We start from the raw sequence: 143,615 nt of genomic DNA, 5'->3' as shown, positions 1-143,615 counted from the left end.
GTCATCCACCTGTGGATCCCTGTGAGAAAGACTTTACATCGCTTTATTATTATCATTATATTATTATTATTAAGTAAATGAATAAAGCGGTAACAGTCTTCCGGGGTTTTTAGTTGAGGAGGCTGCGACTTGATTGCAATCTGGTGTTTTGTAGATTTTTTTCTCAGGCTGAATTCTGACGTAAGAAGTGGGGACTTTTTTTGGTTGTTGTTGCAGCAGTTAATGTGAAAATGTCATACTGTGCACTGAAGGAGGTTGTTGCCCCAGTTTGTGTTGTAGAAGCAGGAACGAGGAGCTGAACAGAGCCACACTGACCATATGATAACCACTACAAAATCATATTTATTAGCAAGACGGGCGAGTGTGTCATCTACTTGAACACGTAACAAAATAATGTGTCTCATTCAAAGAGAGGAGGAATAATTTAACAGAAAAGTCAGGCATCAAAACTATTAAAATAAAAATATAAATGTTATTACTTAACACTCATTCAGGATAGAAAAGTCCGTTCACTCTGCCGTCATGAAGCCTTTCAGGCTGCATCACCATGTCACAAATAGCAGCTTTATCTCTATTCTCATGTCACAGCATCGTCTTTAGTATACAACATCATGCTGGTATACTAAACCGTGGCCCCTCCCCCCACCCCACCCCCCCTTGCCCTCTTTTCCAGCCTGTAACATTAAAGTTGAGGCTCGCAGTGATGAGGAGAATGGGCTGGCCTGTGACATGAATGGCGTGGAGGAGGAGGAGGAGGAGGAGGAGGAAGAGTGCGCGGAAGACTTGCGCGTGGTCGATTCCTCGGGGGCCAAGGTGAACGGCTCACAGCCGAGCCCCGAAGCCAAGGCCTTCTCCTCGGCCGGCGGTATCCGGCTGCCCAACGGGAAGCTCAAGTGCGATATCTGCGGGATAGTTTGCATTGGCCCCAATGTGTTGATGGTGCACAAGCGAAGCCACACTGGTAAGCCCACCTGCCACTCCTTCTTGCCCTTCCTTTGCACCCATTGTTCACTGTCAGCATATGAGAGGATGGATGAGGGGTAGAGAGGTGTCTGCCGTGGCTGCCGTCCATGTGGAGAGCTGTTTTTTCCTGTTTTTTTTACATTAAATGGCAAAAAACTCAATATAAACTTTCCTTCTCATGTCGCCCTCGTCCTCACTAGTAGGTGTCGTCCTTGCGTTTGGCTGCGTGCATGTAAACCTTCCTATCGTGCGTGAAATAGACTCTGAGCGTATTATTAGCATTCATTACTGTTCATCTAAATGACTCTGAGTTACCACATGACAAGCGACAGCAGCTGATCAAAATCTACAATAAAGTAGACTGAAGTTAAGACAGAAAAAACAGGATATATCTGCCGCAATTAAATGGGATCTCTATGAAGTGACAATTATCTGGCTATTAAAAGTTTTTCAAATTGTCAAAATTGATATTCTATTGTAACGGAGCCAAAACCAGTGGTGGGGAACATTTTTGAAAAAGGCACTTAACTGTGGAGCTTTAGAAACTAATGAAAGTCAAAATGGAAGAAAGGAACACTAGACTAATGTAAATGCAAAAGAAAGTACAATAAGAGATATAATGAAGTGCCTCCTATTTAAATAGAAAATATTCTGTGGTGAGTCGTTGCTCCTGAAATGCATTTTTAATGAATTTCCTTTTTTTATATATTTTTGCTGCTTCACTGGTGACTCTTATTTTATAGGGGGGGGGGGGCTGCTTTGAGAGAAAAAAATCCACATTAAAAACTCACAGAATGCCACAACACTCGGAGAGACTGGATATTGGTTTATTCCAGACGCGCTGATCAGGAAGACTGGCTCTCAACACAAAGTGTTTCCTCCGCTTTATTCAAATGAGGCTGAATTTGCATTGTGATGTGCCGCTCTTATTTTAGAGACGAAGAAGAGGAAAAAATGAGATTTTCAGATCAAATTGACCCAGGCAATGGTGCATCACGGAGCTGGCAGGCTGAGTCTGAAAGGCTCTTGTTCGATCAGAGCGCCAAGAAGTCGGTGGGGCAGGAGGGGAGGGAGGGGGGGTGAGAGGGGGGGGAGGAGGGGTGAGGCGTGGGGAGATAGAGTGTCACTCTGCTGTGAAACCCTCCTTCAGGCTGCTGGAATCGCTCGCCATCATCCGGCTTGTTCTGGCGCTCGCGATGCTTGTAGTGCAGTGACCCCACACACACACACACACACACACACACACACGATCCTACACGCTTTTTCATCCACGTAAAAAAAGACGTGCTTTCGTTCTCGAGGTTAGCGAGGAAAAACATTTAAAAAGAAAAGAAAAAACACATAAAATGAGGTTATCCTCTTGTGTTCTACCTCTTTACGTGAGTGTGTGTGTGTGTGTGTGTGTGTGTGTGTGTGTGTGTGTGTGTGTTGTGTTCTCAGGAGAACGTCCGTTCCAGTGCAGCCAATGCGGCGCCTCGTTCACCCAGAAGGGTAACCTGCTGCGTCACATCAAGCTCCACTCGGGGGAGAAACCCTTCAAGTGTCACCTGTGCAGCTACGCCTGCCGCCGGAGGGACGCCCTCACCGGCCACTTACGCACCCACTCGGGTGAGTACGCACAGAAAACTACACCCGGCAACTCGTGGTGGTTTTCTGGGACCGCCTTCACAAGAGGCATGTCATGTTCCTGCAGAGAGCTACAGACAAAGGAGGAAGTCGACAGGGTGTAGATATGGTGTCACCTTTTTTCACTTTCTTTTTTTTTCAAATGCTTTGCAGAAGTACGTGTTAATGAAATGTTTGGGTCTAAACAGACGTGAAAACGCCTCCTCTTGAGTATAAATACACACAACAGTGAAAAATCAAATTACACTGAAATGAATGAAGTAAGGAATGGCTGCGTGAAAGGAAGTGTTGCACACAAACTAGGGTGACTTAGAGAATAACACTGGAATTATTCAAACATTTTTTTTTTACTGTCATCAATTCCCATGAAAGGCTTAAAACCAGCAGACGGACTTCCTCAGGACTTTCCAGTGTCCCGACTTTCCCTCCGACACTCAGCACAAAGTCACAAATGTATGATTTCATTTCCTGAAAAAGCTGAGCGCCGTAGATTTTAGGGGGAACACATTCCTCAAACTCCAGTCAATAGCACGTTTTGTTTGGGACTACTTTCAGACGTGGATCAATACACATTTTTTTTCTTTTTTTTTTCTTTTTTATAAAGCTGCTACAAGACCGGACTTGGTTTATGTACGACAGCAGCTTATTCTGCTCCTATTGTTCTTACCTTTCACAATAAAATCCATAAACGCAGCATCACTGCCTTCCAAGGGACCTTAAATGACAACAACTAACTTACAATATGTATTTATTACAAAAACACATGTTCTCTACATAGTCCTCTACAGAGTCCTCTACATAGTCCTCTACATAGTCCTCTACATAGTCCTCTAAACACAGTAGTCCTCTACATAGTCCTCTACATAGTCCTCTACATAGTCCTCTACAGAGTCCTCTACATAGTCCTCTACATAGTCCTCTACATAGTCCTCTAAACACAGTAGTCCTCTACATAGTCCTCTACATAGTCCTCTACATAGTCCTCTATATAGTCCTCTACATAGTCCTCTATATAGTCCTCTACATAGTCCTCTACATAGTCCTCTACATAGTCCTCTATATAGTCCTCTATATAGTCCTCTACATAGTCCTCTACATAGTCCTCTACATAGTCCTCTACATAGTCCTCTATATAGTCCTCTACATAGTCCTCTACATAGTCCTCTACATAGTCCTCTATATAGTCCTCTACATAGTCCTCTATATAGAACTCTACATAGTCCTCTATATAGTCCTCTACATAGTCCTCTACATAGTCCTCTACATAGTCCTCTATATAGTCCTCTACATAGTCCTCTACATAGTCCTCTACATAGTTCTCTACATAGTCCTCTATATAGTCCTCTATATAGTCCTCTACACAGTCCTCTATATAGTCCTCTACATAGTCCTCTACATAGTCCTCTATATAGTCCTCTACAGAGTCCTCTATATAGTCCTCTACATAGTCCTCTAAACACAGTAGTCCTCTACATAGTCCTCTATAGTCCTCTATATAGTCCTCTACAGTCCTCTACATAGTCCTCTACATAGTCCTCTATATAGTCCTCTACAGAGTCCTCTATATAGTCCTCTACATAGTCCTCTAAACACAGTAGTTCTCTACATAGTCCTCTATATAGTCCTCTATATAGTCCTCTACATAGTCCTCTATATAGTCCTCTACATAGTCCTCTACATAGTCCTCTATATAGTCCTCTACAGAGTCCTCTATATAGTCCTCTACATAGTCCTCTAAACACAGTAGTCCTCTACATAGTCCTCTATAGTCCTCTATATAGTCCTCTACAGAGTCCTCTATATAGTCCTCTACATAGTCCTCTAAACACAGTAGTCCTCTACATAGTCCTCTATATAGTCCTCTACATAGTCCTCTACATAGTCCTCTACATAGTCCTCTATATAGTCCTCTACATAGTCCTCTACATAGTCCTCTACATAGTACTCTACATAGTCCTCTACATAGTCCTCTATATAGTCCTCTATATAGTCCTCTACATAGTCCTCTACATAGTCCTCTACAGAGTCCTCTACAGAGTCCTCTATATAGTGAATCTGGACAGTGAATGATTGATTCTGGACTCTTAGACCTTCGATGTCATCTTCTCTAGAAGAGCAGGATCACACATCTGGTGTGGCTCTTTGAAATACCCACAATGATTCCGTTTTTATTTGTAAGATCTAAATTTCCCCTGAAGTCGCCTCCCAAATTCCCCCCCAAAAACTACAGAGGATGTGACTTCAGTGTCCTCGGCTGAACGTCACAGAGCTTCTGCTCTACCAGTGTAACAGTGTCACAGTGTGGGCGGTGCCCTTCTCTTTGTCTCACCGATGTTCCCTCTAAATATCCCGTTTGTCTTCTTCTATTCATTCCAATCAAAGTGTAAATGTTAAGTCCATCACTTCCTGTATTTTTCCAGGAAACCGCTGCCAAACAGGAAGTTAGAACAGCAGATTAATTTATTATATTACATAGAATTTAGCATAGGTTGTGTTCACTGACATTTTTTTTTTTTTTTTTTTTGTTTCTTCCTGCAGTTGGAAAACCACACAAGTGTGCCTACTGTGGGCGGAGCTACAAGCAGCGAAGCTCTCTGGAGGAGCACAAGGAGCGCTGTCATAACTACCTCCAGTGCATGGGCCTGCAGAACAGCATCTACACAGGTTGGTGTCCCGCAGGGCGCACGCCTCACGTTCACCCACAATCTGCCTGGACTCGCTGAACATGCGGCAAGCGGCTCCGACTAAACGCTGCAAACAGGTCGAGGTCAAGACATTCTCCATTTGAACGTCGATCGCGTTGATTTTTTAAACCGTGTTGTCCGTTTGCAGTTCTGTATTTTTGTGATATTTAGAGCGCGTTGAAGCCGAGAAACACACTTCCAATCCGTGAGCGCGATGAACTGTTATTTCCAGACCCAAGTGCTTGGCGTGTGTCAGAAAAGAGTCCGCTCTGTCATCCAAACTTAAATCACTTTGACTCTGAAATCTACTTTTCTGTCTTGCTTTCCAGTAGTAAAGGAAGAAAGCAACCAGAATGAGCAGAGGGAAGACTTAAGCCAGACGGGATCTGACAGAGCCTTGGTGCTAGACAGACTAGCTAATAATGTAGCCAAGCGTAAGAGCACTATGCCACAGAAGTTTGTGGGTAAGGGACTGAAATCTGCTTCCTTTGTGTAAATGCTACTCAACATTTTCAGCTGCAACGTGTTTTGTGTTGCTTTGTTTCTTTGCAGAATGCATGCAGTGTTACAGAAATCAGGAAGGACTTGAAGTATCTGCTAGAAAAGCCTGTTGAATATTTGTGTTCTGTTAATTTGTGCATTAAGGTGATGATAATCATCATGAATAGAATATTGAGAGGCTCAAAGGAATGAACCAGCGAGGAGCAGCTCAGTGTTAATACGGTGAAATCCCAGCGTGTTGGTGGAGCATCATTTCTCACATCGCCCTCCCGTCTCTGTCCGAACCCCCTCAGGTGACAAACGCCTGTCGGACCTCTCCTACGACGGAGGAGCCGGCGAGATGATCCAGCCGCACGTCATCGACCAGGCCATCAACAGCGCCATCAGCTACCTGGGGGCGGAGTCGCTCCGGCCTCTGGTCCAGACCTCCCCGGCCTCCTCCTCCGACGTGGGCCTCGGCTCCATGTTCCCGCTCCACAAGGCGGCGCCCGAGGGCCACGCGGGGGCCACGGGCATCAACCTGTCGGCCAAAGACAGCGCCGCCGAGAACCTGCTGCTGCTCTCCAACTCCAAGTCGGCCTCCATCGAGAAGGACGGCTCGCCGAGCCACAGCGGCCAGGACTCCACCGACACGGAGAGCAACAACGAGGAGCGACCCGGCGGGGCGTCCTCCGGCCTCATCTACCTGACCAACCACATCACCCAGGGCGTGAGGAACGGCATGCTGCCCCTGGTGAAGGAGGAGCAGCAGAGGCAGTACGAGGCGCTGCGGGCCAGCATGGAGATGGCCTCCGAGGGCTTCAAGGTGACGACGGACGGCGAGCAGGTGCGGGCGTACCGGTGCGAACACTGCCGCGTTCTCTTCCTGGACCACGTCATGTACACCATCCACATGGGCTGCCACGGCTTCAGAGACCCCTTCGAGTGCAACCTCTGCGGTCACCGGAGCCAAGACCGGTACGAGTTCTCGTCCCACATCACGCGAGGGGAGCATCGCTACTGAGCCCCCGAGAAAACACATGCAAGCGCATCAGAAAATGTAAAATACACTGTAGATGTCTTGTTTTTTTATACAAAGTATGCATGTTTGTCGAACACAGATAAATGTACAACATTTATTCTCCTTTTAAATGTCATGCTCAAAAGGAAGTTCATCTGTCGGTCTTTTTTTTTTTAAAGAAACAAAATGTTCAGTGAAGGCAACGCCGCAGAGTTACTGTGCCAAATGTATTCGTATTTACAGTTGCCACGTGTATAAAATGTATAAACCTGTCTTTCCTTGTGGAAAAAAACCATGCAGCATTTCTAGATTTAAAATAGAACATTTCCAGCGTTTACATTTACAAATCTGTTGACTGTTTTCGCAGAAAAACATCAAATTGGCATTAAATCCAATCAATAAAAAGCAATCAATGTAGATAACCCCACGTTTCCTTCCAAAGAGTCGACCTGTTCTTGTATTTGTAACAACCTACATATTATTTATATCACATTTACACGCCGTGTCTGGGTTTTTTTGTATTTATTACAGTGATTGATGTTTTGTCCGTAGAGTAGTTAATAAAAGCTGCATCTTTCTGTCCGACCGTACTAAACGTGTGTTTGAGGTGAAAACATGACCGCTGCTGGAATTTGAATTTTATTCCCAAGAAAATGTTTATCCTGTTCTTTTTGTTTGTTTTATAGCTGATGGCTCAGAATTGTTTAACTCCCAAAATAAAAAAAAGAGCCGTTTGAGGTTTGAAGGAGCTTTATGCTTGCAAAATATCAATAAAGGATATTTTATATATGCACAGAGTGGAGAAGTGTTTTTATTTTTCAGTGAATGATTGTAGTAATAAGGCAGAATTTATACTTGAGGAAGTAGTTTAATGATTAACACAACTGCACCTACTTGGGATCATCTTTATATATACATATATATATATATTCATATAGATTTTTTTCTATACTGGATTCTATTATTAAGCAACCTGTCAAAGAATATGGAAATGTCCTCGTCGAAGTGAAAGTGATTCCTGGAGTTAATGAAAAGTTTTAGCTTCTTAAGAAATGTGGAGAATTCATTTCACACTCTGGAACCTTCTGAAATAATTAAACGTGGACGTCATTCAGGGCGCCGCTCTCTTCCTACCTGTCAGGGAACCAAGTGAATGACTGACGTTTGACTATGAAAATACACAAGAAGGAAAATCCACAGTGACGGCTGAATTAATAAACTCCTCTCTAAACACCCACGTCTAAATTTAGCAACAACTAAAAAGAAAACTAAACTTTCCATCATCTCTCCAACTTCATAGTATCTTATTATTTACTAAGAATATCAGACACGAGGCGGAAACATCAAAGTGTTGTGTTTAAATAGTGACATCAGGGGAGAGCATGGTGGCAGGACACACACACACACACACACACACACACACACACACCAGCATGCCGACCTGAAGACTCTGGTCCTCTGAGGGAGCAGCAGAGGATCAGGCACTGGAGCAGAAGGCAGGGGCCGGGGCTCTGAGGGCCCGGGCCCCGTCTGTGGAGGTTCAGTCGTGGGCCGGCAGCAGCAGCAGGAGCTCCGACGCCGTCGTCCAGATGGCTGCTGTGTGATTTAGCAGAAACGGGAAGCAGCTGTGGCCAGCGATGGAGCCCCCCCCCCCCCCCCACCAGCCCCCATACGCTTGACTGGGACCCGACAGGGGAGGGAGGTGCATTTGCATGAGAAGGATAATCTGGCCAACCAACTCTGAACCTGCCAGAATCCCAAAATCTCACTTCTCCTTTCAACCAGCTGAAGGCTCCGTTAACCGATTCAAGGATCCAAGACGTTAGAGCTCAAGGTTCATCACACAGGGATGTGATGTCATAGGGGAACAACGCATTCTCTGTGGATCTGGTCCCAGGGGACCACCTCAGAGAAGTGAAACCCACGCTGAAGTCCCTTAAACTGTCATTCTCTCTGCTGGCCACCAGGGGGCGACTCCTCTCTGGTTGTATAGAAGTCTATGAGAAAATGGTCCTACTTCTCTCTGCTGGCCACCAGGGGGCGACTCCTCTCTGGTTGTATAGAAGTCTATGAGAAAATGGTCCTACTTCTCTCTGCTGGCCACCAGGGGGCGACTCCTCTCTGGTTGTATAGAAGTCTATGAGAAAATGGTCCTACTTCTCTCTGCTGGCCACCAGGGGGCGACTTCTCTCTGGTTATATAGAAGTCTATGAGAAAATGGTCCTACTTCTCTCTGCTGGCCACCAGGGGGCGACTCCTCTCTGGTTGTATAGAAGTCTATGAGAAAATGGTCCTACTTCTCTCTGCTGGCCACCAGGGGGCGACTCCTTTCTGGTTGTATAGAAGTCTATGAGAAAATGGTCCTACTTCTCTCTGCTGGCCACCAGGGGGCGACTCCTCTCTGGTTGTATAGAAGTCTATGAGAAAATGGTCCTACTTCTCTCTGCTGGCCACCAGGGGGCGACTCCTCTCTGGTTGTATAGAAGTCTATGAGAAAATGGTCCTACTTCTCTCTGCTGGCCACCAGGGGGCGACTCCTCTCTGGTTGTATAGAAGTCTATGAGAAAATGGTCCTACTTCTCTCTGCTGGCCACCAGGGGGCGACTCCTCTCTGGTTGTATAGAAGTCTATGAGAAAATGGTCCTACTTCTCTCTGCTGGCCACCAGGGGGCGACTCCTCTCTGGTTGTATAGAAGTCTATGAGAAAATGGTCCTACTTCTCTCTTGATGTATTATCTCAGTAAACATTGTAAACATGAGTTTATGGTCTCAATCTCTAGTTTCAAGTCTTCTTCAATCCAGCATGATGTTCATTTAGTACATTATGGTCCATTTAGAGTCCACCAGACCAGAAAGCAGGGGATGCTTTAGGGGGCGGGGCTTACCTGCTGATTGACAGGTCTACCAATGCAGTTAGCTACTAAGACACTTGACCTTGAACTATGAAGCTAACTTTGTTAGCGGCTTCACACCAGAATCCAGATGGATCCAGATCAGGTGTGTGCTCGTCAGATCCACCTGTCGCTCCTCCACAGCTCCAAATATGGTCACTTCCTTGCAAAAAATCCAAGACGGCGACAGCCAAAATGCCAAGCTCGAGGCTGGAGTATTTCTTTTGTGTTTTATCCTTTTCCACTAAAGTCAGGCTAGTATTTGGATTCAGATTTGACATGATATAATCTGGATTAGATTAAAGATTAAACCCCTGAACTCTCTGGTTTATGAGGATTAAAACAAAAGAAAAGCATGTCTACTCGTCAGCTTCCAGGTGTCTGTGAGTATGAGTTTGTGAAAATCTTAAATTCATTGTCCTGTCTTCTCTGCAGGAAGACAGGACTTTACTTTGTTAGGAGTATTTTTACATTGTTCTACTGATACTTCTACTTCTGATCTCTTAACGACATGCAGTATTCAAAACAGGCAACATCTCCAGGCAACTTCAATAGAAACTTCATTTAAATCGTTCAGCTGTTACTTTGATAATTTAATACCTTCAGAAATATTCAGTATTCATTCAAATCTTTTTCAGGTATTAAACTTTCTTTTGAAGCTTTGTAAAAAAAAACGAGTGTTCAGAGCTGGAGCTGAGAGGAGCTTTAAAATATATAAATAAAATGTTTTTCTCTCTTTACTACACTTTTCACTCTTCAGACATGATTTTTGGACAAAACTCTTTTTTTTTAAATTTGTGCTCTTTCATACATCACCAAGGAAAGACACAAAATATTTAAAACAACAAGTAAGCTTTTCAGCATTCACAACCCTTGAATTTCTTTAAAAAAAGCTACTTATTATATGATTTGCATCTTGATTTCAAATACTCCACCTCTGAATAACAAAGCACAGCAACATTTGAATGTTTATTTTCTCCTCTCAACCAACACACTCCTGTTTGTGACCACATCAGCCCAGATGTGAGCTCCGCTGCGCCGCCACAGTCAAATTGAGCTACAAGCGAACACCATATGGCCGGTTTGCGGTCCACACTCGGCGGATCCCACCGGCACCAGAGGAATTCTGTGCATCTGTCCCGGTCCAGCTGTGTTCGGGGACGCCCGTGTGACGCCGCTCGCTGCTGGCTCGTTCAACAAAGTTTCCATACGGCGGCCAAACGCACCTCCTGAAATATTTATCAGCGACTTGACAAAAAGATGAAAAATAAATGAATTGGTTTTCATGGTCTTCCAGATTTTCAAAGATCGTTCCATTAAATTTAGATGAGAATTTAGTTTCATGTGCATTCAAACTATAATGGAGCTCGTCAACAGGGCAGCGTTTGGATGACCAGTGAGGGTTTCTTCATCTTATTAATTGATTAATGAAGTGGACAGTGTGAAACGTGGACCCGTGGATCAGGGCGAGGCCTAAAATTCACACTTATTGTCTAAAAGCAAGGATGTGTTGCAGCAGGTTTCCCTGTCGAGTCCACTGGCGTCTTAATCACCGACAGAAAGGAAGGCACGAGACCCAGAATGCTCTCTGTGTTGCCCAACTTCCGTGGATATGATTAGCACATCCAGCCTCGGGAACATTCCAAGGGATAAAAATATAAAGAGATGTGAAATTCAGCTCCGAACAAAGTGATGTCTGCGGATTAGAGAGAGAAGAAAACACCACAAAACACTGGAGATAATTCCTATTCATGATTATGAAGAGAATGACGGCAATGCAATTAAATATAACAAACTAAAGAAATTCTCAAGTGTATTATGAGACGGATGAGAGAATATTGACTGGAAAGAAATTCATATTTAAGACGCTGAATGCCACAAAAAGGAGGCTTTTTGACTTTAAGAACTTTAATTTGAGATTCAAACCACAAAACAGTAAAATTAATATCCAAACAAAACAGTCCAAAAACTGCCGAAAGCCATTTCAATGCATTTTGCACAGAAAAGAAGTCTTTAATTCTCTCACCTTAAAAGATGCTGAGAATAAGAATAAATATATACATATGGCTGGATTTCAGAAGCAGTTATTTCAGCGGTAGTGATTATATTTCTAATTCCAGTCTTGTCTGTAAGTGAGGATGAAAATTAACGGTTGACAAAACATCGGGCTGAAAAGAGAAAGCACCAAACAATTGAAATGAACCGCTTCACACCCAGAAAATAACAGAAAACACCTGCTGAATACAAGCTAACACACATCTAGAAAACCATCTGTGTGAAGCTCAGTCTTTAACGGGACGAGGAGCTTAACGTCCGCATCCGAAGGTCTGGTTCCAGTCTTCGTACAGCTCCAAGTCTTTGGGCGAGACGCTGGGTCGCACCGTCTTCAGGGCCTCCTGGAAGTCGACGTAGACGATGGGTCGCACCTGATCTGCGGTGATGGTGGCGATGTCGCTGAGCGCGATGCTGCGGATGGGCCCCAGCGCCGCCTCTCGACACAGCTGAGTCATGTCGGCCCCGGAGAAGCCCTCGGTGGCCGCCACCACGCTCTCCAGCTCCTGCTCTCTCAGCTGGTTCCTCTCCTGGGTCATGAGGTTGGTGATGATCTGCCGGCGGGCGGACGCTTCGGGCAGGGGGATGTACAGCCTCTTGGCCAGGCGTCGCCGCGCCGCCTCGTCGATCTCCTGAGGCCGGTTGGTGGCGCCCACCACCAGGATGCGGTCGTCGGCGGCCGTGGCGGCGCCGTCCAGCTGGACGAGGAACTCCGTCTTTATCCTCCGCGATGAGTCGTGCTCGCCGTCCGTCCGCTGGGACAACAGCGAGTCGATTTCATCGATGAAGATGACGGCAGGCTGGTGGCAGCGGGCGATGGCGAACAGGGCTCGCACCAGCTTCTCCCCCTCGCCCACCCACTTGGAAGTGAGCGACGAAGCGCTGATGCTGAAGAAAGTGGCGCCCGATTGGCAAGCGATGCATTTGCCGATCAGCGTTTTTCCGGTCCCTGGGGGTCCGAACAACAGGATGCCTTTAGGGGGACCACGGAGGCCGGTGAAGATGTCAGGCCGCAGCATGGGCCAGACCACGATCTCCTTTATGGTGGTCTTGGCAAACTCCAGGCCTGCTATGTCGTCCCAGGCGACAGGAGGCCCGTGGTCCATGATCTCACTCATGATCAGCTCGATTATCTTTGGCTCAAAGTTCTTCAGGCGCTCATCCAGGATCTGAGGCTCCTGATTGGAATCCCGCCCCCCCCCTCCTTCGTCCTCCCCCTGCCGCGGAATGGGGGACACGAATTTAGAAAACGTCCCCCGAGGCCTGTTGGCGCCCAGAGACTTCTTCACAGTCGCTGCCATCGCGGCGGTCGGACCCCTCTGAGGCTGATGGGAGTGTTTTTTCTGCTGATCGACAATGAACTGCTCACGAGCCGTTTTAAAGTTGCTTCCAGCTCGCGGGTCGGCCCCCGGTTGACATCCGTGTTGCCCCCTGCCACCGTCCCCTCCATCGGGGTTGTAGAAGTTCTTCCTCTTAGATGAGCTGGAGACGGAGAAGGAGGACTGATAGTTTTGTGCGGGGTTCCCCTGTGGAGGAACTGAAGAGGAATGACCAAACGCAGACTGTGGTCGGGCTGGAGGTCGGGACATCAGGTTCGGATTACCCGACATCCCTTCAGAGCCTCTTGGCCTCTCTAAAGCAATCGTAGGATTACAGGTAGTGTTCGCCTCCGTTTTAGGGTGTGGTGGTGGACGTATGGGTTTGAACCACGCGGACTCTTGTCCCACAGTTATGTTAGCATCTCCTGGAGCCACGAGGGAGCCTCCTCCCCCCGTCTGAATCAGCCTCCTCACGCAGGGCAGCTCCAGCACACTCTCCGCCGTCAGGGACGACTCCCATTTGTCGCTGTGGTTCCTCTGACTGCGGGCCAGATGCAGCGCGCCGTCCGCATAGTTGTTGAGCCCCGTGCGGGGGTCATCCGAGTCCAGCACCGCGGCGTAGCGCTCCGAGTAGGTCCTGAGCAGGCTGGCCATGCCGGCCTGGGAGAGCTGGGAGCTTGCCCATGCATACTGAATGGAGAGGATGTGGGCGCGGTAGGCATCGGCCGTCTGTTCAGGTGTGCGGCTGCCAGATGAAATGTCAAAGGACCTCCTCTGCCATTCGTCCAGGTGTGCTCCACTCATGCCTGGCCTGCTCCAGTCTGATGGAGGAGAGGGGACAAAAGTTATCAAAAATACATGACCACAGGGAAAGCTCAAGCTACACATCACCCCTGACCCACGAACACACGCACACACATCTCATTAGATTACATACTGTTGCATGCACAGGTATTGATTGGTTGCTTTAGGATTCATAGATCAGTCAGTAGCGTGGCTCAAAAATACTGCATCCAAACTCAAAAAGCATCTCAGCAGCTGGAAGTTAAGACCCTAAATGTCTTTGCAACTCACTTACATTTTAAAAGCATGCTTAGTTTCTCCACACGAGATACTATCTAAACATAAAGGGGTTGTTTTCTCAGTCTAGACAGAGAGAGCCTGCAGAGAGCAACATGCAACTGTTAACACGAGATAAATGAAAGCAGTGAAAATGTGTAAAACTGCGTGAGCTAACGTTTAAATATGTTATTTGCTTCATTTACACAAGGGACGTTTACTGGCATTTAACTGGGGTTTAACATTAATTCAGCGGACAGGGAAACACAGCTTCGTCTCCATGACACGCGGTTATAAACACTCTATAGATGCTCGTTAACAATAAGGTCACAATACCGAGGAGGACACTTACTATCACGGATGTCTTCTGATATTGTGACTACATAAATAGCTGCTACACACGCGCACGCTTTTAAAAGGCTGTTTAGTGGTTCCCGCCAGCCTTCTTCTTCTTCTTCTGAAGCAGAACGACTTCCTGTCACGTCATAAATCGTTCTCGGAAAAAATGTTTAGTCTTTGAGCATCGCTTTCACCCAATGTGGAAAAAGTCAAAACTTATACGTTGACTTATTGTGTAAATGTGAGAATAATAAAGACTGAGGGAAAATAACTATTTATAAAAATGTCGAACGGGGCCCATGACTTGTCACAACAAGGGGTGTGCTCCATTTATCCCCCGGGTTCGCCCACCGAGGAGTAGTCGCGGTCCGTTAATGCGCTAATACGTCCATTACGTAGCTCTATGGACTTCCACGTAACGCCTTTTGGTTCGTGATGAACCGTCATAAACACGCGAGGCGGTCTTACCCGAAGTGAGAAGCTTCTTCTTGAGTTTTAAAACTTTTAAGTATTTCTTCGCCACCGAGGTTTCAACTCGACTGACTTGTCCCGAGGTCTACGACGCCATCTTCTGGCCGCACAGCGCGAACGCGCCAAAACACTCGATCGTCGTGGTGTCGCGTGGAGTTCTGGGAAATGTAGTACCAGCTTTGTTGGAGTTGAACCGGGCGTTGAATTCCGCCATACATATTTTATTTATAAAAGGGTATATTTATGCAAATTACACCATACATCGTGTTTATTTACTAGCATTGTATCTACAAATCATGTAAATATAAATCCCTCTTGACGTCAGTGTACGCGGGAACTACATTACCCACAAACGGAGTTTTTTTATTGTTTACGCCGTCGACGTCGGATGACAGCAGCCGCTGAGCTCACACACCGCTACGGGAACATAATAGGCTGCGTTTGTGATGTCGTGCAGCTAGCTTTTTAAACATTTAACGCCGTTTTGTATTAAAGTATCTGCCGCTGAGGGGGGAGACACCGGGATAAAGTTCCCCGGATGTAGCTGTTCGTATCGGTCGCAGTCCGCCGCGCTAGCAGCGACGCTGAAAGTGGGAGTCCGGGATCTTAATGAATCCAGACGGGACCAGCCCCGGGAGCCGGTAGCAGTCAGTCAAGTCACACCCTTGTCTGGTCCGAGGGACCGTCTTGTCTGCGCCGCGGGCTCGAGTCCCCGTCATCCTATCCACACGTCACGTATGTTGAACACAACGTGAGCCTCGCGCTTGGGAAAAAATCTCGGATCACTTTATATATTGTGAGATACGCGTGGACCGGATATGACTGACTCATCGTCATGGCACGGGCCGAGGAGATAACCCCGAACTGTCTGTCTGCCACAGGGCCAACCAGACAGCTAGACAGCTAGCTAACGCTGGACAGCTGAGTTCAACTGTTTTTGCTACCCTCCCCTCCTCCTCCTCCTCCTCCTCCCCCCCTCTCCTCGCGCAGGCATCATGAATAGCGCGGTGTACACGTTCGTAACCCGTGACGACAACAGCACTGTTTACGCAGAAGTCTCCAAAATCCTCCTCAAAACCGGACAATGGAAGAGGCTGAAAAGAGACAATCCCAGATTCAACCTGATGCTGGGTGAACGGAACAGACTGCCCTTTGGACGTCTAGGTAAATAAATCCATCATTTAAATAAGGCTCTATGTCTGCGGGATGAGTACTTATTTAAACATGAACTCTGTTGGACTTCACAGGCCATGAACCAGGACTGGTGCAGCTCGTCAATTACTACAGAGGAGCAGACAAACTGTGCAGAAAGGCTTCCTTGGTCAAGTGTGTATCCGTCTTCTTATTGGTTTATTGTTTAAATGAAGGTCACCTGTTTAACGATGGGACGATATAGGATTTTATCGTGGATCAGGATTAAAAACACTCGCAATAAGTTGATCGTTGTGAATTTATCTTATTATAATTGTCAATAATCGTGACGTGGAATGTTTCCTATCGTCCCACGCCAGCTTGCCTTCTGATGTACTTTTAAGATCAATTATTTAAAGGGATTTTAAATTGGCTGACCATTTCCCCTCCTTTTACCATTAGGCTAATAAAGACCAGCCCAGAGCTGTCCGACTCCTCCAACTGGTTCCCAGAATCCTACATCATCTATCCCACTAACCTCAACACTCCCGTGGCTCCGGCCACCAACGGCATTAGCCATCTGAAGAACAATCCCAAGACGGATGAGCGGGAAGTCTTCTTGGCCTCCTATCACTCTAAGAAGGAAGGTGGCGAGGGCACGGTGTGGATAGCCAAGTCTTCTGCCGGAGCTAAAGGTAAAATCTGTTATCCACGTATAATTAGTTAAAATCAAGGAGTTCGGTGTCTTCTTAGATGATATTAACTTTCCCCCCTACATGGCACCGGTGGACATCTTTTCACGTTTGCTTTTATTGCACCAGGTGCTGGCATTTTAATATCCCACGATGCTAATCAGCTGCTGGAGTACATTGATAATCAGGGACAGGTTCATGTGATTCAGAAGTACCTGGAGAAACCTCTGCTTCTGGAGCCGGGGCATCGCAAGTTTGACATCAGGTAAGTCTGGTTTAACGTTCAGCCTGCTGGGAATGTGCTGCTCCGCCTGGCCTCTTGTAACTGAGCTGGGTTTTGATGTTGTGCTGCTGCTGTAGGAGCTGGGTGCTGGTCGACCATCAGTACAACATCTACTTGTACCGGGAGGGTGTGCTGCGGACGTCCTCGGAGCCCTACAACAGCGCTGACCTCCAGGACATGACCAGCCACCTGACCAACCACTGCATCCAGATGGAGCACTCGCACAACTACGGGCGATATGAGGAGGGCAACGAGATGTTCTTCGATGAGTTCAGGCTGTACCTGCTGAACACTCACGGGGTCACCCTGGAGACCACCATATTACCTCAGATCAAGCAGATCATTAAGTAGGTCCTTCTGCTTTATTATTTATTATTATTATATTATATTATTATTATTATTGGATCTCATCTAATAGTTAATTAGAATTTAATAAATAATGATTTATTTTTAAATAATTTAATCAATAATGATTTATTATAAAATAATTAAATTAATAATGATTTATTATTAAATAATTAAATTAAAGATGATTTATTATTAAATAATTAAATTGATAATTATGTATTATTAAATTAATAATTATTTATTATTAAATAATTTAATTAATACATTATGTTTTATATTATATATTTTTTATATTTATACATTCATAAAAAAAAAATCCTGTAATGTTTCCTGTAAAATAGGCCATTTATGGGAATGTTTACTATTACAGTTATTTAAGTAAAAGTATTGATTATGTGCTGCTCAGAATAAGGCAATAAGAAATGACCCTTACTAAATATAAAATGAAAAATAAAAAAAAGGAATATTTAAAAATTAGACCAGAAGGGACCAGATACACCTGCCATTACATCTCCGCCTTGCTATTGGTGTTATAAACTGTATGCTGTAGTAATAATCATTTTATAAATAATTATTTAATCAACACATCACAATGTAAGCTGAAATACATTTTGTTAAATTCATAATATACAAGCCTCCTACTGTATCCAAACACAAAAACATGCTGTGTGTGGATCAGCCGGCTGATGGGAATGATTCTGCCGTCTTGTTTTTCTACAGGAGCTGTCTGACATGCATCGAGCCGACAATCAGCACCAAGCACCTGTCCTACCAGAGCTTCCAACTCTTCGGATTCGATTTCATGGTGGACGAGAGCTTCAAAGTGTGGCTCATTGAGATCAATGGAGCTCCGGCCTGTGCACAGTGGGTACCAGTCAGCTGCTCATTCGTGTTAAAGACGTTTTGTCTCCTATTATATGTTCCTTAAATATGATATCACATATATTCCTGCAGTCTGCATTGAGACTTGTTTTGCAATTTGGAGTAAACAAGAGATTATTTTTGTTCTCTTTCTTCCTTGGAGGATCAGAGTTTGGCTTTGGCTTCAGTGAACTGCAAACATGGGAATTAAATTCCTCTGGCTGGATAATAAATCAGCCATGGTCGGATGCAGGCTGTGATTGTTTCCTTCACTGTCCCTTCTCCCTGCAGGAAACTCTATCCAGAGTTATGTCAAGGCATCGTGGACGTGGCTGTTTCCAGTGTCTTCGCCCTGAACAGTGGCGGCGGCGGCGGCGGCAGCGACTCCTCCTCCTCCGCCTCCTCTTCACCTTATTCCTCCTCCCCGTCCTCCACCTTCACCACCAACTCCTGCTCCTCTCCCAAACTGAGAGGGCCTCTTCACGTCGGCCCCTTCACACGACTGTAAGCACACCGCAGATATTCGTCTCCTCCGTACGGCTTCTCCACGCTCTGTCCTCGCTCCTAAACTCCGCGAAGCAGCACACGCCGGCGATCCCTCCGATTCACCGCTTCCTTCGCCCGTCGCTCCCGGACGGAGTCTTTCTCTCTATGGAAATCCCCGAGCTGCAGCGCCGATCTCTGCTCTCCCCGATTTATGCAAATTCTGAATGTGAGGACGGGAACGAACGGATCAGCAAACTTCCCGGGAGTTTCCGAGTCGAGGACAGACGCCCCTCCATCTCAGTCCCGCAAGCAGAGTGACGGAGGTCTGAAGGACGCTCCGTTTGAGACTGTAGTGCCTTACATTTGCAGCCACGCTCCCTTAAAAAACACAGACTGCCAGTCAGCTTGCTCTGTTACTGTGACCTGTACTTGTTCTATAAGCCTTTGCACTGTTGCTCAGTAAAAAGTCAACGCGGTCAGTCATTATCAGTCCTCAAGAAATCGGCATAAAACTATTTACTTGACATTTGAGATCTTAGTGAATATATGTCATTTTTAAAATGCTATTTTTCTCTTCAGACGTGTTTTATTTAATCTTCTTTTTGTTCCCCTCCATTAGTTTCATTTAGAGATGCTTACAGCAATCATGAGTTAATTGCTGGATGATATAAGTGAACAGGGGGCCTGTCCACCTAAACCCAGGTTTGGGTCCGGCCCCTGACCTCTGACCTCTCTACAGCAGAGAGGAAAGAGAACTCTTTTTTTGTAACAAATAGTCCCGTTTTCTTTGTCATTAGAAGAGAGCATGTTTGTTTGAAAGCATGTAGCAGAATGCATCCGCGGCTGCACCTTTGACCCCCGTCTGTTCTTTTTTTAATTTTTTTATTCCTGAATAATGAATCGTCGTAAAGTGAAGTCAACAATGGATGATGTTTTTGAACCGTTGTGATGGAAGTAGAGTAGATTATGTGTTAAAGATCCCATGAAATGAAAACGTGAGGAAAACAACCCCCGACGCTCTTATCATGCTTTTTACCCCGGTGTCAAACATTCGTGTTTCTTACTAAAGAAGAGGTCTTCATCCCGTCACTGCCTCTTCTTCACTTCCTGTTTGATCTCTGTATCCAAAATCATGTTTATTTCCATCACAGTTGCATTTTAATCGTTTTTTTATCATGGGCTCCTTGAAAGTATTTAATTTTGTCACTTTTATTTTGATTAATCTCCGTGTGATAGATGGTGTATATCTATTTTATGTTGCTGTTGTTTAGTTTTTAGTTTAGTTTGAGCTCCAGGCTTGTGACGGTCGATCCAACTGTGCTCGTTTCTTAGTGTTTACTGTTAGAATCCCTGCCGTCTCCCTTTCCTCGCCTCCACTCAAATCTGCGAGGTTTTGCTTCCCGTGATGTGAGGGACAAACGTTAAGGGAGCATTTATCCACGTTTTTATTTTTTAATCGCCGTGTATTTGTGTTTACAAGATGACTCTGGGAAAATAAAGGATATGTAAGTGACTGCAGGTCAGAAAGATGACGTATCACTGAGCAGGCTGCACGTAGCTGAAGTGACGATTCGGAATAATGCAGATGTTAGCAGAGAATTGGTGTTTCTGATCATGTTGGCAAATGAGTGAGCAGATTTTTGAAGAAGCGGTCAGTATTTGTTTTTATTAAATTTGTAGGGAAACGTCTTTCCATCAAAGGGAAGGGTGCCTTAGTTGGAATTGCATATTGTTATTAAAAAAAAGAAAAAGCAATGAACCTCCAGCGTTTAAAAGCACCTTCATTTGTTTGTTTGTATCAAAGTGATTTTGCTTCTTTCAGTAAATTCAATGATGTCATTTCCTCAGTTTGTTGTGTTTTTTCCTCCATATTTTCCCTAGATTTCTTCATCTTTACCAAAGATCAGATTCCTGCCGTATTGTCAGTGTTTTGTGGTTGTTAGAATCTGGGCATCGATCATGTGATCCAGAATCAAGGATCCTGTTCAGAGGGATGTCTGTGCTGTTTTGTTTTTGTTATCCAAACTCTTGCATGAACATTTGTCTTTATCAGAAACAATATTACCAGAATAAACAAGATTACTATTATCCAGACTGTGTCGGGGTTTTTTTTCTTACTGCCAGTTTGATATGTTTATGCAAAGCTGGGTTTAACAGATCAACTGTGCTTGAAACGGAGATTAGACAGAAAAGAGGATAAATTCATACTGAGCTCACAGATGTTTTAAGACACGTGATCAAGTATTGATCTTTATTAGAATCAGGTTTTTTATCAGTGAGGGTTTTTGTTGTCAAATTGTACAAATACTGATCAGCCTTCAACATTACAGCTGCAGGTTCTAGTCCCGTGAAAACCTGCAGAATAACGTTTTTTGTTTGTCCTACAGCGCCCCCACCTGGGCGAGAGGAGCAACGACCGTCAACCACAGCAGGTCATTTATCAGGCTTTTAAAAAACGGACGAAACTACCAAGTAAACAACATTAATAGTGTGTTAATTCTCCACGTATTTTCACAAAGACACCTTTTCAAAATAAAGTTAAGTTACATAAAAGTAACAAAATAAAGTTACTTTTATGTTCATAAATCATTCATCAGGTCACTAACTAAAGGTTAGATGTACGCTGAGGTCAGATACGCTTAATTTAGATCGATCTTCTTCCATATTGCATAACGACTTACTAACATACGACTTACTAATTTTTATCACATACAGTGATATTACGCTAGATATATATGGTTCACTGTATTATTCTGACATGCTTGGTTTGAAGGTAAGACAAACAAACAGCTGTTCTGCAGGTTTTCAGCTGTTTGTTGTCCAGTAGAAAGAGTGTAAAAAGACCGGGTCCCGGTGTGTTACTCAGGCTGCTCTACAGCGTCTATTCACAGGCGCGATCCCACTACTGAGCGGCACGGGGGCTTTGACCTGCTCCGTCTCCGACCTGGGCCGGTGCACCCCTCCTTAGACGACCTGCCGGTCCCGGGCTCCCCCAGGACCACCATACCGATACCGAACTTAGTACGGACACCCGATCCACATAGTCCGCTGCAGCTCAGAGGTCCTGAGCTCAAACGGTCCTCCAGCCTCAGCCTCCCGGGGACTTGGATTACAGGCGCGCGCCACCGCACCCGGCGATGCCTGACCTCATTCAGAGAGGTTTTGATGCTCGTGAGGAAGTGACGTCATCACACCCCCAAAATCAGTATAATAGGGGACCTTTAAGTAGCTAAAAAAAGCCTTGTGTAAATAAACAATGCACTCAGATTCATATTTAGGCTATCATGAGTTTATGCCACGATGTAATGAATGTTTTTACTTTTTTCGACATACTATAATTTTTTTAAATCAGCCTTCATCGTTACAGCTGCCGGGTTTGTTTTCGTCACGTGACGCCGCTGAAGCGTAGTGACGTCACTTCCTCAAGAGCCTCAAAACCTCTCTGAATGAGGACAGGTATCGCCGGGTGCGGTGGCGCGCGCCTGTAATCCAAGTCCCCGGGAGGCTGAGGCTGGAGCACCGTTTGAGCTCAGGACCTCTGAGCTGCAGCGGACTATGTGGATCGGGTGTCCGTACTAAGTTCGGTATCGGTATGGTGGTCCTGGGGGAGCCCGGGACCGGCAGGTCGTCTAAGGAGGGGTGCACCGGCCCAGGTCGGAGACGGAGCAGGTCAAAGCCCCCGTGCCGCTCAGTAGTGGGATCGCGCCTGTGAATAGACGCCGTAGTGCAGCCTGAGTAACACAGCGGGACCCGGTCTTTTTTTTCTGAATTTTTTTTTTTTACATACTATAATCTTTTTTTTCAGATTTTTTTAAAATACTACAATTTTACTTAAAAAAAAAAAAAGTTTTTCAACATTCTATTTAACTTTTTTTCTGACTTTTTTCGACATCCTATAATTTGACTTTTTTGCAACTTTTTTCGACATACTATAATTTGCCTTTTTGTAGTTTTTTTTTACATACTTATTGACCTTTTTTCAGATTTTTTCCCGACACAGTATATATATATATATTTTTAAATCAGCCTTCATCATTACACCTGCCAGGTTTGTTTTCGTCACGTGATGCCACTGAAGCGTAGTGACGTCACGTCTTCAAGAGCACCAAAACCTCTCTGAATGAGGACAGGTATCGCCGGGTGCGGTGGCGCGCGCCTGTAATCCAAGTCCCCGGGAGGCTGAGGCTGGAGGACCGTTTGAGCTCAGGACCTCTGAGCTGCAGCGGACTATGTGGATCGGGTGTCCTTGCTAAGTTCGGTATCGGTATGGTGGTCCTGGGGGAGCCCGGGACCGGCAGGTCGTCTAAGGTGGGGTGCACCGGCCCAGGTCGGAGACGGAGCAGGTCAAAGCCCCCGTGCCGCTCAGTAGTGGGATCGCGCCTGTGAATAGACGCTGTAGTGCAGCCTGAGTAACACAGCGGGACCCGGTCTTTTTACACTCTTTCTACTGTTCAACAAACAGCTGAAAACCTGCAGAACAGCTGTTTGTTTGTCTTACCTTCAAACCAAATATAACAATAATGTAGTGAACAATATATCTAGCGTAATATCACTGTACAGTATGTGTAAAAAAAAAAGGATATGTCATAAAAATATCATGTATGTCAGAAAATAAATAAATACCGGTACAAAAATGTGTATATACAGCATGACACTCTTCCTGACCTTTGCTGACACATGATTCATTCAGGTACCATCTGATAGTAGTTTTATCCAAACGATAATTTCCTGTTTGTTTTTTTTTACAGCTTCTTGCTACGATAAATGTTGTATTTTGTACAATTTTTAAACATTGAAAACATATGGGGGGCTGTGAGTTCAGGGAGCTGACATACAGATTGCAATGTTTATGTGGTGCGTGGATATTCAGATTTAACTAAACTAACATCTCCAGGCTGGATAAACCAAAATTGCCAAATCTCCCAGTTGACATTTAACGCAGCACTTATGACGTTGTGGTATGTGGGCGGGGTTTTTGACATCCAGCACTGTGCGGTGCTACAGTCTTTGCTGCCCGGCGGACACCGGGCAAATTACTTTAGCTGTCATCTGACTCAATGTTAAAGATGGCTGGAAACAAGTCTTACACTATAGTTGAATACTTCGGCGGGGATTCCGGTTACCGGTGTGGCTACTGTAAGAATGAAGAAGGGAACTTCTCTCACGGTAAGTGGTCTAATTACGTGACGTTAAGCGAAGAAACGGAGCTAACTAGTGTCGCCGAAAAACTGGCTCATGCTAGCCCCGTCCTACCTGCTGGGTATTTCAACAGAGGGGTTAATAGTGGCACCGATATTCCAATATCATTATTTATTTTTAAGTTACTTAACTCACACCGCAAGGTCATTACATTTAATTGTGTGCCACACACACAAACACAAGTTAGCTTCCACCTAACATTACTTAGTTTTTAGCGCTAGCATCTTAGCAGCCCGACACTTTTTTCATCGTTGTGGGAAACAAAATCAAATAGATCCGAGTTAATAATTAAGTAAAGGGTGGAGCTGCTGTTGTTTTAATCGATCACTATTTGTACATACATAATGTTTTCACGAAGGCAAACGCTGTTAACGTTAGCGGCGTAGCAGTAGGCTAGCTAGCTAGTTCGCATCCTGCTAGCATCAAGCTAGCCGAGGAGCAGTACCGCTGTGGGGGAAAAAGAGGATGTTGAAGTGCAGCTGTCTCACGTTCATGTCGTCTGTCAGACCTGAGACGCTAACGAGAGACCTATTTTATGATATCGCTGATATCGCGTGTTTACATTTATGTTACTAGAGAGTGACATGACAACAAAGTGAAACAGATGGCGGAGTATTTATTACAACACACACACACACATATATATATATATTTAGAGAGAGATTATATAATGTAGTCCATGATGATACTCCTATCAGCTGTTTAGGAGTCTGATGGCAGTGGGAAAGGAAGTGATGATGTAAATAAACAAGGACAAAAAAAGAAGCATTTCATAATGACAGTTAACATGAGTATTTTATCCTAATTCTCACAATGTCTTATTTTCACATGTTGTGCCACCACTCTTTTTACTTGACGTACCACTATCTCATTTAAGTGACGGGTAACAGAGTTGTTTATTTATGGATCAGTTTGTCAGATTAACGTCAGACTTTCACAAACACATCATTGTTGAATGTTGAGTCTTGTGTGGTGGAAATATCGTATAATAATACAAAAAACTGACAAAAAAAGTGGGGAATCTTATGATTTATGTTTACCTTTTCTATTGTTTAATTATTGTTTTTCACTACAACGGATCTTCACAAAAAAAGTTATCAGCTCAAGTGATTTCTGTATGTTTTCAGTTTCATTTTTAAGAGTTGTAAGAATATTTTGAAGGTTATCTGCATTATATTGTGAATATGCAGGATAATCGTAACATGAGATGTCTGTATCATCCCATGCCTGTTATAAACGTTCTTTATAAATGCTGCAAAGAGAATTGACTGTACTTTATGTCGAGATCCGTTTATTTAAAGGCATAATTGGATGTCGAGCTGTAGATGAAATCTGTGGAAGAAGATGGAGAAGGGATTTTTCCCGTGTGAGTTGGCGCACAGGGGTGAGAGAGGTTGACTATAATTAGTGTTCAGGCAGTTGCTAATGCAGTCAATGAGCTATTGGGCTCAGAGCCCGCAGACGAGAGCGTTGTCTAATCTAAGATAAGGGTGGTAATCTGGAAGTGTTGCATCAATTGGGCACGGCAGAAGGGAGACTGCACTACTGATCGTGGCCAGTAACGGGGTTAAAAGGGTACAGGTTCATCGTGTGGATACAGATTAAAGTGATAGTCTGTTACATTTTCTATCTGTCTTTTAAGTTCCTATCTATCAAAGAGTTGGTTAAACAATGGTGGTGGATCATGTGACCCACTAATGAAAGTGCTTGTGCTGCTTTGCCCAGAAATAGGATCTTCGTGTCTCAGTGGCCACATTCCCGCCAGAAATTCAAAATGAGTGGCTTTTCACGTCGGTCAGCAGCGGTTGGTCTCCCAGGTGGAGCTACTCACCAAAGTATGCTGCTTTTCATTGTAATCGGACATCGATAACTTCCAACTGCTAGTCAGGCTCCATAGTCTAAAGTGTTTGACCAGGTACATTTCATTACTGCTGACTCACAATGGAGGACCAACAGGGAGAGAAAGAAGACCATTCACCTTCCAGTCTGGAGAAGAAGAAACAACAAACTAATGGAAGTGAAGAAGGAAAGTCATCAAGAAGCAAAGTGACCGCCAACGAGGGGAAACCACGGATCTCCTTTCAGTGTGGAGCATTTGAAGGCATCACGCAGATGAGAGACAGTCACACTGTTGGGTGAGGGAGATGAGTCCCAGAGGCTCGCCTGCAGTTCCATCTACCGCCAGAGAGGCCGCTGGCATCTCAAATCTTACGGACTGCCACTTTAAATGAAAGTGCAGCAGACTTACGAGGATAGAAAACAACCCATTTACGCCACCAAGGTCCAGATATATATGTATATTTTAGGATACAGGGTTAACAGTGTTTCCACTAGGATAGCAGCGGAGGTGACATTTTCTTTTCCCCACTAATTCTTTTGTGCGCCCTGCCGGGAGGTTTCTGTGTGTCTGCCGGCACCAGAAGGGCTCCTGAGGCCTAAGTACAGTACATTTGAAGCATCAGTAATAATATTAGTGTCTAAAGAGAAGACAGAGCTCTCCTCCATTTATATGCTTTACTCACAGGTGTGTGAATTGACCTGGATATGAAGCGTCCTGCAAAATAATATTGCATTCGTTTTTTAAAGAGATAAGACGGAGCTCTCCCCTCCTCTTATTTAAAAAAATAAAATGCTAGGTGCATGTAGGGAAAACACTGGAGTTATGGTTGTTCTTATAATGTGTTTTGTTGTACTGTAAACCTTTCCAAGCAGGTGCGATAATGTTTTCCTCTGTACGTGATTGGTGCAGCGATGCTATCAGTGGTGTTAAAGCAAACATGGATCTCAGCATCCGCCCTCCTCTCTGTGTGTGTGTGTGTGTGTGTGTGTGTGTGTGTGTCTGTCTGTATGAAGGGGGGGGGGGGGGGGGGGGGGCTGAGAGTTGGATCAGGTGTGGACAGTGAGGCACTCCCATTGTGCCGTGATGATGGCAGATGCTGCACTCATAAAAAGATCACGTGGTACGATTCATTTGTACTCTGGAACCTTCTTTCCGACTTCCTGCCTCGTTTTAGGTCAGATTTCCCTGACAGGTTTTTTGGGACCTTTTGTGTCATTTGATTGGCCCCTTCGCTCTCTATTTACTCTGGAAAGGTTTTAGGATGATGATCACTTGGTGTGCAAGGTTTTAAAATAGATCGTATTTACATGTTGTTTGGAGCAATGCTTTCTGGTGTTTCATGCTCTACAGCTCTGTGCTGGCTGAGGTCATGAGAATTTTTGGGACGTAGAATTGGGGTCATAAGACAGAAACCCCTGAGGGATTATATTGTGACGCCATTAAATACAAATCCCCAAGGATCTTAAATGATAGATTTATGCCGTGTATTTTCATTTTCACTGAAAAAAACAAGGTCTCCTTCATTCTGTCAGCGTCCTTCTGTTCTGCTCTGTTGTTTCAGTCGGACGATAACAGATGAACATTTTTCATTTTTAATGTTTTAAACCTACAAAACAGCCCATAATGTAATACATTTAACACAGCGTTCTAAATGCATTTGATACGGTGTGATATTATTCACTACATTCAAAATGCTGTTAATGTCGTTCATACAGAAATATGAGTAGCTGCAAAACTGATTGAATGATTTGGAAAAATGTGCTGTATGTAAGGCCAAAGATTTCAACACACTCTGTTAACAATAAATGTTTTTTATTATGCTGATTATATCTGATCTTTAATATAAGATTACCTGCTGCATTTAAAAAAATAGACAAAATTGTGAAAAAAGAGCCTTAAAAAAAAAAAAATACAGGATGCAAAAATCTTTAATTCTTTTTATTTATGCAACTTGTTTAAGATTATTTGATCGTTTTTCACTGAAAAAGATGTTCATTAAAAAAACATGTTTGTTTTATCTGTGATGCAATAAAAACATTTGTTTCTTAATAAAATGTAAAATGATACCAGTATGTTTTAGTGCCATTTTAAGAGTTTTAAGCACATTTTGATGATTATGGGGATAAAATCGTGAATCATTTTATAATTGTATTTTAATAACCTGAACTCATCATCCCATGCCTGTTGTATAGTCTGCTTCTCTCTCTCGGATCCCACTGTGATGCCTCTAATTAACCGGCGTTCTCCCGGGACAGAGAACATTATACTATTACACATTTATACTGGGTGTGTGTTGTGTGTGAACTGCTGTACAGTGAATTCCTGGTTGTTTTAGATGTAAACCGATACGGTCTTGCCATGGAGACCTTTGGTGTCTTGGTGCAGAGAGTGTGTATAAGGTTGCGTAGGAGAAGGTCAGCAGTTAAAACCGGGAGCTCAGACTTCACTTCTGGGAAGTCGGATCCAAGCTGCTGTGCACACAAATCCGTGGGAATCTCGAGAGGACGCTGTGAACTGTGATTTAAGCTGAAACAAAACATGTGGACCTCCCACTACACTCTGGGTTAGCTTCTCCTTACTCCTTATTGGCACACATGCCTCCTATTTCAGGCTAGATACAATAATATCTATAACTTTATGCTTTAATTGAGCTTTATTTCATCCAGCCGAGTCTTTTCTGACTGTTTTAAAACAATTTCCATCAATTTAGGAGTGATGGATGTTTGAAAAGTATAGTGTGAAATCATATGTAATCAATAAAACGTTTTAAATGTAAGATGTTTCTTTTCTTCTCTACAGGGATGTGGTCTCACACTATGACTGTACAAGACTACCAAGACCTCATAGACCGAGGGTGGAGAAGGTGAGAAACCTGCATGCAAAATCCTGCTAAATTACATCCATCGTTCAAGAAATAGCATTTAGGATATTTCCAAATCCTTGATCATGTGTTTTGATTTGAAGGTAATCAATTCTTTCCTTTTACAGAAGTGGGAAATATGTCTATAAGCCCAACATGAGCAAGACGTGCTGTCCGCAGTATACCATCAGGTAATTTTAATTGTGATTCAGTTAACATTAAGGCCGATAAGACCAGAATAACATGGGATACACAAGGATGACCCGTGGTAGTTTCACAGATATACCCAATCAGCTATTAAAGATTTGTTTGTATTAAAGTATATACTAATATATGTTGTTCTAACCTAAACTTTTACCCTTTTTACGCTCTGTCAAGATGTCACGTACTGAAATTCCAGCCTTCCAAATCCCACAAGAAAGTCCTGAAGAAGATGAGCAAATTCATTTCCAAAGGGGAACTGCCAAAAGGACAGGATGATGGTGAGAATGTGTTTATTTTTTTGGACAGTTTGCATGTTCAGATAGCTTTTTTCCCTGTCTTGGTTTGCAGCACATGTTTGGGGTTGGAGCTACCGTAAGAGATGGGCAAAAATTAATTACACTTATGGCAGGATATAACTATTTTTTTGTGCCCTGCAGGGGAGCCGATGGACTCGGGGTGTGGCGTCGCAGGTCCCCAGCAGCTAAGTAAAGGCTGTCTATCAAAAGTGAAGTGTGCTGCTATCACGGACATTCAGAAGGAGCTACCGGAGTGTCCCGCCATCGGCGAGGTGCAGGAGGAAGCCGCTCCCGCCGACTCCCAAACACTGAGAAAGGATCCGGTGTCTGTCACGGAGGAGAGAACGGCAGCAGCAGCAGCTCCTAAACCAGGTGAGAAATCTGATCCGTTGTCCTTGATGTTACTGGAAAGAAGTAAAATACTTGTTACTTATTATAACCTTTATTTAACCAGGAAAATTCCATTGAGATTAAAAACCTCTTTTTCAAGGGAGACCTGGCCAAGATAGGCAGCAGCATATACAAAACAATTACACAGTTACACAATTAAAACACCAAAAAAAACAAACAAACAAAGGTATTGATTTTACAGTAAATCATTAAAAACAAGAACATCGATTGGAATCAGCTTCAAGTCCTTTCAACTTACATTTAAAAGAGCTCAATGAAATTAACTCTGCCAGTTTCCAGTCATTTTGGAGCATATTCCATGCAGACGGTGCAGCATAGACAAAAGCCTTTTTTCCCATTTCGGTACGTGCAAAGGGTACAGAAAGCAACAGGCAATTATTTGACCGGGAAGAGTAAGGACCAGTACTTCTCAATGCAATTAAAGCACAAATGTAAGAAGGCAGTAGGCCAAGTATTGCCTTATATATAAAAATAAACCAATGACTAAGCCTACGGGTGGCCAGAGCAGTCCATCCAACCCGAGCGTATAACTCACAATGGTGTGTCAATGATTTGCAATTTGTGATGAACCTGAGAGAAGCATGGTAAACAGTATCAATCATATTAAGACATTGAGCTGGGGCGTTCATGTATAAAAGATCTCCATAATCTAACAAGGGTAAAAAAGTCGCAGCTACTAGTCGTTTTTTTACATCAAACGAAAAACAAAGCTTATTTCTAAAATAAAAGCCCAGTTTTGTCTTCAGCTTCTTTACAAGATTCACCACATGCGGCTTGAAAGTGAGGGAGTCGTCAATTAGTACACCCAGGTATTTATACTCCTGAACCACCTCTATTTCATATCCCTGAAGAGTGGTCACTGGGGGGACAATTTGTGGCCTCTTCCTGGATTTAGAAAACAACATATGCTTAGTCTTGTCTGTATTAAGAACAAGTTTCAGTTTAAGTAATGAGTGCTGAACAGCTACAAAGGCTTTCTGCAGGGATTCAATGGCCTGAACAAGAGTTGATCCACAGCAGTAAATGATTGTGTCGTCAGCATAAAGGTGCAAATTGACATCTGTCATGTTTGAGCCCAGCTCATTAATATAAATAATGAATAAGAGGGGACCTAGTACAGAACCCTGTGGCACCCCCTTGTGGACAGTAACAATGTCAGAACACATACCATCGTATTTAATGCACTGAGTCCTGTTACTAAGGTAGTTGGTGAACCAAGCAACTGCTCTCTCCGAGAGTCCTGATTGAAGGAGTCTAAGTTTTAAAATACAGTGGTCAACAGTGTCAAACGCTTTCGACAAATCGATAAAAAGTGATGCACAGTGTTGTTTCTTATCAAGTGCAACAGAAAGGTCATTTACCACCTTCATTGCAGCTGTGATGGTGCTGTGCTTTTTCCTAAAACCCGACTGATATTTAGATAAAATACTATTGGATTGTAAAAACGCCTTTACTTGCTCACTCACAAGAGCTTCAAGAATTTTGGCCAACACTGATAAGTTAGATATTGGTCTGTAATTAGTTAAAATCACTGGATCACCTCCTTTTAATAAAGGGAGAACAAAAGCTGATTTCCATACAGAGGGAATTTCATTTGTTTCTACTGTAAGATTAAAAAGATGTGCAAGAGGTTCTGCTATAAAATCAGCCGCCAATTTCAAAAAGTAAGGATCGATTAAATCGGGTCCAGAAGATTTTTTAGGATCCAAGACTGTAAGGGCTTTACGAACTTCCTGAACAGAGAAAGGTACAAAGTTGAAAAGCTGTCCCTTGTACATTGGGAAATCAGTGCTGGGTTTCACAGAGACAGAACCCACAGAGTCAAACAGAAACCCAGAAGTTACAAAATGATTGTTAAAACAATTCAATACCTCCATTCTGTCATAGACAGGTACAGAATCCTTTAATACATAAGAAGGAAGAGCTTGAGAATTTTTACTCACAGTAAGGGAATTAATAACTTTCCAAAATTTCTGTGGATTATTTAAATTCTCAGTGGTGACAGACAAATAATATTCAGATTTGGCTTTTTTGATGAAAGAGGTGCATTTATTTCTCAGTTGTCTGAAAATAAGCCAATCAGTGGTAGAACCTGTTTTTCTTGCCTTGGCCCAAGCCAGATTTCGCTCATGAATGGAGTCTGCCAGCTCTGGGGAGAACCAGGGGTTTTCTCGCCCTTTTATCCTGTATCTCCTTAAGGGGGCATGTTTATTTACAATATCCATAAAACCATCCCTAAAGAATGACCAAGCTATCTCTACATCAGAGATCAGTCCTATTTTTTTCCAGTCAAAGTTAGACAAATCGTGATGAAATGCTTGTTCATTAAAGTGTTTCAGATTCCTCTTTACGATGATACGAGGTTTTGTTTTAGGGACCTTAGTGTTTCTAATAGCAGCAACAACACAATGGTCACTTAAATCATTGCAGAAAACCCCCAGAGATGAAAATTTATGAGGAACATTTGTCAATATTAAATCAATCAAGGTGGACTTCTCAGGGCTTTGAAGGTTTGGTCGAGTGGGTGAATTGACCAATTGAGTAAGATTGATGGAGTCACAGAAGGATTTGAAGTCATCAGAAACTGGTTTAAGCCAATCCCAGTTTAAATCACCAGCTAAAACAAGTTCACTATAATTCAATCTGGACAGAAGAAGCTTCAAAGATTGTAATGCTTCCTTGGTGGCAGATGGAGGCCTGTAGCACCCAATAACTGTTATACAAAGGCCCTTGGTAATTTCCAAATTGATTGCCAAAAATTCCAGTTGTTTGCAGATGGATTCAGACTGAACTACACAAGAATCAAATTTTGATTTGATATAAACAGCAACACCACCACCTTTCTTAGGCCTGTCTGTGCGATAAACATTATATCCAACCATGTTAATGTTTTCATCAGTAATAGATTTGGTCAACCAAGTTTCAGAAATTACAACAATATCTGGATCTAATGATTTAACCCAAATCCGGAGCATGTCCATCTTGGATAACAGGCTGCGCACATTCAGATGAACGATTTTAAGACCAGATAAAGATTTAAAATCAGATGGCGTCTGAGTGTACTGCAGTTCAGGGCCAGGGTTAGGTTGCACATTTCCAGATAAGAGTAATAGTAAGACAATCAACAGTCTCTGCCGAGCAACATTACATGATGAAACAGACAGCTGGCACGTTAAAACCAAGCAGGATTTCTCATGGAACATGAAGTTATTATGCAAAACTAAAAGGGTTTGAAGTCGGGGTAAGTCTCTATGAAGGTTAGTTGATAAATTCATGTCCTGTGCTAAATGAATTGGTGGTTGTACAGGTTGTACAGCAGCCATAGTGGAAGTGCATCCGTGAGCAATGTCCAGCAGGGTTAGTAACAGCGGAATTACAGCACATACTGCTATGATTCCCCTTTTATCAGGAAGTATTTTTGCTTATTCATCAAACGTTTTACCCCATATAGAACAAGAACCAAATTTGAATCTAGTTTGTTTGTTTATGTATGTATGTATGTATGTATGTTATTTCAGGCAATCAACATCAAATCCTTGAAAACACTTGATTTTTAGTGTGGTGTTTTATCAAGGTTTCAAAAGTGCTTGGATTTAGAATAAAGTGCTTGAAATGTCTGTTCTATATGATGACATCTATGATATAACGGAGAAAAGAAGATCTCCATATTTGAGGGACTGAAAACAGCATTTCCTGACATTTCTTTATGAAAAATGACTCTTGATGATGAACAGATGATGAAGATAGTTGGTGATTATATTTCTGTGGATCTGTTAGTGGAATTAGTTTTCCTTTCATTTGTGGTCCTTCTGTAAAAAGCTGTCTCCAAACATCATGTTGGTTGTTTAGAGGACAATAACATCTCATTTAATGTGATGAACAAGTGACATAATAAGTAGACTGAATACTGACCATTGGATTGATACACATATGGAGTTTACCACAGCTGGAAGGTGCTGGAAAAGCATGGAAATGCACCTGGAAATGCTTGGAAAGTGCTTGACTTTGACTTTGGAGAAGGTGTAGGAACTCTTTGCTGCTGTTTCCTGTTTTGTTGTTTATCATGGGTTTCTGGTGTTCTTTGAAATCAATGGTGACTGTAGCTTTCATGACAGCTGCAGCGCCGTCGCTCGCCACAGTGTGTCACTGTTCACCTTGTAACAGACTAGGCGGTGCAGCAGCTCGGTGAATGAGGCCGCTGTGTGTTTTCAGGATTGTGTCTGGTTTTGGCTTATCTGTCATGTTCTCGTCCTCACTTTCCAGTACAGGATATCCTCTCAGCCAACTCAGAGTAATGAATAAATAACACTCACAGCGAGGAGATAATAAACTCTTAACGAGACACAGGAAGCAGAACTTCTAACAACTGCTCGTGTTTCAGGCCTCGACCACTTTCCCCCCCTCCCCTCCCTCTCAAACGTCTAATGAGAACCCACGCTCGTTAATCAAGCGGCAGGAAAGCTCGGCGTTGGCACAGGTCGATCTGGATGCAGACATAAACATACGTCCTTCTGTCCTCACACCTGCGTCAGCAGCAGCACAGTCCTCTTCCTCAGACTAGTCAGAAATAACACGACTTTTCAAAAGGTGAGCAAAGAGGAAGCGAGGAGGATTTACAACGGCGAGCCGGTGGTTCTCCACTCCCCCCTCATTCACCTCCAACAGAAAACACCTGGACATATCTTTCCTCTAGTTTTTTATGACTGGGAGCGCTTTTATAGCTTTGGGCAGGTTCCAGTTCGAGCTTGAGAAAACATGCCCCCCCACACACACTTTCCATATAGCATACGCAAAGCCAGAGCTGACCAGATACAGAAGGACATATGGAATGTTTGGTAACGCTGTCTTTTAGAGGAATCACGACTCGTGAATCTTGCATACATGTGTTTGAATTCTTTGGCTTCAGTATTTTATCTTGTAGGGTTCTCACGATGCTAGAATGTGAAAGTCGATACCAGTACCCAGGAAAATACTCGATACTCCATTTTCAGACACACGTTATTGTGTTATCATGTTTAATTAACATTATTACGTTACTGGTTTTTATTAGGCGTATCGATACTTTTGCAAGTTAGTATCGAATGTGAGCTCAAACCGTTTTGATTAGTCTTCTTAATCAATTACTAATCTGTTGCCTTCTTCTTCTTCTTTAGTCAATTAGACATTTTTGATGCCTTTTTCATGCTGAATGACTTCCAAGAAGCTCAGGAAAAGAGCGTTTGCTTTTTGCTTTTGTGTGATTCTTTGTGGAGAAACATCAGTATTACACATCTGTTTATTAAATCGACTATTCGGTTAATTGTCAAAGTCACGTGTTAATTGACTAAGAATTTATTTGGCTGTGGACTTTGATTGTTTTAATGGGACTTATTTAGCTATTTTAATTTGTTAAACAAAATGTTCATCATCATTCGAGCGAGTGATTCAGTGCTTCTGTCCACGGCTAATCTTGCATTCTGCTGCAGCAAACCTCATATTTCGAGTTGACCGGTTATGGCTGTATGCTCGATGTCTCACACTTCCTCAAAAACACCTTTTATTGTTCGTTTTTTAATGCTGCCAAAGATTGACTGCTGGGTCACTGCTCTTAACTGCCCCCCCGGGTGGCAGGGGGGCCGCCAGTCATATTAACGCTGCAGAGTGCATCTCAGATCGCTGCTCAGCGCCCACAGTTAGGGGATTACAGCAGTCACTGGAAATCTGCACGCTACACCACCTTTCTAGCTTAAAATGATTTTTATTGCAAAGTGTTTTCTGGGTTTTGGTTGAAGCAAGTCATGGTTAACAAAAATCCTGACTCGGTCAAACTGACGCACAGTAGAGCCGCGAAAGGAGGATAATATAAGAGAAAATCCAGGCAGACGTCAGCGTCTCCGTATACAGTCACCGACTAACACTTCTAGCCGATCATTTTAGTCCCCTAGGCAGAAAAATAGCACACACAGTACAGTTTCCCAGTTTTTAAAATTACATCCTACACGTGTGTGTGTGTGTGTGTGTGTGTGTGTGTGTGTGTGTGTGTGTGTGTGTGTGTGTGTGTGTGTGTGTGTGTGTGTGTGTGTGTGTGTGTGTGTGTGTGTGTGTGTGTGTGTGTGTGTGTGTGTGTGTGTGTGTGTGTGTGTGTGTGTGTGTGTGTGTGTGTGTGTGTGTGTGTGTGTGTGTGTGTGTGTGTGTGTGTGTGAGCGAGCGGGGAGGAAGAGTGTCATGGCCTTTATGAAGTGCTAACTGCTGGAGCGGGAGCTTGTGTCCTCCGCAGGAACTGATCTGTCAGACTTTATCTTCACCACGGCTGCGAACGCTGTCCTCAGGAGTTCCTGTGTGTGTGTGTGTGTGTGTGTGTGTGTGTGTGTGTGTGTGTGTGTGTGTGTGTGTGTGTGTGTGTGTGTGTGTGTGTGTGTGTGTGTGTGTGTGTGTGTGTGTGTGTGTGTGTGTGTGTGTGAGTGTGTGAGAGAGTGTGTGAGAGAGTGTGTGAGAGAGTGTGTGAGAGAGTGTGTGAGAGAGAGAGTGTGTGAGAGAGAGTGTGTGTGTGTGTGTGTGTGTGTGTGTGTGTGTGTGTGTGTGTGTGTGTGTGTGTGTGTGTGTGTGTGGGTGTGTGGGTGTGTGGGTGTGTGTGTGTCTTGAGTCAAACAGGGATATTGAGGTGATTCAACCACCAGGTAATTTCCGCATCTAGTAGTAAGGAAGACGGCAGCAGTCGGTGATAAAAAACACATTCAAATATCATAATAATAATACGTTTATTTGATATAGCACCTTTGTAGAGACAAAGTCACAAAGTGCTTCCCATGATAACAAAAACGTGTTAAAATAAGACAAAACCCACCCAAATGAGCAGGCAAACCACAGGAAATACAAATTTAAAAAGATTTAAAACATAATTTAAATATTTAAAACAGAGAATTACAAACATGAGACAAAAGCCAGTTTAAACAGATGAGTTTTCAGTTATTTTTTTATGTTTAAAGCATCATCAGAAGCCACAGAGTGTAAGAAAATAATAGTTACATGCAGGATTTAAGTTTATAGTTTGAAAATACAAGTAAGCTACAAATATGGAGATGCGTCTCTCTGTGGTCTGTTTTCAGTATTCACAGGACATAAGCTAGAAAAAGGAGCTCCAGTCAGCTGAAGCTGAACTCTGCCAATGAATCATGGCCAATGCCAGAGCCCCCCCTCCCCCTCCCTGTCAGAGACCCGGCGTCCCTCTCCTCCTCGCTACGTCGACACGGGGGAAAGTAAGCGAGCTGATGGCGGTGGCTGGCAATAGGACGAGCAGGAAATGGCTCTCGTTTCCTTATTGCTCCAAACAGGATGTGGGCGTGTAAACTGTTGACATGGGATGCCCGGAGAGCTGGAGGGCTTGGCAGGAGCCCAGGAGGTGGTGGAGGAGGAGGAGGAGGAGGGAGAGAAACTTTGGAGATTCAGTTGCTTCGGTGAATGTGTCTTCTTGTTGAGAGAGAGGAAAACGGGGAAACATGTTCTGCGAGTAACAACCTTATTTATGGGGAACAAGGATGTGTTATCTTTGTCATTGGAGTTATTAGAGGAGAAAAAAACACCCTTGTTTCTGCTTTTTCTGTCCCTTCTTATAAATACACACTAACTGCTAACACAGATCATATTGTTTTACAGCCTCCTCAGCAGTGATGTAATGTTAATTACTGTTGACGGCAGGGGAACAAGAAAATGACTTCCATTGGTCTTTCTGTCGAGTCTGGCTTCTTAGGTTTAGGAGGGGTACACAAAAGTAAACATGGCAGCTCTGGTCCAGAGGGGAAACCCGGTCTGCCACTCTTTTGAGACTCATCCATGCCAGCAGCTTGAAGTCGCCACCTCTCTTACTTCTGTTTATTCCTAAGGCAGCAACAAAAGGAGTGGTTTAGTCATTGTGCCTCTTTTTTCTTCCACGTTCTCACCTGGAAATGCTGTGAAAATGTAATTTGCATAAAAATAGTTTTAGAAAATGGAAAGTGTTGAAAAGTCTCTGTGTTTTCTCCGGGGGTGCAGGGATGGGAGCTGATCCTGGCCGGCCGCCGTGTCGTAAGGCCAAAGACTTAAGGAAGGAACGGCGTCTTCAGAAAGAGCAGATTAGGCAAAACGCCGATGGGGTCTCCTCCATCGTCTCCCCTCCCCCACCCACTCCGGCCCAGACCAAGCCACCCAAACCCCTGGAAGATTTCATCGATGAGTCACTGCCTGACAACCCTTCTCATTGCCTTGAGGTGAGCAGAAATATAAAGTAGGTACTTTCTTTTCTCCTTTTTTTTATGTGACTTGGAACAAGCGTTAGCCTGTTGTGGTGATTCCAGCCATCATTAAGAAGTAGTGTCTTTGGTTGAGCTCTCTGTCTCTGTAATATTTGGATCCAGTTAAGCTAACCACGCTCCAGTGACTTCACCATGTGTTTATGCGTGCGCAGAGGATCGCTGGCCAGAGCCGAGTGGAAAAACCACCTCTTCCCCAGTTCGATTTCAGCCAAAAGACAGGCACACCACGCAAACTGGGTCGCGTTACCCTGCTGATGACATTAAAACCACAGATCCCAGCTCAGCCGGTACGACAGGACATGGAAATGAACTTTTGGCGGGGAGGGGGGGACTGTAGAAAGATCCCTGACGAAGGCCCTGGAGCCGAGCTGGTAGAGTCACGTCATTCCTGGTCTTGACCAAGATTTGAGCCAGATGCAGGGATGAGCCAGTGCAAGCGTCTGTCTCTTGTCTCTCTATCCCCCTGAGACCAGACCAGACCAGACCCACGAGACCGCCTCCCATTCAGCTCTTTCCAATTAGCTTCATTTGTTTGCCAGCAATTATCGTTCCACTTTACTAAGTGGGCGTGAACGCAAGGTCCTTTTTTTTTTTGCAAAGGAAAGGTTAATTATATGTTTAACGAGTGAAGTAATTGAGAGATGCCTCCATTTCACCCGTTTAGCTGTTTATTTATCACATGTGGCCCGGGCTGCAGCAGCACATTTATGGCTGAAGGGCGATTTTGGATGAGATGCAGTTGAGTGAATCTGAGTGTTGAGCTTCTGAACTGTTGACTGAGCTGCAGGCGTCCAGGAGTTTGCATACCAGGTACCAGAAGATGGCTTAGAATTTAGATGGATGGGCTTTATTAAACCCAAACTGTGGATTATTGTAGCTGCCGGTTATCCAAAAAGCAGTAAATACACAGTGAATCAACACTCCATATATATTTATAGATGTGTTGGAATACACTATAAATATATCAACCTACAGTATACAATATAAACATAGCAGAACATACTATATAATTGGATATAAGTGTGCTAATTTGCTGCTGTTTTAAATTAAATCTTAAATGAAACAAGGTCATGTGATATTATATAACGATATGCAGGTTATAGAAACTACACAGCTGAGAGAGGTGAGGTATTGGACAGGGTTATCGCCCTGGGCAGGAAGGACTTCCTGTATCCGTCTCTGTCCAGTAGGTGGCGCCCGAGGGTGCTCAGGATTATTACCCATAATGGATAACAGTTTCTCCACCACAACCTCACAGGTGTCTGGACACAACAGACTGGTAGAGGATCTCTGAACATCTTGCTGCACACCTTTCCTCAGTAAATGTAGTCTACCGATGTGGACTCCGAGGTCCTTGTAATCCTCCACCACGTAAACATCCTGTCCCAGAATGCACAGGGTTTGAGAAGCCCTGTCCTCCTCTCTTCCGGAGTAAATCACCATCTCCCTGGTCTTGGCCCCATTCAGAAGCAGATGGTTTCTGCTGGTTTCGGACCACTCCACAAAATCATCCACCAGTGCTCTGTGCGTGCTCCTCCTCCTCCTCCATCCTCCTGCCATCCATCACTTATACACCCGGCCGCTGCAGAGCCGTCGGAGAACTTCTGCAAGTGGTACGACCCAGAGTTGTACTGAAAATCTGTGGTGTTCGAGGAAGGGAGACGGCACAGTCCCATGCAGAGCTCCAGCACGACTAACCGGCATGACATCGTCCACTCCCAGGTGAGGCTGGCAGGCAAACTGCAGAGGGTCCAGCGATGACTTCACCTGGGGGTCTAAAGGTGGGCCAGGACCATCCTCCCCAGCACCTTCATCACCTGAGAGTGGAGGCAACTTCTTGGGAACCAGAACCAGGGGGTCATAAGTCTAGAGCTGCTCCATAGACAATGAATGGGATTTTATATACTATTCATTGTTCTTTTAAATACCCAAATGAGCTTTATTCCACTGTATTGTTCTCAGTTGTGAAACAGAAAACACTCTGAACATTAGAGCACTCTAATTATTTGGATTTCGGAGACAGTTGGACCAAAAGAATAATGTATATGAATTTTTAAAATGTGTACAGTTGCCTGTTTTAAAGCTCTACGGCTGTGCTTCCAGTGACCGCCACCAGGGGTCAGTGTGAGAACGTGATTCGGAGCCCCTCAGGCACCTCAGGGAAGCGTGGAAACTGTTCACCTACTGTTCTCTCTCAACAGTCATCACTCACTCTCTCCACAACATGGAACTGTTCTGCAGGCACTCTTATTATATCACTTTTATAATGGAGCTTGAGGTTCCCAGCAACACATCTTTCATAAAAAGCTCTGATAAACCACAATCTTTCAGTTTAATTAAAGCCACTGCTATTATGAGGTTTTTACTTGGAACATTCATAAAGCTGTCAAGTGAGCGTCAGTGTTAAATTTCAAGACTGTTATGAGAATTGCTAAAAATGTGCAGCAGTGTTGTTTCACACACAAAAAAAAGGATCTCAGCCTATCAAAATATATCTAGATTTTAGAACGAAATTAAAAAGTGAGTTGTCCCTTTATGTAACAGGCCCAACGTCGCTGTTTGCCTAAAGGATGGAGATGCCAAGTGGTCATATGAGAGACACCCACTGAGGTCCAACTCAAGCAAAAACCCCCCGGGGTCAGTTCCTCCATCGGCTCCGTCCGGGGGGATTCATATGACAACGGGCCTCGCTGGCCAACATAAGCTTCATAAACGATGAGAGGCTTAATTAAACGGGTCGAAGGGTGCAGCAGTTCTCCTCTCACCATTCTCCCTGCTCAGATTGGATTATAGCACTGCAAATACTTCCTTAAATCTTATACACAGCTTTCATGTGTGTGATTAATTAATGCTAACTTTTGCATGCTTTTTTAATTAGATTTTTACATATACTTGGGCTGAACAGTAGACACTATAACCAAGACCGATACTCAGATCCCAAGGCCGATATTGATATTCAATAGTCAAATCTGATTGGTCTAGTTTCCTCATTGAACCCCTCTGATTAAGCATTAGAGAAAACTAGTAACACAAGTTATTTACTGGGATTCATGTTACTGATCGCTTAAACAAACTGTTTCTATGCGCCTCCCAGAGTGGATTTAAGATGAATAAATTAAAATTATATCCGGTTCTGATCTGTGCTATGCAACCTGTGTTTCATTATCTAATGACAAACTTGGCTTACTTCCTTATAGGACCACATATCATCAATAACATAAGTCTGCAACGACCTAATAGCAGCCGATCTGTCGATGTTTGTAAAAAGACTCTGCGCACTCTACTTCCTGTTTGGCGTGATCAGGATCAAGAATCAAACTAAAAGTGTCGGATCGCATGGTGAAGCACTGGAAATGTGGCTCATACACACAATATAAAGTGGATAGAAAGCTATAAAAAAAAGCTTTCTTTTTGATGACCTTGTTTTTCTATCGCAGCAAATGCTTCTTATTTGGAGTAACACTTGCTGTTTTTGTGAGGAGATTGACACAACACACCCTCTTTGTGTTGTTCTTGTGTTCCCATCAAGGCAACAGCTGTTCTTGGTGCAAACAAGACTATTTACTAAAGAAGAATAACGATATCTCCATTTTTCTTTTGTGTTAAAAAGCTTGAAATCTGTATAAGCCTGTGGAGAGGGTGCACTTGTGTCATTCTCTCTCCTCCTTCACACTCATTCACACGTTTTTTCCCCTCTTTGATTTGAATCGGGGATTTGAATCACCACTTGTGTTGTTCTCAGTCCTTTTTTTTCCATTTTGATGTTAACCTTTGTCTGCCGTATTCTTTTTGAAGGTGAGGCTAGTGCGCTCCAATCCCCCTAGCCCGCAGTTCAAAGCCTCTTTCGACGCCTCCTACCAGGTGTACAAACTCTACCAGATGGCCATTCACAAGGACCCTCCTGACAAACCCACCGAGAGCCAGGTCAGAGGGTGGGGGGCATAGGCTGACCTGCTCAGGGGTACCCAGGGAGGGAGGGAGGGGGTCCACAGGTTTGGGTACCTAAAGAGGCATCCAAAGTATTTTATCTCACTTTGCAAGTCCTTTTCTGTTAGTTTTATGTCTGTAATGGGCTAAAATGTATCATTTAGAGTGTTTGCCTCGTCTAGGAGAATTATTTTTCTTTAATAATTTGAAAAAAAGTAAATCATTCATGCATATTTTAATTCTTTGGTTCATTTCAGAGATTTAACCCTCGTGGATCCCTTTTTAAAATGTTTTTTTTCCGGCAAAACCTGCCATCAAATGATATTGGCACTTCTTGATACTATCATCAGTCCCATAACTACCAAATATATATACATTTTCAGAATTTTAAGCCTTTAAATGCTAGTTTGTTTACATAATGCCACTGTACCAAAGAACAAAGAAACATGTACATTATTAACATATATATTGATATTATTTTCCACTTTCTCTGAGGTTAAGTTAAGTTAAATCTTTTTTTTTTTTTTTTTTTTTTAACCATAATCATCTTGTTTACATAATGCCACTGTTAAAAATCTGATATTATGGGTGCTTGATGGGTTTCAGTGGGGACATTTTTGTCCCTGAGTGTCTCTATTTAGTGTCTGTATTTAAGCTGCACAGTTTATTATAGACTTATTATAGGAGCTGAGATTGAACTTCAAAGAAAATCATATCTTGGTAAAATGTATGAAAAGCCAAAAATGTCCCAAATGTGATGCATGAGGGTTAAATCATAATTTACAATCAGGACAGAAAAAAAGAATAAAATTGATGAATAAACTAAATTTGCCTTCAAACTGCTACATCAGTTGATACAACGCAGGGAAAAAAACCCAAATGCCTGTATGAAGGGGGGGAGAAAAAAGTGAATTAACATGTTTGTATCAAAGGGAGTGTATGTGTATAAGAGAGAGAGAGTCAAAGGGAGAGGAAATGGAGGGGAAAATGTTTCCATACGCCGCGGTTGAGAGCAGTGTTTCTCCAGGTGTCTGACTTGGCCCTCCGTCCACCAGCCGGGTAGTTAGACTTGAGCTCTTTCAGTTTTGGTGGGGGGGGGGCAGTTCGTCAGCTGAACCCTCTCGACCTTCACACGTCTACCTCGCTTCTACCCCCCCTCCCCACTCATCACCCTGCTCTCGCCATAGTTCCCTGTGTCTGAATCGCATTTGAGTCGGAGGATTAAAGCGTCTCTAATGACGTTTTAATTGTCTTTGTGCGTGCAGTCTGCTCCACCGTGTTTCCCTTCATGAGAAGAGCCTGTCTCTGTCCAGCTGAGATCATTCATTTGGGGTTTTTCTGCTGCTTACCGATTACCGATCCTCCCCGATGCGATCCGTGGTCGAAGCCGGGGCGGTGCACTAGCCTCATCCTCAAGTCGATCTTTTTGTTTTTCAAACACATTCTCAGTCTCCTAGAATCCCCATCGTTTTCTGCATTCACTTAACAGTCTGATTTAAAAAAAATCACTGATTCGAGTCTGAAAACTCAAAACAGACCGGCTGTGTTGCCAGCTTGCCTCGAGGACTAGGAGACTGATGAACACCTACGATGCCAAATCACTTGTATAACACTGTTTAAAACCATCTTATTTTTCAATCCTGTCGATTCCTCCAAAGCGCCCATGCTTCCTCCTCTTCTTCTTTTATTTTCTACCTTCTCACCATCCTTGTATTCATTGTCAACTTATATAAAAACCCCTCCCTCCACCTTATCGCTCCTTTCCCTCCACACCCCCCCTGTGCTTGAAGGTGAGGCTAGTGCCAGTCAACTTTGAGGACCCCCAGTTCACGGCGTCCTATCAGCAGTCGGTGGCGCTGTACGCCCGCTACCAGATGGCCGTACACGGTGATGACCCCAGCGAATGTAGTGAGAGCGAGGTACTGCATGATTTCAGCTTCCTGCTGCTTTTCTGTTTCGTGTCTTTTTAAATAGCAGCGAGGTTGCAACCAACTGAATACCTCAGGTTATTTGGTAACTGTAGAAATGTGGCGTGCAACATGGTGGGACTCAGTGAAGAGGAGCCCCTCCCTGTTATTTATTCAAAACTCAAGGCTGGTTTTACACCAATAAAACAGTTATGAACATCATATTCCATTTCTGCCAATAAATTCCCCTAAATCCTACATACTGGAGCGTTTAGGTCTTCGTATATTGGACTGTTGGACAGAAAACAAGCACGTTTCAGACGTCCCGGCAGCCTTTGAAAATATGCATTTTTCACTATTTTCTGGGAAGTTGATTGATTTTATTTTGGATTTAAGAGACAGAAACATAATCCAAAGGATAACATGTTGAAGTGATGACTGTTGTTTCCAACATGGTCCTTGGTGTCAACATAGAAGTTACTAAAAGTTAGACTAAATTAATAACGAAATGAGGAGCCATGAAAATAATCAAGAGATTAATTGATAATGAAAGTAATCCCTAGTTTTGTTGTCATCGTAGTTTATCCCACAGCCCAGCATTCATTGGTCCTCGATAAATAATTATTAAAAAAAATATTTTTTTGCACGTTATTCTTTAACTGTATATGATGGGATGTTTTAAATTCAGCTTTAAATTTAATAAAAGAGAGAAAAGTATCATCCAGTAATGAATGGGGATGGTCATAAATATACGCTGTCGCTCATAAAGTTTGAATATTTTGTTTTCAGACACAATCCTCTGTTTGTTCCTGTTTAAATGATTCAGGTGCAATGATTACATTATGTGTCCAGGTGAAATTAATCCATGCATCACGTTTGTTTTGCGCTATAAAAGACAAGACATCTGCAAAGTATTCCAACCTCATGGGCGACCCTGTATATACATATACATACAGGATCTACTGTACATTCACACACACCTTTATATATGAATACAAGTGGAGAAAATCAGGTCTAGTCAGGATGCAGAACTGCTGGACATTCCCACTAACCTGAGAGGGCCTTTTGTCCCTCAGGGCTGGAAAAACAACCTCCTCCTCCTCCTCCTCCTCCTCCTGCCAGCAGGCCACAGTAAATTACTGAATTCTCCAGCTTGTAAAAGTAAAGGTAATTAATAAATAATAAAAGCTGTCAGATTGGGCAGACTGTGGCAGATTCTTTCCTAGTGCCATAACACCAGCTCTATTAAAGGAAAGTGTGTTTGTGCGTGTTTTTATTTTTTTTTTTTTGCGTGTGTGTGAGCACTTCAGCTCAGGTTTATAACTGTACCGGGACTGGATGGGTTCAAGAAATGCAAAATTCAAAGCTAAAAAACAACTGTTCGCCGTATCAGGACCACTGTAGGAAGAAAAAAAAAGGAGCCGAGAGAAAAAAACGTGTTTATAAAGTTGCAGATTTGCTTCTCTATTATGCTGCTAACTTAATTTAATCCAGCTTTAATTAAGGCTGAGTAAATGACTCTTAAAGGCAGTCGTTGTAATTCACCTTGACATCTCTAGCGTAGGGAATGGTTTGTACTGGACTATAGATCGCAACACTGTCGATTAAGTTTGACGGGGTTTAATTAACATATGTTCTGTACTACATGGAGATCTAATTCTGACGGATGACCACCCGAGGCCTCCCGCTATATCGGCTTCTGTAAATGACCTCTGGCAGTTAACTTGTACGTGCTCGTACTTAATGCTACCTGGCTTTATTATATCCCCCCCCCCTTAGTTGGACTCACCACCGTGACAAACCTCCTCCTCCAGTCCACAGGACTTAAAAAGATGATTTTTTTATTTTCCTGCCCGTCAACCTCCTGGTTAATCTCGCCTGTTGTCTTCCCAGAAGCTCGTTGCCCCCCCGCCGCCCCGTGGTATTTCATAAAGAAATGGAAAACACATTGTCGATGCGGTGATGGCACATTTTGGGGCCGTGCCCATTCTCTGCCTGCTGCTGCTACCTAGGAAGTTGGGCCATTTAGTATTTGTGGAGGTATTTATTAATCCATTAAAGTATTACCCAGAGACCGAATGTGGAATGCCGTCAGCCTGGATGGGAGCCAGGCGATAGGAGAGATTGTGTGTGTGTGTCAGTGCAAGTTCAATTACCCTGCCAAAATGGTACTACCATTAGACAGTATGATGTCCTGGAGGGGAATGGCTTTGTTTGTTTAAGTTTGTATGTATTTCCTGTCATACCATGACTGGAAGGGAGCCAGACGTTATTCCTTCCACCTCCAATCACAGTTTCCTGACAGAGTTGCTGCACAAAGTTGCAATTATTTAGATGCACACACACACACACACACACACACACACACACACACACACACACACACACTTACTCACTCACACTTAGCGGTCTTAACTGTTTTGCTGAGCCGTGACTCTGAGTTCCTGCACATGTGGCATTCATTTTGAGGCAAACAAATCCTGTTAAATCTGTATTTACTCTTCTTGATGGCCTTAACCAAGACACATGGGAGTATATGGAAAAAGCTGAGAAGTAAGGCGAGTGTCAGTAAAAATGGATGAAGTGAATGACGTGAATAACCTTTGGCTTATCTTAAAGCAGGGTTAGTGTCTCGTCTATCTAGTCTAATCTATGTGCAGAGATTCAGTGAAACCTTCCATGAGCAGCATTCTTCTCACGGCGGAGCTCGTCGTCTGTCTAGATGTGTGTCGCGGCGAGGTTTCCACGGAGCTCCTCTGCTGCGCGTCGATCTTGTCAGCAGAAGTCTGGCGAGGAGGGAGAAAGAAGCGGGGTGGGATGTTTTATTGTTTTTTAATGCGAGGGAGTGAACACAGGCACGCTGTCGCTAAAATAAGTACAGCCGTTTGAGAGAGTAAAGAGCACAATGAAGAGACGTCTAAGTAGCAATTAGGCTTAAGCAGATGAGTGTGTTTATATATGTGTGTGTGTGTGCCCTTCTAATCGTACACAGATGAGTGTTTACGATAGGAAAGGGAGAGTTAGAGAGGAAGTGATGGAGTCCATGTGTTGCAGATGAGATCGTTCCAGAGGGCAGAGTGGACACGGATCCGCTTACAGGAATATGTGTTCTTGTATTAGAGATGCAGAGAGGTTGAGATTATATTTACATGTTTGTCTCCGTGACTGTCGTACCTCCACGTTAGACCGTCTTAGGCCTGCTGGTCTGTGGAGTGTCCGCGGCCCAGAGAGGGGTCAGCCCTGCCAGACTCCAGGAGAGCCGAACCCCAGCCAAAGCGGGGCTGACGCAGCAGTGGAAAGCTGCCGTCCTCCTGGTATGATTACCCATCAGCCCCCGTGATGAGTGCCGGGTAAAGGCGCATGAGGAGGAGGAGCCGATTGCTCAGACCTTTCCGAACGTACCGTGACCCGAGTATGCATTTGCATACATTAACAGGCCTCTTAACGCATAAAAGCTCACGCACTTACTTATCCAATCAAATCGTTTGATTACGAGGTAATTTGGAGATTCACGGCTACACGCACGCACAGCAGCAGCAGCAGCCAGTGTCGTGGCACGGCCTCTATAAATGATGTCATCTAATAACTGCAGCTGGTGTTCTGTTGGTAAACCATTTCGTTTTTTTTGTGCGAGGTTTAAACAAAAGTTTCATTTGTTCCCTACAGCAATATTGCATGTTGGGAGGCGTTGCTGTTGTTAATTTGTTCACTGGCAGCGAGCGGTGGTGACTGCAACGTTTTAGAGAGAGAGAGGAAAATTACACTTTACTGGCACGGTAACGCAGGTGGTGATCTTCATACGCATGTTTTTGCATGAGTGAAGATCATTATCAACCAAACAGATGCGGTCGCTGCAATTTCCACATCGGAAAGTGTAAAAAAAAAAAAAAGGGAAAAAAAGAAATCCTCCCGTTTAGCAGGTGTTTGGAATTTAAATGCATGGAAATGAAAGAATGCGTGCATGCAGCAAGTTGCCTTTATTCTACTGCTAAAAGTTTTTCCTCAGATGTACTATTTCAACTATTGCAGTCACTGCATTTTAAGATTTTTGCAGTACATTTATATAAGAGAATGTAGATTTAAAATGACATTTCATGACATGATGTACTGTCCAGCCTCTCTAACTCTCCCGTCCGTTTGCGGTTGAGTTTAAGATTTAAGACTTTTTGCTTCAGCCCTGCAGGATGCACCGTTTGTGAGTCTTTTATAGCTTTAAACATTACCTCTCGACAAGAAGTGCAAGCATTTCTTTAGTTCTGTTGTTTTTTAACATCTGTACACTTCGCTGTCTTCTTGCCAGATCCTCATATTTTATAGATTCACTCATTTTTCTGACTGGAACTTGGTGGATTTAGCTTCTTTTTTTGGAATCCAACTCAAGTGGGCGACTTTGGAAGTTAATTAAAAGCAGTTTGTTTCAGGCGACGGTAGAATAGGAATGACAGATGACGGTGCATCATTTTGTGTCTCTCCCAGCGTGTTAGTGTCATCAACGCACAGCCGTCGCCGTGGAGACGGTGGAGGAACGGGAGGATGCTGTCAGGATTTTTCAGTTGCACCTAAGCCAGCGCTGTCCCGCCCACTGAACCTTCAGCACTTGTTGCCATGACGAGCACACACAGACTGGGGATGTGCTTGTGGGAATTTCCACTTACTTGTTCGAACGTATTATTTTTAATGAGAGGGAAGGACGGATATCCATCCTCGTATGTGCGCTGTACAGACCTGCTGCATGCACAGCTTTAACTTTGGATTGACTCTGATGTAAATTAAATCACGACTGGTAGAGAAGCTAGTAAGCCAGGAGTCGGGGTTTGAAGGAGGGAAAATGAGACCAACCCCCCCGCCACATTGCTAACAGCAGCCATACTGTATGAACCCAAATCATACCCCCCTCCTTGTTTATTCAGTCCCGTCTGGAACCTCTCTGTTCTACGTTTATGACACTTCAGTGCTATTCCAGACTCCCGTCCTGCTCGCGATACGCCGGAAACCCAGAGTTGCAACATGTCTGCAGAATGAAAGACCCAGCTGGAGTCGAGCATTTCCTCGTGAAATATGAACTTGAAACTGTGGTGCGATGCCGGGTAAAAACCGAAAGCTGTCCATCACCGCGGCCTTCGCCGGTTCTCACTACGGATGGCGTTTTGTTGGCCCCCGAAAACGTGGAAGCGTGCTGCGTTGTGTCTTCCAGTCCTGTCGTCTGTAAACACACTGCTCTCAACCCCCGGCTGCACAAAAAAAAAAGGGTATAGTAGGGAGAACGGAAGAAAGACTTAAAGATTCACATACAGTCCTCCAGTAATTGATATCTCATGCGGCGGGAGGGCTGTTTTGACGGGAACGCTGATTATTTAAGCTGTCACCGTGTCCTCCCTGCACCGCCGAGCTTCGGCTGATAGGTTAAATGTTTTCATTTGTGTAAATACAGTTTTCATTTTATGCCTCTATGCGACACCTGAGTGAACAGAAGAAAACAGGGAGGGATAAAGTATATAGGACGGTATGGTTTTCATTTATGTCTTCCAGAAGAGTTGGTGACCCAGAGAACTAACTGTTTTCCTCTCTTTCCTCCCCCCTCCACAGTTCCGGAGATTTCTCTGTGATTCACCACTAGAGGTATGTATTTCTTTTGGCCTTTTGACAGTTTAATAACCCCCCACACACACACATCCATGTGTGTTACCTGTAATGATTTAACCACCAAGAAAATGTCCTCCCCGGTGAAATTACTGTCGTGTTGATAATGATTTGGAAAAACAAAAAGAGTTTCAGTATTTAGCTCTTCATCAAAAACGCTCCAAAGGGGGATGAATGTATACGGTTCCCCTCGTTTCTCTCTTCAAGAGCCCTCCAGCTGGATTGAGAGAGGGGGGGGTTAAGGGATTCACGAAGGGGGTTTTGTTTCATATTGGAGAGGTTTTAATTTAGCCCTGTGTAAGTGAAAGGGGGGGTGGGGGTGTTGAAGGAGGTGCAATGTGGTGTCCAGATTGTGTTGCGATGGTTGAGTCCTTCCCTGTGGCTTCGCAGGATGGGACATCCTCGGCTCTTCTCCTTTCTGTGGTGACCTCATAGGTGGCTCGTATCAGGCTTGTGTGCAAAGAAGTCATTATTTGGGCTACAGCAAAAGGTCTGATATCGGCCTCTGGGCTATCCTCAAGCCCCGCCCCCAAAATATGTCAGCGAAGCATTTTGTAGTTGGAGAGAAAACTTCTCAATTAGTTCAGCCGGCTGTGAGCTTGAGCTAAACAAGCTACCTACTGTTAGCACAAGGCTAAACTACCAAAGAGATGGAGAGAAAATGTTTGCTAATACTTTTTCCTGCTGTGGCTAGCTCGTCACTACGGTTAGCAGAAGGCTAAACTACCAAAGAGATGGAGAGAAAATGTTTGCTAATAGTTTTTCCTGCTGCCTAGCCTTTTGTGGCTAGCTCGTTGCTACGGTTAGCAGAAGGCTATTAGCAACATTTTCTCCCCAAATGAAACACTTTGCAGGAATCCTCAGACTTTCTGAGGTTTCTTTGGTTTACTCTGCAGTGTCGGCAGTTGTTGTTGCCCATGTTGGGAAGAGCAACTTCGTCCTCCATGATATTCTACCATGGAATCGGGCTTCGTAGAACAGCCAATAGGAACTCTCTCTCTGAAATCTCCTCTCCTGAAATGACCTGTAATTGGCCGAAGTCAAAGTCTAGTTGTCTCTCAGACCACATGACTTACAAAGCACCGAAAGGTTATTATGGAGTTTTTGTCCATTGACACGGACCAGCTTTTAATGAACACTATGTTGCTTGTAATCATTGATTCTTAGATGGTTGTAATGTGGAGGAGGAAGGAGGATTTACGGTTAAGCTGTCGTATTCTCCGTGGTCACTCAGTGAGGTGTCGGTGCAGCCAGGCAACGCCGAGCACTTAGCACAGGTTGGCTGGTTGAGCTGCAGCCTCAGAAACGCCAGTGGACCCGTTGGGTCAGGACAATTACACCAGCAATTAGACCCAGGATGGGCACTTATAACGGCCACTTTAATGGGGGATTGAGGGGTCAGGAGCACACACACTCTCACACACACACACACACACTCAAACCGACTGACACAGAGACACAAAAACACAGTCGCGTTGCCCCGTGGGCCCCCTCAGGTCTTCGCTAATGAACATCATTAGTGTTTATAGGAAACCGGCTTTTATCACCTCGTCAAGGCTGGCGGCCAGGCACACTGAATCACACACACACACACACACACACACACACACACTGTGGCACACTGCCTCACATATCTTCCTGCCTTCACTGTCCCGTCCTCTCAGACTGGTTTAATGGGAGGGAGGGGGGGGGGGCATTCGTTTGGCCTCCTCTCGCCCAACTTGTTTTTATTTCTGTCTCTGATCTCCCTCCCTGTTTTCTCCCGTCTCCCTCCAAATGCTCTCCATTTCAGAGTGATTATGTGCTACCTCTGCGTGTCGGCCTCCATCTGTCTCCAATCAGAGCTGCTATTAAAACACACAGACACACACACAGACACACACACACACACACACACACACACACACACACACACACAGACACACACCACATGGACCTGCATACTGTGTGGTTCATCAGCTCACATGTAAGCCCCGGCATTTATACAAATGTATGCAAACGTACAAATCCAACTGCAGCTCATTAGGTACAAGGTTGAATTGTGTTTTTTTCTTTTCGCTGTGTTCCATTTCGCCACGATGGCAGAGGATTCGTGTTGAAACTAGGAGGTAATTAACATCAGATGTTTTTTTTTATGCATTCACGCACACAAACAGACACGTAAACACTCGTGCAGTCGGATAAACAGTGGCACACGGTGAGAGGCAGCCAGTCGTGCAGGTGTCTCGTCGTCACTGCACTTGACCGCGCTGAGGTCTGTAAGTGGCATGTGCTGCAGAAACTCTGCTTTTATGGGCCGTCCGGGTGGGTTCGTGCTCTCATTCTGTTTCTATTTATTCCTCTTTACGGCTTCCTAATGTGTCTAACCGAGGGGCAAACACTCATTAACGGGGGTGTTGGCCAATTAGTCACGTGTTTTTAAAAGGTTTTTTATAGCCACACCTCTCAAGCTTTCTCTCTCTGTCCTTCTGTGATGTTGAGAGGAAGATAGTGAGACGTTGCATTATACAACGAAACAGAGATACAGATCAGCAGGGAATGACATACCATCGTAGTGAACACAGAACCCACATCAGCGGTACAGTAAGCTGAAAAATCAGATGAGTCCTCTCTACTGTAAAACGACAGGACAGTCGTGTAAATGACAATGTAAATGCGCTGCCCTCTTATTTAGTAATTAGTCGTTTTGGTCTTAGTCGTCTTAAGATTTCCTCCGTCAATCCATCACTTTTTTTAATATATTTTTGTTCATTCGAATTTGTATTTAAATCCAAATTGGATTACATTATACAGCACAACATATTTATCTTTTTTTCTCTTTTTAAAAAAGTAAAATAATAATAATATAAAAAATAATAATAAATATAATAATAAAAAACTAAAATAAAAATAATAATACAAAAAATAAATAAATATAATAATAAAAAATAAAATAAAAATAACGTAAATAATAATAATAAATATAATAATAATAATAAAAAAATAATTATATGTGATCTGTCACTTTTGAATGCTTTTTTTCATGTTGAATGACTTATTAAAAAAAAACAAAAAAACAACAACAACCTTTTGAACACATCTCTATTAAACACAATATTAAAACTGGTGATTTAAATTGAATCAATTAGTCAACAAAATCGTGCGATCGCCCTACGATCCATCCACAGTGACTAAAGGTAATGAACAAGTCCAGCACAAGTGAAATAAGAAACTACATATATTTTTTAACAAAAACAAGAAAATAAAGAAAACTATTAATAAATATGATTAAAAAGAAATCAATACCTGAGCAGAGAGAGGGGGAAAAAAGGAACCGTAAATGAAACCATGCTCGTCCCAAATGTGTTGTGTAAATCACTATTGTTGTGAAGAATTGGCGTAAACTCAAAGCAATTTCCAACTCTGTTCCTCGGCTAATATCCGTCACTTCCTGTTAGCAGAAGCCAAGCCCTTTTTGTCCTTCTCTGTTGTTCCAAACAACAGCTTTGATCAAGACGCACTGCGTTTCATCACTCTGACTGAAACGCCGACCTCTTTGTCCACACTGATCAATCTGTTTCACATAACACTGCAGGATCTCACCGCGCCACAAAGAGCATTTTATACAACGTGTTTTTGTTATTTAAATACTCATATAAACAGTAATCTCATTCCAGATGTTGTATTATATTTAAATACAAGGTATGAGCTGTCTTTGTGTATTGTACACTCTGTTCCTTTCTTTTCTATCATTAAGAGTCGGACTCATATTCCAGTGGGATTTGCTGGAATATGCAGCTTTTTTTTAACTGCATGCAACTTTAAACGACCGCAGAAAAGTGTCTGGAAGTCAATATCGTACTCCAGTTTTCCGTTTCTGACATTTTAACCGCGGTCGAAGCAAACGCTCACCGAGCCCGAGCGTTTAACTGTATTTAACCATATGAGAGTGATTTGGGGGGGAATGTTTAGATTGTTGTCACAGTGGCAAGGACGCAACCATTAAGCTGTCGTCCGAGGTGACGTGCGGGTCAGTCGAGACAAGGCCGGCCTTGAACCGGCGCTCGGAAAAACTTATAAACAAACTACGCAGACTCTGTTTGCTTCTATCGCACGACTGTTTCACATTTCTGCCATTGTGCTCCAGCGTGAGGTGGGGTAAGTAAGAGAAAAATAAATACAAATCACCCTCTCTTACACACACACACCTCGCTCTTTTCCATTTTACTTACAACTTCTCAACTGACACAGAAGAGTGGGGCCTCTGACAAAGCCTCCAGTGTTTCTAAAGGAGGGGGGGTGCCAAGAAATAACAGGCTGCCTGTTTTCACAGACAGACAGTTCCCCCTACCACACACACACACACACACACACACACACACACACACACACACACAGTGCGGTGCTCCAGATGTGGTGCCTGTCAGTTGCCCTCCAAAGAACTGCATTTTTTCTTGATTCTTCCCTCCTTTTTTTTTTTTTTGGTCTAAACCCACATCATCTTTATGTCATATCATATGTCCTCTGATGTGGAGCAGCATTTAGACAATTTAATCATCCCTTCCCACTCAACTACCCCCCCCCCCCCACACACACACACACACACACACACACAGAGTAAATGTACTCTGGTGTATATTGTGTCAGACAGGTAATCAGACCTGAGTGTTCGGGGGGATTTTGAATTTTTTACTACCAGCTCTGCTTAAGAAAACCTTGCATGGTGGTAAAGGAGGAAAATAGGGCATGCAGTCACACCATCAGCCCAGTGGGGTCAGAAAGCTGCAGGGAGAGTGAGTGTGAGTGTGTGCACCTTGTTTTTATTTGGTCAGCTTTAATTCGAGTGTGGACCCTGTGGCACGATGGATTATCCAGCTAGCTCTCACTGTTGTGATAACTAGCCAGCGTTTGCACGACTTAACCGAGTCCAGATGACTGTTGAGGGGCGAAGGATCCTGTTACTAGTGCACTGAAGACACACGCGCACACACACACACCAACAAACCAATACCCTGGCTCACTGTGACCTCTGACCCCTAACCCCTAAGCCTCTCGTCTTAAGCCCTCGCGATAAAAGCCGTAAAAGTGACTTGATTAAAAAAAAAAAAGAAGAAGAAAAACAGCGCGTGGATCCCTGTGAGAAAAACGCAACGTGTGTCAAACACTTGCAGACACGGGTGGACACCTACACCCACATTCCTCCGTGCCACATGGGGAGTAGCAGACGTGGAGGAGGGGGGCTTGGCAACGCTCCACCACCGCCCGGTGAAATGGATTTTTGCTCATGCAGGGTCTTTTATTAAAAACTCCTCTCCTGGAGTGTTTCTGTGGCCAGCTCCCCCCTTCACCCGCCTAACTCCACCCCGCTCTCACTCCACATTTGGGAGCTATTAGCAGGCTGAACGTGAAGCTACTGTACACCCCCACACATTATGTGTGAGGCCTGGCAGGGGAAAAGCCTGGATTATGATTCATACAGGTGTGTGTGTGTGTGACAGTATAAAAACAGCCCGCTCTCTCATTCCACTGTGATATATATATATTTTATACAACATGAGCCTGACCCCGCCCCCCTCCCCCCCCACAGGTGGAGAACCCTCCAGACGGGCCCGAGATGGGCTACGGCTCCTTCCACCAGCAGTACTGGCTGGACGGGCGCCTCGTGGCGGTGGGGGTGATCGACATCCTGCCGACGTGCGTGTCCTCCGTCTACCTGTACTACCACCCAGACGTGGCCTCGCTGTCTCTGGGCTCCTACTCTGCTCTCAGGTTGGTTGCCAGGTTACCATCCATATCATCCCCCCCTCTAGATTTGAGAGTCGCCTTACGAGATGATGGAGATGGTCAGGAATCACGTCCGTTCTCTCGTTTCACAAAATAAAAAACATCGTTTTTGTTTACTTCCCGTCACAAAGAGGATGCAATTTGTTCTGATTTAACAATTATTTTTTACAAAAATGCAACCCAACGGTGCACAATGCAAATTATACCACCAGAGCAGCTTCTGCAGAACATCTTTTTCTGTGAAAGGAAGTTTTCTCTACCTGATCACTTTATTAAATGCTGGTTAATCCAGCAACAACCTGTACTCATGTCTAGTTGTCTGTAGCTACTAACGTGTTTTATTGTATCTCTCTGTACTCGGTTTAACTTATTTTACCTCATTGTTTTCTTTGGGCGTTGCAGCATCCGCTATAAGCACTATGATATTTGCATTGGATAGCTCTTTCTCTATATACACTGTATCTGTCCCTATCAAATAAACCATAAATAAATAATATGATGGGCAGCGAAGCTTGAGCAATATCCAGATATTTTTACGAGTAATTAAACTACGTGTTTAAATGAGATGGGTAGTGATTTTTAAAAAAGAGGAATTGCTTTCAGCGGTGACCATTCCCTTTGTTTTCACTTCTATTCTTCCTCCCTTTTCATTCCTGCATATTTGCCCTCCTCTTAACCCGCTCTCTCTCCCGGACTCTTGATCTTCGCCTCCTCCTTCGCCTCCATTTTTTTTAATCTTCCCTTAGAACTGTATATTATAAGAGCCATATTAGCGTAGGTTTGGGGGGGAGCACCTCTCTCTTCACACTCGATTGGCCGAGGCAGCGCTCTCTTTGTGGTTCAGCTGACGACAGTTCCCTCTGCCAAGATGAAACGGGAGAACACACACATACGCTACAGGCGCGCATATCTGGCGTTTCCTGTAAAATGTAACCCAATAATGTGAGAAAGGCTTTTTAAAAAAGATTTCTGCGCAGATGTGGGGGGGGTGAAAAGCAGGGCTGATATCGGCTTCAAAGTTGACGTGTACAGGTGTCCACATGTGTGTTGAGAGAGGTGGTTTCATCGAGGCCGCGGACACGGGAGGGGAAACACCCCCGGTCCATCACTGTATTATTTTTAAGATCTGACTCCAACAGTAACACAGAGTCCTCGGGTGTGTCGAGGGAGGGAGCCAACGTGGACTCAAATCCTGCCGTTGGTTTACAGACACCGGAGACCGGGGCCTTTGATCTGGTTCTGGACACTCCCTTAGTCTGCTTGGCCTGGCTGGCTCTGTCCTAAACTTTCTTCTTCAGGATGCACACGCACGCACACACACACACACACACACACACACACACACACACACACATTAGATGGCGTCTCTTCTCCACGGTAAGCCCGACTGGGTTGGAATCTGTTCGACCGTGTACACTCCTTTAAATAAAACTGGATTTAAGAAGAAGTCTTATAGGAAAACGTCATGGAAAGATTGTGGAAAAAGAGGGGGAAAGTGCTTCAGTGAGAAGCCTGATTTGTTGGACATATTTCCCGGGTCTTCATCCGACAAAACAGCCACAGAGTTGGATTATGTTCCAGTTGTGGTTAAATATGTGTGTTTCAAGAGAGAGAGAGACAAAAAAAAAAGCAGCACTGTGTGGATTTCGGTCCATCTTGTACATCAGTGTGGGTGTGATTCAGCACTGAAACAGGAGAGGGGGGTGTTGAGTGCAGCTCCTCCTGCCACAGAGGACAGGAGGAGGAGGAGGAGGAGGAGGAGAAGTAAAGAGGCACATAATGAGGTGCCCGAGGCGCCTTGTGTTGGAAACGCAGCTGGTGTCCGACCGCGATCACTTTCTTATGGGGATGTCCTGATTATGTCGCGTTGCCCCTGATCCTCATCCAAGAGCTTGAGTATTCAGTAATTGCTAGTACTATATATATATACATATATATATATATATAGAATGCACATGTGGGTGTCAGTGAGTCTGTTTTTTAGATTATAAATATAAAAATATATATCTTTTTTCTTTTTTTTTACATTATATTGTGTGTATCGTCTTGATAGTTGCACATGGTGTTTGAGGAGAAGTTGATGTTGGAGGTGTGTTAAACCTGCTGGATGTAGCCGATGCAAAGCAGCATTTTTCTGCACGCGCGTGGCTCGAAGCCTCTCGTGTGATTTTAAACCGCAGGCTGCTGTTTGTGTTGTTGTGACTGCTGTTCAGTTTATGTTCCTTTTAATTTGCTCACAGTTCTAATTTTGAAGGGATCCCAAATCCTGCAGATCAGCTTGGGACATCCCATTTTTATATATATATATATAAATATATACAGTAACTGTGGGACTTCAGGTTAAATTTCCCTAATTAAATAGGCCTCCGTGTGCTTCCCGTCACTAGTAGTGTTCAGTAATGAAATGTTTCCGCATGCAGGCGAGGCTACAGTAAGCACCTTGTGGTATGCATCAGGGGCGTGTGTGTGTGTGTGTCTGTGTGTGTGTACACTCAGTACACACACACACACACACACACACACACACACACACACACATCAGTATCAGGGAAGCTGTGCCGGAGCAGAGGGCTTGATAATTGGCTTGTGCTGGAGTGTCAGATGGCTGAAGAGGGGATAATGGCGGACTCAAGCTGCTGCCATTGGGGGGGAGGTGGGGGTGTGAAGGCCTCAAGTGAAGGAGGGAGGGGGGGGCACAGGGCTTTTTGTGAATGGGGCCCTCGCCTCTCTTGACCCCCCCTCCCCCAATTCAGGCCTGCCGGGCGCTTTTGTGGAGAGGGGATGGGAACCCAGGAACCTGGCAGCAAGCGGGTGACCTTCCAGCACCTCGCTCTCGCTGCTTCTCTTCTCCCTCCCTTTCTCTTTCTTGACCTTCCTCTTTTATATTCTCCCCCCTCTCTCTCCCTGTCTCCCCCCTCCCCTCCCTCCCCGGCTTGGCCTGCTTTGTCCCGTGTCTTATTTTTCAGTGCATCTATTTTATTTTAAGGCCTCTTTCTTTCTCTCTCTCTGTTAAGTATTGTAAGAAAGGGAATCCCTCCCCCCCTTCATTTGAGCGGGTGAAACACAGAGGGTGGAAGGAAGAGAGAAACAAAAAGGAGCTGGAACTCCGTTATGGAATAGTGAAGGAAACGGTGGAGGGAAAAAAAGGATGCAGTTAAGGAAGAAACAATTGGGGGGAGGGGGGGGGGGGATAAAGTGGGCAAGACATTTACTGTATTTGAAGAAGCCTTATAAATTTCCCAAGTTCTAAATCTTTATTTTAAACGCTGTCTGCCTCCTTTTTCATCACCTTCTTTTCTGCCGGAGGGCTGAATGCCGATAAAGAGAGACGACAGTTGTTTTTGTGTAATGAAATGAGACGGAGAAAAGCTGCCTTTAAAGAGTATGGGTGTTTACTTCCTCGGCTCAGGCACCGCTCCACTCTGCTACTACCAACTTCATGTCTTAGTGCCCTCGTTTATATGCTGCTGATATACCAACCTGGAAGGAAAAACATCGGTACATTCTAAACTAAGTTTGCTTTGTTTTCAGTGATGAATACCACCTTCAAATCATTTGTTTGTCCCTTAAACGTGCAACGTCTGAATCCAGAGAAGAAAAATGCATGAGATCTCACACTCATGCATACTTCCATACTTCCATACTGAAAAGCTGTGTGTGTGTGTTTTCCTGCCACAGGGAGATCGCCTTCACCAGGCAGCTGCAGAAACAGTCCCCTAAATTGTCCCACTACTACCTGGGCTTCTACATTCACTCCTGTCCCAAGATGCGCTATAAGGTATGCATTATCTCACACACGTTTCACCTCTTATATAAAGTCATCAACAGGTGTTGTCCACATCATCCCTCCCTCCTTTTACGAGAGACAGTCAGAGAATCCGTCCTTACAGAACTCTTATCCCCATACATATATATTGCCATATTAATATATTCCCATATACATATATATTGCCTCCTCCCTGAACTGTGTCCTCGGGCCAGTGACCAAAATGTTGGTTTCCTCTGATTACTTTTGCATAATGTTAGTTTTCCATCTATGAGGCATTAAATCTTCTCTCCTGCTTGTAAAGGAAGAGGAAGAGGAAGCCCCTTCTCATTTTCTTCTTTCTTGATATATTATTAGTGTGAAGACCTGAACAGGGGACCTACCTGTTAAAAACACATTTTTCATGTATTTCATGTTGGAATGTAGCCCGGTGATACATATCAAGTGTACGTTTTTAGAAGGAAATAATAGATTAGATATGCAATGGGAGATCAGGCATCAAGATAACATGATGCATGCAAATGCGTTATGTTTAAATACATGGAAGCATTATTAAAACGAGGAGAAGTGTAAGTGAAAGGCAAAGAAACGGGTCCAGAGGGGAGGTTCAGGCCAGGAAGAGAGGCTGCTGAAGACATTAAAGGTTGAGAGGGAGGTCACGGCAGCTGTGACTCAGTACATCTTACACAACTGCGGTTGATATACTTTGACACAGAAATGCATAATACATTTACATATATATGCAAGCACATGCACACGGGAGCCACTAGTCACAACCGCACTCACGTTCACACCCAAAAAAAAAAACGGCACTTGAAGATCTACAGCTTCAGTTTGATGATGAAAGAAAGGCAGCCGTTTCAAAAGTCCATTAGTTTGGCCAAAGATTTCCATTCATGCCTTCCTTCTCTCATCCATCTCCTAATTCCTCTGTTCCTCTGTCATTTCATTCAGATGCTCCCACAGATTCTTCTTGCCCATGGGAGACTGATGTCTTGTTGGGGATTATGGCACAGTGCCACAATCTGTTTTTTTTTATCCATTTACATCTTGTTTTGGTGGGGGGTGGGGGTTGCATAGTGCCTTGCCCGTTTTCGGGTTGCATGCGAGTGCGTTGGCTCCGTGTTGAATCCTGATCACGGCTGTTTGTCTGAGAACACTGTTACCACAGCACCTAACCCCCCCCAGCGCTGGTATTTACCCCCCATATCAGTGTGTGTTTGCAGCGTCTTGTTCACAACCTCCCCACTTCTTCCCATTCTACCCTCGGGGTGGGTGGAGGGGGGGGAGCACAGAACAAGGGTGAGAAGGTTGCCCAGTTCCCACCTTTCGGGCTCTCACACTCCCACAGAAAACACACCCGCGCTCCAACACAACTCTCACCACATGCACGGTGTCTGGCCTCCATTGTCCCATTTGCATATGAGCAGCTAGGAGTAGTTCATTAATGCACAGGCATACTGTGGAATTGTTCGTTAAGATGGTGGGAGCCCCTAAACTCTGCTGTTGTTGTGTTGGGAGGGTTTTTTTTTTCTGGTTTCTGGATCTCGGTCCTGCTGCTCCAAAAGACCAAAACACCAGCACTTGAACCCTGCTGGACACCACTCAAACCCCTTGAACACTCCTTCTTTCCATTTTTTCCTCCTTCCCCCCACGCCACCTCTCTAGGGAACTCCCTCCAGCCCGTCCGTTCACACTAATGTGGATGCATTTAAAAATATACCTTCCTCTGCTTGAACCTTCTCGGCATGCTGGTGGTGCTTCTCACACCCACATCCTGAGCTTCTCTGGGGGGGAATACGTGGATGGTACGAAAGTACTTTAAGCGTAAAAAGAAATATTAAAAGGGCCGATCCATAAGTGTCAGCTTGTAAGGTTTTGCATATAATATGTTGCAATATATCGCGATACAATATCGATTTCTTCAACTCCAAAGATCGATTTAAAAAAAAAAAAAGATTCATGTTTAGATGCGTTGTGAATGCAGTACGTTATCCTTTTTCATTTTATTTTCAATATTTTTTCCAGTGAATTTCATGGGAATTATTAAAATAATTCTGTTTTGAATTAAATAGTTTTTGACTCAATTTGTCCTCTGATCAATATCATCTGATGTACATATACAGGTACTTGTATTTTCATCTTTATTTATATCGCAATATCGTGATACGTATCGTATCGTGACCAAAGTATCGTGATACGTATCGTATCGTGAGGTTCTTGCCAATACTCCTAGTTTTGCATCCATCACCGAGTGAAGATGAAGAAATCATCACTCCATATTATTGACGTTTAGATAACTAATACAAGTGTTTTTGATCATATAGTCATGATCTGGAAAGGCGGTCACATTTATAACCCTCAATAGAATCAGTGCAATATACTTATTGACTTGGTATATTATTATCTTGGATACCACCTCTAGTTTACACAAATTGATTGAGTTAAAATTTGGAAATTTCCTTTAGGCGCGGAAAAAATCCTTCGATAAAGTCGAGAACTAAACGTGGCCTGAAGTTCAGTCGAAGCTCAGACTGCTTCACTCGACTCAACATGCTAAAACCAGTTTCCTGTCTGAGGAATTTCACCCGGTGGATTCGTACCGTACTCTCGTTCCCCGAGGAGTCAGAGATAGCACATTGTTTATGAAACCCACACCAGCAGCGCAGTGAAAGGCTCCTCGTGGTGACTCCACGTCGCCTTCACGGACATACGGGAGAGTTTTAAAGACTCCTAGTTAGGTAACAGGTGTGTGTGTGTGTGTGTGTGTGTGTGTGTGTGTGTGTGTGTGTGTGTGTGTGTGTGTGTGTTTTGGGAGGAAAGTGTTTTTTCTGCCAGGTCACATCACTTCACCCAGGGGGGGAACAGCTCCATGTGTGACGGGTTTAAAAACGTCTTTGAGAACTGGACATGGTCCTGTTGAGCGACCTTAAAGGGTCCTGGAAGACTTGGAGTCCAGCCAGGAGCTGGAGGGGGGTGGGGGGTGGAGGGGGGGCTGCCTGGCCAGTGTCAGACCCCTTTCCTTTGTTGTCAAAGCTGGGACGAAGCGTCCCACAGAGCCTTGCTGGTTTGGCCGGTGCGTTCAGGGTCCGACGTGACATCCTGCCCCTGGCTCCTGTCCCTGGTCCTGTTGGCCCTCCATTGGTCCTCCCTCGGCCCTGCCGCCCCCCCTGCCTCGGCCCTCTGATGTTGAGCTGCAGAGAGCAGAAGGTGAAGCAGTCGGAGGCTAAACGAGACCAAAGGTCTTGGCTCCTCGGACACTCCTCATGTTTTCACCTCTCATGCAACACTAGAAGTCATCTGAATGAGCCGCTCTCGTGACTTTAGCCTTTAGAGTAACTGAGACTTTGTGGCTCAGAGTGCTAAGTCCTCTGTCTTGGTGTTTTAGCTTTGCTGTGGTCACATGGGAATAAACACTGAGACTGCAGACTTCCCGAACTTAAAGAAAAAAGCATGCTCGCTGGTATTCTGTCCCCATCGGGACATATTGCATTTTATTTGATAGCTTTTCTTATATTTGCCTAGGTTCATGATTTTTTACCTGGTCTGCCTTTACCCGACACTTCAACACTTTTGAGGATTTTCTCACATTTTCTGTCCTCGTCCTCCAGTAACTCAACCATCCAGCTTCAGCAGCTCGGCACAAACCAACCCAAAAGAGTTTCATTTCCTTCCATTTGATACATTTCCACTCTTCACTTTGGACAGAACGAGGAGTCAGAGATCCATACAAACACTGTAGTGATTTTCCATTTCTCTGCAGAGGTGTGTGTATGTGTGTGTGTGTGTGTGTGTGTGTGACTGTGTATATGTGTGAGCACTTGTCCGTGTCGGTTATTTTTAAAGTACAGAATAAGCAGACTTTGAGGATATCAAACGAGGTGGTCACGCACTTGGCTTTACCCATCTGCAGTACCTGGTTTTAACAGATCAAGCACTTTTCAAGTGTGGCACACACACACACACACACACACACACACACACACACACACACACACACACACACACACACACACACACACACACGCAGGCTGAAATACCCAGCTATGGCGAGGGAGTGAGAGAGTTACATGAAGTGGCTCTTACTCTTGTTATTATTGTTCACAGTGAAAGAATGTCTCGTTCTGAAGCCCAGGAAACCATTAAATTTTCCACAGAGGGGAAGAAAGGAGGAGTGAGCAAAATAAGTGAAAGGAGGAGAAAGACGACAGATGGAGAGAAGAGAGAGAGAGAAAAAAAGGAGTGACAAAATGTGTTGCCAAATGAGAAAAGGAGGCGAGATGAAAAGGATTTATTCGTTTCCCGGCCGGTACTTCACTGACTTTTAAAGAGCCCCCCCCCCCCCCCCCCCACACCTTTTTTTCGGGCAGCTGCACCTCCGTTTCGTTTCCACCCCCCCCCCCCAACAAACAAACGCCGTCGGTGTGAGCCGGTCACTTCTCCTGCAAACAGCCACATTTGAATTCAGTTGGACTCTCCAAATGAATCCATCCAGGTGGCGGACACCAAGTGCATGCTGGGAATACGGCCGCTGAGAATGTGATGTTGGGGTGCTAATGTTTGCCTTAGTGTGTGTGTGTGTGTGTGTGTGTGTGTGTGTGTGTGTGTGTGTGTGTGTGTGTGTGTGTGTGTGTGTGTTCACCTGCTTCTTGAGCTTCGTTCTCATGACGTCCATCAGTCGTGACAGACGTTCTCCACCTCTCGGGGGCATCTACACAGATGTTTTTTTCAGGGCTCAAGGGTGCTGGAAATCCTTGAAAACACTTGATTTTTCAAGGTTTGAAAAGTGCTTGGATTTCGACTAAAGGTCTTGAAATGTGTGTTCTATGTGATGACATCTATGATAGAACAGAGAAAAGAAGATCTCCATATCTGAGGGACTGAAAACAGCATTTTCTGGCATTTCTTTATGAAAAATGACTTTTGATGATGAACAGATGATGAAAATAGTTGGTGATTATATTTCTGTGGATCTGTTAGTGGAATTAGTTTTCCTTTCATTTGTGGTCCTTCTGTAAAAAGCTGTCTCCAAACATCATGTTGGTTGTTTAGAGGACAATAACATCTCATTTAATGTGATGAACAAGTGACAGAATAAGTAGACTGAATACTGACCATTGGATTGGTACAAATATGGAGTTTACCACAGCTGGAAGGTGCTGGAAAAGCATGGAGATGCACCTTGAAATGCAATGAAAGTCTTTGTGAATCCTTGTTTGTACCCTGCAGCGTACGTTAATGTAATGAATCCTCTCCAGGTACGCAGTCGCAGGTTGGAACATGCTAAAAAAAAAAAAAGGCTCCGAGCCACAGCTATCAGGAGCCCTCATGCATGTTGTTTTCACCCGTTCAGACAGTATGTTGTGTGTGTGTGTGTGTGTGTGTGTGTGTGTGTGTGTGTGTGTGTGTGTGTGTACACATCTGGGCAGATTAAGAGTGACAGTGAGTGAGTTTTCCCACGGAGCCTCTCCTACAGTTCAGCACATACATCTTTTTACACAACAGCACTCGTGTCTTTCTTCCCCTTCTTCTCACGGCACAAACTTTCTAACCCTTTTTTGATAGATTTGAGTGAAAAGCTTTATGTTTGTGTGGATATCTGTGGCTTTTAACGCTTCACAGGCCTCTACAGGTCCAGGCACATTACAGCCGCCCCTCTTTTCTCCTACTCTCCCGCTTTTTCTTTTTTTTTGTATGTTTCCATTCGTCTTTCAGCAACTGTTTTCAAGAAACCAGCCACCATGCTGGTCGGGGATGAAGGATTGATAGAGAGAGGGGTGAACAAACTTTCAACTGATTTCATTCAGCGATAAAAACATCGTTCTGTTCATTTAGTCCAGCGTCGTCGGGGCGTGAAGAGTGTGAGGATCCTGTTCCTCCACTCGTTGAGTTTACAGTCATATTTTTTCTTTTTCCTGAGATGAAAAGAGGTATTTTTTCTTTCTTTCTGCCAGTAGCTTTTTTTTTTCTACCTTCCAACAATCCTCACGTTAAGATCAAAACTAACCGGGTCCATTTTCACCCGCTCTGTGAAATTTATAAGCCAAAGCATACTCCCCTTCCAGCCCTCCCTCCCCCACTTTTATTAAATTGGAGCCATTCTGACAGAAACCATTCTGTCTGATTTAGGTGGACAGGAGACCACCAACAGTGCACCTCTCAGCAGAAACATTTGTTTAAAGTTTTGGATAATTTCTCTTCTTTTTTTATGTTTTTTTAACAAATCATTAACTGACTACAGCAGAGCCCCCCCCTCCCCGGGAGGAGCGCTGACAGGGTGATGGTCCGAGGGAGTCAGAGTTCAAGAGGTCAGGTCAGACGTTTCAGTCGTACTGTGTGTTTGGATGGGGAGGGGGGGAGGAAGGGGGTCGTACGGCTGGCAGGAGCAAGAGGGGAAGGTGTGAAGGTCACGAGGCCCCCGAAAAATGAGAGTTTGGAGACGTTGTCACGCTGAGCAGATCCAGAGTCCTCTAGCTGCCAGCCTGAGGTGTTTGCCTTGCCATTAACTTCACCGCTATTTATTTTTCAAACCCGCTGCAGCTGCGCCACTCTGTCTGAAACGCCGGGTTTCTTTTTTTGGGTGAGGGGAGTGTGTTCAGATCCACGATAAGCACTCCCGGACAGAGTCTGTTTCATGAGCGCGGTCAGACCCGGAGCTCGGCTGGGTGGACGGGTGGGGCCTCGCAGTCAGAAGCTCCAGATTAAGGGGGCCGTGGGTCCGACGGCGGTGTCAGACGGGGCTCGCCGGCCCGTAAAGACCAGAGGAGATAAAGAGATAAAAGTGCCCAGTCTGTAGAGCTGATGCCCATAAAAGCGCTGCCATCGGTTCTCAGGGGCTCCGCCGAAACGCGATCCTGTAAAAATATTTTTCTCCTCATTAACCTGTCATCCGTGGAGCCGTGACGCAGAGCCAATGCGAGGGAGTGCTGGGACAGAGTGGGAGGGGGGATTTTTTACTGGTTTGTCCAGAGGGGGCCCCGAGGGGGAGACTTACCAGCCTGGTTGCTTTATTTGAAGGTAATGTGTTGAGTAGGGTGAAAAGGCCTCGGTGGGTTGTTTAAACAGCAACAGTTAGCGTAAATCTGCCACCACACACACACACACACACACACTCACACTCACACACACACACACACACACACACACACTCTCTCACACACACACACACACACACACACACACACTCACACTCACACACACACACACACACACGCACACACACACGCACACACACACACACACACACACACACACACACACACACACACACACACACACACACGTGCGTATGTCCACAAATGGTGGTGAAAGTCCATCCCTTGTTTGGACACGTCTTTCACCGGTGCTGTCCCTCCGTCCAGCCTCCTTGGTCTTCAGTGTTATTTGTCTTGCTGCTGTGTGTGTTTGCATGGGTCTGGGTTGTTTACATGTGTCCATCAGCGCCCCCCCTCCCCCCCCAGCCGTGGACCTGAATGTATGTGTTTCAACAGTCTTGGGCCCATAGAAGGGACGTATTGTAAGATGATGTTTGAGAGTGCAGATGTAGAGTTTTAAACTCAGATTCCCATCCATGACCCCGGGTCAGAGTGCTAGTCCCCGGCCCGGCCTGGCTCTGGGTCACACTAGCCCCCTTTGTAAACCCCCGCCGAGTTCAGGCTTGACCCGGAGTGACAACCAAGCTGAATAACGGACTGAAGAGGACACAAACGTTGACCGTATTCTGTCTGTTTGGGTCAAACGTCCATGTCCCTGCTGACACATTCACTATTGTGCCCGACCTCCTATATTACGAAACGGGCCCTTTTTTCCCCCCGATTGCACGTTATTTTTGGATATGGTTTGCCAGAAGCAAACAGAGTCAAGGTCTAACATTGGTGACCTCATGTATTCTTGCGAGCGAGCTGACATCACGGCGTTGGAGCCGCTCTGTCTCACGCTGAAGGAGGCGTTCGCTTCACTACTGTTTAACGTAATGCTGTTTCTTCCAGGTTCTGATACAGTTGGCATGAATAGACTCATTGAGACTGAATTCAGACATTCTGCTTGGCCTTGCACACACACACACACACACACACACACACACACACACACACACACACACACACACACACACACACACACACACAAGGGACACCTCAGCTAGGGGGTAGGCTGGGTGAAAACCCAACTGGAGATATGAGCAGGAAATCAGCAGCAGATGTGGGTGTAAAGTAACGCAGATGGAGGCAGGGAAACCCTCTTACTGAGACACCAAGTCCACCTCCCGTCTTCTGGTCTTTCTCCACCGAGCCTGAAAACCGGATCGCTTTGAACCGTGACAGAAACGAATGACCTCATCTTAAAAAAAAGTCCTCCCTCCGATGTGAGACGTGACGATGTCTAGTGCTTTTATTTGGATACTCAAAGACGCTTTACATGAGATGAAAGTATCTTTTGAGTATCAGCGTGTTGGTGTGTTTTATGATATTGGGAGTTATAATAAAAGACAATGTCGTAAAAGTAATAGAAAGCAGGGGAACATAAAAGGAGCATGAGAGCAAAGGGTGAGTGTGATTTATAAAAAGTTCCTGATTTAAAGGGAAAAATCAACTATTTTAGGGACACAGTGTTAAAAACAGCTGCGGTTCTTACTGATGTTGCGTGGACGGTTTTCTGTCGGATGCTGTTGCCGACGACAACCCAGCAAGTGAGCCGTGTTGGTGTTACTATCCATGAAACTCTCCCACAACACAAAGATATTACATATACAACGATTTGAGTGAGATATTTGGTATTAAATTACATAGATTATCAAAATAATTGATCAAACTTTTCATTTTAGCTCTACATGTTAATCCTTGAATCTGTTCCATTTAGCTTCAGCGGCTAATGCAACGCTAACCTTATAGTTTTCTCCACACAAACCCATGTTGTTTTTGCCAGAAGCATTAAAACACATCACTTCCTGTTCTGTCTGGAGGATTTGTTCTGCTAAAGACTGACCAGAAGCACATTTTTTATCATATTAAATGAACAATTTAACTGGGGATGTGCTCAGTCGGAGTCTGAATTTGATATGAATGTGTTTCTTTGGAGAACCTAGAGACCTGAACACGAAGCCGCCTCAAGTCGACACATCCATAAGTCAAAGTCGGGCGAGGAGGCAGAAACGAGGGCAGGAGCAGTGTAGCTTTTCACGAGGATTCCTCGGCTGCAGCGAGGCACTCCAGTTATGTGTTTTGATGAATTGCTTTTCAAATAAATCATAGGTGTGTGTGTGTGTGAGAACAAGACAGATATGGGGGGAAGGGTAGGAGAGGAACAAGGTGACGGCCGTATGTTGGAGTCGTTGAGTTGGCAGTAAAGTAGATGTGATGTGTGCAAAGTCCGTGTGTGGCCTGAATGAGAGTGAGTAATGCCGTGTCACCGAGGGGAGCTCCGAGCTGATAATGGATCGAAAAGCATTGTGTAACCCCCCCCCCACCCCCACCCCCCCGTGGAGATCCGTGTTTATTTCCTGGTGATGATTGAGGTTGAGTAATTGTTTACTCCAGGAGACGGCTTGTTATTCAGACGAGGGCTTTGAGTAATTCCCCCTCTGTCTTGTTAAAAGTTCACTTCACTGTATAAAACGCTGACCTCGGCACATTCATTCACATGCAGAAACACACACAGGGGGTTTGAAAGGGACGGAGTGCATGTCTCTGACTTGTGAACGCACGGCCTCCATTTTTGTTTTTGCGTGGCGATAAGAACGCAGCTTACTTCGCTCTCCCTCCCTCTTCATCCCTCTCCCTCCCTCTTCATCCCTCGCTCCCAGCCTCCTCCTCTCCGTCCTGGCACTCGGACGCCTCCTATCACGTCCATCGGCCCGTGTCCCAGTGACGTTAAATACCATCCCGTTACCCATCTGCACCTCATTTACTCCCCCTCCTCCCCCTCGTCTGCGTCCTATCTCCCTCTCGTTTCTCACACCTCTGACGGCAGCCGAGTCTACGCGCTGACGTTTTCTACATGTTTCTCTCCCCGCTCGTTTTCCGTCCCTCTAAACGAGGCTTTCAGAGGCCGTCAGTCATCGACGGCACCTTCGTATCCGTCTGAACATGCGAGCGCAGGGAGGAGGGATGGGAAGGACGGAGGGAAGCATGGAGGGAAGCATGGAGGGAAGCATGGAGGGGTGGTGACGGATCGGTTTCTGGGGTGGGGAGGTTTCAGACTTTAGAAAGGGAGGAACAAAAATATATATTCTTCGTCTGGAAAGCCTCAAACCTTCCTCGGCGTATTAGGACCACTGTAGGAAGAAAAAACGGAGCCGAGAGAGGGGCAAATATGATGTTTGTTTGATTTATATGGAACCAAATTGTAATCTTATGGCTGTTTATTGATTGGGGCGGTTGGGCTAAGATGCTAGCGGTAGCTTTCACACGTTGTGATGTATTAATTAGAAAAATAAATGCACACGTTCATGGGAGGTTAGCTCGCATAAAGGCTGGTTGTTAGCATCGTAATAAATTAGCTAATGTGCGACTTTATAAACTCAAATGTGCGACTTTGCTTCTGGTAATATTGCCCCCCTCTCTCGTTTTTTACCGTACAGGCTATAATACACCGTCGTACAAACCTGTTGAGGCCCACAAAATGAATAAATCTCATCACATGACTTCCTGGCCGTTCACACGTCTAGCTTTTTGTGTCCTCTTAAGGAACATAGATTTGTAGGAATAAGCTGAGATTGTCCGTTGGACGTCGGTCTTCTGTCTCACAAGGCTCTACAGTAGGATTCAGGAAGCCATCTCTGTTCTCCCGCTGTAAATAACCGTGAGATCGAGTGACGGATATTGTGAAGCAGAGCACGGCGGGCCGATGACGAGGCGAGGGAAGCTGCAGGGGTAGCTGTGAATTACAGGAGGCCTTCAAGCCAAACCTGGAGGAGCAGGAGAAATAAAGGAGGGAAGATAAAGAAAGTCAGCGGTGAGCTCAGTCTTCACTTTCAGTCCAATAAAGAAAAGAAGCTGACAGATAGGTTGTGGTGAACCGAGCTTTTCTCCTCCTCCTCCTCCCTCCTCCTTCTTTTCTCTCTCCTCTGTCCAGACCACTAATAGCTGTGTCCTTCCCCATCATCCTTTCTTCTTTTCAGGGGTTAGAATTGAGGAATTGCTGTCTGTGCCGTTGGCCAGACTGTGTTTCTCTTGTTGGTTAGAGAGACCTCTCATTCTGGCGAAGCTTTCTTCTTTTTCTTTTTTTTTTACAGCAAAAGCACTCTGGATATATCATTCCATGCCTTAGACACAAAACAGAGAGTGAGAGGCCTTTCAGAAAAACAGGAAACCGTTTTATTTCTTTTCACAAATGCAGACCGATCTCAACCTCGCATGTTTTATTTCCCTCCAACGTCCCTGAACACACACATCCATGTCCATGGGAGTGTGTGTGTGTGTGTGTGTGTGTGTGTGTGTGTGTGTGTGTGTGTGTGTGTGTGTGTGTGTGTGTGTGTGTGTGTGTGTGTGTGTGTGTGTGTGTGTGTGTGTGTGTGTGTGTGTGTGTGTGTGTGTGTGTGTGTGTGTGTGTGTGTGTGTGTGTGTGTGTTGAAGGAGTCTACAGAGGTGTGGTCGGGTGTGAGAGTGTCGAGCTGACTGCTGACAGTTGGTTGTTGGGACACGGCGAGCATCCGATCGTGGCGTGTGTTCCTCTGCTGCCGCGGATGCACCGAATTCTACCGCCATCCGTCTGTTAGCGGAGGCACTTAGAGCATGTTACCCCCCCCCCACCAACAGATGATGAAAATAGTTGGTGATTATATTTCTGTGGATCTGTTAGTGGAATTAGTTTTCCTTTCATTTGTGGTCCTTCTGTAAAAAGCTGTCTCCAAACATCATGTTGGTTGTTTAGAGGACAATAACATCTCATTTAATGTGATGAACAAGTGACAGAATAAGTAGACTGAATACTGACCATACAAATATGGAGTTTACCACAGCTGGAAGGTGCTGGAAAAGCATGGAAATGCACCTTGAAATGCTTGAAAAGTGCTTGAATTTGAGTTTGGAAAAGGTGGAGGAACTATGAATTTAGTGATATATTTTTGGCGTTTCAGCAGCAAAAACAAAATAGAAGGTGGGTGAAGATGATGAGGCGAAAGCCTGACTGAGTGACCCCCCCCCCCCCCCCCCCCTCATGGCATCCTGTCCTGCGTGTAAAAACAGGCTGCATATTTGCCGTTATGGGCCCACTGACAGATGGGTCGTGGTCAGGGCGCCGCGGATGGTATTTTCTTTGTCTTGCTTATTATTTCTTGTTCTGAGTTTAATCATCGTCTTTGTGACCTCACTTGTGTATGTTCGAGTCTTTGCCCCGCCGTTTAATTCCTCCGAGACGATAAATATTATTGTGGGGTGTTGAGATGGTGCAGCAGGGGCTTGTTGCAGGCGCCTGCTTGTTTACAGAGCTATCTCAGCAGTTTGTTTGTTTGGTGGCGTGTGATGGAACACAGGTCTCTGATAATGGAGTCACCTCCTTCTTCTGTTCATTCAAAACTCCTCCTCCTCCTTCATTACCCTGCAGCTGTTTTTGTTCAGTTTGGTTTACTTTCCATAAAAAACAATCTTAGGTCAAATTCAGACTTGTACCCGTTTCACAAACACACTACAATACGCCGGCGTTGTTTACGTTTCCTGCTCGCCATCGCAGACGATGTAACTCTGCTGACACGGACACTCAAACAAAGACCTTAAACAGAGCAGAGCTCGATCCCCCCCCCCCCTCTGATCCTGACCCCGAGGTCAGTTTACAACTTGTCAAAAACCTTTAACCCCTAAAAGGTTTACTAGCATGGTGTTATAACAGTAGGAGTGGCCTGGAATATGGATTTATCTGTCAATCATGTTTGTGGAGTAATTAGTCTCTAAAATGTTGAAGCACGGACATTTAATGATTGTAGACATTTTCTGTCGATTGTTGTCATAATGGAAAGGCTTGACCCTCATGTTCTCACCCCCCAGGGGCAGTACCGGCCTTCAAGCCTCCTGTGCCCAGAAACCTACGCCTGGGTACCGATAGAGCAATGCCTACCCAAGCTGGAGGTCTCCCGCTACGCTCGGTTCAACCCGGATCCCGATGCAGGTACGGCTGTGGAACACCTTATCATTTCATGCCTCACACACACTGATCTGGTCTCGGGGTCCTCTGGGTCTTCGGTACTGAACTGGGGGTAAACAGAGAGCCAGGAGCCCCTCCCCCCTCCTCGTGATCCTTCAGCGTGATCGGAGCGGAGCCAGCGCTGTCATGGCGGAAAGGGTTGCCGTTAGACGAATCCTGATATTAGCAATAATAAACCACATGCAGAAGGTAGACTGGCAGACGCCCCATCGGCCTGGACTGGCGAGGGATCGGGGGCCGGGGAGAGCGTTTAATAGAGTGTAAGTGAATGTTTTAAAAGGGGAGAGGTTTGAACCCTATTCTGCAAAAAGGTGCGTAACATGATAGACATTCTCTTTCACCTCAATCCTTTTTTTTGTGTTTGTTCTGCTTTTTGTGCTGGAGGTGGTTTTGGGTGAATGTGCGGTGAATAATTCCTGCGGCTCCCCACGTAAACCAAACAGAAATGTATTTGCATGGTTTGGATGTGCATGCCGAGCAGAAAGACTCCCGTAGACTGACATGGGCCGTCGGGGGGGGGAAGTGAAATAAGGTTTACTGTACAGATTGAACATCACGTGGATAATGTAACCGGCAGCACCGAACAGGAAAGAGCCACGGATAAGACGGTAATAGGAGCTGTCACCCAGACTAGGATTGATAGATGAAGGGTAAGAAACGCAGCAGTAGAAGAATAGACGTGATAAAAAAGTGACTTAATAGAGATGTGAAGAGAAACGGAGGGAGGCTGGTAGCTGTGTGCTGGCACTAGAAGAGAGTCCAACAACATGAGAGGCTGACTGACGTGGAGGACGGAAGGATCCGTGAATGTGGACTCAACTTCTTGCATTCTTTCTAATGGCCATCAGGGGGCGACTCCTCCGATTGCGATAAAGAAGTCTGATTGTATGGAAGTATATGAGAAATGGTCCTACGTCTCTCTTGATGTATTATCTCAGTCAACATTGTAACGTTGAGTTGAATCCTTAAACCTTGCATTCTCTGCTGGCCACCAGGGGGCGACTCCTCTCTGGTTGTATAGAAGTCTATGAGAAAATGGTCCTACTTCTCTCTGCTGGCCACCAGGGGGCGACTCCTCTCTGGTTGTATAGAAGTCTATGAGAAAATGGTCCTACTTCTCTCTGCTGGCCACCAGGGGGCGACTCCTCTCTGGTTGTATAGAAGTCTATGAGAAAATGGTCCTACTTCTCCCTGCTGGCCACCAGGGGGCGACTCCTCTCTGGTTGTATAGAAGTCTATGAGAAAATGGTCCTACTTCTCTCTGCTGGCCACCAGGGGGCGACTCCTCTCTGGTTGTATAGAAGTCTATGAGAAAATGGTCCTACTTCTCTCTGCTGGCCACCAGGGGGCGTCTCCTCTCTGGTTGTATAGAAGTCTATGAGAAAATGGTCCTACTTCTCTCTGCTGGCCACCAGGGGGCGACTCCTCTCTGGTTGTATAGAAGTCTATGAGAAAATGGTCCTACTTCTCTCTTGATGTATTATCTCAGTAAACATTGTAAACATGAGTTTATGGTCTCAATCTCTAGTTTCAAGTCTTCTTCAATCCAGCATGATGTTCATTTAGTACATTATGGTCCATTTAGAGTCCACCAGACCAGAAAGCAGGGGATGCTTTAGGGGGCGGGGCTACCTGATGACTGACAGGGCGTTACCACGGCATCTTCTTCTTTTTTCAACCCTTTTCAGTGTATTTTCCTTCATGAAAGCTAGTTGTAACATGTCGGCCAGCTCCACCCTCTGACATCACTTCCGATCGCCGAAAGAGCCAGAACTCGAGGCTTTGCAACGTCACGCCACAAGATCAAAGGGTGACATCACCACTCTTATATCCAGTCTATGGCAGCGATGCCACCTTTCCTATATTTTCTGTTTCAGAATCAAAGACTTCACACTCGTCAAAGGATTAGGATTCTACTTCTTTTTCTTCTTTCCTGGCGAGCTTTTCTTCTTTGCTCAATCCACACCCTGGAGAAAAGGAGGGGGGGTAAAAACCATTAGTCGGCTGGTCATTTACACCGTCGCCATTAACAGCTTAGCCAGTAGGTGTGACCTTTTTCTTCGTCAGTCGTACCTCTGGATCCCCGAGTCGGCACAAATGACCGAGGACCAGCTGCAGCCTTTTAGACTTTGCCATTTTGTATTTTTTGCGGAGCCTTCGTTCCTGCTGTTGCTCTTGGACGCCGACGTTAAAACGCCGTGTCACTACGTTGAGGTGCTAGCCGTCTGGACGTTTGGCCCTCAGGTCTGCTGCCAGCCAGCGGTTGTGTGGAGGGTTTTTTTTCTGTCCTCCTCCAGAAATACACCCAGCGGTCAGTTCACATCGGCACATTAGCGGCGTGGCACGCCGTCGGCGGCCCTAATTGGTCGTTTAATAACATGCTGCTGGTTTGTGGCCTCAGTAGAAGACTCGGGGGAAACCCTCGCTGCTTTTATTTGGCTTTAAATGAAGGGGTTGCTGTCTAAACAAGATACAGAAAAACCTCTTCATCTTCAGCAGATAGACTATTAGAATACAGTTGAAAGTCCTTTTCCTCATCTTTTATGGGTCCCTGAACACATCCCTGATTCTTATCTTGTGTGCTTCCCTGAGGCATCCCGACCCCTCGGGTCACCTGGGACAGCTTTACTGTACCGGAGTCCTGCTGGGAAATCAGAGGTGAAAATACAACAGTTTTTCTTCTTTCTCATCTTTAATTATTTATTTGCACATTCTCACTTTTTTGTTTTTTTAATCCTCTTTTTAATGCAATTTTAATAATTTCTTATCAACTCATGTTTAGTACATTAAACATATTCCTATAAAGCACTTACTTTGACTTGCCCTAGTGCTTTAGTGTTGCTGTTTTTCCGTGGAATAAGAGTTGAAAGAGTCTGTTTGTCTGACTTTGTTTTGTTCCGTTGACTAACTGACAAACAGGAAACGGACTATAATGTGTAAAGCAGCCGCCGTCAGGAAGTTTTGTATCGACAAACCAGAGGGCAGTTTTTGGTGCAAAATGAGATTAAGGGTCAGCTTTGAATGATCCAAAATGTTTGTATCTGATCCAAAGAAGGGAAAAGCTCCTTTTATACATACACAACGTGGTCGAGGATTAAACCCGGACCCCCCGGGGTGAACGAGACCCGCGTTCATGTCGTGACCCGGTTCCACAGCTCGTCTTAACGAGGTGCCTAACGACGGCTAATCTAAAGTTTACACTGCTGCGTCCGAGAGGCTCACTTTGATTACATGTCAGCTGCTGGACACATCGAGGGGAGCGTCCTCGTGGCCTCCAACACATGTACACACACACACACACACACACACATTCCACGCAGCACATATGCATCATCTCTCACACACTCGTAATCTGGTGTTTTGCTCGGTGGAGAGACGAGCAGGAGCGTTGCCCTCGAGTGTTTCCAGCAGGCGACAAAACCAGAAGAACGCGTTATATTTAGTAAAGAAAATGTTCCCAAAATGTGAAATTCATCTCCCTTTCATGCTTCAAGGGAACGCCATCAAGCCGATTGCCTTTGAGCTACAGTGAAGCCAGGAGACGGGAGCACATCACCCCCCCCTCCACCACTCCTCCATTATATTTCTAGCTTTTACAGTTTTACACTTTCATATCTCGTCTCGCTGTCGGAGCCACTTTGCTCTGCTCTTCAGGAGGCTTTCTCCTCCTCAGCCCGGCTTGCTTTAATGTGGAGGCCGCCGTCACTCCTCTCTCACTTTCTCCTCATAATGCAGGAGGATGGGGTTTTATTTTGCTCCATTCCTTCTGAATCACCAAATAAACACACAATAAAATACAATACAGGGAAAATATAACTACAAACAGCTTACATTCGATCTCAAGGCTCATGACGCAATGAAAATATATTTAAGAAGTCTAGAGAAAAACCAAGAATACATGAAGAAATACATAAAGAGATTTAAATAATCAGAAAGAAGGCGGAGGTCGGCTACAGAGATCCAGGGTCAGCCGGACTGATGCGTGCCGGACACCGGGGGCTTGAACCCGGGTCTCGCGGTCAAAGAGCAAGAGAGTCTTTTTATCCATCGTTTTTCTTTCCAACGCGAGCCCCCCGTTTTTTGGATTCGCGACATCGGGTCACAGGAAGTGGTCACAACCCCGACGGCTCCGCCTTTGACTCGGCGTTTTGAAAGGTGGAGAGATGGATGGGAAGAGAGAGAGGAGCGTGGCGAGGTGTCAGGGTCTTCACCCTACCGACCCTTGAACCCCTCGACCCCCCCACCAACCGAGGAGCCGTGACCTCGTGGCAGGCGTGTCACCGAACGTCCGGTGGGCCTGGCGGGGATCGAGGGGGGTCTGGAGCTCCTCAGGATGAGGAGGAGGAGGAGGAGGAGGAGGAGGAGGAGGGTTCCTCTGGTGGAGGAGGACGCGAGCAGCCATGAAAGATGTTTACAGGAGCAGCGGATGTTTGGACTGACTGGAGGACGAGGGAGAGAGATAGATGTGGGGGGGGGGGGGGGGGGTCTGCTCAGTGTTACTGTTGAGGTTAATAGACCGTCTTAGATCCGCATCTGTTCCGATCCGTGCGTAACCATGGCGACGACGAAGAACGTGAGGAGGCGATGCTGAAGGCTGCTCCGGTTATTAAAAAGGGAAGCTTCAAAATGATTAAATATTCCCGTCATTAATAAACATTAATTCTTCATGGACCAGAAGTTGACAGTCATGTGGAAGTTGTGTTTACATCTTTTTAAGCCCCGCCCCCCCCCAGACTTACCGTACTGCAGATTTTCTTCATTTAAAAGTGTATTTCAAGCGTTCCTCTTATTGTGTGACTCAGCAGTTTAGAGAAGGAGGGGGAAGACACATTAGTGAGCGGGGAAATGAGGCTAATAAATAAAATATGAGTCCACGTGGGTGTTGAAATATGAAAAGTATCTCATGGAGATTGGAGCCTCGGGGGCTTCATGTTTATCAGCAGCTCTCTTCCTCCCTCGGGCTCTTCAGGTGGTGCATAAATATTTGGGACGGTGCACTCTTATTTCCCGGATACGTACCTGGTTTGGGAGACGTCATCATTTTCCCCGTCGTGCATTTTAATCGAGTGTGTCGACTCGTGTTTGTGATCACGAACAGCCTTCCAACATCTGGCACAAGAGGAGAATAATAAACACAAACACTTTGTTTGTGTCACGTCCCGTTTGGCTCCGTCGTGGTTCTCCAGGTTTATTCGGTGAATAAAGTGGAGCAGCGCCGCCGCGGTGAGAAATAAGTGCACTTGTGATGACTCGCACCACCTGGGTGCTCAGCTGTGAGCCACATGGGTGTCGTCACAGGGATCGGTTAGTGGGGGGGGGGGGGTCTATTAATAACCGAATCTAACTGGCTCCCGTTTGACTGATGTGTCGCCATGGAACCTGGCGAGCCGGTCGGCTCCGCTCCGTAAGCCTGGCTCCGACTTTATGTTCATCTGCTTCCTCTTAGCCGGGGCCAGACCAGGACCAGGACCGGGGACACATGAAATACTGTGTGTGGAGTGTGTAAGGGGGAGGGGGGGTGTTCATTTCACGAAGACACAAATTGAACATTTTCAGCATTGAAGGCAGAACACTTGGAGAGAGATAAGAAGGGTTTTAAGAGGGCGATTAGAGAAATGTTCTCAGTTCTGAAGGACAGAAAATGGAGCTCATGCTGGATTTCCAGACATTATGTGCCGTATATCAGGGTTAGGCTGCCCTGCATCTCCCCGCGGCGCCGGCTCGGCTCACCCTCTCACTCCTGGAGGGATTTTTTTTATGTCGGAGCGAGGGTCATCTGGTTTTTACCCCCTTCATTTTGTTGGTTTTTTCCATCCGACCCTCCAGAGGACTATAGCTGCAGAACAACACTACATGTTGGAGACCAGCAGCGTTTTCACGGGTCTGGTGGGACCTGGCAGCGGACGACACGGGACCTCATGAAAATGCTGAGGTTGGCGAACCAGGCGGCGCCGTAAATAACGGCGTAGAATTAGACGAAGAAGAAAAAATGCTTTCTGCTTCTCGGAACAATGGTGTCTCTCTGCCAAGTCAGAGTTTAACTGGTGAGAATGAAGGATGGGGGGGGGGATATACGGATAATGTACTCCATCTGAGATCGTTGCTTCTAGCGGCCTCTCTGGCGGTAGATGGAACTGCAGGCGAGCCTCTGGGACTCATCTCCCTCACCAACAGTGTCGACTCTCATCTGCGTGATGCCTTCAAATGCTCCACACTGAAAGGTGGTTTTCCCTCGTTGGCGTCACTTTGCTTCTTGATGACTTTCCTTCTTCACTTCCTTTAGTTTGTTGTTTCTTTTTCTTGGACTGGAAGTTGAACGGTCTTCTTTCTCTGCCTCCATGTGAGTCAGCAGTAATAACACTTTAGACTAGAGGGAGCATGACTCAGCAGTTGGAAGTTACCGATTTCCGATTACAAGTAAACGCAGCATACTTCCGTGAGGAGCGCCACCTGCAGACCAACCATCATTTTGAATTTCTGGCGGGAATGTCGCCACGGAGACACGGAGATCCTATTTCTGGGCAAATCAGAACAAGCACCTTCATTAGTGGGTCACATGATCAACCACCATTGTTTTAACTCACTCTTTGATAGATAGGAACTTAAATGGAAATGTTCCGAACTGCCACTTTAACACTGTAAATCTGTGTGTTCCAGGAGACGGCCGGCTGCTGAAGGAGGTGGGCAGAGCTCTGGTGCTCTACAGACGGACGGTGATGCCGTACGCCGCCTACTCACGCAAACGCAAAGGCTCCAGCGACGAGCCGGAGGTGCAGCAGTACGCCGGCCTGGTCGGGCAGGACTGTGCGGAGAGGATCCTGCTGTACCGCGCCTGAACACACCGCTGCACCTTTTAATATGTTCAATATGTACGTGAACACACACACACACACACACCAGCGAAGTCTGTTTCCCTGTAGTCTCTCTGCTTTGGCTGGAACTGCAGCCGCTCACATCTATCTATGTATGTATATCCATTCACCATTATATCTCACTTTAAAGAGCTTTATTCAACGGTGGATCCCTCAGCTTCCCGTTCTCGGTTTAGTTCCTTATTTTAATATCATCACTTAGATTCAGACGTGAAGGTTTAGACGTATTTAAGTTTCTATCCACAACATCAACCTGCTTTTCTTTCTCTCTTTTTTTTTTACCTCTGGATTCATTCGAAGCAACAAACTCACCGTTTTCAATGTTTTTGTCTGTAATATTTATAGCTTTATTATTGACTCTGTTTTGTTTTGTTAAACCAAATAAAGGGGATGTATATTCTTTGCTTGGACTTTGTGGCTTTTTCCTTTTACGGCTGATCTGGTGCCAGCAGCCAAACTTTCTTCGATTAATCTAGTTATTTAATAGATTTCACAGCCTTTTTGGAGGCTGTGAAATCTATCGGTGTGTAAATGTGTGTATTTTTGCACCAGATGGATGCAATTCATCACCATGGTGAAGTCTTTTCTACCGTCTATGTGGTGGAACTAAACGTCCATGATCATATCAGGGTTTTCCCCCAACATGGTAATTAATATGAATATTAACCACATTCCTACTTCTTAAATCCTCCTACACACACACACACACACACACACACACACACACACACACACACACACACACACACACTCTCTCTATGTGCTCCTGAGGTTTTGTTGGTCAGGTCTCACTCAGAGCGAGTATCGTATTCTTCTGGATGTTCACCTAAAAACACACCATCATGCAGCTAACGTGTAACACAGACTCGGCTCCGTGTCAGCTCGACCCTGGACTTGTGTTTGTGCAGCAACCTCTGTGACCTCTGAACCCGCCACCCGTCTGTCTCTCTGTCTGTCTGTCTGTCTGTACGTACCCAAGTCCTGAGGAAACAGTCTCTCTCTCCGGTTTAAGGACTGACGAGCTAATTCTCCATGAACACCGACGCTGGCCCCCGTTGGATTCACCGTTCCTCTCCCACATTAGGCATGCTCCCCTCCTCACACACACACACACACACGCACACACACACACACTCCTGGCACTGTCACCAGTCGTTAGTCGTGGTGGACGCCACACACACACACACACACACACACACACACACACACAAGGACTTGTGCCAGCGCTGTGGTGGACCTCTTTCTGTCAAAACAAGTGGTCTGGACCCGGCTGGCTGTTTTTATAACGAGTCCGTAACGCACCAAGACCCAGCGTGGGCCGGTTCGGACATTACGCTGATATATATATATATTTATAATTGTGTCGCTGCTCATAATTCTTATTAGGTATGAGGTCTGGGCTGACCACCGCATACCGCTCAGCCAAAGGTTAGCATGCAGAGAATCAGGGCTTTATTTTCAGTCACATCTCACAGGTTTCATTTCATGTAAAAGTGTTGGTGCCAAGGGGGCGGAGCTTGTCTCCAAAAGAAAAGAAAAAAGAGGGTGTGAAACTTTAGTAAGTACACTTTAGTAAGTAGACTTTTATAAATAAATCCATTTTAATTTACTTATTATTATTTTAGTTTCCTTATATATACTGTTTACTATTGCAATTTTTTATTTTTTTTATTTTATTTATACATGCCACTTTAGTATTTATTTCTCATTTGTTTATGGATGTATTTATTGTCTATTTTTGACTTACTTGTCATGTCGGGTTGGGGGGAGTCAAACACTACTTTGTTGTAGTTCTATGGTTTGAATGACTGCAAAATAAAAAAAACGAATAAAAACAATAAGATAAGCTTTTGGAACTGCATTAAACAATGCACACTCTAAACACGTAAAAAAAATAAAAAATTATGAGTCATTGTCAGGTCAGGCTGGAAGCAGTGAAAGCAATGGAAGTGGCCGTTAAAACTTTTTACAGCGTGGAGCAGGTGGAAATCAGTTGTGTAATTAGCAGGAAAGCGTTTTTTTGTAAATTCAGTTTTTTGGAGTTTCCGTCCCGTCAGCATGTTGAGTTGTGAAAGCAGCGGCTGAGATGAAAGCAGCTGAAACCGTCAGTCAGTCGGGGTGTAACTCCATTTTTTAAAGAGGATGAAAGAAGTGGAAACTTTAGTTGAGATGTTAAAGATGAAGGTTAAAGGTCGGCGGAGCCACAGTGAGCCAGAGTGGAGCGCTGAGAGTTTGGACTTCGAATGTCAGTTTAAGTGTTTGTTAGAAGCACATGTGAGTATTCAACAACACAAACCTCCTCCTCCTCCTCCTCCTCCTCCTCCTCCTATCTGCTCCTCTTCTCTCCACGAGGCGAGGAGATGCAGCGAGGGAAGAGGATGCGTCAGCGTGAAATAGGACGCGAAGGAAAGGTCTGGAAACGTCTGATCCCAACATGTCGGAGAAACATGGAATAAAACACTCTCTCTTTCTCTAGAAATGAAAAGGTGGATCTTCTCAAATATTCTTTTCCCCCTTTCTAGTAGGAAGACTGACGCAGCGTTCATGAGGAACCCGGCCTCCCGTCCTGTTTGTAAATATGAAACGTGTCTCTGTTTCTGTCTGTCTGAAGCTTTGTTTCCTTTTAAGCCGCGGGTTCGAGTCCCGCCGGTGTGTAGCAGGAGTGTTTGCTGAGCGTGGGCTGATTGTTTGGTTTGGATCTCCATGTGGACGTTGTACATTTACTAAGTTTATTTATCGTTTTATTCTGCCAACACACACACACACACACACACACCCAGACCAGCGGAAGCTCCCAGGCCAGAGGAAGTGCCGGCCTCCTTTGTGGACAAGATCCCCCCCCTCCTGGATTAAGCGTATCGCACCCTAATGCGGGTCCTTTCTCCTGGGGATTAGTTTTAGGGAGGGGGGGGGGGACTCCCAGTGAGGCCCTGTCACCCAAATTCAACACACTGTCACCAGACCCCCCCGACCCCCCGACCCCCCCCACTAGGATCCAGGCTCTCTCAAGTACATGAGTACAATTTTGTTCTTCTCTTGAGCATATCCCATGAAATGCTACTTTATAATACTTTTTTTGTATTTGAAATTGTGTGTAATATTTGTAATTATGGATAAAAACATGATACTTTTAAACACAGAGTAATTATAAAATCAGTCCAACATGTCTGACTCAACGTGAGCCGGTTTCTGGTCGGGGCTCGGGTCACGTTTCCCCCGCCGACCCGCTCACATGGTTTCATTTAGAACCAAAAACTCCCCAAACATTTCACCAACAAACATCATGCAAATATTATAAAGAAGAAGAGTTCGTGATCTCTCCCGTTTAATTTCAAACCACTGAATGTGAAACCGCCGGACCAAACCCACTGTAAATAAAGGAGCTCCTCAACCAGCTACTTACACTACTATGTTTCTGTACCTCTACTAAGTATTTCTTATACTTTGTGGTACTTCTACTGAAGTAAACGGATGTGAGCATGTGATTCTAAACTGACCCCCCCAAAAACAAGCTGTGTAGAAGAGAAGCTCCGCCTTCATCCTTCATCATCACTCATTGTGTGGTTATGAAGGTGAGCGTCGGCGTGACAACGGAGCTCCTACAGCGCTGCACCGTCGCCATGGAGACGCTGACAACAGCCTCGGGGGAGATAGATGTCCATATTATCACCTCCACGTTAACGTCTCTCCTCCGTTGTCTTTCAGCCCTCTTTAGCTTCTTTCTCTGGGAGGCGGTCCGACGCGTTCCCTCATCAGAATACTGATGTGGCGGTGAATGGAGGGGAGCGTTGGGCGGCGGTTTGGTGGGAGTCGACCCTCCTCTCAATATGTGTGCTGTCTCTAAATCTTCTTTTGATTGCTCTCTCTCTCTCTCTCTCTCTCTCTCTGTCTCTCTCTCTCTCTCTCTGCCTCACAAACTTCCCCCGTCGTCGCCGCCTGTCCTCGAACTTTTCTGTTGCTTTCTGGGAAATCTATCTATTCCAGAAGTGCAGGTGGAAGTTACAACCCCCCCCCCCCCTATTAATATAAACTCACACTCCTTCCTATTCTTGGCACACGGATATACAGCCAATATTTGCAGAGCTCTAAATCTTACGCTGAATGCTGAATGCTGCCGTTGTTGCCCCGTCGAGGGGAGCGCCTGGCATCGTCCCGGCAACCTGCTGGGTCGGGGGGGGGGGGGGGGAGGGTGGTAATCTGGCCTGGAGGAGAACTGAAAAATGTCTGTATAATTAAGATTATATATAGATTATGTTTTTTCCCGATGGAGGTGTCGTAGTCGGAGACACATTTCTATGAAATCTCTTATTACCGTGAAAGCAACAAGTGTGTGTGTGTATGTATATGTATATATATATATATATATATATAATATATATAATATATATATATATGTATATATATTTTCCTGGGCAGGGTCTCACTTTTCCTCCCCATGCTCACACCTCGTTTCATGCTTTAAACACTGCTGGCCCTCAAAATCTCACCAATAAAGAATACAATCGTTATCCCTAATAGCCTATATTATCTTAATAAGCCACATTTTCCCCACTAGTTATAATTGTTTAGTATTTAGTTTAGTTTCTTGAGTGTCAAAGTGGCCAAAACGTGTTTTATTACATCAGAACACAGAGTTTATATCACTCTTTCACTAACGTTTATATAAAGTTATATGGACATGAGCAGCCTATAAACCTGTAAAAATATATACAAATCATTTACAGAACTCTATGTTTTACCCCCCAAAGTGTTATACAGCTGCACAGCATCCCCCCCCCCCCCCCCCCCCCCCGCTTAGAGGATCCATTCCTGATTAGCCACACATTTGAGAAATGCCAGAAATGTTTCATGCGCCTCGTCTGAGGAGCCGTCGGATATCCGAGCAGGGCCTGATGAAGGCTAAGGGCCCCGGGGTGCTTTCAGGGGCAAGGCCCTGGGTGCCACAGGGAGGGGGGGGGGGCACTATTTGGTGTGGAGGGGGATTGTGCTGCCCTTCCATGTTTCCAGTAATCATGTGTGGAAAAACACAATGTCTTTCTCTGAGAAATGAGTTGACAGAACTGGAAGTGGTCGCTCATTAAGGACCAGACCCCCCTGGACCCCCCCCCCCCCCCCCCCTGGCCCGCGAGGCCGTTAAGCCATTTGCAGAAAGAATTAGCTGAACAAATATTTTTTTAATCCTGCCAAATAGTGGCCTTCCTGAATAACGAGCGAGGGAAGAGGGCGAGGCAGCGAAGACCGATGTGTTTCCCAATAGAAGTCTGGAAAAGACGGCCTGTATATACAGTCTGACCCCCGTCTTTATGACGTACTCGAGTCCATGTGGTTGTTTGTTCATAGCCCACCACAACAATAAGAAGCCTTGTGGTCGGTGAGAGAGCGTAGACCCTCAGAAAACACTCGGGGAATGATGTGAAACTATGCAAATCCAATTCAAACGTCAAATGAGCGGCTGAGTTCAGGTAACAGCCAATACATCAACGCCAACCGCAGCAGTATTAAAGACTTTGGTTGATGTGGTTTCGCGTGCAGCGAGAGAGAGACAGAGAGAGAGAGAGAGAGAGAGCTCACGTCTGGGTTTTGACTTTGTGGTCGCTTCGTGGCGCCCGTAAATCGAAGCGAGGCTCGTGGCCAGATATCGTGCTTGCTGCAAGAAAAAAAGCCGGAGCCTCGGAGGCCGTACGGGAGATAGAAGGATCTCTGATCCCAGAACCCCCCCCTCCGTGGCATGCAGCCTGCTCTCATGCTGGATGGACGCCCGTCGGTGGCTCAAAGGACTACAGACGGGTGTTGGACGTGCGTGAGCGTGCAGGCTTACGGTGCTCTTTGCAGCTTTATTGCTGACTTTGCTGATGCATGAACGGATGACTGTTCCTTCATACCAAGGGAACAATAAAAACATCGACATGCAGTAGAAATATCTCTTTTCTTTGACGTGGGAGTCTCTTCCAGCGGTGATCGGAAACCAGTCGGCCGGGTCAGCAACACGAAGGAGGCCTCATCGAAGAACGTTGTTGGCAGACGAGGTTTCTGAGAAAATCTCCCCTCCGCTGGTTAGCAAGCCACAGATCCCTGCTTTGGCCGGATGACTTTGCTGAATTGCACAAAAATAAAAAAATCTGGGGTAGCAGCAGATGAGAAATAAGGGGGAAGAAAACAGTGGGCTGCCATGCTAATTAAATACAGATTCTGCATGTATGATTTTAATGTCAGAAATGAGAGAAAAGAGAGAGGAGGGGATGAAATGTGGGGAGAAATAAACATCATGGAACTGGCCGGGCATCTTGTTTCATTTGGCGAATTGAGGCTTGGTACCATAACAGGCCCAGTCATTACCCAGGAATCCAGAGTGGGGGGGGGGCACCAGGCTTTTCCTTCCTTCTCTTCGTGTCTCAACATCTACATCCAATACTCCTTTTCTGTTTCCCCTCTATCTGTCCTGTGTTTGTCCCCCCCGAGGGCATTTCAAGGCCCTTCTTAATTCACTTACAGGCCCCCAAAAACCCCAACGTGCTGCACAGAGGGACTATTTCATCCTGCTTCGGGGTTTGGAAGAAGTCTACTGTTCTCGGACCATGAAAGATTCCTCAAGTACCACTATGAGAAAAAAAAGCAGTAGATAATTTGGGGGTTAGTGTTTACGAGGCTCTCCGGCGGAGCGGCTCTTTCAATATGAAGGATAATGTAAGAGAAAGAAGCTCGTCTTGCGGCGCTGCGGTGAAGGAAGTGTTTCTGGGCTCACATTATTCGTATTATTCTACACGATCCGGGTTCCTCTCTGGTGGCAGCGAGGAGCCTCGGTGGGAGCCCACACCGGGGTCCTGTGGCCTCCGGGTTTACTGTTCAGTAAACAGAGGAACAGGAAGATGGTCTACACCACACATGTAGAGAAACCAAGAATCTTTAAGCGCTCGAATCAAAAACGTCTGTGCAGGAAAAAGCTGTCGGAGGGCCGGTGCCAGCTTCACCACACCGGATACAGCAGCTAAGAGCGGTGAGGAGGGAGAGAGAGCGGCAGCTACCAAGCCGGGGAGAAAAATGGATCTTCTGTGGCCCCAAAGACTCGTGAAAAATGTGTTTATTTAAAAAGAAACAGCAGCAAAATTTCAAATCAGAGTAAAGATTGTGTTTTCTGCATCGGACACCTTTTTGTTCCGATACAAAAAGACCAACAATGGTAATATATATATAATTGGTGTGATTGGATACGCAGACAGATGGAGGGAGACACACGGACACAAAGACAGAAACAGTCATGCGTGACTGAATTATCTCAGGTCGCCACTCTGGAACCGGAACCAGGTTTTCATCAAACCACAAACCAGACAACGAGACTCAGATTCATCATCATCCCTCTAAGATACATTTTTACTTACTGTGGTTTTTCCACCACATTAACCTGTGTGTGTGTGTGTGTGTGTGTGTGCGCACCTCCTCCTCTTCAGATTATCTCATCTTCTGACACAAAGCCTCCTCGCTCCCTCCCATAAATTTTCTCTTTATTCCTCTTCAGTTCCTTAAAGCAGCTGCTGAGGCTCCCTGTCCATCACACTGCTGAGTGTGTGTGTGTGTGTGTGTGTGTGTGATCCCGACATGATAAAAGCGTTCAGGTAAAATCATAATCAATAATCACTCCTAGATTTTTTGAGTGTATTCAGTTTGTTTCTCTCTCTGAGCCTCTGAACCAATAATCTGTCCTTCTGTTGCTGAAACACAAACTCTTATATATAAATGTCTGATTGATGGAATTATTCCACCACTGTATCCGACGGCAACACATTTGGAAACAAGTTTGTTTGTGTAAAGTGTCTTTATTTCGATATCTATTACTTTAAAATATTTTTTTTAATGTGATATATTTGGCAAAAAAGTGTGACAGTTTTTCCCAGAATTGTTTGAAGCTGCAATTAAGTAACGTAAAAATAAACATCTATACAAGTGATTGTTGTTTGACTGTAAATGTCCGTCACACACTTGGTAGACCTGCAGCCTCAGTGGATGACAATTCATGGATTATAGCGTCTGATCCGTTTTCGACCTTTCAACCATCATCCAGAGTGATTTACACTTCCTGGGAGACCCATAACGCCGATGGCCCGACCGTCAGAATACCTGGAACTGACATTATCGCCCATTTAAGGAGCTCATTTGCCTTCTCTGTTGGTTCTCAGAGGAGCAGCAGACTGGATGGAGATGAGGAAATCAACGAGAGCAGCTGGAAACAATGAAAGGACATGATTTTCATAGTTTAGTATGTCGAAAAAAAGTCATAAAAAAAGTCATATACGGTGTCACAAAAAGGGGAGGAAGCAAAATTGAAGACTTAATAACAGCGTTTCTGCTTCTCTGCAGACTTTATGTTTTCTTTTTTATTGGACTTCAAAAATCTCTCCCTGAACAAGGAATTGAACTCATAACCTTGTGATGCCTAACCTGCCTGCTATCACACTGAGCTATTTCACCTGGCACAGTGTTCTAGTATGACCTCTACTATTTAGTTAATAGAACTTAAAACATTCTGTGGCACATAGGAGTCAAACTCACTTTTTTCTCAGATGTGAAAAAAATCATAAAAAACATCATAGTATAGCATGTCGATAAAAGTCCTTAAATTCATAGTTTAGTATGTTGAAAAAAGTGATAAAAATAGTCATAGTTTAGTAAAAAAAAAAGCATCATAGTATAGTAAAAAAAAAGTCAGTTTAGTAAAAAAAAATAGTAAAAAAGTTAAAAAAAAAAGTCAGTTTAGTAAAAAAAAAACGTCATAGTATAGTAAAAAAAAAAGGTTAAAAAAAAGTCAGTTTAGTAAAAAAAAAAAAAGTTAAAAAGTAAAAAAAAAAAAGTAAAAAAAAAAGTCAGTTTAGTAAAAAAAAACGTCATAGTATAGTAAAAAAAAGTTAAAAAAAAAAAGTCAGTTTAGTAAAAAAAAAATAGTAAAAAAGTTTTAAAAAAAAGTCAGTTAAGTAAAAAAAATTTCATAGTATAGTAAAAAAAAAGTTAAAAAAAAAAGTCATTTTACTAAAAAAAAAATCATGTATGGTAAAAAAAAGTCATACAAACGTCATAGTATAGTAAAAAACGGGGCAAAGAGTGTGAGGTTGCAGCTTTTGTGGGTCATATGAGTGAGTGGCAGGCCCGGAGCGAATGATTTTTAATAATGTGATCGGGGGGTGGGGATGGGAGGGGGGTTGTGGGCGTCAGGGTGTGAAGTGACAGGCCTTGTCAGTCAGACGGGCTGACAGACAGACAGGCTGTGGGAAACGGGCTGACAGAGGCCATCCGAGGCCTTTCGTGAGCTAACTTGGGGGGCCTTTTATGGGTTTATCAAACCGCTGACCCCCTGTCACCCCCCCCCCCCCCCCAGGAAATGCTCTGACACATGAATGGAGAGATCATGTCAATGAGGAGGAGGAGGATGGGGCCTGGGGCAAGAGGCTGCAGAGAGGGGAGGGGGGGGGGTGAACTTGGAGGGTTGGGATCAGGGGCGTTTCAAGGACTTGGGGACATTCGGGGCTGCTGTGTGTGTGGGGGGATCCTCCTCCACCGTTGGTGGACCGGATGCTGTCAGGTCTCTGCAGAGACGATCGATCAGGTTCAAGTCAGATCTGCACCTCTACCCCCCAGATCCGCACCTCTACCCCCCAGATCTACACCTCTACCCCCCAGATCCGCACCTCTACCCCTCAGATCTACACCTCTACCCCCCAGATCCGCACCTCTACCCCCCAGATCTGCACCTCTACCCCCCAGATCTGCACCTCTACCCCTCAGATCTACACCTCTACCCCCCAGATCCGCACCTCTACCCCTCAGATCTACACCTCTACCCCCCAGATCTACACCTCTACCCCCCAGATCCGCACCTCTACCCCTCAGATCTACACCTCTACCCCCCAGATCCGCACCTCTACCCCTCAGATCTACACCTCTACCCCCCAGATCTGCACCTCTACCCCCCAGATCTGCACCTCTACCCCCCAGATCTACACCTCGACACACTCCTGTCTCTGAGCTCTCTGAGGTCCTTCCACTTCACGGCTTGCTTTTTGTCGGCTTTGAGACAGGTGTGCACCTTTCCAAATCAACGTCCAATCAAATGAATTTACCACAGGTGGACTCCAATCAAGATGCAGAAACATCTCAAAGACCATCAGGAGAAACGACTCACAGCAGAAGGATCAATTTCAGTTTCTAGAAATTCATTTTCTGCTTGGTCATTGTGGTTTATTGATGGATGAACTATTAAACTACTCTTTTAGATGAAATGAAGTCGACTTCGCCCGTCAGCCACCGAGCTGGAGGCGAGCCGCCACTCGGATCCCCTCAAACACTCATTTGTCCTCCCCCCCCCTCTGCCCGGCGGGTAAGTACACTATTGGTAAACAGAACATGTAGCATTGCAGCAGTGAAGCCGTCACAGACCGATCCGCTGGATGATAGAGAAGGAGTTTCATCGTACAAACATCTCAATCTACGTACTCTAAAACCCTCTACTTACATACACTCTGCCTTTTATCAACCTTCCACATGGGAGTTATGCAAAAACATAAACCCCCCCCAGACAGATATGTGAAAGAATAACACGAGAAGGTGGAGCCGAACATCAATCTACCCTCTTTCACAGCGTGCGGAGCTGAACACATTTATATGAATCTGACCTCCGACCTCTGTACCCCAGTTTAAAAGGCAGTGAAAGTGAGCCGTGTGTGTGTGTGTCTGTGTGTGTGTGTGTGTGTGTGTGTGTGTGTGGATTTCAGACCAGGGCCCCAGCGCGTCTGAGCGTCTGGGTTCGGGTGTCCTCCTCCATCCAGGGCCGGCTTATTTATGATCCGGGGCCGGGTCTGGACCGGCAGCCAGCGTCGGGGAGGCGAGGAGGGATCGATGCCGCATTCCTACGCACACGAGACCCGACTGACCCCCATCCACACGTTTCAGATAAGGAGATGGAAACATCTCCCCCCATCTCATATCAGAGTGGGACGCTCGCCCTCCCTAATAGTTTGGTTTTCTCCCCCCTCTCCCCCCTCTGGTTTTCTTTGGACCAGCAGGGATCTGGTTCAGGGTCACGGCCCTGGATTTACCTGAGATGACGTGGCTCCGCCCTTCAGAGAGATTTAAGGGTTAACGGTCTCGCCTCCAAAAATATACAGGCTTTTGCCTTCTTACAAAACTTTCTACCAACTTATTAGTTTCAAGCAAACCCAGGAAGTTTTGGACCATTAGGGCCACATCAGATTTTTCTTCTTTTTCAGAATTCTCTAGAACAAATTACTTCTTTTTATTCTCAAAATTCTGATTTTAATCTCAGAATTCTGACTTTTTATCTCCAAAATTCTGACTTCAATCTCAGAATTCTGACTTTATTCTCTAAATTCTGACTTGATCTCATAATTCTGACTTTTTATTCTCAAAATTCTGACTTTAACCTGAGAATTCTGACTTTTTATTCTCAAAATTCTGACTTTAATCTGAGAATTCTGACTTTTTATTCTCAAAATTCTGACTTTTATCTCAGAATTCTGACTTTTTATTGTCAAAATTCTGACAGAATTCAAATTCGTCATTCCCAAACTTCAGATTTTATAATCTCCAAAATTCTGACTTCAATCTCAGAATTCTGACTTTTCCAACCAAAATTATAATTTGAATCTCAGAATTTTCATTCCCAACATTCTAATCTCAGGATTCAGATTTTTTCCATTCTCAAATTTTCTGGATTTAATGTCAGAATTCAGATTTTAAACTCAGAATTTTAATTCTGGGGGTAAAAAAAAGTTTTGTCAGAATTCTGATTTGAAAAAGAAAAACTTTATGTACTCATGTCAGCAGGCAAACACATGTTTTATTTACAGTCACACCTGATCTGAAAGAGTTACTGCTGCACAATATTTACTGTGTATCACATTTGACAGCAGCGGGAATCAATCCTGTGTACCGCCCCACACTGCTTCCATTTCTGCCCACATTTAAGTTGAACTTTGAGAGGTTCAGATTTTATGTTATGAGACATAATGCATATTACATGATGCATATCAAAGTCCTGCTTCTTCACTCTGGATCAGATCTGGATCAGAGGACGCAGCTCAAACACTGGAGCTCCATGCAGAACCTCCCACATATACAAGCAGAGCCACCTTACATCACTGCTCAGTAATCTGTGTCAGAGGGTTATACAGTGTGTGGTTGGACCGAGAGCCAGCGGCACCAAAACACTGAGACGAGTCACAGAGAGAGGGACGGGTGAGAGAGCACCTCTCTCTCTCTGTTTTCTTTTTTTCAAATTCACCCTTTCTTCTTTGTGGTTAAATGCCGCGGAAAATTGGACGGCCCGGCGAAGCAGAGGTGGATGTTTTTCCCCGAAGCAGAGTGCGGACGGAGCACATTCCAGGGCAAAGCTGTGTAAATCCCTCCATTGATTTGGTGCGAAACCCTCCTGACCTCTGGAATACATTAGCAGATTAGCCGTGGAGGCCGTGTGCACACGGCCCTCTCTTAGCTCAGCCGCCGGGGGCCCAATCAGAGTCCACGCCAGCAGCGGTCTGCCCCCCAAAACACCGGATACCAAGGGGCAGATGGGCCTCCACGACCCGCTCTCAGACTCTCAAAGCCCAATTAAAACGTGTTAATATGTCACGTTGAAGCTTTCTTTACAAACTTTAGATTCTCAGTCACCTTTCATTTCTAGTGTCGGACTCTTGACACATTGATTCAGACTGTACGGATTTAAAATCACAACTGTAGTTGCATCATCCAGCTTGCACGAGGGAGTAGTTTGAACAGTTTGACGGTGGGACCTGGCAGGTAGAGATGATGATGTAGGTTTTGATTCGGTTCAGATTTATAGGACTCTGAAAGCAGGAAAACCTCCGACTGAGGCCGTAAATCAAACAGATGAAGAACGGCTAATTTGATCCTGTTGTTCTGAGCAGCGTCCTGGTATTCCTAACTTCTTCCAGACCCACGAGTGTGAATCTGGTTGCCAGCTCCTCCGTTGTATCGCAACCTTTGGACATGTGCTTCTCATAACATTGGAAGACCAAATAAAAGCTAACAGAGTGTTAATGGATTGAGCAAGTGGCCGTTGACCCGGTATTATGCACGTGTTTGGATGCCTTGTCTTGTTTACGGGGTGACGGGGGGGTTGGTACTCTGGGTCAAGGTGAACAGGCCACAAGGCCCACAGGTACCCCCACCCTCAGAGGGGACACATGGCTCCGACAGACCGCCATCCGTCACCAGCGTGTCAAACCGGCCTCTCGCACTCTAGTCCAGACCAGGGGTCTCAGACTTGCGGCGCTACCATAGCTCAGGCTCGTGACAACAACACGAATTAGCAACGTTGGTCACTTGTACCGTAATTTCCGGACTATTGAGCGCACCTGAATATAGTATATAGTAGGAGAAAGATTGAGAAGATTGGATCAGTTGTACTTTTTTTGGAATACTTGAACCCCTTTTTTTGTGGGGTACTTGATGCGACCCAGCCTCACCCAGACTCTACCTGCAGCGGCCCACAGGTAAGTTGAGTTTGAGACCCCTGGTCCAGACATTTGGACCGTCGTTTATTCTCCTCTCATACTCAAGTCTAGAAGAAGTATTTTAAAGTCAGAATCCTGTCTTTAAACTATTCTGTTCTGCTAAATTTAAACAAAACATTTTGATTTCCGTACCACAGAATCTCTTCACTTTCCCCAGGACTCTACTCGCTTCCCTCGGTGCCCCAAGTGTTCGAAGGAAGCTCCCTCTCGGACGCCTTACGGCAGATAAAACATGATAAAGTGCCGTCCAGTGGAGAAAACGAGATACCGTACACTCATGGGTGCCCTTAAATGGAGAAAACTTTCTGTGCGCTGGTGCATTTTATTATTTTTTTTACCCCTGCCCCTCATGAGAATCTGGTGGACTCGTCTGCTACTACACTGTGGGTTGAACATCTGACACCGAAAGCAACACAACAACTACTCATGTATTACTGTGTTATAACAAGTTCTCTGTCTAGACCGTCCACACACACACACACACACACACACACACACACACACACACACACACCTACATACATGAGTATGATGCTTCCCCCTGACGAGTTAGCTCTTTTATCTTTCTATCATTTCTGCACAGATTGTTGTTTTTAACAGAAAGTGGCCCGTGTGAGTGGATTCCTTCTTTCTGCCCCCCAGCCTCGGTGAGTCCTCTCTAACGTTGGATCGATCCGGCTCTGCGGAGCGACGCCACGTAAACAACAACATTAATTTTCTTGTGTAAGAACCTTTGAGGCTTGATGAGGCTACGAACACGTTTGTCTCCTCAGTCAAAACAGAGAGCCCGAAGGTGCCGTGTTTTCACGCCATCGTTGATTTACGCCTACTTATTGGTATTCTTCCCTTTGCTCCTGCCCCTCCCCCCTTCCCTTTTTTGGTTTGGTCGGGTCTCCTTTTCATGCACTTAAAGAAAACGCCCCTCGAACTTGTACAAAACCTTGAACGGAGCGCAGCATTCGAGACGGGGGTGAAACCTAAACTGCCCCAACACCTCCTCCACCACCTCTGTCTTTATTCTATGCTTTGGGGTCAAAGGTCACCAACCTACTATTCCTCAACCCGTCTGACAGGACCGTATCGGCCTCAGTGTTATTAGTCCTGGGGGAGGGAGGGAGGGAGGGGGGCGTTATAACGTGGAAGGAAATATTAAAATGGTTTTGAACAAATAAGACAGATATTGGTTTATATACATGCCGATAGATTCCCCTCCCCTTTGACCCTTTTCTTCCCGTCTTTTCTTCTCTTTGTCCCCTCCTAAATGCCCCCCTTCCCCACCCACTTCCTCCAACTATTCCCACCCCCCCTCAGTCCTCCGTGAGGGATCATGGGTAATGTGCAGCACAGCCAGTTGTTTGTTGTCACTGTGAATTACGGTGACGTACTGAAGGAGTGACGGCCTGGCTGTGGATGTTTGTATGTGGGGGGGGGGGGGGGGGGGGGGCTTTCTCCTGCTGCTTTAACCCAAAGCTTAGACAGGGAGGAGTGGCGTGGGGGGGCATCAGGATTCTCAGGGATCAGTTTACAAGGTGTGTCTGCTTGACTTTCACTGTTACAGTAATTACAAGCGGAGCTTTTTCCCACACTTCTGCTGCAGGTTTCACATTTTAGTTTCCCTTCAGTCGTGCTTTATAAATACGACCAAATTATCTTTAAATCCATGTAGATGTATAAACATGCTCTAACCATCAAACTCAATGTCTCCGCTTCCTCATTAGACTTCACTTACTGTGTATCTGCGAGAAGGCTTTATTGATGATTCATAAATAGTTCAATAATGGTTTACAGATCATTAATATGAGTTTTGTGCAGCTCCAAGTATTAAAATCCATTTGGCCGGAGCACAGCGCTGCTTTTTTTATTTTAAAGCTCCATAAAGGTGCATTCATCCACTTCCTTTCTGCTCTTTATCAACAACATAACTGCAGAACTCCGTCTCATTAGATATAAGCTACGACTTAAAACTTCATGGGAGTAAATTATTACTTCACTTATAAATGATTTCTCTTTCTCCTGATTAATTAAAGCTAAAAAAGGAAAATGATGATCAAAGAGGATCCACGAGAGCTGCACTTTTGCTACGTTGTTCTTATTACTAAAAACATAAAACATTATTAACAAAAAGCCATTAGTTCCCTCTTTATAAGGCAGACACACTAAACTCAAAACTAAATGAAATCCCTTTCTGAGAAAAGCATTTTATTGCATCTCCCCTCGACTCAACACAAACCACATTTACAATCCCACCATTCTTTGCAGAAACGCCGCTCTGTGCTGCACGTTGGCCGCGTCCCATTTTTCCAGAGCGATTTTGATCGTGATTGATGGAATATGGCCTAACGGGGCGACCGAGCTGCTAAGTGCTTTGAAAGGCAGCGCCGTTTTCAGCTTGATTAATTTATTTGCACGGGCAGCCCCCCCCCCAAAGTGTACATTTAGTCGACACATGTTCAGGCATGCACGTCTGATTACATGAAGGGGAGAATTTTCTAAAGACTTTTCCCCCTCCGGCGAGTCTCCAAGGTTGGTACAGGTCTAATCTTTTACATAAATGAATTAGTCAATAGCTCTTTTGTCTTGAGGGGCATGTGGTTCTGCAGAGGAGTCTATCCAGGTGCCTTCATAAGTACTAGCTTATTTTATAGGCCTAGTAGGAGTTTTTAATCTCCCCCCGCTTTGCTCACGGTTCCTGCCGTTGCCGAAGGCAAGAGGGCGGGAAGGAACAGGAACGAGTCGATGCTGAGAGATGAGTTTCTCAAGAGGATGCCATCGCCTCAACAGTGTGATTAGGACTCGCATGTGCAGAACAATGTGCTAGACGACCATGTAAATCTGTCAGTCTGCACGGCGGAGGTGGGCAAGCTGCAACCTGAAGCTCAGAGTGAAGCCGACGCTCACAGCCGCTCCTCTGTTAGCGAGGACGGGGGAGCTGTGTAAACAGCAGGGCGGAAATCTACGTTTCTAAACTCGGATTTGGAAGGTTGAGTGGGTTTATTTGTCAGGATATTTAATCAGACATAGAGTTCTTGTCACTCTCCTCCTCTTCCTCTATCTCTCTCTCTGGATGGAGTGCAGAAGCCGCCCGAGGGAGCCCAAAGGTCAGGCCCCCCCGTTGAGAAGGTGACTCCTCAGGAGACCGCTCAGCCCCAAATTAGGCCTCAGATTGGCGTTCACGGTCAAAATAGTTAACCTCGGCTCACCTCATCGTCTCTTAAGAAAACATATGCTTTGCCTCAACAACCTTCGTCAACCACGACGATGGCAAACACGCCCATCGACAAATATCAGAATATCTCCGGGATAAACAGTTAGGGGAACTCGAAAAGGAGTTGCTAAATATTACAAACATACACATGTATTTTATGTCGCTGGAGCAGCGAGTTAGGCGACACGGAGAAACAATAAACAGAGTTCAATGTGGGAGCGGAGAATGGAAAACAGCGGCGGGCCAAGGTCAAGTCTATAACTGCCGCCCTGCAGAGTGATTTAGGCGCTGTGGCCATGGAGGGGTGGGGGGGTCGTCCAATAGCAGCGTGAGCTAGGGAGGGACGGTGGAGGTGTTGAGAGCCTCGGCGGTAATGACTTGCTGATGACATCAGGACATAGAGCAGAGTCTTTTCTCTGCCCTGGGGTCAAAGGTCAGACAGCCCATTCACTGACCTCGTGATTTATTCCCCCGAGGAAGGGGGGGGGGGGGGGGGGGCTGTCCCTCGATCTATAATCACAATGAAAGCTATGTGTGTGTGACTCTCTCTGAGAGAGAGACCCGAAATACTCTCTAGACCCTCGGTTTTACCACCATCGGTGACAGGGAACAGACCCACGCTCATTCTCAACACCTGCTTTCAAAACGCAGAGAAAGTCTTCCAGAAACCCCCCACCGGCCCCCCAAAAGAGTCCACGATGACCTTCAGGGACCTGGCATCAGCTCGGATGGTGCTGCCGGTAAGGAGCAGCAGCTCACAGGTACATCCTGCAGCGTCGTCACTCGGAGCCGCCGCTCGTTCTGGGAAAGTAGTTTGGCTCGGCACGCCGTGTAATGTTTAACCTGACTTCCTGCCGCTCCGGGCAGAAGGAACTGCAGGGATCACTGCAGTCAGCGCTAATGTCTAACTCCCCTCCGACGGACAGGAAAGCAGCACATCTACGTTTCAAACAAGTAATAAGTCTCAGCTCACGCCGTGAAACAAGTGCAGAGTGAATCCTCTTTTTAATAGTGAGAAAGCAGCTCTGTGGCGGAGGGTTACGTAAGAAGATCAATGCCATTCTGCTGTTTGAGTGTTCAGTACGAAGCTCCAGCCGACAGCTGGTTAGCTAAGATCCAGGACTGCAGGGACCCGGGTAGTCTGGCTCCGTCCGATGGTAGCAACCAGCAACTCTACAGCTCATTAACTAAAACGAGGTGTACAAATGACAGCTTGTCAATTTATGTAGTTATGTTAACGATTTGTTTTGGCCCTGAGCAGTCCCCCCCCCCCCCCCCAAACCATCAGACTCCAGGAGGTTTCTGTGCCTGACCAGGAGATAATGAGCTCGAGACCTATAGAGGTGACTGTATAGAACAAGTGGATGTAGTCATGGTAACGTCACCCGTTGGTTTGTGGATTACGTTTCTGAAGCCTCGGGTTCAGCATTTCAGCCGTCACCATCTTGGATGTTTTGCAACCAGAGAAGGAAGTGACCATATTTGGACTGTGGAGGATCGACGGGTGGATCTGATGAAACACAAGCAGCAGAGTGGAAACCTTACTGGATCTGGATCCATCTCACACAGTTAGCTTCATAGTTCAAGGTTCAACTTTACAGCTAAGTGTTAAAGCCATCTTAGTAGCTAACTAGCATTGGTAGCGACTCAATCAGCAGGTAAGCCCCGCCCCCTAAAGCATCCCCTGCTTTCTGGTCTGGTGGACTCTAAATGGACCATAATGTACTAAATGAACATCATGCTGGATTGAAGAAGACTTGAAACTAGAGATTGAGACCATAAACTCATGTTTACAATGTTTCCAGTCTTTATGCTAAGCTAAGCTAACTATCTGCCAGGTAGTGAATAAGCCCAGTTCCCATAACTACAAACCTTTACGTTTACCTTTTTACAAATGAAAAGAATGATTTCCCCACTCCTGCAGACGTTTGATAGGAACAGCAGACTACCTCAATACCTTTTCTCTGCAGGCTCTCTACTACTGGCAGTACCATTGAGCCCACTGAGTCACCGACCTAATGGATCTTTGCAATGACGCGCGCCACAACTCACAGTCACAACGTGCAGGTTCACCACGAAGCCGGAGGAGAAAAATAACCCAGACTCCGACAGCGCCAGCACGGTCCTGCCTTTGAGCGTGAGTCATACCCAGAATGGCTGAAGTGACCTGTTCTCTGAACCAAATGAGCTGTGTAATGTGTGTGTTTGTGTGAGTGTGTGCATTACACTTATGTGTGAGTATTGAACTAAGGGAAAAAAGGGAGAAAGTGATGTTGAAATGGACAGAAATCCTTGTCATGGGGCAAAAATGTATTTGTCATTTTCTTGTATATGGAGGTTTAAAGTTCTACTCAACATTTCTCTACGTTGTTTTATCAGGAGTGATACTGCAACGCTGCAGTGTTTCTGCCTCCAGCAGTTGCCTTCTCCCCCGTGGCAACTTGAAAATAGCCAAACTCCCAGTTTAAAGCTGTATAAACCCCCCCCACCACCACCACCTCCATCTCCTCGTGCTCCACTTTCAGCTCCACAGCAAGCTGGGTCTGCAGGCATCCCAGCTATTCCAAACACTCTGGAGTACGGAGGTGGAAACATGTGAGGAATCTGGATGATTGAAGCCTCCACTCCCCCTCCCTCTCTGTCCCTGCTCTGTTACCTGCTGAGGGAGGGGGGAGGGGGGGCTCTCTGGATGATGCTATTACACGGTGACGGTGAGGAGGACGTCCTGCTGACTTACAGGGCAGACTGGCCACATCATCACTATGAGAGGTTTAGAGGTGGCTGCAAAGAAGCTGCATATATGGTTCAGATTAGGCCCCGAGGTGTGCATCGACTTCTTACCCCCCCTCCCCCTCACCGCCACACGGCTCCACGCATTCATTTCATATATTACAGGATGTGACTCACCCACGTTTGTTGTTTTAATTATATAGTGTCAGTGACATATCGGGGGGCGCCCCCCCGGGGAAGATACAATAACATCACCGTGCCATTCATGATTAACAGCAAGGAGGAGCAGAGAGGGGGGGGTTCACCGTCCTGGCTTACTGTAAGGAGTGTGTTCTGTCTATGTGCCGTTGCATGGAGGGGAAAACGCACAGTGTATAATAGTTGATCGCTTCCAATAGAGGCGTTTAGCCCACGAGCGCTGCATGTGTTATCACTAATGGAGCTCTGCTGGGAGCGAGATGACGGCGGCTGCTGGAAATAGACCCGTCTGAGACGTGACTCTCGTTGAAAAGAAGCTGCAATTACAAAAAAAAAGGAAAGGAAAAAAGTTTGGAACAACTTTGGAATAGCAGAATAATGTGAGGAGGATCACTCCGATTCATCCTCTGGGCACCATGAATGTCTGTCAGTGTCTCCTCCAGATACATGAACATATGACAAAGTTCCATTCAGTGAGTCCAAAAACCAGCCGCTGAATGCAACATATTTCCTACTTCACTTCACTGAGTGAACGTGGTTCAAGTTTCCACGTCACGTTTTTAAAGTTGCACACCGGAGCGTCATCGGCTTCCCAGCTAGTGATGTCATCAAACCCTGTTTGTACGTCGCTTTTCTCTCGAGGTGGGAAGTAACAAAGTACAAACACTTTGTTACTGAACTAAAGCAGGCTGCTTTAGTTCTTTTTACTTAACACATATCTGGACTGTATAAATAGGCTCGTTACTTTAGTTTTAATGCATTTGAGGGGAATTATTGATTAAAATGATTATTATTACTATGATTCATATTCACAATAAGAAAAATACATTTGGAAGCGACTCATGTGAACCAATTAGCCGGTTGCTGGACAAAAGGGAGGTAACGGCCAGTTGTTGATTCACTCTCCCTAACGGCATCTTGGATTTGCATAACAGCGGGGGGGGGGGGGGGGGGGGGGGGGGTGTTGGTCAGCATCAAACATCACTCGCTGGTCCAGAGTCAGTGAGAGATACTCCCATCAACACACGGTTATTGGAGAACCCGTCCAATAATCTGCCCTCCCCATGATAACAACGACAAGGAATCAATAGCTCATCTGAGACGCTGATGGAAGCTGTTAGCTCCTCACTTTCCTCTGCTCTCCCTCCAAACACCTGGACTGCTGGACCAGGAGGATCCCGGCCGGACGGACCGCAGGAAAAGATCGCAGATGAAGAGGGACTGTGACGGGTTGACGATGCCACAGAGCCAGGGGGGCATTGAGTCCATCCAGCTCTCATTCAAACAGGGAGACTCGGCTTGATGAGGTTTTCTTTCAGGTCCGAGCAGCGGGAAAATAAATTGGGCGATTGTAAATAGACTTATAGGAGAGGAGAGAGAGGGAGGGATGGAGAAACAGCAGGGGGGTATTTTGTGCCACTCTTGAAAAATGAGTCAAACTCTCCTTCCTCAACTCTCTCTCTCTGTATTTCTGGCCAACCTGTCAGCTCCACTGTTATCTGACGGCTTCACTGGTGGAGGCCGAGGTGGGAGAGAGACATTCACAGGCCCGACCTGAAAAAAAAACCTTGTTAGTGGCTCTTTTCAAAATGAATGCAAGCGTTTTCCCTCCGTTGTTGAGAAAAAAAGAAGGGCTTCATCAGTGGAAGTGAGAGGAGTCGTCCCCCCTCCCCCTCTGAGAGCACTTGAACCAATGCAGGAGACGGGAGGGGGGGGTCTTCGGTCTCTGGACCAGATCTGTACACAAGTTATTCATGCGTTTTGTGAAATTAACCTGCAGATGAGCCATAGAAGTCAAGTTACTCCAAATGTGTTTATACCCTCATGGAAAGACGTCACTCCACTCAAACCAGACGGAGAAGTATTAAAGTTGTATTACAGATGCATTTAACTACTTTGTTGGATAGTTTGCTCCACAGTGTTTCATATTAAGAAGCTGATTTCTATGTTTTTTTTACTGAAAATACTTCAACAAGCTTTAATTTTAATGTCAGGCACCTTTCATACACCGAGGAGATTCAAAGTGCTGCACAGAACAATAACAGAATACGGCAATAGTAGAACCATTCATAGAATTACAGATAAGAAGAAATAAAAAAATTATAATAAAAAAGTAAAAATACATCAAAATGCTAAGAAAACAGGAACAGTAAAATGAGTGTCCCTTGATGTCTTTAAAAATCCTGTTGAACATAAATGTTTTAAGAGCAGATTTAAAGGATTTTGGTTTTCTGGAAGACGTGAGGATCATAAAAAGACAAAAAAGCAGAATCATAGAAAACAAAAAAAGCTTGGTTCTGACCCCGGGAGCAGAGAGCAGACCAGGACCTGAAGATCTGGAGGGGGTCCGGTTGGCGGGTTCATAACACTGGAGCAGATCTGAATCCATGAAGTGCTTTATAAACATGCAACATCATTTTTAAACTCGGCTCTATGAGACACAGGAAGCATGAGTTCCACTGAACAACCTGACGTGGATACTTCCTCCACTGCAGCTGCAGCATCTCTCTTGGACGCTTCGTGCGTCTGTGCTGTGCGTCATGTGTGCGTCTCCTCCTCCTCCGCAGATATCTCCCCTCGGCCGCTGTGGGGCGCTGTTACTGCGGCTGGACGTGCTCCGGAGCGGAGCGGGGGCCCCCTCGGACCCAGTCGGAGCAAGTTTGAGCGCAGGCAGGCAGCGCTGCAGTTTGATGGGCGGAGGGAAGGCAGGGCCCAAAGGCACTGCGGCCAGGAAGCGGCTCGAATTACACCGGGGGTGCTTGTTGGAGGGAGGAGGGGGGGATGACACCCACTGGAGTGAAGGAGGAGGGCAGAGTGTGTGTGGAGACGTAAGGAGGAGAAAAAAGCCCGAGTAAAAACCTGACAAAGCGTCTGAGGAGCGGAGGAGGACTGCCGGCCGGACGGAGAGGAGAAGACTCGTTCCAGCGGGGAAACGCGCACCGCGCGTGGATTTTATCACATTTCACATTGGACGACTTTCCTCTGGCACCTTTTGAAGCAACGTCCCGACCTTCCGCGGGAGCTGCAAACTTTCTCTCTTCTTTACAAAAAAAAAAAAAAAAAAGTTGACAAGTCGCGCTTTGCTCGGGGAACACTGGGCATGTTTTGCGCCCGAGAAGAAACTTGGTGACGGGTAGGAAAAGTTTCTGGGGGGGTGGGTGGGGGGGAGGAGGAGGAGGACAGCAGTATGGTTTTTCCGAGCCGTTCGTGAAGGATAACGCGTGTAAAAAAGCCCAGGATTTCTTTGCATGGCACCGGACTACGCAGCCGCTCGGGGTCGGGGATTCTATCTGCGATCGGCGGATTGTGGAATTTAAACCGAAGAACGAGAAGAAGACAGCGCACATTTTCTTTCTTTCTTCCTTTTTTTTTTTGGTGCATTGTGGAGTTGGAGACATTCCTCCCCTCTGGATTCAGCTCATGCTCTCTCTCCTCCCTTATCTGTGCATGCCAAAACAGAGATCCCACCGGTTTCTATTCCTCCCTGGTGAGTATTCTTCAGATTTACGCGCAAATGCGTCAAAGCTTTTCGGCTGTCACGACAAAAAACAGCTACGTGGGTTTCTAAAAAAATACTAGGGGCTGTTTTTTTCTTCACGGCTGCAGAATGAAATAAGAATAAGATCACGTCTTATAGTTGAATTGACAGTTTTACCACCAATAAGACATTCATGTAAAACATGCATACAAGTTTATTTGATATTTTCCCTCTAAAGACACAAATAACGCAGCTTTATTGCGTTGTTTTTGTGTGAAATCTGCATGTTTACTTTAGAAGGCGAGGTGCTACACGCCACCTTGCGTCATCACTTCAGAGCCCATTAACAAGTGTCCTGGTTATTTATTACTTTGCTTAATTTTCTACATTGCATTTATGGTGCCAATTATCCCCGTGACCGCAGTTGTTTTTTCACTGCTTGCTGCCCGGAGCCCTAAATCACCGAGAGGCTCTAAATGAGACCCCATTGTGGAGAAAAAAAAAGCCAACTGATTTGAATATCAATAGGAATTCAATCAGTGCCAAGAAATGTTCATTCAAAGGCCGGTTTAAAAGGAAAAGCTGTGGCCACGCATGGAGCAAAGTCCCTCATGTGTCCAAACGTCATGTCAGCAACATGCGAGAAAGGAGCTGTATATGGAGCTCATCACATCAATTCATAATCCAGATGTCTTTATTCGTTATGTGTACTTCCATATATGACCCCTGTTTTACCTGTGATTCTTTAAGCGTGGTTTTATATGTTTATATGATGTAAAAAACAAACAAAAGGAGGTTTCTGGATGATTCATGTGTAAGCTCATTAATAATTCATACGTCTGAGCTGGAACTATGCAGAGTTATTCGCCTTTTAATTGGGAACATCCACGTTTCCCCGATGAAAAAGTTGGGATTTCAATTTATGGATTCACCCTCGCGACGTCGCGTGCGCCTCCAGCCATCCAGCCGCGTCGCGTGGAACCCAAAGATGAATCCGTGTTGTTTTTTTTTGTGTGCGTAAAAGTCAAACTCCGTGTTGTTGTTGCGGGTGAAAACAAATCGATCCGTCCAGCTGGAGCAGGAGGAGCGCGGGGAAGCGTGACTTCAGCCAAACCTCCAGAGACCGGCGGACCCGCAGATGTCTGGACGGACACACTGCTGCGTGTGTGTGTGTGAAAATATTGAATATTGAAATCTCCCATTTCAATGAATGATAATGACGTCACGCAAACGCAATAAGAGCCCCTTTAGGAACACGATGAATAGAAGATGCAGCAGTGCGCAACAGGTTTTGGTGCATCTGTTGCGCACGGGGAGATACACGATGGATGCTGCTCCATCACTGCGCCAGGGATGTTTCCACGAGTATGCCTCATCAGCTAGGAACAGCCCTTTATTATTATTAATGTGGAGGCTTAAAGACTGATCTGAGAGCTGTGGTGCAGCGGTGCAGCTCAGGGGGAGAACAGCAAACCGGTTGGACCCGTGAACACACACACACACACACACACACACTCTTAATTGGTTTCTCTAATACGTATTCCAGTGTAATTACAGTGGAGATGCAGTGTGTGTGTGTGTGTTGACGCCTCACAGCTCCGGTATGTCTGTGGCACGGCTCGTTTGACAGCATTTTAAAAAGCAGACCAGCGTCTCTGTTCGCTTCTCTCTCACTGCGTTGGTCCGGATCACACCGCCAAGAATAAAAAGAAGAAATGAAGTACTCCACACTAACAAATCTCCCCCCCCCCTCTCAGCCCAGGTGATTGGGTGAATTCCAGCGAGTGACAGGCCGACCCCCCCACCCCGGCAGCAGTTGATGGTTGGGCGGACCCCCTCCGATGGGATCAGTGTCCAGGGGGAGGTGGAGAAGGCGGGTATGGGGAGCGCTTGCCCCAGCTAACGGGATGGCCTCGTGGGCCTGGCTGCTGGCCGCCGTCCTGCTGTCCCTGCTGACCGTCAGCGTGGCCCGGCCGCCGCTCACCGCCACCAAGGAGGAGGAGGCCACTCTGGAGCCTGAAGGTGAGCAGCGGGGGAGGAGAGTGTGGGAGGTGGCACGGGAATGGGAGGAGGGGGGGGAACCATTTGTTTGGTTTGTTTTTAGAGAGCAGGTGGAGGTCTGTCAAGTTTGTTTCCCCTCCCCCCCTTAAACCTGACTTCAGTCCTGATGAACTGAACTGATGAACCTTTCAGGAGAATCTGATTTTAACGTCACACACGTTACACTTACTATAACGTTTCTGAGCCCTTCTGTCTATTTAAACTTCACTAAAAAGAGTCAAACAAGTAGAAAGAACAGGAGGTGATGTAGGATTTGTAAAAACGTATATTTTTTACTTCTCTCGCCGACGTCTGTGGAGGGTCCGGGGTCCCGCTGAGTGTTTCTCTCGTTCCCCCGTCTGCCTGGAAAAGAAGCACAAAGAGAGGAATTAGGATCCAGAATTCAGGACTTTGTTATCTCGAGTCCCACCCGGCTTCATTTTTACCAAAGTTTTACACTAATTTTCTGCGTTGAGTAAACCGTTTGTACGAGCCTTTTTTTTTTAAATACTGATTTTCCTTTGAGGCTTCCCCGTCTTCTGTTTTAATTAGAGTTGTTGAGATGGATGGTAACTCACATTCCAAAGCCTTTTGTTCCCAGCCTTTAATCAGCATGCTAATTGTAAGTTGGGCCAACAACAGAGCATCACTTTTTTAAAGTCTCTCTCTCGCTCTCTTCTTGTCTTGACCTTTGCCCTGGAGGTCAGGCATGGTCCTTACCCACCTTGATGCTGGAGCTCTCCTCTCCACTTCATGCAGACCGTTTGGCTCCGAGCCTCCGGGGTCCGGGAAGCCCCCCCACGTGGCCCCCGGGTCGCTACGCTTACATGGCCACAGAGAGAGAGAGAGAGAGAGTGAGAGAGATAGAGAGAGAGTTACACAATCCTCCAGGAAAAAAGGTCTAAGAGGATTTGTGCATATTTGACTTCTCCTTTAGATGGAGAGATTACAGAGCTGCGGTGAAGTCATGTGACTGGAGATTAAGTGGCTAGACCTGGGGAGGGAGGGGGGGTCACATGATGAGGGGATCACAGAGAACCTGGCCTATCTGATCCCGAGTCAGTTTCTCCTGCTGCACATGGCAAACATCGATGTGTATGTTTATCCTCAGCTGTGTGATTGTCGTGGTCACCTGTAGGGCGACACATTGGCTGGTCCCGCCCACTACAGAGATGTTTAGCACCCCCCCCCCCTCGCCCTGCAGCCTGGATCACACTCCGCCTGTGTGGGAGCAGTGATTGCTGCAGACTCATCCGATTGCATATCAATGTTGTCTCTGCGGAGCCCACGCCTGCTCCCCTGCTGGCCCGCCGGCTTGTTGACCTGCGGCCGCTGTAACAGTAGAAGCGGAGCGGGCCGCGCTGGTTCAGGTCCTCCACAACAGACCTATTGTTGTCCCTGCAGCCACTTCAGGATCTGGAGTGTTTACCTTGTCCAGGCACTCTCCCTGATTAAAAGACGCCACGCTGAATAACAATGGCAGCCAACACAGCAGGTGTTTCTACATCGGTATTTTCTGCTCTCGGGTCTCTTCTGGTTTTTATCTTTTGCATGTAAACGCGGAGAAAAAGCGTCAGAACGAAGGCAAAAAAAAGTCTGGATGTGCTTTGGTGTGTTCTGTTTGAAAAGGCTCTGATCAGAATGGAGGCTTCAAAAGAGTCGAGCGGTTAAATAAATAAAAGGTTACATTAAAAGGTCTTAAAGATGAGGCTTTCATGCTCAGACGGGAGAAACGGACAGATGCGTGTCAAGAAAAGCAATGTTTTAACGTCTCACAGAGTTTCTGGGCTCAGTTGGAACATAATTGGCACATTTGTGGATTTATTTGCTGCGTGATTTCTTCTCTTAGTGTGCCGGACAGAAGCGAGCGCTTTCATTAACAGTCACGATGAACCGTTAATTCAGTAGACTTCTGTATGTGGAGGAGTTATTACCCGTCTGTAACACCCTGCTACCTACACAGTAGGAGAGGGGTGGTAAAAGAATAAAAGAGTCAGCTGACTGCTTAATGACACCCAGTGTGTGTGTGTGTGTGTAAGTGACTGTGGCAATGGAAGTGAACTCTAAACAAACGCAGTGTGTTTAAGTTATAATTAGGATGATTATGTGTATTTGTTGCTCGCTCACTTTTCTTGCAAAGAAAATGTTAATTATAGAGCTGCAAGAATCGATTAATATATTAACGTATCGAGAGAATAAAGACTGATTGATTATTAATTAATGGATTTTTTAAGTAAGAAGGAGTGAAACTGGTTCCTGCTTCTCCAAATGTGAAAATTCGCTGCTTCTCTCTTTCTTTTATATCATTATAAACTGAAAATCTTTGGGGTTTTGGGCCAAAACAAGTCATTTACATTCCATTGAACCACAGATAATGGGAAGAAGAATATAGATTAATGTGTGGGGTCACTAGAGAGTTCAATCTGGGGAGATTTGTCGGGAGATAAAGGGGTAGCCAGTGGGTTAAAGGGGTCGGGTGGGGTTCAGGGAATGCCGTGAGGGGTGGAGGTGGGGGGTGTTGCCATGGATGCCAGCGGGAGCCAGTTCATGGAGCTGCTCCTTTGTCATAATAAAAAAAAAAAAAAGCTGAGGAGGGGGATTTGAATGTGAAAAGACACCGACATCAGAAAAGAGGGAGAGACAAAACAGGGGGAGAGAAAAGTCCTGGGATTTAACTGTGTGAGGAGGAAGAGGAGGAAGAGGAGAAAAAGGAGGGATAAGACGGGAGAGCAGAGATAATGTGATTTGGTAGTGTGTGTGTGTGTGTGTGTGTGTGTCCGAGATGGCAGTCATTACATTAAGTCCACCTATCCCATTGTGCAGAAGGCGACAGGGAGGAGATGGGAGAATAGATGGCTGAATGTGCCTCTCTGCAGAAATACATTTAGAAGATCGTACGTGTAAAAAAGTCCCAACATCCCCCTCGCTTGGCTCTCGCCAGTTTGACAGACGGACAGACGTCGGGTGGAATTTGCTCGCCGCATTTTTTTGACGCAGACGGTAATTATTGTGAGCGGAGACGGCGTGCGAGCGAGGAGGCGGCGAGCGGCGGACGCCCCTCGAATCCATCACACCTGATAGACACTCTGTCAGAGAGAGAGAGGGAGATGGCTTTTTGAAATGCTGTGCTTGAGGAGAAGAGAGGCAAAATGATAGTGATGATGGAGGGAGGGGAAGAGGAGAAAGCGGCTTGATAGAAATTGAGCAAAAGTGTATAGATGTGTGTGTGTGTGAGAGCCTCCCACCCCCTCCTGTGCTGCAGAAGGGGATGAAACTTTGCAGAGATGAAAAATCTGCAGTGAAGTGTTTCATCCCTTCGACTCAGCATGCATCTCTGGACTCTTGTAAACTCCCTTCAAGTGGAGCAAGATGTGTGTGTGTGTGTGTGTGTGCACGTGTCTTCATATTATTATTATTTTCTCAGTATGGGGAAAAGCTTTCTGTAGGTTCTCGCTGTGTGTGCTTATGTGACACGGGTTCCCATGAACAATCGGGCATGCTGGAGGTGTCAACAGGTTTGGGAAGGGTCGGGGTTAGGTCAGCGGGGTCAGCGGGGGGGCCGGAGGGGGTGGAGAAGTGTGGGAAGGGGGAAGGAGAGGGCAAAGCGGAAAGGAAGGTGAAAGAGGGAAATGTAGGAGGAGGAGGAGGAGTTGATGGAGGGGGACAGATGGACACGGCGGAGATAAGAAAATGATGAAGGCAGAACTAACACGTGCATGCTTTCTTTAACCAGACGCACCATTTGGAGAGATTCCTTACCTTCCCTCTCCACTTACATGTCTCCTTCCTCCTCAGACCTCTGCACACACATCCATGTGTCTGTACGAGGATCAGCTTTCTATGAAGCGCCTCAGCGGCCTCCCTTTCTCGTCAGTGTGCTGACAGAGTGTGTGTGTGTGTCTACATTCCAGGTGTTGCATTATTACGTCAGCCTCAACCATCGTTGGGTTCGTCCGTACCTGCTAGCTTTCCCGGGGCGGACACCTCCACCCGCTCTGTTTCCCCAGTGGTTCTCTAAATCTTAACAATAAAAATCATAAATGAAACGGCAACAAGTAAAAAAAAAAAAGCTGAAGCCAGTAATAATGTCGAAGCGAAAGGCAGAGGCCCCCGGTGTGGAAAAACATGTTGTAAAAAGAAGTGGAGGCAGCTCCCATCAATCAGCACAGGAGCTCCACCTCTTATCAGACCACACACACACACACACACACACACACACACACACACACACACACACACACACACACACACACACACACTCGGTCCTGGGTGGAGAAATGGGTAAAAAAAAAAACAATACAGGAACTGTACCTGTGTGTCTGCGTGCCCAGGGGGAACATTTAGAGGCTTGCACACATGCCTCAAACCGCTGGCTTGTTGCGGAATGACTTTCCCTTCCTGTGGAGGCTGGAGTGTGTGTGTGTGTGTGTGTGTGTGTGTGTGGTGTACATTTAACACACACACACGTTGGGCGCATTAAGGAGGTGGAATGTTGTTGAGACGGTGTATGGAGGTACAGGAAAGGCTGGGAGAGGCAGCGGCACGCCTCTATAATTACACCTATCATACGCCTTCATTCACACACTACATATACCTTCATCCCTTCCTCATACACTTCTCCATTGTTGCTACCCTGAAATCTTTTTAAGCCTTCTCTGGGTTTTTTTTCCTTCAGTTCCCTCAGAAGAGAAAAAAAAACAAACACATTTTTGCACTGCAATAAAAATAATTTCTTCCAGTTTTTTCTCGCGGTGGGTGGCTGCAAACACGCTACGTTCGTGCCGAGGGAATGGACACGAATGTGTGTTAAAAGTCTGTAAAATCAGCCTCGAGGTGACTGGAATTGGCTTCGGTGTGTAGAAGCCACCTTTTCAAGCGTTTCGGGCGTGTTTTTCACCCCTGGACAGATCTGTAAGTTGACGTATGAAATCCGTCCCGATGTTGAAGTCACAGCTCCGGATTCCCTTTGATGTGTCGGACATTCACCTCGCTCTCTCTGTGCAGTCGTACAAGCGAGAGGACACGGTGTACACACATGCGCTCACACAGGCGAACTTGGATTTAGTCCCAGAAGTGAAGGCTTTTTATGCACTTTGGAGTCGACGGGAGTTTCTTGCTCTCTTGCGTTGGCCTGCGTAGCGGTTGTTGGTCGTCCGCGGCGGCGTTGTGAAGGAGAACGAAGAAAAAGAAGAGAGAGAAAGAGATGGAAAACAGGAGTCAGACAGGAGAGTCAGGATGCAGCCGGGTCAAGCTTTTCGAAGCTTAGGCGCAGAGTCAAAACCGAAGGAACGTCCAAAAAAAATAGAGCGCCGTCCCCCACCCTTCCTTCCCTCCCCTACCTTCCCTTCTCCTGCCTGACAACCGCTTCCATCCCAGATCCTTCTGGCTGCTTTCCTTCCTGATGGGACGAGCTGGAGTTTTATTCCCTTTTTTTTAAGGTTGCAGAGATCTGTCTGTGCTGCTCCTACTCACGCTGGCTGCTTGGCATCTATTCTAAAAGGGTATATAGGTGGTGGTGGTGGTGGTCTCTCAACACCGTAATGTCCAATTCTCACCTGAAGCTCAAAGCATTGATTGGTTTCATTTCCCTCCACTCTACACACGCTGCTATGGCCGCAACTGCATGCTCTGAATCACTAAACGCTGATCCCACTGCACACTTGGTACCAGAACGGTGGTATTTTCTAGGGGGCTCCATTTCGATTGAGGTCCTTGGGGTTTGTGGTAAAGACGTTGTTGGTGGTTTTAAACGAAAACAAATCTCTTTGCTGTATTGCTCCTCCTGCATAAATCGATTTGAATGCATCCATTGGGGGTTAATGTGGTGTTTTTGTTTCTTACACTATGGCTTGTTTCTTCCTCTCCCACTTCTCTTTCCTTCTTTTGTGCACCCTCTTCCTCCTCCAATCTGTTCTTTGCCCACCCTCCCCTCCCCACCCACCTTCAACCTCCTCCCCTTCAATTCGCTCTGCAGAGGCCTCGAACAAATACCAAATTTCTAAGCCCACGGTGTGCTCAGTGCACCCGGGGGAGTTGCTGAAGCTGAGCTGCCCTCTGCCGCCGACGGGGACCATCACCTGGACCAAAGACGGCAGCTCTCTCGGCACCAACAATCGCACGGTGATCGAGCAGGAGGTGCTGCAGATCCGTGACGCCACGGCCAAGGACTCGGGCCTGTACGCCTGCACCAGCCTGGGCAAAGACACGGTCTGCTTCATAGTGAATGTCACAGGTGAGTCAGGGATAAGCCAGGTCAGGGTGTTGGGGACAGGGAGTTCGGAGGTTTAGGGCTGAACTGCAGAGCTCCGTTGAGTCCAGGAAGTGGCCTTGGAGCAGATGACTTGATCTTTCGGGTTCCAGTGCGAACTGCAGAGGCAAATGAGAGATTCACACACAAAAAAAGGCCCAAATCATACTTTTTTTGCGTGCAAGTTTGGCGAGAAAGTGCATGAAAATGTCTGCATGCAAGACTGTACGTGTGCATGCAGGGTTTGCGTGAAGGATGGCAGTAACCGTGGTTACTCTGTGCAGATGCCATCTCGTCGGGGGATGATGAAGACGATTCAGATCGATCCGAGGACACGGGGGCGGACGGAGAGCAGATAAGTGAGTATGGGAGGAGGGAAAAAGAAAAGGATGAATGGGTTGACGTTGCGCTACCCCTTTCCGAACCCCTTCTCACAGATGAGGCGCACTTGAGCAAGGCACATTACGTGACAGGGTAGCGACCCTGCTTTCTCTCCACAAATGTTGTTTCTATCGTGAACCCAACCCCTCGTTCTCCGAGCAGCTACTGCTATCTTTTCCGGACCTTTTCCTGGGTAAAAATAGCAAAAGCACGACCCTCAGTCTAATAAAAACAACCACATTTTACTTCCCTAACTTAGCATTTGGGCAAAATGACGGATGAGGCCTGTGTGCCTTCACGTTACACGCCCGGCATGTCGTTTCATATGTGATGATTCATTGATGCTACATCAAACAGATTTTCCTAGAGGTTGGATTTCAGTGAAACCAGCGGGGATGTCACACTCAAAATGCACATTCAGGACATAAAAAATATCTTAAGCTTCAATCTCACACAGCTCCTTTGTCTGAAGCCGTGTCCCGGTCTGGAACAATAACAAGGAGTCCCTAACAGTGTCAAAACTTAAGTCTGGAATGCCGATTGTGATAGCCAAACACTTTACAAAGGCTTAATCCCCGAGTGAAGTAATCTACTTAGCTTTGTCAGTGTTTATTAGCACAGTTCAGACCGTGCCATTACGATTAAAAGCGGGAGGGGGGAAGCGGATGCTTCTTCTGAGCTTTTGCGATCGCGAGGAGACAGCTGTTAGCGACACTCTGCACCCAAATCTTCGCTACCCTATACCTCCACAGTCCTGTCTGTGAGATTCTGTAGTGCTTGTTGTGTAGTGTGTGTGTGTGTGTGTGTGCGTCCTCAGGGAATACAGAGATTCCTAACATTCCTTTAGCTAGAGTCCCTCAGGTAGTCAAGCCGCATGGAGCCAGCCAGCCAGCCAGTCAGCTGGGCTCATCCATTATGAAAGACAACCCATCTGGACCCAGTTACCCACCTGATGGGCCCGTGTGTGTGTGTGTGTGATAGAGAAAGAGAAAGTTTTTCCCCCCCGAGTTTGCCTATGCGTTGGTGAGTATCTGGGGGTAGTGATGTGGTTATGTAGCCACGTGCACACACACACACACACACACACACACACACACGCATGCGTTCACATACACTCACGTAAACAAGCTGACTGCAGACGAGGGCTTCCACATCTTGTTAAAATTCTCCACACGCTCTGCGTCCCACCGTGAGTCCGCCTCCTCCACTTTTGGGCTGACTGTAATTGCCTGAAATCCATTAAATATGGTAGGGGGAGGGGGGGGTGGGGGGAGAGGGGGGGGGGGAACTCAGCAAGAGGAGAAAAAAAATGGGGGAGAAGGAAAAGATCCAGCCATTTTGGTGGTAATAAGCAGTTTGAAAACAAAGGGAAAGCTGTTCTGGCGCTACAGTTGCATTTTCTCGCTGTGTGTGTTTTCTGAAAATTCAAAACCGAGATTATTATTAAAAGGAAAAAAGGGGAGGAAGACGGGGTGCTGGTGGGAGGGGGGGGGGGGGGGGGGGTGTTGTTGGATCAGTACCAGCAGTTTTCTGAGCATGGCGTGGAGCCTTGGCCGAGGCGCCGTGGACTAGAGCGAGGGAGGAGGGTGCATGCAGGCGTGGGAGGGAATGAGAGTGGAGCGGGGACCGGGGTGAAGCTTTATATTCGTGGCTGCTTTTTTTTTTTTTTTTCTGGAGCACTCAGAATGGGTTGGGCATCAGGCCACTGCAAAACAGAGCATTTTGATTTGACTTTGTATAGAAAATTGAACCACAAAAGAGTGTTTGTCCATCGTCAGCAGTGGGTGGTGTTATTGGAGGAGACGTGGAAGAGCCTCCACAGGGATCTGTGTTTAGGGGGGTGGTGGGGGCGGAGGAGGGCTGCACTGATGTCATGACGAAGTGAAGTGAAGGGAAGAGCCACGTGGATCTTTGCTTTCTGCGCCCAGTTCGTTTGTTGTCACGAAGCCTCCGTCCTGTTGACGACTTGCATCATCGTCTCATTGTCGGAGTTAAAACTGAAATATAAAGCACGCAGCTAAAGCACAGATTTTATATGAATAAATAATACAATGAACTATTTGAGGCCTCCCAATGTAGAACTTTAAGTTGAGGATTATGCCCCCCAAGAAATATAGCCAAAAATATTTAAAGGCCCTGAAACGGGTAATGGCAAACTTTGCCAAAGTTTGAACAGTTTTTGGCTATTTCACAACGGTGATTTCAGTATTATTTTTATTCTGTCTGAGCTCAACTCGCTCGTTTGAAATGGGTGGGACTCAACTGTAAAAAGCTGATGTCACATATTACTGTAAACGAATCAGGATTAAGCAGTACTTGATTTTGATTTCGTTTTTTTGTTTATATAGAAAAACGATTAGCAGTCGGTGGGAAGACAATTCTCTTAGTTTTACAAGCTCATTGGATTAGCTGAAAAGCACGCATTGACAGAGAGCTTAAAACAAGGGTTTTTCTCTTGGCTCCTGAAAAGCTCTCCAGAGGAACTTAGAGAGGAGGAAACAAAAAAACAAAAAAGTCTCGACTCATGGCGCAGGAGTTCGATAACCTCAGCTCACCCCAGGCCAGCTTAGGACAAACAGCCGTGAGTGGGGGATCCGGATGCTCAGGGCTTTGGGGGGGCGGGAGGTGGTGGTGGTGGTGGTGGGGGGGGTCCTGGAGTCCACAGCAGTTGGGCCAGCAAGAGTCTGGCTTCATCTGGAGAGAGGTCTTGGGGTCGTCTCGTTTGAAGTGCTGCCCCTCCGGACGGAGAGCATGGGAAGTCAGCGCCGCTCACCTTTCATGTTCCCAAACCTCATCCTCCGACCCGGCACAGTTTTCAGGGGGGGTCAGAGGTCGCTTCGGAGAGAGACGGCCTCGCAATGAGCACATCTCCACCTAATCTGTCTCTGTCTCCGAACGGACGGAGCGATGACAGCGAGGGCCAACGAAGAGAAATGGAAGGAGGATAGATAGTGAGAGTGAGAAGGAAAGAAGAAGAAAGGGGCGGGGGGTGACTAATTATAGTTTGAGCACTTGTCGTACGCATCCAGTCAGGAAGGAAGAGCCCTGTTTACTGACTCTACTATCCAAGTATGTGTGACTTGTCCGGTTGTGCGTGCCAGAGAAAATGATGGGAGGTGTCCGATAGTATGCAGATTGGACAGGCGGGAAAGGGGGATGTTCTCCTGGGATTGTAAAAGCGAGGTCCAAGGTGGTCAGCGGCGGTCTTATCTGTGGGTATTCCCTCTGTCGGTTGTACTCCAGCTTATATGGAGGGGAAGTGGTGGTGCCGAAGACCGTTTTTTTTGGTTGTTGTTTCAGTTTTTCTTCCCCTCCGAGCCCCATCTGCTTAGGCAATCATGCTCCCAGGTGCAGACAGAGGGAGAAGAGAGAGAGGGTGGGGGGCTCGGAGGAAAAAAAATCCAGCTGACTCAGAGGCAGAAAATTGGGAGAAAAGACGGCATGAGAGAACGGACAAAACACAAGGAAGGCGGCGGATTTCAGCAGGAGTTTGCCGTTTGCCTTGTGTGTCGAGGGCTCTGAAACCCTTCGTTTAACGCCGCATTCATTTTCTCCCCTGATGGCACATAATGGTTTTCCAAGTGTGATAAGCATCCCTGGCTCGGCCGTCCATATCTAGCCAAGTGACAGGCAGATAAACAGGGGAGCTATGGTAATTGGAGGAAGTGGAGGAGGAAGGGGGGAAAAAGAAGCTGGTAAGTGGAATGAGATGAAATTGAATGTGATGGTCTAGTTACCCTCTTGGCAACGCCCAGGCACATTCTCCCCCCCCATCTCAACCCTCTGCAACACCCCGCAGAGCCTACAGGGAAAGTGTGTGTTTTTATTTAACTGTGTGAGTGTGGAGCTCTGGGTTGTGTTGTGCAGACAGCGGATCAGGGACTGTTGCCAAGTCGGGGGGGAGTGTGAGGAATGGTTCAGGTTTGGCTCCTCTGCAGTCACGCTTCCATGTATATCTGCTGTAGCCGGTCCCCCCCTCCCCCCCCCCACCCCGGAGCCAGACTGTTAATGCCGAGGACACGATTAGGAAATCTCACCCTGACCGAACACCAACTGTTTCCTCCGGTTGCAGGCGCCCCGTATTGGACGTCGTCGGCGAAGATGGAGAAGAAGCTGCACGCGGTGCCAGCTGCCAACACGGTCAAGTTCCGCTGTGCCGCGGGAGGCAACCCCCGGCCGAAGCTGCGCTGGCTTAAAAACAGCAGGCCCTTCCGCCAAGAGGACCGCATGGGAGGTTATAAGGTAGAATAAACAGCAATGCATCATACTTTGGGTTTTTATTGGAAATGTCAACTCGCTCTTCTTCCTTTGTATACTGCTTTCTGTGCCGCAGTGCTTTCTGGCTGCTTTGTGAATGTATTAACAAGCGACGTCAAGCATCCTTCTCCCAATCATTCTCTGGCTGTCCCCCCCTTTTTTTTCCATCCTTCACTGGAGAGACGGGTGGAGAGTAGACAGAGGAAACGAGGGCAGGGTTCCTGGTGTGAAATTGGAATTGCTCATCCGTGCGTCCTCCTCTCGCCGGGATACTTTGCAGAGACTTCTTGCTGCAACTTCCAAATGGTTCTCTAACCCCCCCAACAATTAGAAACCGAAGCCCGGGACCGTGAGGGTTAACTGCCCCCAGACAGTAACGTATAGAGGGAGGTAGGTAGGTAGCAGTCAGGGTTGAGCTGAGTTGAGAATGCTGAGGTAACTCAATCAGGGAGAACAGGTCCCACTGGCTCCGGGTCGGAGACGTGATTCTATTGTGGCGAGATGTGATTTGCAAACACGGTCGCCGAGCTGGTTAACGTTTAAACCGGAGGAGCTCGGTGCAACTCTCCGTTATAGAAATCCCTAACTGACTGAGTTAAAAGTCCAGTGTATTCTCTAATTCCCCAGCAATAGGACCACAATAATAATAATATATGTGGTTCCATGTGAAGTTCTCGACCCATTTTTGATTTATGTGCTGAAGATTCCTGATTCTGTATGCCGTGGGAAAGTAAAGCTAGTGCGGTTGTTTTATTTACTCTTAGTATAAAAACATTAAAAAATCAGTTACAACCACTTAATGTGAATAATCCCTCCCATGTGACGGAGTCTGTTTGCATTGCAGTGTCATTATTTTGCTCCTAAATTCTTCTCTATCTAATAGCGTTTACTTGCGTGTCTGCTAGAGCTATAATGGATGGACTAACAGCTAAATCAGACAGTTATTAAATTAATAAAAGACAAAAAAAACATCCGGCAATGCTGAACGGAGTCTGAGGTTCCTGATTAATAATAACCGACGGTTTACGAGGAAACACGTCTCCCTGCCAGGAAAGGCAGATTATGTTGACGGAGCAGTTAATGTTGCTACAGATACCAAAAAAAAAAAAAAGCCACGATACGATGGAAATGATACAAGTCAGGTTGTCAAATACACTGGTGGCAGCTTGTTTCTCTCTTTTAGTCAACAAATATTGCACAAAAGGCCATACCTGAGCCCAGCCCTGTGGCACAATCTCCCCATTGTGTGGAAGGTAGGCCTGAACAAGCTCTCTCTTCAGAGTGCAGACGGAAACACTATTGTTTGCTCACACCTGTGGATTCCACACAAACTATGAATAACTGTGTGTTTGAACGGGAAAGGTGTTTTTGCTTTGTTTCCTCATCAATATTGTTTTCCAGCTCTCTCGTCTTTCATTCTCTCTTTGTTCTTCTTTGTCATTTATTTAATGTCTCGGCATGTGTGTGTGTTTATTGGCGTTTTGGAAATGGGACGATATATATATATATATTTAAAAAATGCAATTATGCTGGACAAAATCATTTAAATATTATCCCAATAATCATAACTGAAATATGCTTAAAATTCTGCTTAAACTAATTGTGCTTAAACATACTGGACTCACTCTACATTTTGTTTGGAAATAAATATTTTAATTGTGTCTCCTTGCAGCAATAAAGATTACATTTAAAAAAAATGTATGTGACAATATTTAAAATTATCACAATGGGAATTCGCCACAATTGCCTTTTTTACGAGTGTTTAAATATATCGTCCCATCCCCTAGTGTGTTTTAACGATTAAAAAAACCCCTAACCTCTCGTAAACCAGGTGCGGAGCCAGCACTGGACCCTGATCATGGAGAGCGTGGTGCCGTCGGATAAGGGCAACTACACCTGTCTGGTGGAGAACGAGTTCGGAGCCATCAACCACACCTACACCCTGGACGTCGTGGGTCAGTAGCATGCACAAAACACACCCTCGGGCTCAGAGTACACCTGTGAGGCCCACGAAGGTGGAGGGGGAGGGGCCGCAGGAAGGGGAGGCAAGCGGAAAGAGCTCTCACAGAGAGAATGGTGTGTGTGTGTGTGCTGTTTTAATTGCCCAGGTGCACTCTGGATGCAGGTGCACGTCAAGTGCTGCCAAGCGTGTGGAAGCTGAAGATGCATGTCTCAACAGTTTTAATGTGCTTTCCATTCATTTATAGAATTAGCATATAATATGTTACATTAATTAATTGTTATAAAGTAAGCCAATTTCTTCTTTGGTGGTGGTTTAATGCGTTTGTGGTCCATAGACAGCATGTGCGTGAGGTGGTCTCATCTATTTGAAGCTCCTGATTGGTGGTTGTTTGTCCTGCCAGGATAAAATGACTCAAATCATTATTTTTAATATCAAATCATGCACAAAATGATTTCACTGGAGCTGCTATTTTTTATTGGAGAAATGTTTCCACCAACAAACTGCTGACAGTGAAGTCTGTGGAATATATTGACTAACAGGGGAAAAAACACATTGTTTTTTTTCACATGCAGTTTTCCATAGCCGGAGCACCAAAAGCCTAATAAAAACACAAACTACCTGCATGGTTCAATAACACAAGAGAGTTCACGGAACGCTTTTGTTGTGTGATTTGGATGACCTGCCTGTTCTCAGGTCGGCGATGAGGACTTGAACCGGTTTGCGGATGACCGTTCACTCTCTGAGGACACAGCGTGCCGTACAACAGCGAGTTCAGACCCAACCCAGTCAACCCCTCGGCTCTGACCTTTGGAGCGCAGAAAGCAAAGAGTGTTTTTCTGCTCAGTTTGCGGAATCGATAGACGGCGTGGGGACAGCGAGGGGAGTGGGATAAAGACGGATCAATGCCTGAGAGCAACTTTGCTCCTTGTTTTGATGCAGAGCCGCTCTGCTTTTGGTCTCGCTCGAACCGCAATGCAAGCAATCAGTACACCTCGACGTTTATCTGACACAGTTATTCTTCTAGAGGCTGCTCGATAAAGCACAGATAAGCAGGACGGGCGTGAAGCTGCAGCAGGGTTTGACTCACAAAAGAGCATTTAGGGGCCAGCGGTCACTCCGGGTCCTCGTCTGTATTGGGGATGAGACAATATGGGATGTTATCACGATAAACAAACACATGCAACTTGAAAAAGCTGTCACGCTTGTTATAATGGCAGAGAAGTGAAAAAGAGAGCCTGATTTAATATGACAGGATACAAAAATACATTTTAAAAAGATGTATCTTTTATTTACACTGGAAGACCTTATGATTTATGATGTTATTTAAACAACTTATTTGTTTCTCAACAAAATGCAAAGTGATTTGTGAATTATTGTCAATTGTGACATGACACGTTCATACCGTCCCATGCTGAGTCTGCATGTAGAATAATTCTCCTACTGTCACCTTCGTCCACAGCAGACTCCATGGTAACAAGATTATTATCTTCATTACATCAGATGGAGATGGAATACCTGATTTACACAATGAGCGCATAGACCCTTTTCCTTGTCATTCTGTTGCTAGGACAACGGCGTCACTCACTACTGCTCTCACAAACATTGCAACAGGAAAAACACAAAGGGGCCCGTTTTTGAATGTCGAAGTTGTACGTCAAGTAAAAAAAAAAAAGCTCCATAGGCGCATGCATGCAAACACATGAAGGTCCACACGTGCTCCCCCAACTCGGGCCCCCTGCTCGGCTCCCCCTCCGGAGTCAGCTAGCGCTCTCCTTCAGACTGCATATTTCTGCTTTTTTTGTTCTGTTTTATTGCAGAGCAGTAAACCCCCTCCACGTCTGGCTCCACAGCCACTGCCCCCTGCAACCTCTTGCTTCATTTTCCTCCATTATGGTGGGGTGGACCGAGGGAGGGGAAAAGAGAAAAGGAGGGGGAACAGACACAGAAAAAGGCTGTTCTTATCAGTCTCTCTTTCTGCTGAGATGACCTGCAGAATCGGCTATTAAAGCCAAGAAGAACCAGAGATTTCTGGTTCAAACTGGCCCTTTGGAGAAAGTTGGGGGCAAGGAGGCACAAACGAGGAGTCAAAACAGACGTCTCTTTTCAGTCTGAACCATGGCAGCCGACTGTCGCTAGCCCCCCCATGCCATCCTGTGCCATGCCGCGCTCTCTTCCTGTGCCTCTACCCCTCCCTGACCCTTAGGGCTCTGTGTGCCAAGCCGCCAGGTTACCCAGAGTTCACCGGTCTCGCATGGGGACACCATGGAATGCCCCCGGTCCCGGTCTCCTCGCCTTCATCCCGCTGCCATCAAACTTCCCCTCGCGCTAATGATTTAATTGATAAATGGATTCGGTTTTGGATCGGGTCACTTCATGCAAAAAAAAAAAAGAAAAAGGCACCACAGCGGGTTTCTGCTCTTTCATCCCAGTTCAAGTTCGGCATGAAATCATTCGTTCAAAGACGTAAGAGTACGCAATAGAAATATCCCCAACAAACGTAACGTATCAAAGTATCCTGCTGATTTCATCGATGCGTACGCAGCATTTCGTAGCTGCTTGAGGCGGAGCTAGTTTTAGTGAGTTACTTTGGTCTGATGTTTCCCAACCTCGTGGGCGACCCCCTTCTAAAAGGTTCACAAGACGCATGTGAGGGGTCGTGATGTGATTAATGGGCGAGGACAGGAGGAAAAACAAATCTGACACACACAAATGTGTTTCCGATTTTTTTACGTTTTTGGTGAAAAATTGGGCAGCTTGACCTCGGGTTATGGAGTTATGGAAACCATCTGAAGAAGTCACCAACCAACAAGATTGGTTATCCTTTAAAATCTAGTGGAGTAAAGTATAAAGTAGCAAGCAAAGTACTAAAACCTGTCCTAGAGCATAGCACTCGAGTAAATTTACTTTAAAAAGTACTTTTTCTGTCGACATTCCCTCCTTTCAGAGAGGACAACATTGCTAAGTTTTTCAAACCCCTCTTTTTCTCTTTTCGTAAATGAATATCACGTCAGAGAGTATTCGGTTTGGTTGACGACCCCTCTCTCTGTTCAGGGAACGCTGAGAGGGGTGAGGAGGCCCAAGAAAGATGGAGGAGGAGAGAAATAAAGAGACAATAAACAAGGCGAGCCCTAGGAATGTGCTGCTGGGGGGGGGGGGGGGAGTTAGGAAGGGAGGAGTGGGGGGGGGGGGGGGGATTATTCAATCTGTCAGATTTCAGAAAGATGGAGCAGGAAGACAGCCGACAGTGACAGTCTCTGCCTCCTGGATTCTGCCCTCTGCATCTGTTGATCCCTTTTACTTCCCTCACTCACCCAGCCTCACTTTTAGCCCCAACCACCCCCCACCCCCCCCAATGCCCCCATGACCAACCCCCCAACCTTACACTCACACACACACAAATGAATTCACTGCACCTACCTAAAGGCTTTGTTTTGGAAAGGCATTGCAGCGCCCCAGGCTTAGTGATGTCATCGTGTGTGTGTATGTGTGTGTGTGTGCTGGCTGTCAGTGTGGGGGTTGTCGGGCTCCTCGGCGTGGTTGTGAGGGCCGGGTAGCATTTGAAAGGGGACATTGTTCAACGGGTCTCGCTCTGTTTGGAATCGCAGGCCAAATGTTTGCTTGTAAAAGAATGCAGGTAGCTGGAGATGTGTGGGGGGGGGCGAAGGTGTTTCACTTTCTAAAGGTTGGCACACAACTTTTTTGCTTAACCTTCCTCACTCCACAATCTGTACACCCTTCTTTGTGGAAGTCCTTTATCTGTTGGTGATAAATGCATCCGCCTCTTTGTTTTGTGCGAAGCCTCTAAAAGCTTCTGAGATAAGGAAACGGCAGCGCAGTCATGATTTTCTACCTGTCAGGGTCGCTGGGACACATTCACACTCACAGCACTTGAAATTCTGCTTCTTTTTTTTGCAAAAGACTGTATGACTCTTAAAGGGAAACACCACGTCTTTTGAGCCACCTTTCTAATGAAGCGGCATTTCCCTTCCTTCCTCAACAGAACGGTCCCCTCACCGGCCCATTCTCCAGGCCGGTCTGCCGGCCAACACCACCGTCCACGTCGGGGAGGACGCCCGCTTCGTCTGCAAGGTCTACAGCGACGCCCAACCTCACATCCAGTGGCTGAAGCACATCACTCAGAACGGCAGTCGCTACGGCCCCGACGGACACCCCTACGTGCGAGTGTTAAAGGTACGTTCCTCCAACTTCCTCTTTTAGATTTTATTCTCATGATTAGATTCCTTCCTTCCTTTTTTTTCTTGGCATTTTGCCTGTGATTGCAGGTGTTTCAGATGAATTTCAAAAGTCATATAAAAAGGCACTAATAATTAAATTTCCTCCCCTTATTGAAGTGATAGGACTTTTCCAATGCTGGCTCTTGGTGGGGATTCCTGTTCTGTCCCTGCAGATTCAAATACCGTAGCTGTAGTCACGATGTTTGCACGTCTGTCTGATTCTCCGTATTTGTCTTGACTGTAACATGTTCATGTCTAAGTATGTGTATGTGTGGATTGCAGCGTTCAGGCATTAACAGCTCCGACGTGGAGATGCTCACCCTCACCAACGTGACGGAGAAAGATGCTGGAGAGTATATCTGTAAAGTCTCCAATTATATAGGCGAGACCAGCGATTCGGGCTGGCTGACTGTCATCCCAGGTAACCCTCCAGACCTGACCCCACCTACCCCTCTTACCTCACTCCCCCCCTGGTGTGGTTTCCCGGGGCTTCGTCCCTGACCTGCTGTGCTCTGCTGGTGGTCTCTTGGTGGTCCTGGGTTCTCACAGACTCTTCTCTCTCCTAATGTTGGACCCTTGTGTTTCAGCTGCTGGGCCTGGTGCAGCCATGGAAGCACTAGACACTGGAATTGTCACTGCTGGCATTTCAATACTTTGCCTTCTACGGTGTTGCAGTGCAGTGCTCTCCATGCTCTCTGTGTTTGCATGTGTCCAGTCCAACAAAGTGTGGATTTGACTGGCTTCTTCTGTGTTTGGGTTTTTTTTTTAATCTTATTTTTGGTGTATTGGTTCCCATGTTGTGGTGGCTGTACTGGGTTCTACCTGTCTCTGTGTTTATGAAGCCTCTTCCTCATCCTTGGAATAAACTCCCCAAGACCCTTTGCTCTAGATTGGGGACCTCAACGATGGACGTCATCCAGCACTTCTTATCTCTCTCTTGGTGTTTTGGGTCTCATTTTTCTCTCTCTCTCTGTCTGTTGTTTGTGACTCCCCATGTCTGCTTTTCGTTCCCCTCTATTACTCTCATCTTCATCCCCCTCTTCTTCTCCTCCCCACCTCTTCCTCCTCTTCTCCTTCTCACCAGACTGCCGGTGTTAACACCACAGATAAGGAGATAGAAGTTTTCTTCTTGCCCAATGTAACATTTGAAGATGCTGGGGAGTATACGTGCTTGGCGGGTAATTCTATTGGGATCTCCTATCACACTGCTTGGTTGACGGTGCTTCCAGGTATATACACTCGTATACTGTCCTCTCTTTTCCTACTCTCTTAGCCTTTTTCTGAAACGGTTGGATTATGTCATTTAAATGACCTCTGTGGAAGGAAAGTCTTCCCCCCCTCCCTCTCCTGGAGTCCGAGGCACGCAGCTCAAATATTAGATTACTGTGATGAACCAGCACGGTCAACATCCAAGACAATGTAACGTAAGAGCGGGGAGCATATATTCTATAATATTATCTGGATTGGCGAGCCGTTGAAAGCTCAGAGCAGATAACGGGGTAGTTTGCAGACGACTTATTATAACTCAGAGACGGAAGTGGAGCTCCCACAGCGGCTCAAGTGTCTCCGGCCTCCAAAAAAAAAAAGGAGGGGAGGGTTTGACGACTGCCTTCTCTTTTCCCTTCTGTTACATCTCTCTCCTGTACCTTTGGGAGAAAAAAAAGTCAGTGCCAGATTTTGGTTCTGAGTATGCATGTCAAAGAAACGTTTCTCCACCCCTTCCCTGGCTCTGATAATTGGCTTCTTTTAAGATCCTTATTTCTCAACTGGGATAAAGATCGAAAAGGTAAAGCTCAACACTCGCTTCAAGTTGGCTCAACTTTTCCCAATTATCAGGGCCATGCTCCTCTCTAGTTCTACACGGTGAATGACTCATGCACTTGAATGTTTGTCCATTTGGGTGTTTTCATTTATCAACTTGTTTTTATCCAATTTTTTTCTGTTTGCCGCATGTCTGGCTTGTAATTATGCATACCAAAAGGAATTGAATGACATAAAATTTAGTGTCAGTATCCGCATCGGTTCACTCCAGGCCAAAACAGCCAAAATGTTTCTGCTCAAGTTCCAGCCGAATGTCGGGGTGGGCATTAAACGAGATCAATGCGAGAAGTCTGTCTGCGGCCCGGTATCAACCCTCCCTTAATGTTGTAAACAGACGATACTATTGTTTTGTCTGTAAACAATACGGCGTAATCATCACAGGCAAGCCATTTCCTCTGGGAGTAATACGTAATATTTATTGCCCTCGATGTGCTCTATCTGCACTGATGGCGCCTTTGAGGTTGTGGCTTCTGTGTGACGGACATTAGGGAAGGTTCCTCGATGTAGTTTGGCATCCAGCTGGCTGGCTTAGCTGTGCTACACCAGAGTTTGCGGTCTGCAGGGCTATGCATTATGGAACAGTATGTCTATAGCAAACACATAAAAAACGCAGCCTATTTCCACAGGAAGTTCAGCTCATATACGACCACGAAGGACACAGCTCTCCCTTGTTTGCAATCTGAAGTGAAGCGCGTATTGTTCCGTCGTCCCGTGGGCGAGTGTTTGCCTTTGTGCTCGCGTGTCTCCATCATTAGCACAGCATGCAGACATATGCAGGCCCTGGTTGTACTGACCAAGGCTTCAAATCTGTTCAGACTCCTAAGCCCCGTACATGCCTGTTGGGTTAAAACAAAAACAAAAAAAGGAGGCGTGCTGCCGGGAAGGATGCTACAGAACCATTTCTGTTTAGTTTGCCTGACGATGGTGATTACATTCATGCATGAGTCATCCAGAACATCTGTCTCTGTTTGCCCGTCTGATACTCGGATGTGTCTATTCAAATGGAGAACGTGCCTGTCTGTCACCCATACGTGTGTCCTCTAACTTTCTGTCTCACTGCTCACCCTTCATTTAACCCTCAGCAGTGGAGAAATCCCCAGGGCCCCTCTCCCCGGACTACGTGGAGATCGCCATATACTGCGCGGGCGTCTTCCTCATCGCCTGCATGGTCGTCATCGTGGTGGTGTGCCGCATGAAGAACACGGCAAAGAAACCCGACTTCGGGGGCCAACCGGCCGTCCACAAACTGAGCAAGCAGATGCCTCTGCGCCGCCAGGTAACAGAAAGTAGATAAAGAGTTCTAAAGGCATTTAACACCCCTAGAGGAGAAACAAACACACACTGCAAAAATATTTACAGAATTTACAAAAATATTTAGGATGCTAATCCTGACAAATATTTGCATGATTGATGCATTTAAAAAAATACTTCGATTTTGTAAACAAAAGATATCTAGTGTATACCGATGTGGTATTTTAAACAACTTCAGTTTGAAGGAGTGTATTTCTGAGCAAGTTAGCACTGCTGCCTGAAACTGTAGCCTGAGTTTTCCTTTTCTGTGTATGAGCCATGTTTTCCCCCCCGAAGGGAAACCAAAAGGTACACTTTAAAATAAAAAAAAGGTACAAAAAGTGTTGGATTACATTCTGCGGAGAGACTGATTCCTGTGTCAAGGTAAGGTTAGGGTGGAGGGAGGACAGAAGAGCCCTGAGGACACCGAATAATCAACACACATTCATCAAAATTACTGTTGCTGCTCACTTCTCAATCATCATTGAAATGCGATCTCTGGCCTCAAGACACATTCTACTGTAATGTTAAAGTATTAACCTTGGACAATTAAGGATACGTTCATATTAACTTGCATTCCTGGCCGTTTCAATAAAAGTACCACAGTCAATCACACCTTGTGCACAATTACTCCTCTAGTCATGCCTTGGAGCTTTAGTTGACCCATGAACCCAGACTCCGGTGATCAGCCAATCTCTCCCCTCCTTTAGGTGTCGGCAGACTCGAGCTCTTCCATGAACTCCAGTACGCCGCTGGTACGCATCACGACGCGGCGGAGCTCTGCGCACGACGATCCGATCCCGGAGTACGACCTTCCCGAGGATCCTCGCTGGGAGTTTTCCCGAGACAGGTGAGGGCCGTCTGTTTTCCCTCAGTACGTGATCGCTCACATCCAGTTCAAGTGAAGCCATGTGGCAGACGTTGTGATTCTGCTGGTTTCAGAGCTCATGAACATTGATGTTTTGCTTTGAAAGTTGTAATTATGACCTCGTCCTAATTGCTAGTTTTACCATTTTACAAAAAAAGAAAACAACATACTTGAGTTAATCTGCAAAACACATTAAAAGACTTTAAAATGAGCATCTATTATGCAGTGCCACTTAAATCTAAAAGTGGGCATTCATAGTAGCACACTCATTTCAAGACCTGCGTAGCTGTTTGCCAACGTTTAGCTCTACTTTCTTTGGCTAACGGGGCACATTACGATTACTGATAACACCAAGCAGCATCTGTCTGATTGTATCTGGGCTGCTAAACGATCAGATAACTATTGTTGGAGGTGAAGAATGTCATCAGCGCTGATACAGGCAGTGAGGACTAAGTGCTGAATAATGGTTGTGGTGTCTGAGAGGAGGGCTACCGATTCATCTGTTGGCGCGCTAGTAAAATGACCTGAACTTGGCGCCGTGCCCCGCGCCTCATCATTACAACTGCTGCCGCGTCCCACTCTCACTCGCACACAGTCGCACACATGCTTCCAATGGTAAGGAATGAGGCGGTGCTAATTACTGGTTAGCACTCGCGGGCTTTCATCTGCATGTTTGGGCAAGGAGCGTTCGCCCGGGTTCATACCAGAGGAATTAGCGCTGCCGAGGTTTCCATTTGTCACAGTTGCAGTGGCCGGTGATAAGCTCTGGGGTGGATTTAATAGGACAGCAAAAGGTTAGAGTTGTTTAATACCCACTTGAGGCGTCTGGTTTTGAAAGAAAAAAAAGGGAAAATCCCGAGCCATAAACACGAAGGCCTGTCTTTTATTAAAATGGTTGTAAAAAGCTGTTGCATGGACCATAAATTCTACAATCATCTATCAGTGAAATAAAAGCAAATCTGATGTAAAGCTAGACTCAGTTATGCTGTTCCTATTCTAGGAAAAAGTTTTATTTTTAATTGATGAGCTCACCAAATGGGATCTTTAATCTGGGCTGAATAAATCTCTTTGTGCCTCTGTTTTTTTTTGGGACTTTACTCCTCGTCTGTCATAGCAGCGCCTGAGGGATCATGTCGGGATCGCAGAACGCCGAGGAATGCTAACGTTTGCGGGTTTGCATGGAGGAAAAATAACATTGATTATGTGTGGCTGGGCGGACAGAATGGATGCCATTGAGCGCGGCGAGTGTGCGGACAGATAGGGGATTGTGTTACTACGGCAGGGCGCCGGCCTCAGGCCCTGGGCTTTGCGGCACGCAGTGTGAGTGTTTACATAGCCAGGACGCTGGGCCCTCGGGGGCGGGGGGGATTCACGTGTCAATCAAAATGGAATAAACAGCAAGGTACACTGCTCCCTTCATGGCTCAGATAGCTGCTGGATAGTGAGTGAAATTTCCGTGCTATATGAATCAGTGTCATGTAGTTGGACATATTTTAACACGCCGGCGATCGGGACATGGGGCTTTACAGTAAAACACCACTTAAATCTCCATCTGGTTTTGCAGTCAGGCCCACCTGTAACGGCAACACAAAGCCAGCATTCCATCCGTCACAGGCTAATGTGTCAGGGCCGAGCTCAGCCCTGTGTAATGACTTGTAAAGAGTGTATACTGGAACATGCCAAGGCAGGGTAAACAGCTTAGAAATGAGTGCTTCTCCCTGGCTTTATCAGGTGATTATCGCTGCCATGTCTGCCTTCGAGTTCCTCCCTACTGCGTTGGCACGGGCTGCAGTCGCCACGCCAATAAAGCACTCACACAGACACAATCTGATTGAAACAGAGAGAGAGAGCGATCTTGTGGGAAAAAACAACAACACAGACACAGGGTGAGGTCGAGAAACTGGTTTCATTACCTCTCTCACTCTATCTAACCTGTTTATTTCTGCACAGGGAGTGAGTCGATGCCAGGTCAAGTCGATTCATTTCACTTTTGTGTGTTCAGCGGCTAAACGGCTTCCTGTTTGTTTTGTTCTTGCTACAGGTTGACCCTGGGCAAGCCCCTGGGTGAGGGCTGCTTCGGTCAAGTTGTAATGGCGGAGGCCTTGGGCATCGATAAGGACAAACCCAAGGAGGCGGTTACCGTCGCCGTCAAGATGCTGAAAGGTAAGTGGTGAATCGTGCCGCTGCACAGCGAGGCATTAATGGTTAACTTGTGCTTCACATCACTCACGCCACCGGGATGAGACACGCTCTGCTTCATAATGTCTTGTGGGGCAACCCTGAGCACATTTTATTGGCGATATACGCTCCAGCGAAGGGTTCAGCAAAGGTGCAAGGCGGAGCCGCAGGGCTGTCATTATTATTCCTTATTGCCGGCTGCTGAGTGACTGCGAAGGGGGGAGGGGTTGTGTAGGTAAGGTTTAGGGGGCGGTCACATACCTGACCCCAGAGCAGCAGCTGGCTGGAGCTCAGTCAGCACCCACACAAAGAGGCAAGTCACACCAACAGCACCACTATGATTAATGAAAGCAGCAGAAAGGGGGTCGGTTTAGGGGGGGGTCAGATCAGGTACAGCAGCAGGCTATTGGACCAAGCTTGACAATGGAAATCTGCTCTTTCTAACTGACTCCAGGTTGGGTAATGGTGCGGAGGAATGCAGGCATTCTGACTGTCTGGATACCTGTGCCGGCTCAGTCGGCTCCATGAAAAAGGAGCCTGTGCAGCAGATAATGAATCCAGATTGAGCGTCTTTAATTCCTCCTCCTCCCCTCCCACTTGCGGTGAAAGGATGCCTCTGTAGTCTGTGTGAGGAGCGTCCCTGGCTGCAGAAACTTAAGCCCACATTGTCTGTCAGCCGCACTTAATCAGAAGCACCTACACAACAAGGTGTTGTCTCGCGGGGGGGAGGTTAGATGCCGAGTCACATGGGTTAAAAGGGAAGACAGGACTGAGCTGTGTGGGTTTTTTCTTCCCTGACAACCTTCGATCCTTCTGTTCTTAGATGACGCCACGGAGAAAGACCTGTCTGACCTGGTGTCAGAGATGGAAATGATGAAGATGATCGGCAAACACAAGAACATCATTAATCTGTTGGGGGCCTGCACACAAGAGGGTGAGTCGGACGGGACGCTTCATACAAGCACCTTCAGTCGTCTGTAATGCTGCACGAAAGGTTGCTGCACACTTCACACAAATTCATAAGATGTGTCGTCAGACGACATCAGACAGGGAATGAAAGACAAGGTGGAGGCAGCTAGAAGCCATTTGTGTGTCACATGGAGCGGTCGGACTCTAATCGGATGTGAAGCCTGGATGAAACCGAGCGCTTGAAGATGTTCTTCATCTCAAAGCTCGGCAGCCAAATTCAAAGAAACAATATTCAGTCCACCGGCAGCTATGAGGTGGAGAGAGATCTAGAATATTTTTAAAATAAGTAAAAGTAATCACTGAAGTTTGACTATTTTCTGTAGGTGCATTACATAAAATAAAAAGCAATTGGGGTGAATGCTTTTGCGAGGCTGTATCTTCTTCAGAATGTGACTTATAAGTATGTAACGATTTAAAGAAAATACTCAGTCCCTAAACAAAATGATGGTGGATTAAATTTGAGTTTTTGAAGAGGATTTAATGCTGGCTGGAGTTTTACACAAAGACTTTCTGAAGGTTTTGGACCGAAACGTCCTTGAATCCAGTCTTTACTAATGGGACGCATTAGTGAACATCCTTTTTAGTGAAAAAACAATCATAAAATGATCATAAATCATGAGCTTTCCCTGCAAAAAAAGAATTTTCACCCTGTATTTTATTCACTATTCATTTTTCATCTACTGTGATAGCCAACAGCATTTTCAAGCCACTTGAATGGAAATTCACCATCCTCAACTTATTGTTTTCCTCTGCGATAAAATCCCGTCCCCTAGTCTTCGGATCCAAACGAGAGGCGTCTCTGCTTCCTGCGCCGCATCCCATTAAAAATTCTCTCTGAGTTTTGTTTCAGCGTCACTTTCTCTCAAAGGGAATGGTTTATGTCGGAGAGGTAATGTGGGTGTTTTCTCCGCTGCAGGCCCCCTCTACGTGATCGTGGAGTACGCCTCCAAAGGCAACCTGAGGGAGTACCTCCGAGCCCGCCGGCCGCCCGGCATGGAGTACTCCTACGACATCGCCCGGGTCTCCGACGAACAGCTCACTTTCAAAGACCTGGTCTCCTGCACTTATCAGGTGGCACGGGGCATGGAGTACCTAGCATCGCAGAAGGTAAGGACAGACACACACACACACACACACACACACACACACACACACACACACACACACACACACACACACTCGGGCCCGTTCTCACACTGGCCCCCTGCTGGCTTCCCAGACAGATCTCAGTGCCAGCACATGGAGCATTTGATGAGCAGCGGCGGTTTTACGTAGGCAGCTTGCGTGTGCGTCACTGTGGGAATGCTGTCCCCTAAAAACACTTCTCTGACCCCCTCCCCACCCGACCCCCCCGCCCAATCCCTGCATTGTCTACTAGATCCACCACAAAAGCCCCTCTGTGTAGAAGAACTGCGAGGGGTTTTTCACAATGGGGGTACGGCCATGTTGGCCGAATGCAGCCTCACGCTCCCTCTCACTGTTGGAATGTGACAGAGCGTACCGTCTCTCACGCACACACACACACACACACACCAACACATACATGTACATGCTTGCACATGCACGGCAATGCTCAGAAACAACCTCCACCATATATGAAGTATGCCAGGAATCCCGACTTATCCAGACACGTCGGTGCAGTCAGCGAGGCGAGCGCTTCCTCCGTGGGATGATTACACGCGCCATAAAACTCATCTGAACACCATTCCAAATTAAGTATACACCTGTTTCACAGCCGATGTATTTGTGGAATGAGGTAACTTGTCTCTCCATCCCCAGTGCATACACCGAGACCTGGCGGCCAGGAACGTCCTGGTCACGGAGGCCAACGTCATGAAGATCGCCGACTTCGGCCTCGCCAGGGACGTCCACAACATCGACTACTACAAAAAGACCACCAATGTGAGTCCTCGACCTGCAAGAGCCTCGTCTCTCTCTCTCTCTGTTTTCTCCGATTCCCTGCCTTTCCCTCATCTTTCCATCCCCCCCCCTCCGGCTGGTGTCTTGGCAGAAGCCGCAGGTTCCCAGGCAGCCTGTGAATGTAGCGCTTCTGGAGACTCCTGCCTTGTTTATCCCTCGGCCTCTTGTCCCTTTTGGTTCATAGACACTTATACAATTAGCAAGAAAAGAGAGACGATAGTGAGAGGGGAAGAGCGGGGAGCGCTTTAAACATAATTGACATTTCCATAGCGGGGCCCAGTGGTGTCTCTGTTTTCCCACCGCCGAGCAGCGCAGCCTGCGCATCCTCATTCTGTATGCGTGGTTGGCTTTTCATCGCATGCACGACAACTTGGCTGACAACAACAACAACAACATGCGACGATGCCGATGACAATGATGATGAGGACAATGAGGAGAAACTAATCCAGACAGAGCCGTCATTGTAGTGACACATTTGTTTCTCGAATATGACACGAATCTGATGCTCCCCCGTGTTGCGGATCCACAATAAGTGTGTGCAATGAATTCAAACATATTATTATTTCTTACCACATTTCCCTGCATACATTATTCTTGTCATTCGCCTACGACACAGATATTGACCAAGGTCGCCTTGTCAGCTTTGCTTTGCTTCCCCAGCCGAGTGTTTTAATGGCACACAGAGATAAACTCTCTATTTTTATCTGTGACCCTGTTTATCAGCTCTTTAGCTTTAACAATGTAAACGTTCCTCTGGGAAATCCTTCTGCCTTAACCCCCCCCAGGCCCGGCTTTCACGTGTCACCCTTTCCAGGAGTAATGAGATCTCCCAACCGAGCAGTGAATGAATTCAAACATCAGGCCGCAAAATTAAGAAATCCAGGGATGAGTTGATTTAGTTTGACCTCACACCTGTTTTGTTTCCTCAGGGTCGCCTCCCGGTGAAATGGATGGCCCCCGAGGCGCTGTTTGACCGGGTCTACACGCACCAGAGCGACGTGTAAGTACATGACAAACTGTTTATGTGTCCCACAACCCCACTTCCACCATAGGAAATCCATTCACACACCGGTGATATAAACCTTCTCAAAATGGAAAATATGCCATCGCTGCCGTTTTCAAGATTGAATTTGCAGGCCAGCTGTCTGCCTGTGACTTGCAGTCATATTCAGAGGGTTGTTTTTATCAGAGAGAGTGGGTGAGGTGTTTTGGTGCAGCACTGGTGAGTGTTGGGTGGGGGTGGTGGGTGGTGTGTGGTGGCTATCTATGGGGGGGCCAGCACTGGCCGGTCTGTGGCAAAAGTGAGGATTTCACGCTAGACTTGTAGCCAATGCTGTGTTACTAATCTGACCGGCTTCAAAGGGCCCTGGAAGGAGCCCGGACCCCCACCAGCGCCTCCTCCCCCCATCGACTCACCCCTCGCTCCTCCCGGCCCGGCTCGGAAGTCTCCCCCTTGGTTTGGGCCTCCGCACATGTCGAAACCCAACAATGCTGCATCGTGGGCCTCATCCTCCTACACCCTTCTCCTCTGACCCCCCCGCCATCCCCTCTTCACTCTCCTCCGTCAGTTCAACACTTTGAACATGTGGCTCATCGTTTTGGAGCCGTTCCATGATCAAAATAATCCCCCCCCCTCCACAACACCCACCTCCTCCTCCTCTCGCCCTGCCGTACTTATTTCCATTCATCTGGTATGTGAATTGCTGACCCGTCTCTGTCTCTCACTCTCTTCTTTTTTTTTTTTAAGTTCAAGAGTACTCATTCTAAAAACAGAACAAAGGCAGAGCGTCCCTCTCTTTTTGGTGTTTGAGTCTCATGCGTTCTGACAGCGTTGTTTGAAGTTTCTGCTCCAGACACCGGCGGCATAAAGTGTATGTGGCAATTAGATAAATCCCTCGCACACTGACCCCCCCCCGAAAAGGAGATCTTCTGTGTATCCATGAGTCATACGCCGGTAGCACACAAACACAGCGATCTCACTACTGTCCGTGTTTGTGCACGCACATTAATAAAACGTGCACATACGCATCATATCCTTCATGTTCCACGCCGCAGCACCGATCAATAACCCGGGTACAGGGTGGAGGGAGGCAGGGGGGGCTGTTGCAGGCATGAAGTGCCGACTGTAGTCCCCTTCTGTCAGCTCACTGCTAATTACGTTTCATCACTCACTTTTAGTAATTGGCTTTTTCACAAGAGCGCGTGGAGGGGAGGAGGTAGACGAGGAGAGGTGGAGGGCGGCGGGGCCGCACGCAAAACATCACCAGAAGCGTGGGCAATCCATACATGACATCAGATTAAATGAATACATGAATTCCAATGGAAGTTTGCCGCTCGCCGTTTTGACAAATGGGCCCCGGGGGTGAGAGAGAGAGAGAGAGAGAGGAAGAGAGACGGTGTCATGACCCGGGCTCATACCGAATAAAACAACAACAAAAAAACAACTAATGCATTCCTTCAGCTCCGGGTCCCACATGGTCCCACATGGTCCCACGTGGTCCCACATGGCGAGGCCTTGAATCTTCATCTCTTGATCAGATCCACTGATGTATGCGTGTATCGACTGGTTTTCTGACATTTGCATTCTTTACCGTCGATATTGAGAAAGCGTAACTGCTTGAGATACGAATGTAATGAGATTCGAATACGGCCGCAGAATACAGAGTTACTTTTACACTAATGGGGTAGTTGATGCATCTATTTGATTGGAAGTCACTAGCTCGCCCTGGTAAGGCCAGATCCCGGGTCAGTGTGTTTATTTGGTGCGTCAAGGTTGGACAGCGGCGTACTCAGAGACGGTTACAAAGTCTCTCAAGAGTGTCAACAAGTGGAGAGATCCAACGCAGTGATAGAGGAGAGGACGAACCCAGGGCTGGTTGTGTAAACAGATGGAGGAGCTGATAAACGCCCCCCACCTGCCCGGCCCATGCCTCCTCGGCCCGGTTGGACTGAGCATGGCCGGCGGCTGCCTCAACGCTCAGATTAGAGTTTGTAAGCATGTTATAAATACGGCCTCTGTGTGCAAGAATGATTCAATCGAGACGCACCGTGGATCCACAGGCGTGGAATCGCTGCTATTTAACGACCAGGAAACTAAAGGATGAGGAAGTAGTTAATAGTCGCTGGCCATCTCCGGGCCTGCCTGCTCTTTTGTCCGTTGTGGGTGGTCCACTGTTTGTTTTGGTGTGGTGTGGCCGGACAATGCCGGTCAGTGTGATCGGCCAGCCGGGCACAAAAGCCATCATTGAGATCAGCCTCAGAGTGGCACTGGGAGCGGGTTCGCGCCACAAGCCACCGGGCGGCAGAAAGAGAGCATTGACGCCGCCGCGGTCACACTGTACAAGCTGTTTCCAAACTTTGGCCGAGTGACTCCAAATGCAAATGTATCTGTGGGTTAAAGGAAAGCGACACTCATTTGGTCCGAAGCTCTTGTGCAGCGTTCACAGACGGGGCTTCTTTATCTTTCTTGACTATATTCATAATGTATGTGTGTTTTTCTGTCTCATCAGCTGGTCATTTGGGGTGCTGATGTGGGAGATCTTCACCCTAGGGGGCTCCCCATACCCCGGCATCCCCGTGGAAGAGCTCTTCAAGCTGCTCAAAGAAGGACATCGCATGGACAAGCCTGGCAACTGCACCAACGAGCTGTAAGTGGTTTCTCCCAACTTCACACCCACACACACCAGCTCTTACACCCAGGACTCCGATGCATCCCAGTCTCCATCAGATCCATGACCCCGGGGCTCTGTGTGCACTCTGTTGGGCCCGTTCACAGCTGTGAGTGGCTGCTGTCACTGTCCTCATTCACAGTTAGTCCTCCTCAGTCGGCCAACAACGGAGACGGTTGATGGAGAACAAAGTAGAGATGGACACCATGGCAGCGCATTACACAAACACATTTTGGTATTTAAAGACAAACAAACGCTGTAGACATGTTGGTGATCAGCAGCAGGTCATCAACATTGTTGTCATAATTCACAGCAGACCAAAGTAAAATGAGGGAAAATTATGTTTCTTTGACATAATCCAGAGCTGTAAAGTGAATCCAACGCTGAAGTGCCTTAAACTGTCATTCTCTCTGCTGGCCACCAGGGGGCGACTCCTCTCTGGTTGTATAGAAGTCTATGAGAAAATGGTCCTACTTCTCTGTTGATGTATTACCTCAGTAAACATTGTAAACATGAGTTTATGGTCTTAATCTCTAGTTTCAAGTCTTCTTAATAAATTATGGTCCATTTAGAGTCAAATAGACTAGAAAGTAGGGGATGCTTTAGGGGCGGGGCTACCTTGTAATTGACAGGCTGCTTGAATACAAAATAGCTCGAGTCTGGACGTCCCTGATTTACTTCTTTTTTTTTTCATCTATCAGGTACATGATGATGAAAGACTGCTGGCACGCCATCTCATCCCACAGACCCACCTTCAAGCAGCTAGTAGAGGATCTGGATCGCATCCTCACCCTCAACACCAACGAGGTGAGTGCAGCTCTCTCCTTCCTCCACACACAGACACACACACATATTCCATAAAGTGGATTCAGGGTGGTCGTAAAAGCATGCCGCGCTAAATCCGAACATTTCCTGTCAAATAGGACTTCGGTATTTCATATCAATAAAATGGAATTATACGATACATCCCCTCACTCGGTAACATGTTTCTCAGTCGAGGCTCTTGCCAGTGCGTTGCAGGGTTTGGGGCCGAATGTCGCTGAAAGCTCTAGGAGCATTAGCAGCCACGTTGCTAAAACAAGGTCCTAAATGGTGACCGGATGATTTGATCCAGGCCCAACGTGGCCGAGTGAAGCTGCCCAATCATCACATTCATGCCTCGCTCCCTACGATGGTCTGAGTTTCTTTCCATCCCCCCGTCCTGTCTCATGCGATATCCGAGTGCGGAGCTGAAAAGAGGCCGTCGATGGAAAGCTGTCAAGACTCGTCTTGCTCTTGGAGCTGGAACTTCATGAAATGATGCCAAAGAAGCCCGACTTTGAGTTTGAACTTTTGAAATGTAATAAAGTGCACTTTCCTTGCCTTTTTCCCTCCCTCCTCCTTTCCCTCTGCCCCAAACCGCTGGCAGATGTGGAGGTCTTTAGTAATGTGAGCCTTTTTGTGTTGAGCCGAGAAAATGGAAGCCAGCGCTCATTTTCCTGAAAACCCCAAGAAGTCTTCCTCCTCATAACTAGACCCAATAACAGCCTTGAAAGACAGGCGGGAGGAGGGAAAATAAAAAAGACATGAAACAACTTCACAACACTCGCCCAAGTCAAAAATTAATAACATGATTTCTTGAGGTTTTCAGTTTCCTTCCATCTTTTTTTTGGAGCATTGCGTTCCCACCAGCTTCTTGATTTTTTCGAGCCATCTAATAGTGTTTATGTTGGCCGTTTCAGATGTCGGATTTGTTTGGACTGAACTGATGTAAAGGGATGCTGTTGAGGGATGCAGTCCCGGTTCTCCGGTTTTAAACGTATCCTCTTTTTTCCCCCACACAGCCTCCCAAACCGCATTAAAACATTTTTATAGCAGACCAGAACCGCAACTAGGATCTTCAGGCTCTGCTGGATCAGCCAGCCGTCCAACATTCAATTTACTGCCTATTATTCCAGCAAATATTTTCATACAGTATCCAGTTTAAGATTATTTTCTCTGTTCTGTTTCATAAAGCCTTCCAGGGTGATTTGGCACGGTTTAGATAAATATCATGATGAAGGTGATACTCTCTCACCCTCCTCTGGAAAGTCCCCGGCCTTGTTGACTGGGTTTCAGCGCTGTATTTATGTTCTCTGGGTATTTTGCCTCTCGCTCTTTTCGAAGTGTCTTTTTTTCCCATTTTCTAACACATGAGCTTGTATCTTGAGTGTAAATCATCTCACCCAACCCTGTGTCTGTGTACAGGAGTATCTGGACCTGTGCGCCCCGGCGGAGCAGTATTCCCCCAGCTTCCCCGACACTCGCAGCTCCTGCTCCTCCGGTGACGACTCCGTGTTTTCCCACGACCCCTTACCGGACGAGCCCTGCCTCCCCAAGTACCAGCACATCAACGGAAACGTCAAAACATGAGCACCCGCCCGCTCTCCCACCGGTCTTACCCATTCGACGTCCCAGAACATAACGTAGCACAGACACCCTCTCTGAAATCCTACCCCCCCATGCCCTAAACACCCCTCTGGCTCCCGGTGGACTAATGGACCCAGATGGGCTTGGTGGCAGTGCTGCTGTCACACAATCATACTGCCATGCACACACACACTATGTGCTCACATGAGGTCTTAAATGAGAGGACGGGGACCTATAGGAGCTGGTTTATTACTGGATGAAGTGACGTTTCCACGGGGACCGTCCTCTCCCTTCTTATAAAACAGACTTCACAGTTCGGAGGTTTTTCCTGAATCGATGCACGGTACTCGGCGTGCGTTGATCCCATTCCAGCGGCTGGCATTCCAAGACTGGTATTTGCTCCTGGAGGGATGTATGGACCGATGTGAACTTTAAAAAAAAAACAAGGGACTAGAAGAGGATGACAAATAGGAAAAGGACTGAGAGACAGAGCTTCGACTAACAAAACAGAGGGAATAGAAGGGGAGCACATATAGAAAACTACTCTCCTGTTTATTTTGTAATATCGATGCATTTCTTTTTTCGGTTCTCTTGATAAAACCATCCCAATTATTCTGGAGAGAGAAAAGAAAATACACAGTATAATGTATAGTGCTGGGTATATTTGTAAATATATTCAAAAATGTATAAATATATATTATATATTTACAATGAATTATTTTTTGTATGGACTCCGAAATAACCCCGACCCTCCCCCACCCTACTTTGAGTTTGAGGCAGGTATTCTAACAGGTTTAAGTGTCCTATATTTCTCTTTCGCACACAAACTCACACACACATAGACATGGAAACACACTTTAATGTACACACAAACACCTGTTTTACTTTCACTCAGTAACACAGTTGAGTATTGGCTTTCAGGGACTGAGGTAGCATGTTAATTTATTGACTTATGTTTTTTTTTTTTTTTTTTTTTTTTTTTAATGAATCAAAAAAAAAAAGTCTGGAAAAAAAGAACAAAAAACAACATGGCAGAAATGATGACATTAATGATGCTGATAATACATAAATAATCCATTAAATTTATGGTAATTTAAAATGATCTTTCAGCAGTAACAGGAAAAAAAACTATTTTTAGTGGGTTTGAAAGATCCAGGTTTTGTAAGTTTTATATATGAATGTGAATATTAAGTTAAATTTAAAAAAACTGTACATTTTATAGTCAGCTAATCCCTTTCTTATGTAGATGTTGATGCCATTTCTTATCCGGTCATTTTACTCCTTCTTGGCTTTGCTCGAGGAAAACGAGATTCTGATTTCTGGATATTTGTATATGATTGACAGAAAAAGATTTTTTGGAAACACCTACTAGCAATCCGCTCCCTCACTTAGACAAAATATAGACCCCAAATTTTACTTGACAGAATTGAAAGCTGAAAAACAAAGTATTAAATCATTCAAGTGTTTTTTTTTGTCTTTTTCTACTGGACCAACTTTAAGATGTTCTTTTGCAAGTGTTCATGCCACATTTGCGAAATAAAAGATGTAAAAAAATACATTCTTCTCCCCGGTGTCTGACTTTGTTGGCGAGGTTTGCATTATTGCAATGAACGGCACAGCTAATTGAGAGATAAACGCTGAATTTGCTTAATTTGTTTTAAGCTGGAAGAATGTGTTATCATTAAACTGCACATTTCACATTTAATTCATTCGAGTCTGATGGGGCTGATATTTGAATTTTCTTACCAAGTGTCGGCTTTTTCAAGTTTTTTTCTTGTGTGGGATTTGAGAGACTGGAAGACTCTGCAGGGCCTCACTAAGTGGATAGAGTTTATTCTTATAGGAGTGACGTGATTTCACCTAATTGTCCTGACAGGCCACGGTTTCACGCAAAACCGCCGAGCTCAGCACAAACAGAACAAATGCGATCAGGTTAGATACTGAACTGGAGCCGCTGGCGAAAGCAATTTTGTTAACTAACAGAGAAACGCATCATTGTCGTGATCTCTACGTCTGACCTGTCTGACGCCGACCAGACAAAGAGTCTTTGTTAGACCATGAGGTGCTCTGATTAGCCGATTGATTTCCCTTTTACTCTTATCAGAACAGATTCAATTCAACATAGTGGGTAGTTAGTATATCTGATTGGATGTAAGTTAATCAGGGCTGATCGATGAGCGAGGGCGATTGATGGTGGCAGTGTGGAGGTAGTAATGGTGGTTGCTTATCAAGCATGTCACAAGGTTCCCTGGACAAAAGGCTAATGGGAAGTTTCCCAAAATCAGTAAAAAAGCTTTAGCCGACCTCATGTCGTCAAAACAAAGTTAACTCGGTTTTGTCGTGATGATGTTTTGTAGTCTGATTTAGACCCGCAATTACCTCATAAGAGGAAAAATTCCTTAGTGTGACATTTTATATGGTAGAATAAAATGTTATAATCACGTAAGCTTGTGTTAATCGTAGACATTATTTAAGTCATCGAATCAAAAAGCCGTTCAGAAAACCCTTTGACTCTGAGAAGAGCGAATTGGAAGCACTTATTTCTGTATTTTTAGATCTATTCCTGCAGCACTCGATAAGTCATGGCATTATGGAGAACTTTAGCCTTTCAAAAACTACATTTTCACTCTGGTCAAATAACATTAAGGGAGGCGCCTTTATGTCACAGAAAGTCATCAGATTACATATTTATATTTTGATTGAAGGTACTGTTACCTTTTTTAACAGGTAAATAATGAATGTATCACATTACATTTTTTAGGATAACCCTCCAAGTGTTAGCGTTAATTAGCACTAAACACAAACAAATGTTGAGGTAAAATGATTAAAATCCATCCCGTGGGAACATGGATGTCTTCATTAAATTTCTTGGCAATCTCTCTGCCGGCAATCCGTCAACAGTTTTTAAGACATCTTAGTCAAAACTACAAATGTATAGAGCAAAAGTCACAGAATCTTTTGAATACATCATCTGGGAACAATGAATGTCAATAAAAACTGCAAAGACAGCAGTCCATCATGTTGGATGTTGAGCTATTTCACCGATACGGATCACCAGTGAGTGAGCAGGGTTCATGCTCTGGGCACCATGAATGTTTGCACAATCCATCCAATAGTTATTGAGATATTTAAGTCTGGACCAAACTGATAAAAAAGTGATAATGCTTGTAGAATATAAACTCAAACCAGCAAGAATGAGAGCAACAAAAGCTCTTGGCAAGGAGTATTAACCTGAGCTTTAACATAAATCTTGATCCCTTCCATTACCATGTTTGAACTTGTTTTGAATAAACACACACACCCACACAAGTAAGTCTTCCTGCAAAAGACGTGTCCCCTCATGTCTCCTGGAAAGGGACTGGAGGGGAAAGTCAGTCAGAAAACATTCCTCTTTTTCCATAGTGTGTGGGGGTAGGGGGGGCAGATACAGAGCAGAGGCTTGGGAGGATGGCAGGATAAACCACAGCACTATACACCCTCATTGAAGGGGGGGGTAGATATCAACACTGCCTATTGCCACTTTTATCAGAGCGCTTGTCTATTGTGCTGTAGGCTGATGGCACACAGACAGGGAGGGGGGAACTCCAGGGAGTCCACATAGAGGATCAGTTTGTTCCATCCTGACAAAACGCCCTCTGAGCTGCCATTACATTTATACACACACACACACACACACACACACACACACACACACACACACACACACACACACACACACACACTTTATCTGATGTGGGCGCAACAGGGCCCAAAATTGAAGCAAAACTGTTTACATATCGATAATGATGTAAAAGGGTTAAAAAAAAAAAAAAGTTACCTCTGACAGCTCGGCAACTAACGGCCTTTAATTTTAGGTGGGTTTCGCTCCAGGAAAACAGCATATTTATGACATTTAGATCATGAACATTTGAATTGCCCTATAAAAGGTGATTACACTGTATTACACAACCCATGAATCCTCTTTCTGCGCTGCACACTTCCCTCACCCATTAAAATCTAATTTTTAAACGTATGATTACACACAACCATAGTTTTGCAGAGGTTTTATTGGCGAAAAAAAAAATTTGGCAGGAAAGGTTTTGGCGTCATGCATTTACTTGTTTCCCGCCACACAAACTCCCGGAGCGGTGACCTGCCCCACCTCTGATAAACATGACCCTCCGCCCTCCAGTGAAAGCCCTAAATGAGTTTTTCATTTGACGGGTTTTTACTCCACGGTTTCCCCCTAATGCCCTCAAGATTAACCCGGTGACCCTCTAATATTAGCTTTGACTGACTCCAAGGAGACGGGGCTGGAGCTGTAGGACACAGAAGGAACACTTTTTTCTCGTGAATGTGACGGACGTCGGACGGATATCAGCTTTTTTTGCTGGGAGAAACGTTTGTGGGACATCTGGTCGTTGGACTGACCGCTAGGGTAGTCTGACATTTGGGTGGTAAAAACAGAGATTCAAATCCGCTGTTTCTTCCCCGTCCTTCCTGGTCCTCCTCTGCGTCCTTGGTCCTAGCCCTGTCCTCCCTCGCCTAGCCATCTGGTGGGGCCTGGTGTGTTTGCACAAGGCCGGGTCCTCTGGAATGTCAACACCAGGCTTTGTGTGAAGCCAGAGGAGCCCACATCCACTGGAGATAAGACCCCGACCAACCCCCGGGAGGGGAGGAGGGGGGTCAGAGGGTAAGAGAGAGGGCTGGTGGGCGTAGTTAGAGGGTGACTTAAAAGTTTAACAAAGCTGCCAAGTGACCACGATACCCGCAACTTAATCCTGCATATAATTGTCCCCTCACAGCGCTGCAGCTTCGCCTCCGAGGGAATCTAACATCTGAATTGTGTCCCCCCCCCCCACCGCCACGTTAATCTCATAATTTTATTTCCTGCCTTCTATAGCAGATATTTATCTAAACTCTTTGCCATCGACCAATGGGGTCCGGTGGTGTCAAGGCTTCGCTCCTCAGCCATCCGTTTGCATTGAGGGGCAGATAATGAATGGTTCATCGCTGGGTCAGCACTTGCAAGAGGAGGAGGAGGTGGTGGGAGGAGGTGGGGGCTACTTGTGTTTGATTAAGGGCTTGCAAGGCACCGTGTCTGGTTCTGCATGGAAGGATAAACAAGTCGAGTGTGTGTTCGTGTGTGTGTGTGCATGTCAAGCGACGATGTGTGTGGTTTGTTGCCCCGTGGGATCTTCTAAACATTCGCTAATGGCGCAATTGTGTCTGAGCAATTGTAATTCACAGATTCCACTTCGGGTTCGTTTATATGCTGACTTCGCTGCGTCTGAAAGGTCTGAGGTAACGGCTCTCGGAGTGGAAAAAAAAAGAAAGTAAATTGTTTGGAGGAGAGATAACGGGGCCATGAGTGCCAAGACTCAAACATCTTTTGAGTAGAGTTTAGACTGCTGTTGTTTTGTCGACGAGGCAAAGGAGTGGGGAGTATTGTGCCCTGTTTAACAGTGTTTAGTCAGATTAAAGTAGGCTGATTGCCCGAGGAAACAAGAGTTGGTGTTGATCTGTGCACGCAGGGTTTTGAAGCCGAGCTCTGAACCGGTGAGGTTCGTTACCCCGAGCCGACGCGCCGTGTTTTACAGCTCTGGGTGTGTTCAATAAATGAGCTAAGTCATAACGTTCCCCTGCCCAGTTATGCCAATCACAACACTCAGCCCCCGCAGGGTCAGCGCTATTCCCCCGCGCCTTGTCTCGCAGCGATGATGTCACTGGTGAGTGACATCAAAAGTCATAAACCCTGACGCATGCTAATGATGGCGTGCCAAGGTGTCGAACATGGGTTTTCCAATGGCAAAGGAGTTTTTTTTTTCTTTACTCTCTGCACAAACAAAATGCCTCATGTTGTAGAGATTTATTTGGGCTCGCGGCCGATCGTGTGACTGTGTACTTTTATTTGCAACTGAGCTTGAAAAAAGCCGTCTGGCTCGCTGTCACGGAGTTACTTCTCTGCTCACACAATGGTTCCTTTTAAAAAATATGTATTTATTGTTTATTTATGCAGGTAAAACTTATTGCATATGATTGTTTTTAAATTAAATACATTTTATTATATATTATTTATACTATTGGGATAATAGCTTGAATCCCGATTACTTTGGCTGGTAGAATTGTGACATGACTATCGTCCCATGCCTAAATATGGGTTACAACTCCCAACAACTCCCCACAATGCAACTCCATAGTGTCTATCATCCATTCCTGGTATATACCAATTTCCCACAATGCAACTCAATAGTGATTTCCATCCCTTCCTGGTAAAACCGCAATTAAACCTTCCCCAGTTTGTCACACAGCTATCCATTAAAAATATTGCAGACTCTGACAGAAGACGTTATACAATAGTTTTCACTAAACTGCTCAATACATTATATGTTGAAATGACGTACCGGCCCTTTAATTTAAAAAAAAAAAAAACCCTGTTAGTTGCAGCTGGGATTTCTATTAAAAAAAAAGGTTTTAATAATGTGTTAACTTCTTTTTGCCTTTAAGATAGTGGTTTATTCGATGGCGCCATTTCTATTCACCTACAGTGAGTTTAAAACTCATAGAAGTCACGTATTTATTGTGTTTTAATCTGATTTTCTCGTCTCCGTCAGCTGTGTTCGCAGAGACACCTGACGAAGCCAGAGTCCCAGCGGAGAGTCTCTGCCGTTTATTTACATTATCATGGCTCCTTGGAGTTACTGTACTTTGGACTCACGTATAAAAGCCAACAAACTACATCAGAGGCCAAGTTTAGAGACTGAACAGCAGGTCTTCAGCTGAACTGAAAGCATGTTATACATATATATAAATATATATAAATATATATAGGAGGTGTAAGGATTCATGCGATGCATTGATGATTATTGCATGTTTATTTCATGGATATAGAATTTTGGTTAAAAGTTACTGAATCGAATCGTGGTTTACAGAATGGAATGGAATCGTATATATATATGTATATATATATATATATATATATATATATATATATATACACACATACATATATTACTGGCAGGAGGATGGAGAAGGAGATAGTAAAAGAGTCTCCTCTGGCTTGCGTGTCAGGAGACACAGGCTGGATGGAGATGTACGACGATGTACAAGCAGGACAGTTAACCACGACGGCGCTGTTACTGTCACGGGTAAACACAGGCAGGGCAATAAAACAAAAAAACAGAAGGGGAGTGCCCATAAATGATGTTTAATTGAAAGTGTGCAGGAGGGCAGTTCAGCAGAGCTATGGCTCCCAGGAGTCCACGCACATACAGGGAGGGGGGGGGGAGCAGGAAGTGGAAGAAGGAAGGGAGGTTAGGATTGACTGAAAAAGGGAGGTTGGGATTGTTTTAAAAAAAAAAGTGAAAGCAGAAGAGAGAATTGTCAAAAATTCATGATTCAGAGCCAAGAATTGCTTCCTTAGGAGTCTTTTTTTAAATATATGTACCTCCTCGTCATTCTGAATAAGAT

The 143,615-nt window shown here is 45.7% G+C and overlaps 5 protein-coding genes across 10 annotated transcripts in view; 4 read left to right on the top strand and 1 right to left on the bottom strand.

Moving 5' to 3' along the window:
• ikzf1 (IKAROS family zinc finger 1 (Ikaros)) overlaps nt 1–7,567 on the top strand; it is an 18,443-nt gene extending 10,876 nt beyond the window's left edge. The window contains 5 exon segments of the mRNA XM_084021094.1: nt 674–961; nt 2,404–2,571; nt 5,128–5,253; nt 5,603–5,737; nt 6,068–7,567. Of these exon segments, the coding sequence (XP_083877220.1) occupies nt 674–961; nt 2,404–2,571; nt 5,128–5,253; nt 5,603–5,737; nt 6,068–6,777 (1,427 nt within the window). The 3' untranslated portion in view covers nt 6,778–7,567.
• A 3,998-nt stretch (nt 7,568–11,565) lies between these two features.
• On the bottom strand, nt 11,566–14,998 carry fignl1 (fidgetin-like 1). 2 transcript variants are annotated; one of them, XM_084021898.1, is made up of 2 exons: nt 14,903–14,998; nt 11,566–13,857 (listed from the first exon to the last, which is right to left on the bottom strand). In XM_084021898.1, the coding sequence occupies exon 2, from the start codon at nt 13,838–13,840 to the stop codon at nt 11,972–11,974; it is 1,869 nt and encodes a 622-aa protein (XP_083878024.1). In that variant the 5' UTR covers nt 13,841–13,857; nt 14,903–14,998; the 3' UTR covers nt 11,566–11,971. The 2 variants fall into 2 exon arrangements, with proteins under 2 accessions (XP_083878024.1, XP_083878025.1); XM_084021899.1 differs by lacking the exon at nt 14,903–14,998 and adding an exon at nt 14,448–14,582.
• A 312-nt stretch (nt 14,999–15,310) lies between these two features.
• On the top strand, nt 15,311–20,794 carry ttl (tubulin tyrosine ligase). Its single transcript, XM_084021900.1, has 7 exons — nt 15,311–16,069; nt 16,153–16,231; nt 16,499–16,731; nt 16,858–16,993; nt 17,089–17,358; nt 18,080–18,223; nt 18,512–20,794. Exons 1-7 carry the CDS (start codon nt 15,901–15,903, stop codon nt 18,726–18,728), a joined length of 1,248 nt encoding a protein of 415 aa, XP_083878026.1. The 5' UTR covers nt 15,311–15,900; the 3' UTR covers nt 18,729–20,794.
• A 2,916-nt stretch (nt 20,795–23,710) lies between these two features.
• Nucleotides 23,711–79,196, top strand: ate1 (arginyltransferase 1). 4 transcript variants are annotated; one of them, XM_084020699.1, is made up of 13 exons: nt 23,711–23,872; nt 28,545–28,608; nt 28,734–28,796; nt 28,984–29,087; nt 29,247–29,477; nt 37,524–37,738; nt 41,579–41,707; nt 43,501–43,629; nt 49,204–49,236; nt 54,824–55,005; nt 58,699–58,798; nt 71,764–71,884; nt 78,578–79,196. In XM_084020699.1, the coding sequence occupies exons 1-13, from the start codon at nt 23,764–23,766 to the stop codon at nt 78,754–78,756; spliced, it is 1,659 nt and encodes a 552-aa protein (XP_083876825.1). In that variant the 5' UTR covers nt 23,711–23,763; the 3' UTR covers nt 78,757–79,196. The 4 variants fall into 4 exon arrangements, with proteins under 4 accessions (XP_083876825.1, XP_083876827.1, XP_083876826.1 ...); XM_084020701.1 differs by lacking the exon at nt 41,579–41,707; XM_084020700.1 differs by lacking the exon at nt 43,501–43,629.
• A 22,458-nt stretch (nt 79,197–101,654) lies between these two features.
• Nucleotides 101,655–137,722, top strand: fgfr2 (fibroblast growth factor receptor 2). 2 transcript variants are annotated; one of them, XM_084020697.1, is made up of 18 exons: nt 101,655–101,950; nt 103,699–103,963; nt 109,956–110,213; nt 110,513–110,587; nt 114,682–114,851; nt 116,698–116,821; nt 120,830–121,020; nt 122,149–122,293; nt 123,968–124,161; nt 124,886–125,025; nt 127,085–127,206; nt 128,045–128,155; nt 129,107–129,297; nt 129,970–130,092; nt 131,040–131,110; nt 133,620–133,757; nt 134,480–134,585; nt 136,005–137,722. In XM_084020697.1, the coding sequence occupies exons 2-18, from the start codon at nt 103,783–103,785 to the stop codon at nt 136,167–136,169; spliced, it is 2,505 nt and encodes an 834-aa protein (XP_083876823.1). In that variant the 5' UTR covers nt 101,655–101,950; nt 103,699–103,782; the 3' UTR covers nt 136,170–137,722. The 2 variants fall into 2 exon arrangements, with proteins under 2 accessions (XP_083876823.1, XP_083876824.1); XM_084020698.1 differs by lacking the exon at nt 122,149–122,293 and adding an exon at nt 121,347–121,485.
• Nucleotides 137,723–143,615: the final 5,893 nt, after the last annotated feature.

Source organism: Eutrigla gurnardus (genome assembly GCF_963514095.1).
Source record: "Eutrigla gurnardus genome assembly, chromosome: 11".
In the NCBI taxonomy this organism is placed as follows: domain Eukaryota; kingdom Metazoa; phylum Chordata; class Actinopteri; order Perciformes; family Triglidae; genus Eutrigla; species Eutrigla gurnardus.
The sequence above is the reverse complement of the archived record's forward strand: the minus strand, read 5'-3'. Positions and strand labels throughout refer to the sequence as shown.

Excerpts from the sequence above, each read along its gene's own strand:
- ttl (XM_084021900.1), top strand. The coding sequence starts at position 15,901 with ATGAATAGCGCGGTGTACACGTTCGTAACCCGTGACGACAACAGCACT. Across the intron at positions 16,732-16,857 it reads GTCTTCTGCCGGAGCTAAAG|GTGCTGGCATTTTAATATCC; the intron begins GTAAAATCTGTT and ends TTATTGCACCAG. Across the intron at positions 17,359-18,079 it reads CAGATCAAGCAGATCATTAA|GAGCTGTCTGACATGCATCG; the intron begins GTAGGTCCTTCT and ends GTTTTTCTACAG.
- fignl1 (XM_084021898.1), bottom strand. The coding sequence starts at position 13,840 with ATGAGTGGAGCACACCTGGACGAATGGCAGAGGAGGTCCTTTGACATT.
- ate1 (XM_084020699.1), top strand. The coding sequence starts at position 23,764 with ATGTTAAAGATGGCTGGAAACAAGTCTTACACTATAGTTGAATACTTC. Across the intron at positions 28,609-28,733 it reads ATAGACCGAGGGTGGAGAAG|AAGTGGGAAATATGTCTATA; the intron begins GTGAGAAACCTG and ends TTCCTTTTACAG. Across the intron at positions 28,797-28,983 it reads TGTCCGCAGTATACCATCAG|ATGTCACGTACTGAAATTCC; the intron begins GTAATTTTAATT and ends CGCTCTGTCAAG.
- fgfr2 (XM_084020697.1), top strand. The coding sequence starts at position 103,783 with ATGGGATCAGTGTCCAGGGGGAGGTGGAGAAGGCGGGTATGGGGAGCG. Across the intron at positions 127,207-128,044 it reads CGCCGTCAAGATGCTGAAAG|ATGACGCCACGGAGAAAGAC; the intron begins GTAAGTGGTGAA and ends TTCTGTTCTTAG. Across the intron at positions 128,156-129,106 it reads GGGGGCCTGCACACAAGAGG|GCCCCCTCTACGTGATCGTG; the intron begins GTGAGTCGGACG and ends TCTCCGCTGCAG.